The sequence below is a fragment of the Marmota flaviventris genome, chromosome 15 (assembly GCF_047511675.1).
Source record: "Marmota flaviventris isolate mMarFla1 chromosome 15, mMarFla1.hap1, whole genome shotgun sequence".
Taxonomy (NCBI): Eukaryota; Metazoa; Chordata; class Mammalia; order Rodentia; family Sciuridae; genus Marmota; species Marmota flaviventris.
In genome coordinates, this window is record NC_092512.1 from 36,189,672 (window position 1) to 36,333,850 (window position 144,179).

General features: G+C 41.3%; 2 protein-coding genes across 2 annotated transcripts; both read left to right on the forward strand.

The window, feature by feature from the left end:
* The first annotated feature begins 8,824 nt into the window (after window positions 1–8,824).
* Window positions 8,825–71,659, forward strand: Snx31 (sorting nexin 31). The gene is made up of 14 exons (XM_027948056.2): window positions 8,825–8,890; window positions 8,990–9,064; window positions 19,624–19,738; window positions 23,387–23,451; window positions 31,750–31,860; window positions 34,570–34,660; window positions 35,569–35,656; window positions 39,008–39,077; window positions 43,535–43,627; window positions 46,855–47,058; window positions 53,190–53,303; window positions 56,652–56,729; window positions 67,811–67,867; window positions 70,618–71,659. Exons 1-14 carry the CDS (start codon window positions 8,825–8,827, stop codon window positions 70,708–70,710), a joined length of 1,320 nt encoding a protein of 439 aa, XP_027803857.2. The 3' UTR covers window positions 70,711–71,659.
* Window positions 71,660–83,479: 11,820 nt separating this feature from the next.
* On the forward strand, window positions 83,480–118,392 carry Ankrd46 (ankyrin repeat domain 46). Its single transcript, XM_027952423.2, has 4 exons — window positions 83,480–83,539; window positions 109,751–110,085; window positions 111,221–111,379; window positions 116,435–118,392. The coding sequence occupies exons 2-4, from the start codon at window positions 109,775–109,777 to the stop codon at window positions 116,649–116,651; spliced, it is 687 nt and encodes a 228-aa protein (XP_027808224.1). The 5' UTR covers window positions 83,480–83,539; window positions 109,751–109,774; the 3' UTR covers window positions 116,652–118,392.
* The last annotated feature ends 25,787 nt before the right edge of the window (window positions 118,393–144,179 follow it).

Below are 144,179 nucleotides of genomic sequence, written 5' to 3' on the forward strand. Positions count from 1 at the left end.
GCTTTTTACTTTCTTCCCTTGGCTTCCCTGTATTTTTTGAACTTGATCCAATGAATTGACATTGCTTTTGCTATAAGACACATGTGTTTACAATTCAAGATGTTTCTGACAACCGTGGAATTGCTTCTTTTGTTCAGAAAGCAAGACACATTCTCGTTCCTTATAACCCCCTGAAGATGGCCATCAGTTGTAAACAAACAGAAAAATAATTAAAATGCTTTAGGTCTAAGACCTGGCCTGTGTGGGCATCTACCTCTGAGAGCCACACCAGGAGGGCTTAGGAAGGTCCTGCTGTACCACCTTGACACCCAAATGAAAGGGACAGTGATGTCCCCCTAAACATCCTTATTTTCCTTCTTTCTTTTTTTTTGCAGGGGGAGGAGGGGGGTACCAGGAATTGAACTCAGGGGCACTCGACCACTGAGCCACATCCCCAGCCTTATTTTGTATTTTATTTAGAGACAGGGTCTCACTGAGTTGCTTAGCCCCTCGGTGAAGCTTTTGCTGAGGCTGGCTTTGAACTCTAGATTCTCCTGCCTCAACTTCCGCAGCCTCTGGGATGACAGGTGTGCACCACCCAACTGGCTTCCTTATTTCTTGATATTACTCTGTAATCCATGAGTCTAAATTCCTAAAATTGATACATTTTCTGCCTTTAAGTTTGCTTCAAAACCACAGTACTAAAACAAACAAACAACAACAATAATAAAATCAGAAAAAAAAAAACACTGTACTGACTGAAACCCGATTCCTTCAAATCTATCAGAGTACAGAGTAGTGATCAAATAGTGTGATCAAGAGCGATCAAATAGCTGTCACTGATTCATGCTCAACCATAAAGAATACCAGGGGCAATTTATAAAAATATAGATGCCTGAGTCTCACATTTAGGAATAGGTTTTGGGTATAGCAGTCCCCAGAAGCATTCCCCTGTGGACTCACACAAAGTCCACTCTGGTCCACGTCACTGCAGAGCCAAAGCAAGTCAAGTTTCAAATCTTGGCTGCAGAGCTTACCAGCTGGACAACTTTGGGCAAGATATTTAACCTCTCTGTGTTTTCAGTTTTCTTATCAGTTATATGTGCATAACTCTATCTATTTCGCAGTTTGTTGTGAGGATTAAATGAATTAATAATTTTGGGTGCTCTGAAGAGTGCCTGGCACCCTGTGAGCACTCACCATTTACCTGTGATTTTTTTTTTTCCCCTGACTAATGTCTCTGCTCAGCTTCTGAGCCTCCATTCCCTCTCAGTAGGCCCCTGGCAGCATGTCAAACAAATCTTTATTCTGCAGATGGATGGAAAGGACTTTGAATATAGTCCAGGTGATGGTTGACAGACTAGAGGTGTCCCATGACTGAAATTCTCCTGCAGGGAAGCATTTTTTCAAGACCAGACCCCCAGCTGGCACAAGCCAGAGCCCAAATCAATCTGCAGAAATCTCATAGCTGTGAAGAGATCTAACCACAGTGGGATTTATTCATGCTCCAGTTGATTTCACACCTAGGGAGTATTAAAATTCTGATACCCATAGATACCCCAGACCAATTAAATCAGGATCCCTAATGGTGGGACCCAGCCATTTGTATTTTTGTGAAGCTCCCTCAGTGAGTCTAACCTAGAGTCAGAGCTGAATAGCACCACTGAGGCCCAAACAAAATCCCATGGATTTGTGAATGTTTCCACAAACACTAATGAATCATAGATGCTGGCTAATGTTGATACTGAAAAATACAAGTGGATGCTAATAGAATACCTTGATGAGATAGGGGGTCAGAAAAGGATCCAGTATGCGGCCCCGAGGAGGTCAGAGCTTCGTGGTATTCTCTGACCTTTGTGAGAGGTATTTGGTTTGGGGGATCCCCATGTAGTCCTGTTTGTGTTCTAGCATTTTATAGAGTTTTAAGGGAACATCGCCTCCCTATTTGCTAACATGTGCCCAACACTCAATAGGACCCCTTCCAAGAGTTCAAAGAGAAGACATGGCCAGGTGGCCCATTTGAGCCTGAAGTGGCCTTGCTCCTGAAGCTTTGTGGAGAATTAGTGCAGGAAAGGTAAACATCCAAGCCCCCAGCAGGTGCTGAAGGAGACATAGGAAGCCCGGCCAGGCAGCAGAGGGAAGGAAACTATGGAGAGGGGGTGGAGAGCTGGGCAGCCCAGAAGAGTCCAGAAAGGTCATCAGCTGAATCCCTGGGAGGCTCCGGGGGCCCCTGTGCTTCTGTTTCTTCAAATGGAAAAGAGACCACAGTATCTATCTCAAGGTCACCATAGGGATGAAGTAGGTCAGTACAGAACATGTAAAGTGGGAAGTGCTTGGTCCTGAGGAAATCCTGAAAGAATTAGCTGTGCACACCACGGTTACCATCAATACGACAAACGAAGTAGCAACTGTTATTCAGACTCTTCTGCAACTTGGATGAAATTTTCCTTGGTAATATTCATGCCACCTTTGAAAGGCAGGAAACTCCACTGTAGCTTTTGGGTCATATTCTGGGTGGTCCTTAAAACTTTGTGTGTATATGACTGTGATCTATAGGATGGCAATAGTTTAAGAGCACATATTCACATTCTGTTTCTTTTCTTTCTTTCTTTTTTTTTTTTTTTTTTTTTTGATACTGGGGACTGAACCCGGGGGCACTTAACCACTGAGCCACATCCCCATCCCTTTTTATATTTTATTTAGAGACAGGGTCTCACTAAGTTGCTTAGGGTCCCACTAAGTTGCTGAGTCTGGCTTTAAACTCTACACCCTCTTGTCTCAACCTCCTGAGCTACTGGGATTACAGGCGTGTACCCCGGTGCCCAGCTTTATCCTGTTTCTTGAAGAAAGGTCATTTGTTCAGTATCCTTCTCATTTGTCATATTGATGGTAACTGTGATGTGCACAGCTAATTCTTTCCACCAAAAAGCGGTGCAGCCCTTAAGGACAGTTGCTGAAGGGGGTGCTTGCTGCCTGCCCCCTCTGGAGCTCACACAGCATCACAGCAGGTGTCTCCCGCCATCATCACAGGCCTGCAGGAGACCTAGAATGAATCAGGCTCAGGAAGGACACAAGAACCAGGACCAGGCACATAGGAAACCCATGTATCAATGGGCCTGGTGCCTTGAACTACCAGGGGGAAGGCTCTTCTCCATGGGCTCACCAGAGCATTGCCCCTCACACACCCCAAATCACTGCTCAGAGGCTGTTTAGTGAGCATTGGTCTAAGCAGAGGAAACTGGGTGGTCTTGCGTGATCTTACCCCTGGCTGTATGGAAGCCTGATGAACTTTCCCTGCCCCACAAGGCTGGCAGTTAGAATCCACGTGCTGATGAGACAGGTGCTCCTCCTCCCTTGGATAGAACGTGGGTGAGGGTGGGAGGCAACTTGGTTCTTTGTTGGCCCTTTCCTAGGCACTCCATCAACCCAGCTGCTCTTAGCATTCCCTGTCCAGAGACTCACAGCAGGGGCAATGCAGCAAGGTTACAAATCTCATTTCACTTCACCCCAGAGGCCATCTATTCACCTGGCCACACCTGGCAGGTTTTTCCCAAGGCCCATAACATCAGTCTGCTACCCTCCTCCCACTCTGTGCCCTCACCAAGTGTCCTCTCCTATGATACTATGATGGTTTGCATCTGGAATGTCCTCCAGAAGTTTCTGTATTGACAGTGTGGTCCCAATGCAGCCAGGGTCAGAGTGGGGATTTTAGACAATGATCGTATAACGAGGGCTTTGACGGAATGGACCACTGGGAGGTGGACAAAGTAGGTCACTGGGGCTGTGCCCTGGAAGGGTTTATCTTCTCTCAGCCCCTTCCTCCTCTTTCTCCTCCTCCTTCTCTCTGCTTGCTGGCTTCTGTGAGCTGAGCAGCTTTCCTCTACCAAGTCCTTCAGCCATAATGTTTCTGCCTTAGAGCCAGCTGGCCGTGGACTGCAACCTCAGAATCCATGAGCCCAATTAAACCTTCCCTAATTTAAATTGTTCTTTTCTGAGGGGTGAATGGGTACCAGGGATTGGACTCAGGGGCACTCTACACTGAGCCACATCCCAGCTCTATTGTGTATTTTATTTAGACACAGGGTCTCACTGAGTTGCTTAGCGCCTTGCTTTTGCTGAAGCTGGCTTTGAACTCGCCATCCTCCTGCCTCAGCCTCCTGAGCCGCTGGAATTACAGGCATGCACCACTACACCCAGCTCTAAGTTGTTCTTGTGAAGCATTTTGTCACGATGATGAAAAGCTGACTTCACCTGCATTCCCCCTTCACAGTCCTATCCCTCCACTCCAGACCTCCAACTGGATCTCCTCCAGCACAACAAACTCAGTGTGTCCAAACTCAGCTTGAACCCTGCTCCTCATACTCACACCTGTTACCTTTCCAGATGGTGGCTCTATTGTCCATTAAGCCTTTCCTGCCCAAACCCTGAGGAACCCTAAGACAGCCTGGGGTCTCCCTTACCTGCCCCTTTCTTTACTTCTAAATGCCTGAGCTTGTCCTGCACCATGCGGGCTTTTCCAGGCCATCAGTCCCCCACAGGGTGACCTAAAACAAAGTTCTGGGTTTCTCTTGCAGATGGCTCAGAGCCCTCAATACACTAAAGAACCCTGAAACTGTCCAAGTGGGAATGATCACAAATTTTCCCAGGCCTCCTATACCAGGGCACCCTGTTTGGGGGGAGCATCTTACTTGTGTTTTATGATGTCTTTTGGGGACAAGTATCTTTGCTAGGCTGGCTGCCTCTGGTTATGCTATGGCCTTCATTAATTCTCTGCACACTCAAAGAGTGATCGACCTAGACCCTATCCTGTCTGTTTCTCCCGGGTGCTGGTAGCTAGGAGGCTGTGGGCAGGAGCAGTTACCCCATCTTTGGTCTTCATCTTTCCATTCCCACACTTAATGCAGTGCCTGCACAAAGGCCTTGAGTGGAAGTGAGCTGCTAGGCATCACGTTCCCATGCCCCTCTGAAGGGTCACTTCTGCAATGACTCCATTCCCTGCAGTTTCACTTCCATAGAGGGATCCTTTCGTAATGCCCTCCCCCACATCTGGGACCCTTGATTTTCTAGCCTTTATCCCCTTAGTAAGAATAATCTGAGTGGGGTGGGGGAGATGGTGGAATGAGACAGACATTATTATCCTGTGTACAGGTATGATTGCAGGAATTGTGTGACTCTATATCGTGTACAACCGAGAAATGAAAAGTTGTGCTCCATTTGTGTAAAAAAATTAAATTAAATTAAATTTTTAAAAAAGTAGATTGAAAGTTATTTTTTTGTATGGAGATATGATTAGGAGCCTATCTGCCCAAATCTGGATTCTGATTCCCTCCTGTAAGACATGTGACTTTGGGCCAATGTCCCCTTCACTCCCTTAAGATTCAAATAGCTCAAAAGGTAAGGCTGCAGGACTTGGGTGAGTATCTCTCTTTGTCTTGACTTGCCCTGTATTGATTGTGTTATGTGCTCTAGGGTCCTTTGGGATTTGAAGAAATAAAAAGAAGTCTTGGATACACAGGAGAAGTACAAAATCACATTAATAATGGGCAGTTCTGAAATGTTCTTGGATCCTGGATGATCTTCTGACCTGGAGACCTATTATAGTTGACTGAATATTGTCCTGCAAGTAGTCACTCGGAACCTCAAAATGTGACTATTAATTAATTTCCTTCCACCATGTTTCATCTCCTATAAAACAGGAATAGCCCTCACTCTGAGTTCACGTTGTTGTTTCAAGGATGAAATGAGCCTGTGCGTGTTAACACATAGTATCCTTCCTGGTCCATAGTGGGGCTACATGGGGCAGCCAGTCTTGTCACTATTTTCAGGACAGTGCCCCTCAATCACAGGTCTCCTTTCCTATGGGTTACCCTCCATCTGTTCGTTTCTCTCATAGGCCCATACACAGGCATGTACCAGGGGCTCAGCCCACCCTGCCTGCCTCTCCAGGGTGCTGGTGGTTAGCTCTAGCATGAGGGTGATTGTGACCATAGGATTGGTGTAGTTTTATCTCTTGGCTGCTATAAAAAAGCTCCACAAACTGAGTGGCTTACAACCACAGAAATTTATTCTCTCACAGTTTTGGAAGCTACAAATCTGGAATCAAGTGCGGGGCTATACTCCCTCTGAGGGCTTTAGGGGAAAATTCTTTCTCGCCTATTTCTGGCTTTTGGTGGCCTAACATGTTCCTTGGCTTGTGGCAGCCAAACTCCAATCTCCACCTCTCTGCCTCTATCTTACATGGCCTTGTCCTCTGCATCTGTGTCTCCTTTACTATGTCTTATAAGGACACTCCCATTGGCTTTAAAGTTACGCTAATCCAATAGGACTTCATTTTGAGCCTGACTTTAAATATATCTGCAAAAACCCTACTTCTAAATTGTCATGTTCTGAGATTCCAAGTAGACATGGATACTTGGAGGACACTATTCAGGCAACTTTGGTCTCCAGGCAAGAAGATCATCCAGGAACCAAGGACGTTTCAGAACTGCCCATTCCTGGTGTGATTGTGTACCTGTCCTGTGTATCCTAGGTTTTTTATTTATTTTTATTTTTATTTTTTTTAAAGAGAGAGTGAGAGAGAATTTTAATATTTATTTTTTAGTTTTTGGCGGACACAATATCTTTGTTTGTATGTGGTGCTGAGGATCGAACCCGGGCAGCAGGCATGCCAGCGCGCTACCGCTTGAGCCACATCCCCAGCCCTATCCTAGGTTTTTTATATTCCTGCAAATCCCAAAGGACCCTAGAGCACCCAACACATCACAATACAGATGGCACTCAGTAGTATCCACTGACTGGATGAGTTCAAAAGAGCTGCCGGGTGGACCAGAGGTCAGCAATGTAGGAAGGCAAGGACTTACACAGAGGCCGAACCTGTTCCAGTTCAGCTTGTGGGTGGGGTGCACAATGAGAGAAAGGAAATGATCCTGATTGGACATTGCCAGTGGACAGAGCCAGAGCCCAGGCCATCCACAGATGGAAGAAATTTCCAGGGAAGGCTGGGGCCACTTCTGGGACTGACAAAGATACTCTATCTTGCTGCCCTGTGGACTGGACCAGATTCCAGGGCCTCCCTGATCGGCTTTTGCCCCAGGAGCCACTGAGAGATTCCTCCAGACCATTGATCAATGGCAGGAAATAAACTCTAAAGCTCTTCCACCCTGCACTGAAAATTCCCTTAAATGAGTAAAGGTATTAACACATTTTCATAGAAGAAGAAAGTACAGCTTAAATAGTCCACTAACTTATTCAAGACCACTCAACTAGAAGCCACCAAGTGAGGAGACAGGTTCCTGTTAAATTCTTTTAATTAACCACTGCATGGCAACACCACCCACATTTAATAGCTCTAAGTCTCAATTCCCTTTTTTGTAAAGCCAGACTCTGCAGAGGTTCCTAGCTACAGGTTCCTATGAAAATTAAATGGCATACATAGGTTAGGGCCTGGCACCTATTGTGTCCCAGATTCCCCTTTCAACAGCCAGCCCTTCCCAAGGCTGACAGGCATCTTCAAGAGCTTTCAAGGGTTATCCCCAAATCTTTCAGTAAACTTCTCAGAAGTATGTGGAGAGGGTGGGGGGAATGCCCTGTAACCCTGGAGAAGTTATTTCACTCTCTGGGTCCATTTTGTTATTGGTAGGATGTTGATCTAAAACCAGAAGAGTTATGGGCTGATTAAGGAGAGAAGGAAGGATGGAGTCAACCAAATGCTGATCTATCAGGTCCACAAGGCTCTTCCTCCAACCAGGGACCACAGCAAGGTAGGAGGAATTCCATTCCAACTGAGCCAAAATTAGAGAATTAAAAGGACTCCTTTTCACAGAAATTAAAAATGAGAGATTGTTGAAAGAACTTGAGACGAGCAGGTAGTTGAGGTGAACCCAGTTGAGAGGGTGAAGCAACTATTTGACACCAGGGCTTCTCTGGGATCAAGAGAGTCCTAAGTTGCTTCCATTTTTTGGAGGTTTCTAATACATTAATATTAAAGGGAAAAAAGATTTAAAAAACTAAATTACATATGTTGTGGCAGACTCAGTGTGTGTGTGTGTGTGTGTGTGTGTGTGTATATATATACTTTTTTTTTTAAAATTCATAGTGCTCTGCATCCAGTTGGTGGGTAATGGTGCAGAAACTTTTTCAAGGCCATCAGGGCATCCAGTGATGTCAGCAGTCTGAGGCTGAGGTGGGGTCTGAAGGTGTTGTCACACACCTTCCTGAATCACCGATTGAACGAGGAATGGACATTCGCAAGTCATAGAGACCCTTGGAGAAGGCCAGCTTCTCCTGGACTGTGGCCGCAGGGAGTAAGTAGCCTCACCTGGGGGCGTTGTGCTGGGGTGGGGTGGGGTGTAGTTGGGGAGACTGGACTGGCACCTGGACAGGATTTGCACGCAGCTGGAGCTGATGCAGCCGGGATTAATTTTGGTGGGTTGGTCCCAGGAATCCTATGAAAATCTGATCAAAACTCTGGACCTTCTCACCAGGAGATCCTACTGCCCCCCCCCACCCCCACCCCACACACACACACACACTTTCTTTACCCCTCAAGGAACCTCCAACAGTCCAGACCTCTGACGCTCTCCTGGGTCTCTAACCTGATTACTTCCCGTCCTCAGTCCCTCCTGGGAGCCTGCAGATCGGCGAGGGGAGAGGGAGTGGGGGACCCGGTCACCGCCTCGGCCCCGCCCACCTGGGGACGGCTTGGGCTTGGGTGAGCTGGCTCAGGGACCCGCCTCCGCGGCGAGGTCAGCCCAGCTACCGCCACCGCTGTCCGGTGCAGAACAGGTGATCGCGTCGCCACCGCGGGTCCGTCTCCCTGAGCTCCTTCGGGGTCGCTGCTCCAGTCATGAAGATGCACTTCTGTATCCCGGTGTCCCAGCAGCGGTCAGACTCGCTGGGAGGCCGCTACGTGGTGCGCCTGGGGCCGGGGTCGGGCTGAGTGGCTAGGGAGAGGGTGACCCTGCTCACCTGCTCCTTTAGCTAATTCGGGGCGGGATCTGTGTGTTTGTAGCTGTACTCCGTGTACCTGGACGGATTCCTCTTCTGCAAGGTGCGCTACAGCCAGCTACACCGTTGGAACGAACAGGTGAGCAGGTCAGAAGCAAGTAGCCACCCCCCCACCTGAGACAGGTGGGGGAAAGTGTTGCCCAAAGAGCTCTAGTTGTGTGACTAAGATTTTAGACTTTGGGGGGCTTCGGTTTCCTAATCCCTAAAACTGGTAAGGATTAAATGTGAATTGCTTGGCGTACAGCTTCATGATTACATGTTATGGCTCCTAATCACCTACAGATATGAGATGAGGAACAGGGCACATGTGACTTTCTCAACCCATTTTCAGCTCACCCAGCCCCATCTGTAGGGTGCTGGATCTATAGTGGGCTTCATTTCAGTGCCAACTGTTCCCCAGGGCAGGGTCCCCTTTCAAAATGAGCAAATTAAATCAAGACAAAAGTGTAGTCTTAGGAATCTAGAACATGAGCAATCTCCTTTCTCTCTAGAGATTTTAAGTTTGCCACCTTTAAAAAAATGTGTGTCTGTTTTTGTTTTCAAATCATAATTTCATAATCATAAATTTCAAATCCTAGTAACTGGGGAACCCAGAAAACAGATGACTTACCAACTTAGGAGGTAATTTCCTACTGCAGTTTCTTACCCTGGTGTGCCTACTATTTCCTCTGGGTGGTAGGTGGATTTATTAGTTTGCTCTAATGGATTTTATTGGTTTTGTGAGGAGGTATAAGTCTTCCAAATGGTTAGAGAAGTAAGTGAAATTTGGGAAATAAAGTTCAAATTCTCCTTCCATCTTTCTCCACAAGTAGTTGTTTCTTTTCTTTTTCTAGAGTTTAGATTTTAAAGAACACATACCTCATGTTAAAAAGAGGATAAAGAAGACAGAAGGCAATAGCTATTAACATTGGAAAGGGGACCTTTCATTACAGGTTCACTAGGAACCATTTCATGCTATTCGCTAGGAATCTAGAGAAAGTCTGGAATCGAGTGGGGTGGCCAGATTTAATACACAGAAATACAGGATCCCCAATTAAATTTTCATTTTAGGTAAATAATCATTTTTTAAAATATAAGATGTCCTATGTACTCTTTGGGACATACTTAACTGGGCATCCTGTATTATACTGGTCACCAGAGTCTGACATTGAAAGTCTCTGGGTTCCTAGTGAACAGTGATGCCGTATTTCATTTAACCATCTTCTGATAGTGGACAGCTAAGTTTTTCTACTATTGAAAAGGTGTAAAGAACCCATCAAATACAAATCAATAGACCAGCAAAAGGAAGTCTAGTAGACAAAAGAGAAGTGGGGGATGAGAAGGGAAAGGGACAGGGAAAAGGAACAGATTTCCATGCATGTCTAAGTTTATCAGGATGAACCAAATTACTATGTATATCCATAAAGATCTAATAACAAAAAGAAAAAGAAAAAGAAAGGGTTACTATGGCAAGTCTTCTCATTCATATGTTGTAGTGAATTGGAAAAGTCCATTTTCAAGGTATGATTAAATATCTCTGGACTTAACAAGAAAAACATTGCAATGTGATTACTAGCAATAATTTGAGTGTATTAGCAGTGCCGGCAACCCAGCAACCCTCAGGAATGATTGGTAAATGACTGGATAAAGAAGGCTGTGCATTCAGATTTCTGAAAGATGAGAAGTTGCTTTTGACCAATACACATTTGGGGAGCTGCAGGTGGGCAGATGAAGATCTCGAAGGAAGAGAAAGGAGAGATGTTTCAGACATTTGGTAGCAGAAGTCAGGGTATCCTCTCCTGCCTCCATGGCTCTTCCTGGAATGTGAGAGGGGAATGAGGAAGGGGCCAACATGAGTGCAAAGCAGGAGGCAGCGGGGAGAATATGGGACCCTCTGCTTCCAGGCTGCTCACCTCTCCTCTGACCTTCAGTTTTCTCACCAGAAATAATAAGCAAGCACTTACATATGGATGTCAACCTCTTAGGGTGCTTGTGACAGTTAGGGGCCAGGATTTGATGTTTAGAACATACTCTGACCCTTACCTTTTGTGGTTTCTTTTCTTCTTCCTCCTCCTCCTTCTCCTCCTCTTCTTTTTTTTCTCATTCTTCTTTTTCTTCCCCTTCTCCTTCTTTTTTTTCAATGCTGAGGATTGAATCCAGGGACACTTTACCACTTTGACCACTGAGCTACATCTCCAGCCCTTCTTAAATTTTATTTTGAGATAGGGTCTCATTAAGTTGTCAAGGTTGTCCTCAAACCTAGGATCCTCCTGCCTCAGCCTCCTGAGTCACTGGGATTATAGGTTATGCCACTGCACCCAGCCATATTACATGATTTCTTATTAAACTTGACAAAAATAAATTATCAGTAAGACAATTGAGTCCTAACCCAACTTGCTTTTACTATATTTTGGAATAACATAATGATATTACCCAATTGTACGTGTTTAGTGTGATGACTTTCAGTAAATGTACATAGTCAATACCACCATAATCAAGACAAAGAACAGTTTTATCACTCTGAAAGTCCCCTTGAACTAGACATGGTGGCCAGGCCTGTAATCCCAGCAACTTGGGAGGCTGAGGCAGGAGGATGGCAAGTTCCAGCAACTTAGCTAGAATTTGTCTCAAAATAAAAAAGGCTGGTGATGTAGTTCAGTGGTAGAGCAGGCCTGGGTTCAATCCCTAGTAGTGCAGTAACTGTGAGACACAGTGACTCCTGTAATCCTAGAGGAAGGAAGGAAGGAAGGAAGGAAGGAAGGAAGGAAGGAAGTCTCTTTGTCCTCTTTGCCCTTGATTCCCTCCATTCAATCCTGGCCCCCAGGCCATAGGACCTACTTTCTGTCATCAGAGTTGCTGCCCAGGATTTTGCTGGAGCTGCCCAGCAACCCCACCAGGGCATCGGCATCGTCACTCCTATTTAATAGATAAAGAATGGAGTGGGGTGGCCAGATTTAACACACAGAAATACAGATCCCCAATTAAATTTTAATTTTAGGTAAATAATCAATTTTTTAAATATAAGATGTCCTATGTACTCTTTGGGACATACTTAACTGGGCATCCTGTATTATACTGGTCACCGGAGTGGGACATTGAAAGGTTGGGTGAGCTTTTCCAGCCATTTCTCTGTTGGTTTTTATTTTCCTCGTCTGTGGAGGATATGAAACTTCCAAATTCTTAATCTGATTCAATACAAAGCACTTTAAAAAGGGAAATGGTAGAAAAGTCTCGTGTGTGTGTGTGTGTGTGTGTGTGTGTGTAGCCATGTATATGTGTTTGTGGTAAGAATAAGCTTATTACTAGCATATTTATTTAAGAAATACTTACAAAGTTCCTATTGTATGCTGTGTACTTAAATTAAGCAAATACTATGACTGTAGCATATGTAATTTTTGGTTATAAGAATTGGATTTATAGCTGGGCACAGTGGTGCATGCCTGTAATCCCAGCAGCTCGGGAGGCTGAGGCAGGAGGATCATGAGTTCAAAGCCAGCCTCAGCAATATCGAGGTATTAAGCAACTCAGTGAGACCCTGTCTCTAAATAAAATACAAAATAGGGCTGGGGATGTGGCTCAGTAGTTAAGTGCCCCCAAGTTCAATCCCCAGCACCCCCCCCCCCCAAATAATTCAATTTGTATTTTATATGTTAGATACTTCTGAGATTGAGGAGGTACACCTGCCTAGATGCAGTGACTTCTGGCACATCCCCCTAACACTCCAGGGTACGCATAAGACTGGACCTAGGAAAGAAAAGATGGTCAGCTGTGACTCGTGTTCTCTGACATCATCCTCTGAGTCCCGTCCCTCAGTGAGGCTCCCTGGAGGACTGGCAGCATGTCCCTATACTGCTGACCACTGCTCACATCTCTTTGCTGTTTGAACTGGCTGAGCCACCTTTTCTCTGGGTCTCTTGATAAATAAAACCAGTTTGATTCAGACCTCTGCCTTGCCGGCACTATCCTTCCTAAACAGCTATAAAATCTGTGATGGCAACATGTAATCAGCTCATTTTGGCCCAGTGTCGTGGAAGTGATGCTGGGCTCTACGAACAGGGTGCTTGCCTCTTGCAATCAGGCAGCATCAGACCTGGGTGGCAATGGGGACAAGTCAGGAAAGCTTGCAAAGGATACTTTAGCAGGAGGGGAGGGCTGTGCAAACCTCTCACACTGCTTCTTTGCCCCTCCCTGCCAGGTGCAGGTCCTACCTGGCTCCTTCCTCACGCTGAGCTAACATGATCTCCTCATTTCTCTACTGGAATATCTGGTTCCTAACAGGCTGGCCCAATCATTGCCCCTGCCTTGCTTATTTCCCCTGCTTGGAGTACTCTTAATTTCCAGTCCACCTGTCAGGAACCAGTCCTTTCTCAAGTCCCACCTTTCCCAGGAAGCCCCCCTTGATTGCATGAGATGCCTTTCTCTGACTCTTCTCCCACATCGAGTTTAGATGCCCCAACCAATATCGCTTTGAGCTGTGCCCTTTTCTGGTGAGTCTGGGACTTGGAGATGCGAGATGAATGAGTCAACATTAAAAACAGAGACTGTAGAAAACTCTGTGTTTATATCTCTAATTCCACTTGTTCCAGATTCTTACCCCTCTGGAGTTGATGTGGGTGCTGTCTGAACACAGGAGAAGGAGGTGACACTTTCAGCTGGTCAGAATGGTCCCACTTATGTTATAAAGCAGAACTGCACAATGGGGAAGTTCAGTGTAAGAGGTTCTGAGATTTGAAAAAAATCTGAACAGGGTCCTCCAGAAAAAAAAAAAAAAAAAAAAAACAGCTGAAACCAACAAAAAATGTCTCATAGTAAGAGCTGTGTTTTCCTTTTGATCTTTTTGAACATTTTTTTTTGACAGAGGGATTGAGCCAAACTCTTATACCAGCTAATTCTTAGTATGCAAGAGGTTTCCATAACTAGACTATGTGCTATCTGAAACCCATCGAGAAGGTTCTATGGTGATAGAGTTGAGCCGTGGCATTGACTTCCTGCAGGATTAACTACTGTTTACTGTATGTTTAACCTCTTACCATATTAGAGAAGGGAGGCAAAAGGTTTCTTGAGAAGTCAGATCAGGTTGAAAATCTTCTGGGACGCTTTTTGCTCTGTTCTGGGCATTAAAACCTAATCCTTGCTAACTTCCCCACAGCCTTTGGCCTCAGACAGGGGTTCCCCCTGATGCCCTCCTGCAGAGGCAAACCTTGGGTAGCCCTGTTGTCTCAAGGTTGCTCTGATAAGAACCAATTTGGCAGCATCTGTGACATTGATGAACACATGCCAAAAAAGACAATTGCCTTTTAAAGATCATTTAATCAGTTAATCAAGAAATAATTGCACGCAAAGAAGACAGCTCTCTGCTTTGCTGAGTGGAATTAGCAGAGATGGGGGTGCATAAATCCCTGGATTGTTTAAGCAGCCCTGCCTGGCATGGAGCTCCAGCTGGGGTGCCTTTTGACAGTCTCTGGCAGGGTGGAATATTTCCTTGAGTTTCAAAGAAACACAATGGTTGCAACAATGTTTTGTGCTAGAGTTACATAAAAGGTGGCAAACTTCAAGGGCTCCAGGGGTCAGGCAAGCAATTTAAAGGAGGTGAGAAGCAGAGCATGGAACTGCTTGTCTCTTATCAGTCAGTTGGGATTGCATAAGAGAGTGAATCCATGGATTCTAGACCTTCTGGTTTTTCAAGAGAAGCAAGTACATCAAGTATTTTTAAAATGCAAACCTCATTTTTGGGGAACAGTCTTAGTTTACAGAAAAGATAGTACAGAGACTTCCCATGTACTCCATGTTATTCAGACTTTCTTCGTTTTTGCCTACTGTCCTATTTCTAATCCAGGACCAGGACTCTATATTTAGTCATTTTGTCTCCTTAAGCTCCTTGGACTATGACAGTTTCTCAGACTTTCCTTCTTTTTAACAATATGACAGTTTTGAAAAGTACTGGTCACATATTTTATGGGATGCCCCTCTATTGGAATCTTATGTTTTTCACACAATGAGAATAAGATTATAGGTTTGGGAAGGGATGAAGATCTCAGAGGTAAAGCACCTTTCTTTTCTTTTCTAATACATGACAATGGAATGTATTTTGACGTATGGTACATAATGGAGTATAACTTCTCATTTTTGAGGTTGTACATGGTGTGCAGTTATACTGGTTGCATATTCATATAAGAACATAGGAAAGTAGTGTCTGATTTATTCTACAGTCTTTCTCATTCCCATTCCCCCTCCCTTCTCTTCATTCTCCTTTGTCCAATCCAGTAAACTCCCCCACCCCATTGTGAGTCAGCATTAGCATATTAGAGAGAACATTGGGTTTTTGGTTTTGAAGGATTGGTTTATTTCACTAAGCATGATAGTCTCTAGTTTCATCCATTTACTAGCAAATGCCATATTTCCTTCTTTTTATGGCTGAGTAGTATTCCATTGTGTATATGTACCACATTTTCTTTATCCATTCATCTGTTGAAGGGCACCTAGTTTAGCTATTGTGAATTGAGCTGGGTAAAGCACCTTTCTAAGCACATCCTGTCCTGGGTACCTATTGTCCACATATCTTATCACTGTTGTCATTACCCATCATTTCGTTGAGGTGGTGCTTACCTGGTTTCTCCACTGTAAAGCTCCCTTTCCTGGTGTACTCTTTGGAAGGAAGTCACTATGCACAGCCCACACTGAGAGCAGGCTTTATGCTCCCCTCCTTGAGCAATGAGTCTCAGAAATTCTTCTGCACAGATTTGTCTGTTTTCTCCTATTTGTTCATTCAACAATTTTTATCTGTATAGAATGATGGATATTCACTTTATACTTTGGGCTCAATATCAATACTACTTTATTTTTTGGATCAAATTATCCCAACTTTGGCCCATGGGAGCTCTTTGAATTTGCTCCTGAGTGTCTTTGATATGCTCCCAGTGTTGATTTTCTTTTGTTTTGAATACTTCCTTACTTCCTGGGGTTACAAGATACTCAGGATCATCTTGTTTGTGTCTATCTCAGTCCTGGAGTCAGCCATTTTCCATGGATCCTTGGTTGCTTTTGTTGAAGAACGGCATTAGAAACCAAGGTCTAGGTGCTAGCTGTGTTCAGTGCTACTGAAGGGTTGCTGCTTCTAGGTCCTCTCTCCTGCAGCAAGGAAGTGAATGTGTGTACAATAACCAATGTATATGGACTTACCTGTAAGTATTTCCATATGTATCCATCTGTATCTATGCTAAGCTAAAAGTGAGTGCATGCCAGTTCGTCTAACTCTGATATCTTATTCTTGGTCATTCTTGCCTCCTGGTCTTATCTGCAAATTCCCATAATAACAGTGAGAAAACTGACTCCCACTATCTGCTGTTATTTACTAACTTGTTGGCTGTGTATACACACAGAGCAGTATTAGAATTGTTAACTCATACTCCTGTGGGAAACAACTTTTATCAACTCAAATGCTTATGTCCAGCTAGTTGCCATGCCATTGGGTTCTACAGACTTCACTCAATTCCAAAGTTCTTTAGGTCAGTCCTTTACAGCCCTCATTCCTGTGGTTTTATACATTGATAATATAATTAGCTTGTTTTGGCACACCCTGTATACCATCCTGGGATTCTTCTACTTCCTAAATGATTATTAAAAATATTTGCTTTGTTAAGCTTGCGTTGTAAGGTTCAGTGGGTTTTAACAAATGTATACTGTCATGTCCACAGTTATATCATACAGAATAACTTTACTTCCCTAAAAAAAAAAAAAAAATCATGTGCTGCACACACAGTCCTCTCAGTATCATCTGAGCCCCTCAATCTGATCACATTATATATGCTAATAAATGACTTTAAAAAAGAAAAAAATCCCATGTGCTTCATCTATTCAGTACCCCTTCACCCCAAGCCCCTGGTTACTGTTGTTTTTTTAATGGTCTCTGTAGTCTTGCCTTTTCCTTTTCCAGAATGCCATATAATTGAAATCATATAGTATGTAGCTTCTTCAGACTGCCTAATTTCCACTTGGCAATATGCATTTAAGACTCATCCATGTCTTTTTGTGGTTCCATAATTCATTTCCTTTTATTGAAGAATAATATTCTATTATATAGATATTTCTCAATTTTTTAATCTATGCATTTGAGGACATCTTTATTGCTTTTAGTTTGGAGAGCTATTAATAAAGCTGCTATAAATGTTCACATGCAAGTTTTTATGTGGACATAGTTTTCAAATCAGTTGGATAAATACTTAGGAGTGTAATCACTGGATTACATGGAAGACTATGTTTAGCTTTGTAAAGCATTGTCAAACTGTTTTCCAAAGTGGCTGAAATATTTTGCATTCTCTCCAGGATATAAGTTTTTTAATTTTAAAATCTTATAAATAAATATTGGCATTAAGTTAAAATTCTCTAAAAATTGATCAACCAAACTAAACGCATCAGGGAGCTATATTTTGCCCTCAAACTAACAGTCTATCTTTCAAGATGTTAGACCAACACTGTCCAATAGAACTTTCTGTGCTGTTGAAAATGCTCTCTATCTGCTTTGTCCAATTCAATAACAACTTGCCATGTTTCAGGCAGCTAGGCAACACTTGAAATGTGGCTAGAATGACTGTGAAACTGAATTTGTATTCTTTGTTTTATTTCAATTAAGTTTACATTTACTCACAGATGGTGAATGGCCACCATATTGGATGACATAGTTCTAGGTTATAAAGATTTTGACTTTTCCTTGAGTGAGATGGGAAGCCACAGAGGATTTGAGCAGGGCAGTGCAATGATTTGACTTACAATTTTGAAGTATCACCTTAGATGCTGTGTTAGAATAGACTGAAGGGGGTCAAGTGAAGAAGCAGAGAGACCCTTTGGAAGGCTACTGCAGTAATCTAGAAAACAGATGACAAGGCTTGGACCAGCATAATGGTATTAGGGACGGCGAAAAGAAGGAAGTGGTCAGATTCTTGATGTATTTTGAAGTTAGAGTCTATGCAAGGAAAATGTTTGCCAGATACACACTACTAATTGTGGCAAAAGCAATCACAATTAAATTAAAATTTGAATTTTGCCTGTTTGCAGTTCTATTTCCCTTGGATCTGCCTTATGCTTTCTTTAAACCACAGACTACTGTAATAGTACGTAATGGTAATTGTTTTCAGCCCTCCTGATCAAGAAATGCCATAAAACCTGATGAAGTTCTGGTCCAGTCTCTTTTTTTGATATTGCCTTGCTGTTGAGCTGTCATTGCAAGTTTAGCATTGGAACTATTGTTTCTTAATTTTAAAATTATTTTTATGAATCTTCTATAAAAAAAATTACCACTGTGGTCTTGGGTCATTTATAGGTGAGTGGGAGGGAAGGGCCTGCTGGGTTCCTATTAGGATTATATGTCAGCTTTATAGGAATTCTGTAACCAGCATTATCCTATAGAAATATATGTACCATGTATGTAATTTAAAACTTTCTGGTAACTACATTAAAAAGAGTAAAAAAAACATGTGGAATTAATTTAGATTATGGATTTAATTTAATATAACCATAGTATTATCAGTTCAAATGTGTAGTCAATATGAAAAGTTATCAGTGAGCCACTGAGTATGGTGGTGCATGCCTATAATCCAGTGGCTCAGGAGGCTGAGGCAGGAGGATTGTGAGTTTGAGGTCAGCTTCAAGAACTTAGCAAAGTCCTAAGCAACTCAGTGAGACTCTGTCTCTAAGTAAAATATAAAAAAACGGCTGGAGATGTGGCTCAGTGGTTCAGCGCCCCTGGGTTCAATACCCAATACCAAAAAAAAAAAAAAAAGTTATCAATGAAATATTTAACATTCTTTTTTCTTCAAACTAAAGTTTTTGAAATCTGAAGTGTATTTTCCCCTTATAGTACTTGAGTTTAGACTAGACACATTTCAAGTGTTCATAGCTACCATTATTAGTAGCTTTTTGCATTAGTACAACTCTAAACATATCTGTCAAGTTCAGATATGATACATATGAGGTTAGGAGTAACTGTAATCACAAAAACACATAATTATTATAAAATGAATTAAGAAAATTTTGAGTTGTTGGCAGTCTTATAAACAAATAGAAAATCAAAATACACCCCAACTCTACCAAAATTAGACTGGAGTTGACATTGTGTGACGTATGTATATATTCACCTTTTAAAAAAATATTTATTTTTTAGTTGTAGTTGGACACAATACCTTTGTTTTATTTATTTATTTTTATGTGGTGTTGAGGATTGAACCCAGGGCCTCACACGCGCTAGGTGAACGCTTTACTGCTGAGCCACAACCCCAGCCCACAGTATTCATCTTTAAGAAAATAGAATCAATCTATTTTCCTCCTTTTGGCCACCAAGAAGGGTGAATTTTAAATAAAGTACTGGGCTTTGCTCTAAGGAGAGGCTTTAGTATCCTCCCACCCCTACATTCCCTGGCACTGGGAATTCAACCTAGGGGTACTTATATTTGAGCTGTAGTTTCACCCTATATATTCTTTTTGAGACAGAATCTCACTAAGTTGCTGAGACTGGCCTCAAACTTGAGATCTTCCTGCCTCAACTCTCCTCACTCCAAGTAGCTGGAGTTACAGTTGTGCACCACCACACCCCACTGAAGCTTCAGTATCTCATCAGCCTTGAATTGGATTCTCACTTGTCTTAACTGTGTTTTCTGAATCTTTCAGCTGAGGCGGGTCTTTGGAAATTCCCTACCACCTTTTCCACCAAAGTACTATCTGGCAATGACCCCATCTATGGCTGAGGAGAGGAGGGACCAGCTGGAACGATATTTGCAAAATGGTATATATTTGGGATTCTATTACAGATTTGAGAAATAAGTTGCATAATACAAAATTCATCCATTTAAAGTTTGTAATTCTGTGGGGTTTAACATATTAATATAATTGGGAAACCATCACTAGAATTACTTTCAAAATGTTGCTGTATACCCCCAAAAGAAACCTTGTGCCTATTAGTAGTCACCCCTATTTTAGCCTTCTTCCACGAGCCCTGGCAATCAATATTCTAATTTGGATTTCTAGAGATTTGCTTATTCTGGTCATTATATATATATATTATATATATATATATATATATGGAATCATATGATATGTGTTCTTTGTATTGAGTTTTAAAAATACTTTATGTTCAAATTCACCCTTGGGTGCCATATGTTGACTTTGTAGAAATCAAACAAATGTGACCTGGATTAGGATGGAACAAGGGGTGAGCTGAACTGTGCACAGGAAAGATATAGGGAGGTATCAGAGGTGTTTATTAACAACAGTGCCAGAGATTGCACTTTCACTTTGGAAGAGGCGTTGTGAAGGTACAAGGATGCTCAGAGATCTGAGCCGGCCGCTGTGAGGTTGACAGTACCACGGTGTTGCCTGGTACCTGGGTCCTGCAAATATTGTCCCTGTAAGACTGTGATTGACAAGATGAAGCTCTTATACAAAAGAGGGAGTTCAGTGTATAGAGAAAAATTAGCATTAAAATATTTAAAGATTTTAAAATTAGGAATCAGTCTATACACATAATATTTTAAAAAATAGAGACTATGCAAAGGAATATGCAATGAAAGGTAAATCTCCCTCCCACCCCAGGCCTCCAGAGGCAAACAATATTACCAGTGATTCCTGTATTCCTTGGAAGCAATCCGTGTGTACACTAGAATGTGTGTCCATCTCTTCTTGTTCAACATAAGTTGAAGTTTACTATACACACTTTTCTGTCCCTGATTCTTTATAACATTTTGCTCTGAAACTCTAACTTACAGAAAAAGTGCAAAAAATAATACAAAAAATTTCCGTATATTCACCTAGATTTCCCAATTAACATTTTACATTTGCTTTATTATTCTCTTTCCCATCTGTGTATGTGTATGTGTGTGTTATAGATGTATGTATGTTTTTTTAAAAGGTTTGAGTGTTACACACCTAAGTCATTTTATCCTTTATACTTCTGTGTGTCTTTCCTAAGATCAAGGACACTGTCTTATATAACTGTAGTATAGTTATCCAAATCAGAAATCAACACAAATACAGTCATGTTATCTAGAAACCTTATTTAAACTTCAACAACTACCACACTGATGTCCTTCACAGTTAAAGAAAAAAAGTTTTTTCTTCTGTATGTTGAATTTTTCCTCTTAAAATATATATCTTAGAGATCAGTCTACATGAACAATTATAAATTTACCTCATTATTTTCATGATTACATTTTTTAGTGGGTGGGTACTGGGGTGAACCGGAAGTCCCTTACCACTGAGTCACACCTGCAGTCTTTTTATTTGAGACAAAGTCACACTAAATTGCTTAGGGCCTTGCTAAGCTGCTAAGGCTGACGTGGAATTTGTGATCCTCCTGCCTCAGGCTTCTGAGCAACTGGCATTACACATGTGCACACCATGCCCAGCTCATGACTATATATTTTTTCTTAAACATAGTCAAAATTCTGGAAACCATCTATATCCCAGGATTTTTTTTTTTGTGTGTGTGTGTGTGTGTAATGAAACCTATACTTCCTTTTAGAACTGTTGGATAAGACTTTTCAAGCTCAAATTGTATTTCTTTTGAGTCTTCATTTTCTCTTGGTTTGTTTTCTCAAGTCTTAGCAAAATACACCTTTAATAATACTGGCCTTTTCACAAGTGAACACAGTGCTTCAGGGGCCACTGTTCCAGGCCTGGTCTCCCCCGACATCATCAGGATGTCTTGTGCATCCTCTGATAAGGTCAAGTAAGGGAACAGCACAGCCAAGTGTCATAACTGAGAGCTTGGACTCTGAATCAACTTCAGAGTCAAATCCCGGTTTTGCTTCTCACTGACTGTATGACCTTGAGCAAGATACTTATCTCCTCTGAATCTCAGTGTCTTTAGCTATGAAACGGTGATAATGGTTGCCTTATGGTTCCTCATGTAGTTTATTTATTTATATATATTTTATTTTTTTAGTTACAGATGGATACAATATCTTTATTTTGTTTATTCATTTTTATGTGGTGCTGAGGATTGAACCCAGTGCCTCACATGTGTGAGGCAAGCGCTCTGCCACTGAGCTACAACCCCAGCCCCTTCATGTAGTTTAGAGAATTTTTTTTTTTAATATTTATTTTTTAGTTTTAGGCGGACACAACATCCTTGTTTGTATGTGGTGCCGAGGATCGAACCCGGGCCTCATGCATGCCAGGCGAGCGCTCTACCGCTTGAGCCACATCCCCAGCCCGCCTTCATGTAGTTTAAATGAGCTAAAATGTGTAGTACTTAGCCCAGCATCTGGAACTTAACACTCATACGGTAAATACTAATTGGATGAATACTTTTTTCAATAGCTTTCTCCATTCTTAAGATCCATACTAAGGAACATAAAGTTAGTTTGCACTCTTTTTATTCCAGAAAATGAGACAAGCGTCCCCTGCCCAGTCCCCAAACTACCTCTCAAAGCAGAGGGAATGAGTCTTATAAAAAATTTCTCATGTGACCAAGTCTCTCTTTTAAACATGACATCATTTGGGAAGGTGCATCCATAATGAAGTCAGTGCTAGTTTTGAATGTTGGTAGACTCTCCTTGATGAGATCAGAAAAGCAGCAACAAAATGAACAGAAGAAAAAAAAAATTGAAGAGCAGTTTAGTAAGTACATAAGTTTAGCTCAAGAGCAGGGCCCAGGAGAGGATCTGGGGAGGGAGACAAGCCAGGAGGAAGCAGGGTGGCAGTGCCAGGCCTCTGCAGCTCTCAAAAGGGCGTCTACTCTGTCCCTCTTGTCACAACACCTGGCAATTGCTGTACAGAGCTTTAAAACAAAGGGATGGAAGGAGGTGGTTGGGGGCAGTGGTTTTTGTAAGAATAGAAAGAAGCACTTCAAATCTGTCTTGTTGCTTCTTGGGTAACCTCTTGAGAGCTCCCATCATTCAAAGAGATACTTTCTCTTGATACTTACTGGTTGATTTAAAATTTTCAAATTACCATGCTTCTTGCTAAAAGGGGTACCTAGATCCAACTTTTAGAATCTTTTGTTTCTTGATTTAAACAAAAATTTCTTTCTTGTGTTGCTGGGAATTGAACCCAAGGCCTCATACGTGGAAACAAGTGCTCTACCACTGAGCTGCAGCCCCAGCCCTGCTTCTTCATGTTGACTTTATCATCATCCCAGTAGGTCAACAAGGTGGATTTTGAGCAGCACAGGCATGCATGAATGAAGTGAGGTTCCTGGGAACATTGTCAGCCTGGCTTGGCATGGTGGGTTCATGTTGTTGTCAAGGCTGCCTGGAGGAGGCAAGCTTTGAGGATTTTTCTGCATTTGAGAGGTCACAACCTCCATCACCTTCAGGGAGGTTACTGTGTGCTGGCGAGGTCCAGAGGGTCCCCTGGAGGAGAGATCAATTAGGTATAGTCAAGGCTTAGCCCAGCCTGTGCTAACCCAGCTCACTGTGTTCGTGTTTTTCAGTAACTGCAGACCCAAACATGTTGAGAAGTGATGTCTTCATTGAATTTTTAAAACGGATACAGCTGGTAAGCCTGCTCTTCCTTATTGAGGTCATTATATATCTGTAGAACATGTGTCTATTAAGCATGTATTTTTGCAAAAGAACATGTGTGTGCTTTGACCGTCAACTCCACATAGCCTGGACTTGGGTAAAATACATTCATTTTGAGTAGATTGGAGGATAGTTGCTATTTTGGAGGTTATTATAGTTTGGGTCAGGAATGCCCCCCTAAAAGCTCATGTTTTAGTGCAGCAATGTTCAGAGCTGAAATGATTGGATTGCGAGGGATGTAGCCTCATCAATGGATTAATCCATCTGATGGATTAATAATTTGAATGGACTACTGACTGGTTACCATAGGCAGATAGGACGTGGCTGGAGGAAAAAAGTCAATGGGGGCGTGCCCTTGGGGACTATATGTTGTCTTTGGCTTCTCCATCTCTCTCTCTCTCTCTCTCTCTCTCTCTCTCTCTCTCTCTCTCCCTCCCTCCCTCCCTCCCTCCCCCCACCCCACCCCTCTCCTTTCAGCCATGATGTTTCTGCTTTGGAGCCAGCCAGTTGGCCAACCATGGACTGAATCTCTGAAACCTGAGCAAAAAATCAATCTTTCCTCCTTTAAGTTTTTTTTGTGTGTGTGTCAGATATTTTTATTACAGTGATGAAAAGCCAACTAACACAAAGGTTTAGATTCTATATGGAAAATGAAACTTTGGCTTTTTTTTTTTTTTTTTTTTATAAGCAGATACCTTTTTTCTGTAGCCTAAATATCATCCATGTCAAAACTGGCCTGAGGCCAGGCATGGTGCCACATCACAGCAGCTCCGGAAGCTAAGGCAGGAAGATTGTGAGTTCAAAGCCAACCTCAGCAATTTAGCAAGGCCTGATGCAACTCAGCAAGACCCCGTCTCTAAATAAAATATTAAAAAGTGCTAGGTATGTGGCTCAGTGGTTAAGCACCCCTGGGTTCAATCCCCAGTAGCCTCCCTACCGCCCTCCCTAAAAAAAATTGGCCTGAAGAAGACAGTCTTAGTGTACAGCTTTATCACTAATGGACCCCATACTGAGATTTCCAAGAGGGTTATGGTGAAGATATCAGGACAGGAGGTTTTAACAGCTATTACTTCTATATTCTCTGCTCTTAACTTTATTGTAAATGGAGAAAATCCAGGCTGAACAGAGTAACATACAGCAATTCCCTTTTGGTGGATGGTTTGAAGAACCACTGGCAGCTTGTCCCCACAGGCCGGAATTTTGTGAAGTCCCTTCGTTTAAAACATATTCATTCTAATTGTACATATGGAAATGTTTTTGTGCCTGAAAGCATGAGCTTGACTGAATGGTAGAACTCTGAAGTGATTAAAGTCATATAATGATTTATCATTGAATTGGATCCCTAGCAAAGGGAAAGATGATACCTTGATCAGATTTGCTAAGACCAGAGGAGATTTTATTTAGACAGGGGTCCAAGGGTGTTGCTCCATTGACTGGCCCTCTTAATCTGAAATATGGCCCTAAAACTTTCCATGGTGTAGTGGTTCTTATTTTCACGTACACTTGATGGTTTAAATATATACATACTTTTTTCTTTGAAAAGTTTGTGTCGAGGAGGTGATGATAACAATAAAATTTCAACAAAAGTGTATACAGTGAAAAATAACCTTTTCTTCCCCTAGCCTCACTCTCCAGGATAATTGTTATTCACAGTTCAATGTGTTCTTTCTACACATTTTTCTGCATATAAAAATAATAAACACATGCCATGCATACTTTTGGGAATGTGTGTGGAGCTGGGGATTGAACCCTGACCTCATGTATGCTAGGCAAGTGCCCTACCACTGAGTATACCCACCCTGTCTGGAAAACTCATTGGGCCTTGCTTTTTAAAACTTGAAATCTTGAGGGTCATTCTATCTCAGTACATTTAAAGATAAGTTTGACTTGTTCTTTTGGGGGTACATTATGGATTTTGCTTTTAATGCTTTTAAAAAATTATTCACGGAGGGGCTGGGGTTGTGGCTCAGTGGTAGAGTGCTCGCCTCACCCAGGGTTCGATCCTCAGCACCACATAAAAATAAATAAGTGAAATAAAGGTATTGTGTCCAACTACAACTAAAAAATAAATATTTAAAAAAATTAAAAAATCATTCATGGAGTATCAATGTTATGGAGCTTTGTTTTGCATATACTTTTTCTGATAACTTGGAAGGTTTGTGCCAGATTTTAGTTCTCTTAGTATGTTGCCTTTATTTTATTTTTTAGTTGAAGGTGGACACACAATATCTTTATTTCATTTTTATGTGGTGCTGAGGATCAAATCCAGTGCCTCACGCATGCTAAGCGAGCACTCTACTAGTGAGCCACAACCCCAGCACCAGTATGTTGCCTTTATAATTTTATACAAAAGCCTAGTAGCCCAGGTGCAGTTTGCAATATCTCTTTTTGCTTCTTCTGAAGTGTTTTTCAATTTTGTAATGACCTTCTTTTTCTCTTCCACTTTCCCTATGAATTTGCCAACTCAATTTTTAATTCTTTTCTTCCTCACCTCTTAGTTGAGGCCTTCCTCTGTTCTTTAAGACCTTCATTCAGAGATGCCATATTTTTATTAATGCATGTTCACCTGCTTAGTAGTATAATTTTTTCAGGTGCATATTTTTTAAAAATATTTTTTAGTTGTACATGGATCTTTTATTTATTTATTTATATGCAGTGCTGAGGATCGAACCCAGGGCCTCACACATGCCAGGCAAGTGCTCTACCACTAAGCTACAACTCCAACCCCCCAGGTATATATTTTATGCCGATAGTGGATTGTGTTTCTTCTTAGAATTTTCCAGGATTTTTGCATGGGTTCCTTAGCAATTCTTTTCAGGTTATTGTTCAACTTTGGAAGGGCTGTGCTTTGTGCCCTAGCTGTTTGCCCATGCATGCTAAGCTGTAGGGAGGGATTTGATTTGGGTCTCTTGAGACTGTCTGTTGTATTTCTGGATCTTGCCTCTTGTTTCTGAACATTTTCTCACTAATTCTCTGCCATAAGACCCAAGTGTTTCGTCTAGCAATGAAGCATAAACCACAGCTCCCTGGATCATGGCTTAGCATTTTAAATCCTTCTGTTAGCTCAGATCAGCAGCCCCAGAACTAGTGTAGTGGTTAAAGAGTTCAGGGTCAGGAATGAGATGATCCAGGTTCAATTTTGGCCACTTGACTTTCAAGTCATATGTCTGAGAAAATTTTAGCCTCTTTGCATTTTAGTATCTCCATCTGTAAAGGGGAGAGGAGTTCTTCTCTTATTGTTGCTTTGAGGATTAAATTAACTAATACTCCTTTGAGCCCTTAAATACCATCTGGAACAACTTTAATGCTTAAGGGGTAGTCACTACTGTAGCTTATGCCTTTTTCTCTTCTCAACCATGCTGAGAGATTGCAAAGATGGAGTTTCTGCACATTTCTTCACTCTCCCCTGCATCTAGGCAGTGTCAAATGGGGCCCAGAGTTATGCTCCCAGCCCTGCTGAGCCCTCCCTGATGAACTGCTTTCAGATAGCTTCTGTATTACTTCTTGAGTCCTCTTTTCCCTGCCCCACCCCCATCTCCGATATCAGTGCTTGGCAGCCCCTCCAATATCCAGTGGTGCAGGCCTGGAACTATTTTAACTTTTTAATCCAAGATAGTCTTCCTTCTGATTGTTTTCTCTTTGCCTCTAAAAGGAGAGCAGGGCAGACGTGGTTCTACTTTCGAAAATATCTAAAAAGGAGGTTTGCATTACGGTTTTGAAAGGGAAGTTAAGTTCATTGTATCGTACCTGCCTGGTTTATCCCATCATCTGTTGCTCTACATTTAACAAATATGTGTTAATGATTGCTGTGAGCTGACACTCTACTAGAGGCAGGTGAGACATCAGTAAATGATGCCCAGTCTGGCTCACAGAGTTTGTTTTCTTGGGGAGACAGAAATGTCACTTGGCACGTCATTAACTGCAGTGGGCACTATGCCATAGTACCAGGCCCTGCACTGGGGCACACCATACACGTGGTACACACGGAGTGCTATGGTGCACGGCTGTGTTGCTGGAGACGGTTAGCAATGTGTCAAGATTTTCGTCCCATCAAATCTGGTATGGTATTTACGGACTCTGCTACCCCCAGCAGTGCACGCCTACTTACCCCTGTGTGCAGTGCAAATGCTGTCACCTGTCAAGTGTGACCTGGTGAAAAGACAGCCAGGAGGCATTACCATAGGATGAGTGTGTCTGGAAGACATGGTGAGACCATGGCTGGGGTGATGTTCTAAAGGAAGTGACATTTAGCTGCTCTTTGAAGGTTTCCAGAGTGGGCAGGAAGATCACATATACTCTGGCTTTTAAATTTTTTCCCGTGAAGGAAGGAAACAATGAACATAGTATCTGGAGGTGTGGGGAGAATCAGGACAATACGGGTGAAAGGGAAGCAGTGGTCACATCATGTGGCAGGTGAGCCTACTCCCACTTCCCTGCTGCCCGCAGACCCTGCCCCTGAGTGCCCTCCAGAACCGGAAGGATCCATGGCAGTACATAGAGTTAGGCAACACAGGAGAGAAATAGCCAGTGGAGCTTATGGCAGGATTACTCCTACGAGGCTGGGAGGCTGGGGGGCTGGGGGGCTGGGAGGCTCAGAATGAGCAGTGATTTGTGGATCTGCCATGAAGTAGGGATGAGTTTCCCCACCTGGATATTTTCCCTTCATCTGCTAAGTGCATATCTAGTAGTTTCCTGGTGGTTATTGCCAAATAATCACACAATCCAGGCCTGGCCCTTCAAGGCTCAGAAAATACAAGAGCATCTTCCTGCCTCTGGATATTAAAAGTGTGTATGGACATGACATTCTGGGAATCCTTCCCAGGAAAGCTACTATCAGGGATGGTCAAAGCCTAGATGCAAAAATTAAAGGCATTTTACCCCTAAAGGGGCCTTTCACTGATTTGGCCCAGTGCTTCATGCTGTTTCTCATGACTGGTGGAAGGAGATAGTATTATTTGAGGTTGAGGACCTGCCTTTAGAGAGTCCTCAACCTCATTCATGGAGCCTGGGTCCAGAGCCTCGGCTCCTTTCATGCTAGGAGATATTTCTAGAGTGGAGGTACCTACCCAACCCTGCCCCCACATGATCCCTTTGTCTTATGTGTCTAGACCCCCCTCCCCAACTCACTAAACTCTGGATTTTTGTGATCACTTTAGAGATAAGGGACTTTTGAAAAGGCAAAATTAAAAAAAGTCTATGTTTTCATGTACCTGCTTATCTCAGACTGTCTTGTATTCAATTTTTCAACATTTTCCACAGAGTGTTATGGAGATGGGGACTTCAGCTTTCTTTTATCTCCTCTTCTATACCTACCCGCTCCCTAACTTTGTTATGTCTCAATTTTAATAAATTAAATCCTTAGTGTTTTCAAAATACTTTTCCTTCGGAACCAAGCAATATTTTTTTTTCTCTTGAACAACCTGCATTTTTCTTCAAGTTAAACAGAACCATTAAAAGACTTAGAGATTAGATAGATAGATAGATAGATAGATAGATAGATAGATAGATATAGATAGAGAGATAGATAGATAGATATAGATATAGATATATAGATATTTGTGCTTAAATGTATGACTGACTCTTTTGATGCTTGTGAAGTGCTAAAATCAGAATTTTCTCCAGGGTCAAACGGGTCAGATTCTCTCTTGGAAATGATCCACCAAGAGCTTTTGTCTTTCTGTTGTTTAGAATGAGACTTTGCCTGGTAGGGAAGGAACCAGGAGAGGAGGGGAGTGGGCAGGAGGGCCTGAGTAGTCAGTAGCCCCAAGTCCTTGAGGAAGGATGATTAACACCACCTGGAGTCAGGCAGAGGAAGGCCTCTCTAAAACTGAATGTGAGACACAGGCAAAGAATAGGCGAAGCTACAGATATAGTCCAAGCTTGGACTGTGACCATGAGCAGAAATAGATTAAGTTCCCATCTTGGTGTTTTCTCTGTGACTTATGGGAAGTGAGGTTAAGGGGGATAGGAAGGAGGTAGGTGTGGCTGGAGTCTTGGGGAAAGTGGAGAAGATTAGACTAGAATGTGAATCAGATGCCACTGGGTAAGGCCATCCCTGGGACGTGCTAGGGAGCAGGGGGAAGGAAAGGGAAGGGCAGTTGTCCACCAATTTGCTCATCTGACCAAGGCAAAGATCTGGGTGCCCTTTAACCTATCACATCCCTCAATGTAGCAGTTATCCACTGAGAAGAGGTTCTGCCAATCAACACCAGTGTGGCCATGTCAAAAGAGAACATTGGAGAGACTTAACCTTAGTGTTCTTTTCTCAAATACCTGTAGGGTAAGCACATTCTGTTGGGCTAGAGAAGGAGGTTATGCACAGAAACAATTCATTTCCAGATGTTCCAGTTTAGGTGCCACGATTCTACTTCTTTTTATCTCTCATTTGGATTATTTTGAGAATATAGTACCAAGATTCAAGTGTCTGTTGATATTAGCACATGTCCACATGATCCTGCTCTGAAGGAGTTTACTATCTAATCAAGTTTTTGTTACCATCTAGGGATGCTGGATTAGCATCTAGATGTCTCTGCTCAGCAAAGAATTGAAGAGCAGGACATAGAGATAGTGAGCAAGCAGCAGGGTTTTTGGAAAAATGATAGTAACAGATTTCTCCAAAGAAAGGGGGCCTTGGAGCTGGGAGTCCAGTGGGGGAGTTTTGGCCTGTACTTTCTATGGTCTCTGAATTTCCTTCTTTCCTTATCTCCTCCCCTGACCATGCTCTCTTCACTGTTATTGATTGGTGCCCTCCACCCCTGGGTCCATATGTCTATTTTAGGTTTTCTATTGGTTCTCCTGCTTAGGAGCACGAGAACAGAAGTGTCTGTCTGACTGGGTCCCCAGCTTGTGTCCACAAGCACTTCTGTCAGTTGACCTCATTGGAAGACCCTCTCCATGCTCCTCTGTTCTGAGCCTGCCCCTGACCTCCTCACTTGCCATCTTGCCCTGGTCCTTTTATATCTCCCTCACTTTAAGCAAATGAAGTATTGAAAAGTCAAGAACATTCAACCAACAAATATTTAGTAGATAAGGTAGAGCTCAATGGCTTCCATTTTCATCAGGTCTTTTTTGACTGTAAGGGATACAAATCATGGAAATTTGGTTGGCTCCCTCTTCTTTCTTCCTACTCCAAGGGCTGCTTTCCTCTGTGTAGACTGAATTCTCTGAGACCCTGGTCTGCAGCATGATAAGGTTAGAGCCTAGGTGAAAGAGCGAGCTCCAACCTTCCTTCTAATGGACAGAGAACTCCTCTGGGAGATGTTCTGGAGAGAAGGAGTAAAGCAGGTGAGGAGCAGTTGCCAATACAACCTGTCTCCTCCTGACCAGTGGTGAAGAGTTGGGTGTCCCATGAGCAACGTGACGACGTTGGGAGATTTTAAGCAAGAGAGAGACATTTTGGGGTTTGCCTTTTTAAAGATTTCTCGGACTGCTGTGTGGGAAGAAGAATAGAAAAAGCAGACCTGCTAAGGAGGCTTGTGCAGGAGTCGAGGCCAGGGGAGGTGAGAGATGGGTCTAAAGTGCTGGAGCTGAAGACACGTGGATGGACTTCAGAAACAGTTTAAGATAATGAATTAGCAATCTTAGTATCTCATTGCATAGGAGTGTTGAAAACACTCCCTAAAGCTTTCTCGACTCCCTTTATTTCTTACCTATAGATACTAAATGAAATCAAAACTATGTAACTAACTTCCTACTGCATTGAAACAACAAAGCCACCATGAGTGTTTGTGATAAGGCATGTTCCAGATCATTTCTGCATTGCCTCCGTGAATCCTTGCCTCAGCTCTCTAAGATGAGCACTAGATTATCCTTATTTTAGGGCTGAAGGAATGCAGTATGGAGCGGGGGAGTTACCTGCCCAGGTTTGCACACAGTCACATGGCATGAGTGACGGAACCTCTATGAACCCCCTAAATGGTGGAGTTTGGAGAGCTTCAGATTGCCACACACTAATGTCAGGAAAAAACGTGAGATATGGACTTTTAGCAATGCTTAATATTAAAAATGGTGAGAGTTAACTCTTAGATCACTGAGGATATGGATGATTTTATAAAAATAAAATATCTTCCAGAATGGATGCTCTGTTGTTTGAAGATTTTTCAAGCTTTGTGTTATTGCTCTGTCTTGGCCCCTTTCCACACCCCTATCACCCTCACTTTGTCCCCCAAAAGAACCCCCACCAAAAATCTCTGCAGTGCACACTCTCTCGTAGGAACTGACCACCTAAAGAGCAGCAGGTAAAGCTGCCCCTCTGTTTTTCTGTCACTTACAGAACACGTTTGATGTTGCTACGGAGAAAGCTGCTCTGGATGTATTTCTGCCCAATGGAAGGAGCATTAAAGTGGAAATTCTAACATCAGATATGGCTGAAAGAATCCTAGAGGTAAGTTTTGTTTAAACTCCAGCTGAATCTAGTAACAATTCTACTTTAAAAGCAGGGAACTGGCACATGATTAACTTCCGGAAGTTTTCTGCCTGGTCTTTTATGCTATTGTTGACTTACCTACAGAAGTTGCTGGGATTTCCTGGAAGACTGACCAAGGAAACTCAGTATCAGCCAATCCTTCAGGGCCTCCTTGGTTTTATCCCTCTGTGGGCGTCAATTTTCCTGAGAGCTCTGAGGGAATTCCTAAGGCTGCTGTCACCTCTTTGGAACTTAGCTAGGATATGACCTGAAAATATGCTAAATGATTTTTTGTGGGCTGCACCAGGGTTGGGAACAGGCAGAGGGGTGGTGACCAGCTGATTCTGGAACAGGCCATACTTAGGATGGTGGTGACAGGTCCTGTTGGAGGGTGACAGGGGATTTCATGAAGGTCCCTCCTCCCCAACATGAGGCAGGATACCTGTCCACATCCAAAATAGGACAACCAGCCTCACAGTTTTGGAGGTTCCAGTCCATGATTGGTCAGCCAAATTGCAAGGGGCCTATGGTGAGGCATAATATACTGGCAGAAGTGTGTGGCAGAGCAAGACGCCCCTCACCTCATTGCCAGAAGGAGAGAGGCGGGTGGGGGGAAAGACAGACATCAGGGTCTCACAATCCCCTTTAAAGGCATGTCTCCATGGCCTTCTGGTCCCATTTCTTTCTTTCTTTTTTTAAAGAGAGAGAGAAAGAGAATTTTTAATATTTATTTTTTAGTTTTCGGCAGACACAACATCTTTGTTTGTATGTGGTGCTGAGGATCGAACCCGGGCCACACGCATGCCAGGCGAGCGCGCTACCGCTTGAGCCACATCCCCAGCCCCCTGGTCCCATTTCTTAAAGGTCTACCACCTAAGATTTTAGCACAGGGGCCTTGGGGCAGGCCTGGGGTGGGTGTAGCATTCCAGATCCAAATGCTAGCAATTCTAAAAGGCTTCTGTGCTCCTCTTGTGGCTTTTGCTAAGTGGATCACAAAAGAGGGAAATCTGTGGACATGGGCCAGATTTACTGTAGGAAAAAGAAGTCTGCGATACTATTTCTTACCACACACACGTTCACCCATGCATATGGGAGAGCCCTGCATCAGTCATCAGTCTGGGATGTTTTGTAAGAGGATGGGGAGAAAAGTGAGAGAAAAAGAAGGGCAGTCGTGAGTGGTGGCTCAAGCCTGTAATCCCAGCTGCTCAGGAGGCAGAGGCAGGAGGATCACTAGTTCAAAGCCAGCCTCAGCAACTTAGAGAGGCTATAAGCAACTTAGAGAGACACTGTGTAACCAAGGTATTTTTTAAAAAATGCTGGAGATATTGCTCAGTGGTTAAGCACCCTGAGTTCAACCTGAGATGCACAAAGGGTGGAGGAAAGCGCTTGCGCATTGAGTAGCATGTGTGAGAGCGCTCCCACGCTATTTATTACAGCCATGCCAAGAACACACACCCATACCAGGCACCTAGTCAGACTGTCTCAAGAGGTAATTTACAAACCTCTGACAGTAAAAGTACCCCTTTGAGGCTGGCATGTATCCTACTGCCACCTGGAGAACTGGAGCGGAGCTTAGAGCCTCCGAGTATGCGGGGCTGTGGAGGCTGATCCTCCAGGGCTGCAGAGGGGACCTAGGAAGTGAAAACCAAGGTGCCTAGGTACCACTGTACAGTTGGATGAGAGGAAAAAATTAGGTACTCTATTGGATAGCAAGGTGACTATAAATAATAATAATGTACTGTGTATTGAAGTAGCTGGAAGAAAGGATTTCAAATGCTTTTGCCTTGAAAAAAATATATAAAGGTTTGAGAAAAAAGAGGTACTTACCCCGATTTGAACCTTACACAATGTATATATATATCATACCATTGTATGATTCCCCATAAATGGGAATTAGAAAAAAGGCTGGGAGTTCAAGGAAAGGGAGCCCAGTCTTAAAGGGGACCCCACTGGTTGGGGGAGGGAAATAGCCTGTGGTATCTTGGAAGTTCCAGCTGGGGAAAGGTGGACGACAGACAACGTGGTGAGGTCACAGTTTGGGTGACCTGATGGTAAAGATGAAGTCGCTGGTGTTAAAATGAAAGCTGACTGATGTCACTCAAAGAGGACTATGAAATAAAGGCAGCCAGCATCAGAGATTGGAGTTTTCCACTGAGCAAGTGTCATACATAGTAAATGACACGTCACTGTCACAGGAAGCATCAGAGAAGCAGGCCCAGTGTGCCAGAAGTGGACGTTACACATGCACGTTTGTATGCCAGCTAAGTGGTGGCAAATGACCCTTTTCCAGGTGTCTGGTAGTCCAGTGACAGGGAGGTATAATGGCATGCAGCCCATGGGGCAGATATTTCGGAAGACAGATGTTTATAGAGAATGGTTGCTGCCCTCCAGGGGACAATAGGCACCAAAATGAGGCAGGACATGTGGTGTCCACACCCAATATGTGACAACCAGCCTTGACGGAAGCCAGTCACTGGGCACTGAGGTGTGACTGGCTTGTATTTTCTTCACTTTAACTTTTCTAAAATGAGCGTGTATCATTTTTAGATTCCAGAAAGATTTCTATGTCTACTGTCTCACAAAAGCACTTGTAACCTACGTGTATAGGTCACTCCAGTCCTTCACATCACATTTAGGATGTGTGGTTGGCTCCCTGATATTCTTCCTTTTGCTTGTCTCTGGTTAAAGGTGGTGTCGCACAAGCTTGGACTGCGTCAGGAACTTGTGGGCTACTTTGGCCTCTTTCTCATTCAGTTTTGCAAGGAGGGCAAGCTTTCTGGTAAGAAGGAATATGGGCAGCCTGGGGATGGAGAGGGTAGGTGTGAACAGAGGTTCAGCCCAGGAGATGCAAGAGTCATAGCAAAGGAGTTGTGGTGTTGGGACCACTGTTCTCAGCTCTGGATCAAAAATGGGAATAAGAGATTGTGTTCTTATTCAGACTGAGCTGGGATGAGTAGCCCCAGAGAAATAGAAATTGTTAAGAGCAAGACCTTGGGTCATTCTGGTACCTGTTCTTTTCTGTGCCTGCCAATTCTAATCTGATGTCCTCTTCCATTCACCCCTGGGCCTGTCCTGGCTTCTGGCCATGGGCCATGCCTCACCCTCCTTGTGAGTGCTAGACCCCAGATTTCAGGACATCTCATACAGTATGACATTTCCTTCTTAGGGAATATTTGTTATCAAATGTGAATGATATAATAACTTTTAGATTCCTTAAAAAAAGTTCTAATGAGAGATAACAGTCTGATTTCTGTGGCTTTCCTTTCCATTCTGGTTCATTCTACATATTACAAGGTTTTTAAAGATATGAAATGGTATTAGTTATCTTAGTTTATATGTTTTCTCAAGAAGCAGTGGGAGGTGGTTTGATGGAAGCCAAGGGATGTGGGAGGCTGGGCCTGAGGAACTAAGGCCAGCCATGGCCCTGGGTATCTCTGAATCTATTTCTCCATCTGTATCACAGTGTAAATATCCTACCCAAGGATCTGGGATTTGATGCAGATCAAATAGTATTTATTTTTTGATGAACTTCAGAAAGGTAAAAAATTATATCCTCATACAAGAGAATATTCTTAGTGTGATTTTTTTCCCCAAAAAAGTAATGTCTTCCTTTCTCATTTGAAAGCTTCTGTGTGTCACCTCTGTGTGCTATTTTGACCAGCCTGCCTTTCTTTCTCCTGTCTCTAGTTGTGAAGAAGTTGGCAGACTTTGAACTCCCTTACGTTTGTCTTTGCAATGCTGAGGTGGAAAACTGTAAGGTTGGACTCAGAAAGTGGTAAGTTGTTATGGTGACAGAAACCCTTGTGGATCAGAACATGTCAGTGTCTCACCATGTCCTGCCCACAGCCCCACCACAGGAGAGAGACCAGGAACTTGGGGAAAGTTAAAAGGAAAGTCATGAGGAAGATAAGGGGTGACATGAACCGCAATATATGTGCTAAAGAAGATGTGGAGGAAGACTTTCACTAGTCTCAAGGGAATCCTTGGGGATATTATAATGAGGACTGTGGCTTCCGTTTTGCTGAAAGGCAAGCAAGAAAGGAAGGCTTGAGAGACAGCAGTAGGGGCAGAGTAGATGGGAGCAAGATGTCATGGGTTTGCTCTGGGATAGATTCCTGACTGTATTAATCGAAGGATTTGTTGATAATTACCCAGCAAGTCTGATTCATCTGTTATTGCACTGTAGTATTCCCTGGAGGCAAAAGGTGAACTCAACCAATTTGCAGTGAATTTGAACTCTTAAGAATTCAGCTTGCATTCATAAAGTCTATGCCAGGGTTGTATGTACCAGGGCTACTCATGTTTCTAGATCAATAGAATGCAAGTGTTCCTCTGCAGAAAATCCTATCGTTCCCCAGAAACAGGGGTCCTCTGGAGAACATCAGACAGACAGTGACAATGAGAAACAGGACATTTACACACCTGCAATCCTATCATCTGTAGCCTCTAGAGTTTATTACCATTGCTACTTAAGTTTGCTTTCTCCCAGCCCCGTTATTCTGCAACCTGAGTGCAGAAGCCTTAAAGAAAGGCATTTCAAAATCTGGGGATAGTAGTTAACTTGACCTTGTGTTGCCTTACTAGAGCTCCAGTTTATGGTTTTGAATTTTAGGATATCCCCAGCAAGGATAGAAGTTAATTGCTCAGAAGTATTCTGAGAAATCATCAAAAAACCCTGAGAAGTAGGTAAGGACTTGGGTCCATCTAAGAGTTAGAGAATAACTGTTTGTAAGCTGCTTACTACAAAGTGGCTGAGCATGGTGGTTCCTGAATCAGAGTTCCTGTACCTAAGTCCCAGCTCTCAGCTTCATAACCTTAGCCAAGTTATTTAAGCCCCTAATCCTCAATTTCTTTATCTGTAATATGGGAATAATAGTGTTTTCTTCCTAGGATTTTTTTCTTTTTTTTTTTTTTTTTTGGTACTGGGTATGAACTCAGAGGCACTCAACCTCTGAGCCACATCCCCATCTCTTTTTTTAAAATTTTAATTTGTTGTATATGACAACAGGTTGTATTACAATTCATATTACACATATAGGGTACAGTTTTTCATATCTCTGATTGTACAAAAGGTAGAGTCACATCCTTCGTGTCTTCATACATGTACTTAGGGTAATGATGACCATCGCATTCCACTGTTTTTCCTACCCCTGTGCCCCCTCCCTTCTCCTCCCTCCCCTTTTTCCCTTTGCCCTATCTAGAGTTCATTTAATCCTCCCATCCCCCATCCCTATTTTATAGTTTATTTAGAGACAGGGTCTCACTGAGTTGCTTAGCACCTAGCTAAGTTGATGAGGCTGGCTTTGAACTCACACACCTGGCCCTCTTAGGATTCTTGTAGAGTGATTATATATGCTCCAAAAGTTTTGGTCATTTTTTTTTATCATAATATTGATGATATTGATGATCATAGCAACCATAAAAGTCTTTGGGGCTTAGCTTTTTCACTTGAGATCACAGGAGAGAGGAGGATTCTGTCCCTAACCTTGAGGCTTGAATTAGAAATCAGGCTTTGCCTATGTCTTCATTTAAAAAATAAATTCTAGATGGTAAATGCAAGATAAAATACCTGTCAATCACAAGCCAGCAGCAGGGCTAAGCAGATCATCTGTGACTGTGGAAAGAAGGGAGTTTGCTTCTGTTCCTGGCACTGAGAATCAGGTCTCCAGATCCTCAGCAGAGAGATCTCCTGGGGGGAGAGCCTGGCAGAGCCTCCCACAATGCCTCCCCCTCTTTCCAGTGGAGGTTTTATCAGGTGGAGGTAGGGAGGCCAGTTCTAAGAGCTGTGTTATTCCAGTAGGTGAGGCCTCTTCTTCCAGTGATGATATAGTTTCTTCCAGACCAGATGGTGCCTGCTCTGTATCCCCCACTGCCTCCAGAGTCCCATCTTAGGATGGGTTTGGGACCTCCATCCTTCTGGTGTGACAGACACTATTCTGTGCTCCACAGGATCCTCTGGGATATGGTAAATAGCTAAATGCAATGTCATTTGTATTTAGCTATTTACCATATGAATGCTTCAGTTCCTTCTCCCCACCCCCCAAATGAAGTTGACCCTCAATCTCCATTTTCATCCCTTTCTGAGTCTGTCAGCCCTGCCAGTCTAGTCACACTGTGCTTCCCAGAACAGTGACTGCTTGCCTCTGCCTTCCGGTTGACTGTAGATCAGTAGATCAGCTAGGGCACGCCCTTCCTGTTTCCGCCCATTCTTAGCATGCTGCTGTGCATACACAGTCCTGAATTTCAGTCTGTTTTGGTGATTCTGGTTCTGATAGACAGAAATGGAGCCCCTGCTATTTGCCACTCATTCTGCCAAGACCCAGGAGGGCACTTCTCAACAGAGGTTGGGGTCTTGACATCTCTTGTCAAGAAAACTTGATCAGAGCAGCGGTCAGGATAAGCTCCATGCTGACAAAGCACAGAAGATGGGTTGCTAACACAGCCTTGGGGAGGCTTGCAGAAAAAGGGAGATAAGTCAGGGCAGGAGGGCCCTGAGGCATGCTCTGTCAGGGTAGGAGGAGAGCAGAGAAGCTCACTTGGAATGTAGAGTTGGGTATGGGAATGATAAGAGATGGAATGGAAGTGAGGGCAGGGGTGGCCCCATAAAGGACCTCAGAAGTAAACAGAATAAATGACCCAACTCCTACAACTCTGTCAGACAACAGCCACTTGTGTTGGACTATGAGCGTGAGAGTGAGGCAGAAAGCCTGGGAAGGAGCTTCCCTAAGCAGCTCAAGTGAGTAGTGAAGGTGGCCAGGTAGGCAATGGTGGTAGATGTGGGGCAGGTGATCATGCCAGGTGTTGAGGGATGGGAAAGGGAATCCAGGACTGGGTGGCCAAGAGTGAGGCTGAGTGGGATCAGGAATGCAGACCATGTCCCCAAAGTTTTACTATTTTATTTTTTGCATTTTTACTCTCAGAGCTCATCGGGTAAGACTCATAGCATTATATATAAAAAAAAAAATGGAAACAGAAGCGCTGGAGGGAGACAGTGAAGGCTAGGCAAGTGCAGGGGGCAGAGGGGGTGGCTTTGTGATAGAAGGGGCCACTGCTTTCAAATGCACTTCCTCCCACGTGTGCCATTAGCCTGTTTTATAAATTCATGTAATGTTCCTAAATGACGTAGGTACATGGATCCAGCCCTTGACTCTGTGCTGATGGACTGCAGAGCAGCCATAGATCTGCTGTACATGCAGGTAAGAATCCTGTGTATTTAGGCCACTTGGTTTAGAATCATTAAAAAATATATAATAGTTAAGGATTGTATCTCCATACTTAGAATAGACAGATTCAACGACAGTAGAGGTGACTAGGGACTGGGGGAAAAGAGAAGGGAAAGTTACTATTTAACAGGTACAGAATTTTTTGTTGGAGGATAGTGAAAATAATTTCAGTATAGATAGTGGTGACGGTTATACGATATTGTGAATGTATACAGTATCACTGAACACTTATGAATGGTGATAAATGTTATGCTGCATAAATTTATCATAATTTTAAAATTTAAAAACTAGAGCAGTTTAGAAGAGGGAAATAATATTTCAATCTTTATTTTAATAGTCACTCTGTGAATTTGTGGGTGATCCTGTCACTAGGCTAATTAGATGAGACTAGAAAGGAAGACCCTGCAAATGTAAGGCCACACATGGTCCCTAAATCTCACTCTACATAACCTGCTGTTCCCTGATCCAGGAGAGGGCACACCTGCTCTAGGGCTGGCTTTATGGGCACATAGCCCGTGCAGTCACACTGCGCCCAGTGCTCAGAAGGCCCTCCTGGGCTTGTCTGATGCTCTGCTGTTGCCATTTTAAAATTCTTAATTACTTTTGAACAAGGGCCTCTGCATTTTCTTTTGTGCTCGGTAAGCCCTGAAAATTATATAGTTGGTCCTGCTTACCTTCACCCCCTAACCCCACAAAAAGTAAATTTAGAGTTCAGTCTCCTTTCCCTTCCCCTGTCTTGTGTGGCAAAGATTCTGCCAGGCAGTGAAATGGTAGCAGATGCTGCCTTTGATGTGCCCTGGGGACCCCCTCCTCAATTCTCTACTGCTTTACTGGCTGTTCCCAGGTGTTCCCAGACACCAGGCCAGCATTCTTGCCTAGCATGTGTGAGGCTCTGGGTTTGATCCCCAGCACCCAAAAAAGAAAAGACAAAAGAAACAGTAAAAGAAGTTAGAAGAAGGTGTGCCCCTTCACTGAAAGAGGCTAGCCTCTTGTCAGTGCAGTGACTTGATGAGGGGGGTATGGGCTGATCCCTAGTCCCCCAGCACTGTGAGGTCACATGCAGGCACACATGTTCCGGGTCTTCCTGTACCGATTTCAACCAGCCAGAGTGGAGTAGCCGAGGCCTTCCTTGGACACACATGTGCTCTCCATTTCTCACCATTGTACCTTCTGCAGAGCGTGTATGATTGAAGCTCTTGAAAACCACGACTTTTGTGATTTTGCTTGATTGTTAAAATTAGGTTCTGCATGAGTCCCCATTAGCCAGTGTTCAGGCCCCATGTGACTGAGTAGAGACGTTTGTCTGGACTTGACTCCCCTATGGTCTGACCATCTGGGAGGGAGGTCCTGTATATGATGCATTTGAGTGATGACTTGTGAACCCATCATCAGGGCCATCTCTTTTCAAAGATAGCCAAACAAAACCAGTTGTCCTGCTTACATTAAAGGACACTTAAATCTCAGTGCTTGAGAATCCTGGGTAATCCCGATGCCGAATAAGTCTTCAGCCAATACTTCCTGCCGTGGTTGCTGTTTATCTACATTAATTAGTTATGCCTCCTCTCGGACATTGTACCCTGTGTTCACTGTCCTTAGGGGCTCTAACATCATATCGAATTCATGAAAATGATCGTTCTGGCTCCAATCTGGTACAGTATGCAGGTTCACTTTTGAGGACATTTAGTGACAAAGAGAAAGCCTTGGGGAGGGAGCTGCCTATCCTGTAAGAATTCAGCATCTTGGGTAACAGTACAAGGCTTTGGTGTTGTGGTCAGACCAGGGTTTAACCTAACTCCTGCCACTTATTGACTGGGTCATCTTGAACATCATACCCTCTCTGGACCTCATTTTATCCATCTATAAAATGGTGATAATCATTCCTGTCCCTTAGAATAGTTAGGAAAAAGTCAATGAGAAAACCTAGCTAAAGTAGACTCTCAATAAACGTTATTTTTCTTCTCTTTAAATCTTATATATCTTTCCCAATATAAACAGAAGTGCAAAAAAATGTATTCAGCTTTTCATTTTCCTTTTGGAGATAAGGCATACCCAGCCAGGACAAAACACACAGACTTATGTCCAGGCTAAGGTATAAAGGAAGTCCTGGTAAGTGGTGAACAACTGTTGAATGTTTGCTGTATACGGGACATTGGGCAGATGCACTGAGGTGAAAGACACCAGTTCTTCCCTTGAAGGGTTGACAGACTGAGGAACAATGGCAAATGCTTTTCAATCAGGAGACACAGAAGTAGCTCTTGGGTGATGAGGTGCACCTCACACCAGAGCTTCCGGGGCCAGGCTGGCACAAGGGGAAGGGAGCTGGGAGGTGTTCCAGAAGGTCCCTGCAGCACACAGGCGGGTTGCAGTCAATGGACTTTATGGCTTCCATTTTTAAACAAAATTTATTTTTTACTTATAGGTGGATACAATATCTTTATTTTTTATGTTATGTGGTGCTGAGGATCGAACCCAATGCCTCACATATGCTAGGCGAGCGCTGTGCCACTGAGCCACAACCCCAGCCTGGTGGCTTCCACTTTTCACCTGGCTTCAGAACAATCCTGATGAGCTTCTTCAGGGGGCGGATGTCCTCTAGGCACCTTCTGCCTTTGATCCCGGAGTTGTTCTGCTGGGACCCACCTTGGATTAGGAGACAACTGAGAAACCCACTAGGGCTCTGGAGTTTGAAAACATTTGTGGATGGTGGTGACACAAAACTGAGCAGACGGAGCCCAGTGATACATTCAATTTTAATTTTTTTAACATGCAAACAATTTTTTTTCTTCTTTTAAAAGTTTTACAAATCTAGAAAACCATACAACAAAATTTAATGTTACCCAAGACCTTAAATGAGCTATGTACTCCCAACTCTTAACTTTTTTTGATGTGTTTATTTCATACATATTTAGTTTACATGCACTTCCACTTCCTTGATTTGTAATGCTCATATGAGATTGTTTTGATAAATATTTATTTTGTTGTTTTACAAAAAATTAGGGTCTATTATTATACTCTTATTTTGTAACCTGATATTCTTCTTTTCATGTATCAATACCTTACTGATTGTCCCCACTTTAAAAATGTTCTATATAATTTTGAATGAGGGAATAACCTATTATTTGCTTAAATGTATGGTCAATTACTTATTTTGGAGCATTTCATAATAGTACCTACCTCGCACAGTGGCCCTAAGGATTACTTTTGTTTTAGAGCAATTAGAACCTTTCCTCATACATAGTGAGCACTATACAAATGTCCCTCAGTATCCACAGGAAATTGATTCCAGGACCCACTACAGATACCAAATTTAAGAATGCTTAAGTCTCTTCAATAAAACATTGTAGTATGTCCAAATAATCTATTCACATCCTCTCAAATACTTAAATTTCTAGATTGCATTATTATAATACCTAATGCAGTTAAAATGCTATGTAAATCATAGTTAGATTGTGTTGTTTAAGGAATAATAATGAAGGAAAAATACTAAAAAAAAATGAAGAAAAATAATGAAGTCTAAACATTCAGCATAGGTGCAGTTTTCCCCAAAATGTATTCTATCCATTTTGGTGTAATCAATGGATGTGGAACCCAGGGGTACAGAGGAGACACTGTGTGGGTTTGCCAATTTTAATAAATTAAAAATTTTTTAAATTATTACAACCAGTAGCAGCAATAATTTTATAAATATTTTCCCCACATCTGTGCTTATGATTTTTACAGGTAGTTTTCTATTTGTATCACCAAATTAGCTCTATAAAGTTACCAATTAAGCCCATTAGTCCTATATGGAATGTCCAGTTTCCCCAAACCCTAGTCAATTCTGATTGTGTGCTTTAGTCTTTGCCAAATTAAGAGGCAAAAATTTCTTTGATTGCTAGAAAGGCTGAATATATATTTGTTATCTGGAATTCCTTTTGATCAATTGCCAATATATATCTTTTGTTCGTCTTCATGTTGGGGATATTTACATTTTTCCTGTTGCTTTGCATCAATGTTAACTCCATGCCATATACAATGCAGTCATTTCCCCTGGTTTACCATTTGCTTCTCTGTTTTGTTCTTGGTGGGTTTATGGCAGCTATTCATGTTTTCGTGTAATTATATATGATTACTCCTTCATTATGACATTTTGTCTGTATACCTTTAAAAAAAATGGTTCTTACCTTAAGATCAGATAAACATACTCACCTTTATTTTTCTGGTTCTTGTGGGGGGTTATTTTTTTTTTAACCAAGTGTTGCCTATTGTCCCCAAACTGTTGTACAATCTTTTTCTACCCACTAATTTAAAAAGCAACCTTCCTGTCATGTTAAGTATCTACATAGATCTGCTTGGGACTATTTTTATAGCCCTTCAAACATGAGTATGTTTTTGTCAGATTAATTCATTTCTGCTAAAGTCGGTAAATTGTCAATTTCTGTTGTTTGAAGGCAGTACAGGACATTGAAGAAGAATGTGCCAAACCCACACAGTCCCAGAGGCAGGAATTAGAGGCTTTCCAGAAAGAAAACAATCAAATAAAGGTGAGTCAAAAACTGTACCAAGAGACATCCTTAGAAGGGAGTTCATATTAGAATTGAGCTGTTTCTATAATTTATAAACCCATTAAACACTAAAAGTAAGACTCTCTTAAAAAAAAGAGAATACTTTTATTGATTTTTCTGATTATAGAATTAATAAAAGCTTATTGCTTAAAGATTCTAAAAAATACAGACAGTATGTTATGAGTTCTTTGCCAAGTTAATTAATGTAGATCCTCCACATAGTTTTTAACGACTCCAGAGTATTCCTTGTTTTGTGGTTGGGTTATCATTTAGCTAGCCTATTTCTATTATTAGAGTCAGGTTGTTTCTAGCTTTTGCCGCTATAAATCACTTTGGCAGTGAGCATCATGAGGTCCAGGACTGTATGTAATTTATACCTACTCTCTGTGTTCCCAGCACCTGGAACAGGTCTTGGTGAAGCTCTGAGAATACTGCCGCCAACATCTCCACCTTTAGCTGTGTGTTCTGTTATTCCATGGGAACATCTATTTTTAAGCTTATATGACAGCAGTACCCACTCACATACCTCCAGACCTGAGCACAATCTGTGAGCCCAAGGCAGGCTTTAGCAGAAGGCATGGCCTCTACCTCACTGTGCTGTTTTTCCTCATTCTTTAGACTTTGCCTGTGTTTGCAACTGCAGCACTGGTTTGAACAAAATGTAGAGGACTCATTTGTATTTAGGTTCACAAAGAAAGTAATTCCACAAAGGCTCAGATGCTTGGAGATATTTATGGATGGATTGCAAAAAAAGAAAAAAGTAAACAAAAGGAAAGGCACTTACTGCCAGTTTAGCATTTCCCCCTTGGTATTCCACTTCCACTTTGCTAAGACAAAAAACCCTGGGAGTTCAGTTTCTTGTGTATCTGTACATTTTGACAGTACAGCTTCTATTTTGATGGGTAGTACTGCTCCTTTGTTCATAGTTACAAGTTGTGTACACCAAAGCAGTGCATATCAACTCTAACTTCTTATTTTAGCAAAAATACTGTTTTTACTATGTATCTGTGCTCTAGTGGAATGTATATTTGTATTTTTTTCTGCAAAACAAATTTTATCTTCTATGATAAACCTAAAAATGCCATATGATTTGTGATTGTCTTTTACAAACTTTGAATACACAAATTAGATTTTAAAAATTGAGTCATTAATGAAATGAACTTGTTTTCTCTCACAGCCTCTAAGTGTGCTAATCCATAACCAGCATTATTTAAGTGTTTGTAGAGTTCTACTGCTAATGGAACAAACATATTAACAGTTTTTGCTTTGCTTTATATACATGTACAGAAAAACTTGGAATTGGAAATGAGTGAAATTAACTTAAAGAGTCATTTGATCAGAATCAGGGATAAGCTAACTATGGCTCATGGGCCACTTTTGTATATGAACTTTTATTGGCACCAGTCTTGCTTATTCATTTATATATTATTATCTAAGGCTGCAGTGGCAGAGGTGATAAGATGCTTCACAGACCATATGTCCCTAAAGCCAGAAGTATTTACTATATGGCTCTTTACAGAAGACTTTGCCAGCCCCCTGCTATAAATGGAAATAGACAAACATATCTTCTGCGGCTATATATATGAAATTGTCTTTTTTCAGGTATATTCTTCTTAAAAGAACTACGTTTTCAAGTAGATAATCCTTCCAGGTTTCTGTCTTCAGGTTTTCATATAGTTGGTGATATCACAGCATTCCTTTATGAATGACAAATGCCAATAAGTATGTTGAGTAAGTTACTTATTTATCATCAATGTCCTTCCAAAATGGAACCTTAGTTTTAATTAAACACTTTCATCTCTTCAAATTCATTGCAGCCAAGAGTTTATTGCAATTTTAAAAAGTGTTTCCAGATAAGACTTATGCCATATTTCAAGTAAGAAAGTATCTTAGCAAATGCCTGAAACCTTTAGATGGGTTTTACTACTAAGTGATATTTAATGTGATCCAGATGCCTCTCTAAACCACATTAAACTCTCTCTTTTTTTCTGTGACAAAAAGACTCAGTACCATGTCCTCCCACTCTGTAGTTTCTGATATTTTCCACTGACTCAACCAGAGGCTAGGCAGCTGAATGCATCTCTTAAGGTGAAGTATGGGCTGAAGCTGGTCCCCATGACTGGAAGAGACAGTAGCTTCGAATGCTCGTGCTATCATTGTGAGATCGAGAGTCTGTTGACCCTCTTTGCTTACATCTTGCCATGTTTTACTTTATGCCACACGTGGTCCTTGAAAGGGAGATGTAAGTTCCCTTGCTTCAGAAAAGGATGGGGAAAGAGCAAGATTGTCATGGGTTGGTAGTCTTTCTAATTTTCCATGTGCTAAACTGAGAATTCTGTTCTCTGTACACACATCTCACACTCCATTAGACCAGGACCAGGGTGACAGCTGTAAAAACAAGGTGGAGGTCACCAAACCCATGTCAGCTCATTTTAACACATTCATTAATAATAATACGTGGTTAAAAAACTAAAAATCTTGGATAGATGTTAATGGGACAGGATTCCAGGACTGCAGGTGTGAACCTCTGTTCTGAGGTCAGTTCAGAAGCAGATGGAAAAGCTAAACTTTACAATTAACACAAAAGTGACCTCTTGGCATTTGGAAGCTATCTACAACTTGCTTAGGAAAGAGACCTACTTGTGCTCTCACTTGCCATTTCCAAAGTCTCTTTCTCCACGGTCGTATAAAGTAGCCTGAAAAACGACGACTTTTCCTCCTATTTAGATCTCAGGTTAATTTTTATTTTATTTTATTTCTTTTTGTACTGGGGAGTGAATCCAAGGGTGCTCAACCACTAAGCCACATCCCCAATCCTTTTTGTGTTTAATTTAAGAGTCAGGGTCTCACTGAGTTACTTAAGGCCTTGCTAAATTGCCAAGGCTGGCTTTGAACTTGAGATTCTCCTGCCTCAGCCTCCCAAGCTGCTGGAATTATAGGTGTGTGCCACCACGCCCTGCTCAGGTTAGTTTTTAAAAGATACATTGGGGACACAGTGGTGAATGAGGCAGGAATGAACCCTGCCCTGCAGGACACACCTTGAATTTCCCCAGGGCTTATTGTTAGCACAGAGGGCAAGATGTGGTCCAGAAGAAAAGGTGTTTTTGCTGTGAGCAAATCCAGCCTGCTGTTAGAATGGCAGGAGGTTTTCACCTGCTTCAAGTGGTCTTTTGCTTTCTCCTCCCCCTCACCACATGCCTCCGCAGTTTTTGGAGCTGTCCCAGGAGGTGCGACACTACGGATGCATGCAACTGGACCCATGCACCTGTGACTACCCGGAACCAGGCTGCAGGGCTCTTCTTTCTGTGGGTAATCATGAGATCAGCTGCTGCATAACACTGCCTGACAACCAGACCCAGGATGTCACCTTCCAGATGAGCAGGGTGAAGTGCTGGCAGGTCACTTTCCTTGTGAGTATCTTGGCACCTGGCTTTGCTCATGATTTTACGATCCTGTTGCTCTTGGATGACAGAGTTGGTGCTAGGGAGATGGACTGGCCATTGGATTCTGGTACCTCGTGCAGAGGCATCTAAACCACTTTAAACATCACTTAGAAGTAAAGCCTGTCTAAAGTGGGAATAGGTTCCCCATCTGGTGCAGTTGAGGCAGTAGAGGCACCGATCTTCAACAGCCTTCCCTAGTGCTGGAAAGGTGGCAAGAGTGACAGAAGTGATGAGCACTTTCTATGTGCTCAGTGCGGGCAAGAAACTGGATGCTGACCAGCAGAGCCCTTGGGAAGGAGCCATGGCAGCCTGCTTACATTGCTATCTCCTTGTCAGCAAACCATTCTGATCAGATGTATGGAGTGCCTACTTGGTACCAGGTCCTGTGCTGGCCTCGGCCACATCTGTTACTCAATTAAATTCTAACCAGTACTCAGTGAGCTAACTGGGATTATCATCTTTATGCAGAAGACAAATTGGCAGAAGAGGAGCTTCTAGAGCAATTATAATACCCAGCTGTTAAACCCACGGGACCTGTGGGGACTTTTTAGCTTCCTCATCCTTGACCTCTCTTTGGCTCTTGACACGTCAACCATTTCTTCCTTTTCACAATCTCCTTTTCTTCTGCTCTTGTTGTGGGTCACTTCCTCTGAGCCTTGCTGAAAGGCTCATTTTTTTCTGGGGTTCCATTTCTAGTATTTTTTTCTCTGCAGAAATCAACTACCAGATCCCTGGTGTTTCCCGTGGCCCCCTTCCACCTTCTCCAGATGTCTCAATGACATCATAAACTCAGCCTTTCCCCCAGGAGCAGACTTGTCCTTTGCTCTCAAGCCTGTGCTGCTCTTGGGCCTCCTGTGTTCTATGTGATGACAAACGGGGCCTCCACCACCACCCACTCGCTGGCTGCCAACCAGGGATGTCGCCGATGGAGACCTACCCAGCCTGCTCCCTTGCCATCCCTCAAAGATGTCCCTTCTCTCCACCCTCACAGCTTGGTCTCCATATTTCCCACATGGATGGATGGCATAGCATCCTAACCCTTCTCCTTTCCTCACTTTTTCTCCTTTGGAGTCAAAGAAAATACATTATATGATTTCAGTTCTTTTAAAGTTTTGGGAAACTTGTTTTGCAGCCCCCAATTGGATCTATCTTGGTAAATGTTCCTTATGCACTTAGAGTGTCTTTGGCTGTTGGGTGGAATGTTCTATACCTGTCAGTTCCTTTAGGGATTGGCTTTTATTTTTTATTTTTTTCACAGCATAATTCTTTGGAAATCCATCCAAGTTGTATTTATCAATGGTACAATATATTCTTTGTATTACTGAACAATAGTCCATGCTATGGATGTACTAAAGTGCAGTTAACTATCCCTTTGAAGGACTTAGGGTTGTCTTTAGTTTTTAGTTCTTATGAATATAGCTGTTGTAATATTCATGAATCAGCTTTTATCTGAGCTCAAGTCTTCATTTCTCTGGAATAAATGCCCAGGAGTGCAATGGCTGGGTTGATTGTTAATTACATGTTTAGGTTTTAGAAACTGCCAGGCTGTTTTCGAGGGTGGCTGTATCATCTTACATTCCCATCAGCAATAGGAGTGATCCAGTTTCTTTGCATCTTCACCAATATTTGGTGGTATCACTATTTTTTTATTTTAGTCATTCTGGTAGGTATGTAATTATTATGGTTTAGATGTGGTGTCCCCTGAAACCTCATGAGTGAGACAATGCAAGGAGGTTCAGAGGAGAAACGATTGGGTTGTGAAAGTCTTAACCCAATCAGTGAATTAATCCCCTAATCAGGATTAACTGAGTGGAAACTGAAGTAGTAGGGGGTGGCTGGAGGAAGTGGTTCATTGGGGGCATGACTTTGGGGTATATATTTTGTATCTGGAGAGTGGAATGTCTTTCTGTGCTCTCTGATCATCATGTGAGCTGCTTCCCTCTGCCATACTCTTCCTCTATGATGGAGCTGGCTATATATGGACTGAGACCTCTGAAATCAAGAGCCCTTAAATAAACTTCCTCCTCTACAATGGTTCTGGTTGGGTCTTTTAGTTACAGTGAGAAAGCTGACTAAAACAGTAATGGTATCTAATTGTGGTTTTAATTTGCATTTTGCTCATAGCTAATGATATTGAGCGTCTTGCAGGCTTATCTGCCATCTGTTTATCTTCTTCAGTAAAATGCTTCTTAACATTTCTTTTGTCCATTTTCTAATTGGGTTGTTTAATTCTCTTTTCTTTCTTTCTTTTTTTCTTTTGTGATATTGGAGATGGAACCCAGGGCCTCACCCATGCTAGACAAGTGCTCTACCACTGGGCTCCATGCCAGTCAAAGATTATCTGCTTTTTTAACTGTCGAGGCTTGAGAATGCCTTATGGATTCTAGATGCTAGTCCTTTGCTGGCCATCTGATTTGCAAATGTTTTTCTCTCTCTCTTTCTGTAGTTTTGAAAAACTACATAGCAGGGTCTTTGGTAGAGCAAAAGTTTTTCATATTGGTGAAATGCAATGCATCCATTTTTTTTCTTTTATGGATTATGCTTTTGGTTTCAAGCCTAAGACCTCTTTGACAAACCCTAGATCATGAAGCTTTTTTTCTGTTGTTTCTTTTCTTAAAGTTTTATAGTTATAGGTTTTACATAGAAGTCTCTATATAAGTAATTTTGAGTGGGTTTTGGTATAGGGTATGAGACAGATGTCTCCCTTTCTTGCCTCTGGAAGTCGCATTGCTCCCCGTCTGCTTGTTGACAAGCCCGTCTGTCCTAAATGCAATGGCTTTTGCATCCTTGTCAAAAATTACTAAGGCCCATTTGTGTGGGCCTCCTTCTGAGTTTTCTGTTCTGTTCTGCTGGTCTATGTGTCTGTTCCTCCACCAGAACAACACAATCGTTTTCTTTCCTTTTAACAGTCTTACTAAGATGTAATTTATGTACCATACAATTCATCCACATGAAATATACAATTTGATGGTATTCAGCTTATTCAGAGTTGTGCAGCTATCACCATGGTCATTTCAGAACACTTTTATTGTGTCAAAAAGAAGCCACATACCCTTTAGCTGTCACCACCCTGTGACTAGTTTTTTACTAAGCATAATGTTTCCAAGGTTCATATTTATTATAACATGTATGAGTACCCTATTCTTTTTTTATGAACAAATAATATTTCACTGTATGAATGGCTATACCATGTTTTATTCATCTAGTCATCATCCATTTCTGTCTTTTGGCTGTAATGAATTAAGCCACTATGCACATTTGTGTGCAAGCTTTGGTGGGCATGTGTTTTCATTTCTCTTGAATATAAACCTAGGAGTGGAATTATTGGATCAAATGGTAATTCTGCATTTGACTTTGAGGAACTGCCAGCCTGTGGGCCACATTGGTTGTACCATTTTAGTTTCCACTAGCAGTGGTTGAGGGTTCTAATTCCCTCACATTCTTGTCAATACTAATCATTATCTGATGTTTAAAATTATAGCCAGCATAATGGGTCCAAAGTGATATTTCACTGTGGTTTTCTTTATTTCAGTCTTTCTTCTCTTTGTGCTTCATCTTGGGTACTCACTATTGCTATGTCTCCAAGTCACTGATCTTTTCTCCTCTAGTGTCATAATGTGCTATTTATCCTGTCCAGTATGTTTTTACTTCTAATATTATGCTTTTCATCTCCAGAAGTTCCATTTGGATCTTTAAAAAAAAAATCTTCCATTTTCCTCCTCAACATGCTTATGTTTTTCTATAAATTCTTCAGTGTGTGGAGCATATTTTAAATATAGTCATGCATTGCATAATGATGTTTTGAACAATGACAGATTGCATATACAGTGGTGTCCTATAAGATGATAATGGAGCTGAAAAATTCCCTTTGCTTAGTGATGTTGTAGCTACCATAATGCCATAGCATGATGCATTACTCATGTGTCTCTGGTGGTATCGGTGTAACCAACTGTACTGCCGGTTATATAGAAAATGTAACATGCAAAATTATGTACAACACTTAATACTTGATAGTAATAATAAAAGACTATGTTTCTGGCTTATTTAATTCTTATACTTTTTATCATTAGAGTGTAGTCCTTCTGCTTACCAAAAAAAGTTTACTGTATAACACCATGCCACGTTGCACCTACATTCCTTGATTGCATCAAGAGGCCATATTGAATGATCGATGTGGGTAGAGCATGTGCTTAGCATGCCCAAGGCCTGGGGTTAAATCCCTCTCTCCCCGACATAACTGTCACATCAAGTGATTGACCTGTCCCATCTAGGCTGGTGTGAGTACATTCTATGATCTTTACACAATGACAGAAATGCCTAACAAGAACATTTTTCAGAACATAGTCCCATTGTTAAGGGACACCTGGATGTAACTTTTAATATTTTTGCCTACTAACTCCATCATCTCTGTCACTTCTGAGTTTGTTTTTAGTGATTTGTTTCTCACCTGTTTTGCATGCCAAGTATTTTTGTGGTATGCTAAACGTGAATTTCACATTGTTGAATGCGGGGTTTTCTTGTATTCCTTTAAAAATATTAGACTTTGCTTTGTAATGCAGAACATTGGGACTGTTTTGACTCTTTGGAGGCTTGCTGTTACACTTAATGGAAGTCCAGGATCATCTTTAGTCTAGGGCTAATTTAAGACCTTTACTCATTAGCTACCTCCCTAGAACTCTGCCCAACATCTTGCCTAGTATGGCCTCTGTACTTGGATTGATGGGAGTACAAACTCCTCCCAGCCTTCTTTGCCAGCTCCTGGAATTGTTCAGTCTGCTGCTTTTTGGTGGGGTTGCTCACATCACTACTCAGGCAAAGAGTTGAGAGGAGCTCTCTGGAGTTCAGGGTATTCTGCCCTGTGAATTCTTACCTCAACTGCTTCAAAATTTTCTCTTTCTTCTCAACTCAGCGAGCCCTTTGGGGTCCCTTTCCTTGCTACATCTTGGAAACTCCTCTAGTGAGTAAGCTGGGGAAATCCTGGAGCTCCCCTCGTTTGTTTTCCTTATCTCTGGAATTATGTATTGTTCATTGTCTGCAAAGAGCTGTTGCTCAATTTATGTTTTTACACTGGTGCTGTCAGACCAATATGTCTACAATATCAATCCAGTGGAATTATCCAGCTTTTAAAATCCTTTGATGTGTGTTGCCTCAGGATAAAGTCTAAAATCCTTAACTTAGCGTCTGAAGCATGTAAGAATTATGGTTCGTTAGTGGCAAGCAACAGAAACCAACACATCAGACTCCAGCCAAGGAGGGGACGCATGGCTTAGAAGGATGTGGAGCAACCTACAGATTCAAAACACTGAAGCTGAGGCTCAAGAGAGTCAAGAACCAAAGTAGCTTTCTAGGAAACAGGAGTTTAACCAGGATCTGCTGCTTGGATCTCTTGACTTTGAATCAAATAGGGTCACAGAGAACATTCGTCCAATTGGTCTAAACTTGGGTCATATGTCACTCTCTGAAAATCCCACCAGATAGCCTCCTGTGGAAGGGGGATGCTTTTCCCAAAGAAATATGAGACACTATTACTAGAAGAAAGAGTCAGAGTCAAATTTTGCTCTGTAGTCAAAATTTGTAGATGTTCCCTGCCAGGATTTTAGGATCTGGCCCTACCCCAACTCTCCCAGACCACTGTGAGTTTGGAGCCTGTGCTACAGCCACACACCATCTCTCACAGCATCTCCAACATGCCAGGTTCCCTCAGGCCTCATGGGATTTGCATTTGTATTTCTTCTAACAGGATTCACCCCTCATCTTCCTCTCCTTAAAAAAAAAAGTCCCCCCCCCCAAAAAAAAAAAAAAAACCACCCAACAAACTAGGACAGCTCCTACTTTTGCTCAGATGCCCCTCCCTCCGGGGGCCTTTCTTTGCCCTCCTAGCCTGAGCCAGATGCCATTCTGTTTCCTTCCCTAGAGCTGTGTTTACTTCCCTGATCACATTTACCATATCATGCTGTGGTGATTTACCTTCCTGGCTTCTCAATTACTAGTAGTTTCTTGGATGTAGGGGCAATCTTATTTTGATATTTTGCCTAGCACAAAAATAGGCACTTAGATTTCTATTGAAAATCAAATACTATCTTTTCCTCTGTCTGTAGGGAACTCTGCTGGATACGGATGGACCCCAGCGAATTCTCAATCAGAACTTAGAGCTCAGATTTCAGTACAGCGAGGAGAGTCGCTGGCAGTGGTTTGTTATTTACACCAAACAGGTGAGTTCTCAGGGCAGAGCATGATAACCCTTTGTGCTGGAATGCTGTCCTGCTGGTTGAGGTGGACAAAGCATATTACCTTAACCCAACAAGAGCAGGGGACTCGAGTGTGCTATGCATGTTCTTTTTGGACTGTAATATCTTTTCTTTCCTTTGGGTTCTGCTTTGCTTAATTTTGTCAATCACTGTGGCCTTCGTATCAATTAGAAATGAATTTAGTTATTGGGCTAGCTTTCCTTTACTGTGACAAAATACCTGAGACAAATACACTTAAAGGAGGAAAGGTTTATTCTGGCTCATGGTTTCAGAGGCTGTAGTCCATAGTCTCTTGACCCTATTGCTTTGGGCCTGGAGTGAAGCAGAACATCACGGTGGGGAGCACATGGTGGAGCGAAGCTATTTACCTGATGGTGGTCAGGGAGCAAAAAGAGGAAAACGTAGTGACCCAGATCCTAGTATATTTTTTAAGGATGTGCCTCCAATGATCTAACTTTCTCTAACTAGGACCCACCCCCTAAGGTTTCCACCACCACCTATTAGTGCCATGAGCTGGGGACCAGGCCTTTAACACATGCGTTTTAGGGGGACATTTAAGATCCAAATCTTAACAGTTGCCCAAGTAATGGAGACTCAACTGGTTGAGCCATAGGGTGAGCAAACTAGTTTTTAAAGGTCTACATGGGAATGTTTTAGGATCTGTGGTTCACACAGTCTCTATTACAACTACTGAGCTCTATCAACAGCAACCACAGATGATACATAAGCAAATGGGCCTGGTTGGGTTCTAACAAGAATTTATTTACAAAAACAGGTGATGAGCTAGATTTTTTTTTTTCTGATCCCTGGCTTAGACAATATAGATTTTATTACCTCACTTAATAGGAATATTGAAAATAGATGTTTTGGAATCTTTTTCATTTCCTTGGCCTTATCTAAGCAGATAAAAGGCTTTTTTTTTTTTTTTTTTTGTACTGGGCCTGGAACCCAGGGACGAGGTCTCACTGAGTTGCTTAGGGCCTCGCTAAGTTGTTGAGGCTGGCTTTGAACTTGCAATCCTCCTGCCTCAGCCTCCCAAGCTGCTGGGATTATAGGTGGGCACCACCACATCCTGCAAAAAAGCTAATTTTTAAAACACCAAATCCAATTGAAAAATTTTTACTGAGCTACTAAACTAACTTACGTTATTTCAAATTAGATTCAAAAATACAGGATCTCTAAAATGGAATCAAAATAACATTTGCATTGACATTATGTTTAACTTGAGTCCCACTAAGTTCCGTAGAACATTCTGATTTCCGGTAAACAAAGCCCTCTTCCAGCCCTCCACTTCCAGTACAGTTGTCAGACATCGAGGCACTCTGAAAAATCGAGTACTGAACCTCAGTCCTAGGTGGAAGACATGGGTCCTTTAGGTTCATCTTAAATATGAAACATCCTAGGGAAATAGTAGGATGGTTTGCTGAGATAAGATTTGCAGTCACTTGCAAACACAGAGAGATTTTTGGCAGTGAAACCAACCCCCTACCCACCCCTTTAGAATGCTAAGTGCAGTTAAATTTTATGATGGCCTTTTAATCTAAACAGTAGCAAATGAGTTTGCGCCACTACAGAGTGGTGCAATAAACCTTCTTTTAAAGGATTCCTAGTAAGATCTTATTTCCTGGGAGTGTGAGTTTTATTGATGTACTTCTACCACAGCCAGAAATGTGACTTGTGTGCCTTGTAAATACAAACAAAGCCTTGGGCCCAAATCTTTTTTTATTTCTTTAAACAAAAGCTTAGTTTCATTTATTTATTTATTTGCAGTTGGATTTATTTGGGGATCAAACCTAGGGCTTTGCACACGCTGGGCAAGCTCTATACCACTGAACAGCATCCTCAGCCCTTTTCATTTTTTATTACAAGACAGGATCTCACTAAGTTACCAAAGCTGGCCTTGAACTTGCGATCCTTCTGCCTCACCTTCGAATAGCTGGGATTACAGGTGTACACCACTGCCTAGCAAAAGCTCAGTTCTTCGTGTTGAATAAACCTTACTTGGTTTATAGTAGAGTCCTAGCCAACATATTTGTGCACATGGGGTGGAAAGTGGAATCAGTCTGTATCTTGAAGCATCCTAAAATTTCCCCCTGGCTGCACCAGTTCAGGAGTTAATTGTTGACTATTTCATACTCTGGCTTTGTGTGCATCATGAATATGTGCAGATAAACAGGGCTAGTTCTTAGCCAAGCTAGCAAGTCAGACTTTGTGTCTGCATGTCACATTTCTCCTCTTTTCCACCGTTTCCACTTAAGTAAATTTCAATCTTGTGCTCTGTAGCCCTGCGAGACAGTGCAGTGTTACCTGCATGCCACCCATCTCTGCCTAATTCTGCCATCTGTGTTCTGTCCTCCAAGGCCTTTCCACTTTGGCTGCCACCCTGGCCTGGGTTTCTCTCTGTCCCCTCCCTCCTCTCCATCATCCTCTCCAACACAATGATTATCCCTGAGTACAACCCAGTGCTGAGGTCCTAGAGCCCCAAGCTATGAGTTTCAGTAGTCTCAAACCTTAGTAGGGACAAAAGAGAAACAGCAAACCAAGAAATAAGAGCAAGACAAGAAAGGTGAAGATCCTGGAACTAGGAAGTCCCCACCTTTGGGTAGCAAGAAGTACAAATGGCTTGACTTCTCTTCTTTAAAAGTCAGGCCATTTTTCCAATGAGAAGCCATCTTTGGAAACTGAGCACTGTGTAACTCTCACTCAGTAGTGAGTGTCTCAGCAGTAAGAATGATTAAACCACAAATGATCAGGGGACAGCTACCTGCCTTGCAAATGAGTGATAAAAAATTTTAAAATGAGAGTGAAAAAAACAACTCACTTTAAAAATTTCAGTAAAAGTAATAAGATTACTGTATATTCTTTCAATCAGGTTACTCTTTAGGCCTCATAACAAGTCTCTCAATAATGATGGATGCAATTAAATATCATCAGTTTATTTGATTATGATAATAAACAGTTTACATAATGTAATGCTCATAGAACATAATCTGCTTGCAAAACAATAGAAAATATGTAAGAAAGGAATTTTTAAAAGATTAGTAATGAGATTGGGCCCATTTTTAGCTGTCCATATTTACCATAAATATATCTATATAGTTGGGGGAATTTATAGAGTTTTGTTTGTTTGTTTGTTTTGTTTGTTAATTACAATTTTATGCAAATTTCTGCAAGTTAAAAAAGAAATCTAAATTCTTGAAAACATGCTATTGGATTTTAAGTAGAGTTCAAAATCTGCTCCGTAGCACTAGGGAGGGAAGGAAGAAAATGAAAATCTCTTTAATAGAGTGTTTTTATTTCTGGATTTTATAGGCTTTTCTGCTGAGTAGCTGCTTGAAAAAGATGATCTCAGAGAGGATGGTAAAACTGGCTGCTGAGAGTCCAGAAATGGTAAGTGCTGTCCTCTGTGTCCTTGTTCCCACTGTGAGCCAACACTGGGAGACCAGACCACACCCCTGAGTCCCCAGGCTCCGGTCTGGTCCCCATGGTGGAGTCCACGCTGCTAAAGTGAGCTCCTCTAGCCTCTGGTGCTCCACGGTCAGGATGGCCAGGTGTCAGACTCTCAGTCTTTAGAAGTCAAGCCATTTTTCCAATGAGAAGCCATCTTTGGAAACTGAGCACTGTGTAACTCTCTACTCTGTGTTGTTTTATTTCTTCCTTCCCCTAAATGGAAGCTTTTGGATTTGTCATAAAAGCTACATCATGAAGTCCGGATCTTGAGGGGATCTTTGACACAGTGCAGAGGATCTTAAGCAGGCTCTAGAGTTTTCTCTAGAAAGAATCCAGAGTCTCTCGATACTTCCATTGTGCCAAATGGAAATTCCCGTTAGCCTTAGGTGGAAGCCAGAGTGTGAAAGAAACTTTCAAGCCCCTGTGTTGTTTTTGTTGGGAAAAGTATAAACGGCAGCCATACCCCAGAGAAAAAACCCCAACATGGCGCCTAAGCACCTCTTCTTCCTACCTTCTTTTCTGCAGTGGCGCGAAAAGTTCCCACCCGTGTGAACTCTCCCGCCGGCGCCAATTTCAAATCTCGCTGGCGGGGAACCTTAGCCCCAATGAGAACTAATTCCTGGGCTCCGGAGCTGATATCTGAAAGAACTTGCCAATAAATGGGTTGCCTGCCATTTATCTAAGCCCTACCATCTCCCCCTTAGTTCTATATAAGCACACAGCTTTTTGCAATAAAATTGGAATTCTCCCGGCGAAGTGTCTTTGCGTGGAGAATTCTTTCAGTTTTTGTTTTCCCTTTTTCTCAAAGTAAAAATAACTTTAGCTGGGTATGGTGGCACACACCTGTAATTCCAGCTACTCAAGAGGCTGAGGCAGGAGGCTCATAAGTTCAAGGCCAGCCTGGGTAACTTAATGAGACTGTCTCAGAATTAAAAAAAAAAAAAAATTTAAAGGCTGGCAATGTAGTTTAGTGGTAGAGTATTTACCTGCTATGTATTATACATTGGATTCAATCCCAAATAATGAAAAATAAAAAATAAGTTACTTTTGAGTCTACATTTATTCATTAAAGGCCTACTAACTCTCTGAAAAGGTTGGTAAGCAAGCTGTAAAGCAAAAAATTGCTGAGATTTAAAATTTTTCAAATTATATTGAAAAATATACGTGTTCCCAATAAGACAGTACAGTTTGATTTTCTTAAATGATTACAAATACTAATGCCTCGTTGACATTTATAAATTTAATTCTTTTCAGAATATTACACTGATCTTTTAAAAATACAATAGAAAACCTTCAGAAAGGCTTTTAGTAAAATTTAGTCCATTATTAGATGGGGGATGACATCTTAAGTTTAACATCAATCTTTACAGCTTTTTTCCTGAGAAAATGATTGTGTTTCGAATTCGTTTCTCTTCTAGAGCCAAAAATATCTTTCTAGGGGAAATAAATTCGCTGCCTCTTGGTGATTGAACAATTCAAAATGTACCAGAGAGTAGTTAAATAAAGGAGGCTCTTTTTAAACAGAGTAATAAAATCCAACCTCTTAGGCAGAATGGACCCTCGTAGGCTTTGATTATTACATATATGAAACAGAAGAAAGAGAAAAGTAATTAACTGAAGTAGCCTCGTTAAAAGGGAGAAGTGCCCTCAAATGTGGATGAATAAAACGTAAGCTACTTGATGCAGGAAATACTCCTAGGATGAATAGCTGAAGAGTTAGCTCAATAAAACGGAGAAGGAAATAACCTATTTAAAGTTCTCAAGGAAAACAACCGCGTTGGCAATCCTTACATTTGCACATGAATTGGAATCTGTCATTTATCCCTGTGGCTAACAGCAAAATCGCACCCCAGTCAATACTCTTGTATTGCTTTAACCGAATATTCAAGAAGCTTTATTTTCACTAACTCTTCACTTCTTATTTTGGTTCTTGGAAGGAAAAGTTAGGACCCCCTTGTAAAGCAGAAAAGGGCGCACAAGGCCAGGAACCACGGAACAAGAATAAGGCACCAAAAGGGGTTTTGGTGCACTGGTTTGGGAAAGGGTGAGGATCCGGGAAGTCCCGAAAGCTCCAGGTGACAATAATACCTACATAGGTCATTGGAGGTAGGAAGGCCTAGGCCAACTAAATTGTTACTACCATTAGCGATTGGCCGATTGGAGTTTAGGGGCTGAGTTTAAGGGCCAGGTCTCTTCAGCCAGGTGAAAAGTCTCCACCCATGGCCACCATGGTGGGATGGGAAGGGAAAGCTGCCCACCGACATCCCAACCTCTTTGATGTTATAGGGTGCCCGGTCTCATCTGGCTACTTTTATTCTGGTAGGAGGTCTAGAGAAGGTCAGGAGTTGGGGGCTCATTGGGAAGACGGCTGTAGGGGTGGAGGAGCATCTGATTGACTGCCACCCGTGAGACTTTGCTGATGCGGTTTTGGATAAATCTGAGGCGACAAGGAGCAATCATTAGCAGGACACAGATCATGAGGATGGGGCCAACAATCAGACCCAACCAAGCAGCGAGGGCGGAGTTCTACCAGCCCAGGAAGAGTGAGGTGCTCGGCTGCCACCTTCATCTCAGCCGAGGTAGCACATCGATGTTTTCTTCTGCTAGGCCGGTCTCCTCCATGTAATAGCAACATTCTTCCCTGAGGAACAGACAGGTACCACCTTTGTCGGTGGTGAGCCGGTCTAGGGCCCGCCTGTTTTGGAGAGTGACCCGTGTAAGCGATGTTCTTTGTCTTTGGAGAGATGCCAGGGAGTTGGCAGAGGCTTCACTGCTAGCTGTAATTTTTCTTCAAGCTCTTTAGTTGTGGTTAAGCTATAGCCTAATGCCCCAGCCCATTGCCTGAGGGGACCAGGGAGAAGGTGATGGAAATGCCTATGATCACTGGAAGAAAGGCTGACCCTTGAGATCCAGTGGGTGGAAGCAGGCTAAGGAGGCTGATTCATAGTGGAACAGGGAGAGCAAGCATAGGAGGAATAGAGGAACTCTAGATAGGGCAGAGAGATGGGAGGGGAAGGGAGGGGGCATGGGGTTAGAAATGATGGTGGAATGTGATGATCATTATTATCCAAAGTACATGTATGAAATGTATGAAGACATGAATTGGTGTGAATATACTATGTATACAACCAGAGATATGAAAAATTATGCTCTATATGTGTAATAAGAATTGTAATGTATTCTGCTGTTATATATAAATAAAAAAATTTTACGCAATAAAAAAAAGAAAATCAACCATAAATAAATAGAAGCCAAGAAAAGAAAAAAAAAGAGTGTTAGTTAAGGAAATAGGGTGACAGGGGTATAGAAAGGAGTGGCAGTAGAGGAGTTCATCAATGCCTCATTACACCAAAAGAAAAATCCCAGGAGTTCATGGACTTGAGAGGACACCATAATTAGTTACGTTGAACCTGGGAGTGGTTTTTGAGGCATAGCAGATGGAAAGGTTTTGCTGCTACTACAGGGGATTGTCAAAAAGGGGGATCCCCATCAGAGGCAGAGAGGCATCATCCCCTTGGGAGATGTTAAGGGGAAAGGTGAGGGACTGCCATTAAGGGCGGGCAGAACATCACACAGAAAACAATCAGAAATATTATTGACCCTGGAGTAGTTTAGGAGTTGTAACCCGTGACGTACAAGGGCCAGCCATGAAAATGGGTCTCCCTTCTCTGCCTCATGTGCCCCTAGCTGGTAAGTGGGGGCAGTTTCTTTCTGGAGGATTTCTTGGTGGAGCTGAGGAATCACCAGGGTGTAGGTGCAGAAAATCTTAAGAGTTCCGGCTGTCCCAGGGTTAGATGTACAGCTTACCCTCTTCTTCTGTGGCTCAGCAATTGTCCCAGGGATCTCTGATGTTCAGGTAGGTGCTACCTCCAGAATCGGTATATAGGAATTGGATTTGGGTGGTCTCTCTAAGCTTGTGCATATTGCAGGAGGTGTGAGGGCATCCTCCCTAAATATCTGGTTGAACTTGCAGTACTACTTGGTTTGGTCATAAAGCAGAGGAGGGGCACTAGGTCAGAAAGACTGAGGATGGTTAATAGAATGGAGACAGTTGTTTGGCAACCAGAAGATTGGCAATCGCCGGTTCCTAATATCCGGGTCTTACCATCCCAGGTCCCCTGTACCTGGAAACGCCAGCAGTAGGGATTAGGCAGTGTCGTTCAGGTCTGGGACACCTGTAGGAACAGACTCAAGAGGGAAAAAAGTGGGAGGCCCACAGGTGATCTTGAGCTTAGTGGGTCCCATAAATTGGAATGACCAGGATTTTGGATCTATGGCAAGCTTGAGGTGAAAAACATGATACCAAGAGGGGTGGCCTAATAGTTTGGCTGATGTAGGCGTGGTGAGAATCACCACGTCCAACCCGTCCAGCGTAGTTAGAGTGATCAAGGATGGCGTTCCTTTAAGAGGGCAGTCTCCTGATTGAAGTGGACCCTCAGAAGGCACCAGTTCTGCTGGGGCAGGAAGGTGGCGATCCACATGTTCCCAGAGGAGGTTTCGGAGCAAGGTGAGATAGATATGAGGCCAGGAGTGGGGGTTGGATGGGAAGGTTGTGATTAATTAGGAAGGGATGGCCATAGAGCAGTTCAAAGGGACTTAGCCCTTCGAACTAATTAAGTTCGAACTAATTAAATTTGAATTAAGTCACACATGTCAGGTAGGTAAAAGGGGTCTCTCGGGGCAGCTTGGATTTGGATAAGTGCAAAGGGAAGCAGATCTGGCCAGGAGATTCGAAGCTCAATTGAGAGTTTCATGAGGTGGTCCTTGAGGATCCTGTGGGCCCTCTCAACCTTACCCAAGAACTGCGGCCCATAAGGAATGTGAAGTTTCCAGGAGGTGTTGAGGCTTTCTGAGACCTGTTGAGTTATTTGAGAAGTGAAGGCAGGGCCATTGTCTGACTGGATGGACGTCAGAAGGCCGAATCTGGGGATGATCTGCTCAGTGAGGACTGAGGCCACAGTGTCCGGCGTCTCTTGAGAGATCGGGAAAGCCTCAACTCGTCCTGAAAAGGTATCAACCAGGGTGAGTAGGTATGGGAACTTTTTGTGTCTGGGCATGTGAGTAAAATCTAACTGCCAATCTTTGCCTGGTTGATGTCCTCGCATCTGATAAGTGGGGAGCTTGGGTCATAAGCCCCCTTGCGGCGTGACAGAGGAACATATGGAGCATGTGGAATGGACCTGTTGAATTAAGTCACACATGTCAGGTAGGTAAAAGAGAGGTTGGACGAATTGAAAGAGAGTTTGAGGACTGATGTGAAGTGACTTGTGGTTGTTGAAGAGGAGATCATGGGCTTGGAGTGGAGGAAGGACAATCTTGTCCCTAGGGATTCTTTGTGTCAGGAGTGCCACCTTTTTGTGTAAGCGGGCCTGCCAGCTGAGTTCAGCTGTTTCCTCGCAGGCACTGTAAACTTTAAAGGCCATTTTCACCAGATCTTGGATGGGGGTTTGGGGACCATCCTCAGTGTGCTTTAGCTTTTTTCTAATATCGGGGGCTGACTAGGTGATAGGATGAGTGGCCAGAATGGTCGCCCCAGAGGGCCTCTGTTAAGCAGGTAAGGAACATTGCAGGATTCTCATCAGGTCCCTGAGTGACTTCTCTCAGTTTATCAAAATTAAAAACTTATCAGAAACTGCCTGCATGCCTGCCAGCAGACATTCTATCATCTGGGCACAGTGGCGTTGGCCCTGTCCATTTTGATAGTCCTAATCAGGGTTGGTGTCGGGGACTGTGACCGCACCTGTAGGCATGGTGTCATTGGTCAAATGAACCTGGTCTGCATGGTCCCATGCAGCTACCTGGACTTGAGTGTGTTCATGGGGCGAGGGCAGGGAGGTTTAAGGGTGGAGGTAAGGATGACAAGGACATTATGCTAAGGAAGGTCATAGGCTTGGGAAAGGTATTTTAATTTTTTAATATAGGTAGTGGGGTCAGCAGAAAAGGAGCCTAAGCGTTTTTCAATTTGGGAGAGGTCTTATAAAGAAAAAGGGACATGAACTTGAACGATGCCCTCAGATCCTGCCACCTCGTGGAGAGGACAGAGAAGTTCGGTGTCTTAGGTCATTTGGTGAGACCTGGTATGGGCACTTACTGGGGAAGAGACAGGGGATCTAATTCAGGTGGAGCCCATTCTGGATAAGGAGCAGGATCAGGATGGGAGGGTCTGGGGGTGGTGAGGAGAATGTCTTGGGAGGTTCAGTAAGCAGAGAGGAGTCAGGGTCAGGAGGAGGGGGGACTTGGAAGGAGGAGTTTCTTTAGCAAGAAGGACTTGGAAAGTGGAACATGTGGAGCAGAAAGAGGGGCGGGAGCATAAATCCCTAAAGGCCTGAAGATAAGGAACCTCTAACCACTTTTCCATCCCTTGGCAGAAATTGTCCAAATCAGTGAGGATTTTAAAATCAAAAGTCCCCTCAAGAGGCCGTTTAGAGCCATTATCTAAAGTGTATTGTGGCCAGGCCACAGTGGAATAGAAAAGGAGCTGTTTACGGCGTAAATCCTGACTAGTCCCAATTTGGAAAAATTCATGTATAGACACCCTAAGGGAGTTTTGAGGTCCAGAGTGGACTCTGTGTTTCCCATGGTCTTTCGTCACCCAGGGGTGAGCAGGAAGGAAAAAAGCATCCCAATTACCTACTCTACTCACTGGAGAATGAGTGGGCTGGCCAGGGATTGCGAGTCTTTACAATCCACTGGGGACCTAGATGGGTTGGAGGGGAGTCTCTGACACGGACAAGATTTACAGAGTCTCTGCAAACAGGAGGGAGTCGAAAGATCAAAGGGAAAGGGACTTACCCCACCCTGCTAGATCGGATGAAGGCGGGTGGTCTAGAGATCCTCATGTTCCTTTGGCTGTTCCTTTGGTGGAGAGGAGCAGCCTCAACCCCTAAGGGAACTAGAATAAGGCACCAAAAGGAGTTTTATTGGAAGACAGGGGAGCAGAGGCTGGGGGTCGCTCCTGGGCAAGGTTTACCAGTCTGTGAAAGGGTGAGGGCCCGGGAAGTCACCTGCTGGAAGCAAGAGCAATACCTACATAGGTCACTAGAGGCAGGAGGGCCTAGGCCAACTAAATTGTTTCTACCATTAGCAGTTTGCCCAAACCAAGTGGAGTTTAAGGGCTGAGTTTAAGGTCTCTTCAGCCAGGTGAAAAGTCCCGACCCATGGTCACCAAGGGATGGGGAGGGGGAAGGGGAAGGGAAAGGGAACCGAAAGCTGCCACCCCGACACCCCTTTTCTCTTGAAAATTGAGTTTTCAAGAGCGTGTTGTAGGGCTTTCAATCTGGAGTTTCCTGGTGGACGGGGACTGGGGAAGGTAAAGCAGAGACAGAGGAACTCACTTTGAACTCACTGAGTGCTGAACTTCCACGAAGGACAGTGGACTAGAGTCATTTTATGACTTTAAGTATGTATGTTTTAGTCAGTTTTGTCCCTGCTACCAACAAAAGACCACACAGGACCAATTTTACAGGAGGAAAAATTTATTTTGAGGTGCACCATATCAGAGGTCTTGGACCATAGACGGTCAACTTCATTGCTGGGCTCAAGGTGAAGTAGAACATCATGGCGGAAGAGAGTGGTGGAGGAAAGCAGCTCAGGATGTGTCATGGGGGGTGGGGGAGAAAGAGAGAACATGCTCCCCTCATCACAGACAAAATAAAAGCCCCCAAAGACAGGGCCTCTGAGACCCACTTCCTGCAGCCACACCATACCTGCTTATAGTTACCACCCAGTTAATCTCTATTGGGGGATTAATGCACTGATTAGGTTAAGACTCACATAACCCCATCATTTCCCCTCTAAGCTTCCTTGCGTTGTCTCATACACGTGCTTTGGGGAACCCCTCATAACTAAACCATAACACTATGTAAGTGCAAGACTGTGACATTCTAGGCAAACACAGTCTGAATTGATACATGCACATGTCATCTATAGAAGGTCTGTGTGCACTAGGACAGACATCCCCACTTGGCAAGGTGGGTCCTGAGTCCAGATTTTGATAATCTTGAAGAATCTGGGGGAAGAGGGAAAAATTGAGAAAATTGTGACTAAATAAACCCCATAAATAAAGCAGAGGGTCCCTAGAAGCTGATTAAATTAAAAAGTACTGGTTTTTCCTATTAACATGGAATGAGAAAAAGAAATTTAGTGCTATTAGGCATGTTAGCATTAGGCAATGCCTTCAAAGGTAAGACTTGACCTGTTCATGAAGAGATTTTAAAAATGCAAATCAAATAAATTCAATAAAGAATAATGTAAACACACAACCACAACAAACATCACCTTAAATTCTTAAAGGCAATTTTAACCATGAGAAGGAAAAAAAAGTGATGTGCCTACAGAAAAGCCTAAATTAATTTTATTAATATCTACTGCTTTTAACTTGAGCAGAATTTTAAAGGATTGTTTTATTTGAAAGTAAAGTTGGGTTTAGGTTTAGCTGCATATAACAGAAAACAAAACAAGACAAAGCAAGTGCCTTAGGCAAATTAGAAGTGTGTTTCTCTCTCACCTAAAATAAGCCTAGAGGTTGGCAGTCTAGGGCTGAGATGGTGGTTCTACAGTGCCACCAAAGACCTCACGCACAATGTGGCTGCTAGAGCGCCAGTCTTTCCACCCACATTCTAGGCAGCAAGTGTAAGGAGGAAAGAAGAATGACTTTCTTTTTTTCCTTAAGGAGGAGTCTCGAGAGTCTCACACAGAATTTCTACCTGTAGCTTGTTGGCCAAGAGTTAGTCACATCATGGCACCTGCCCCCAAGGGAGTCAGGCAAATGTAGTCTTTTTAGCAGGATGTGTTGTCTTTCCAAGCAAAACTGGGTAGAGGGCAGAATGGATAATGGAGTAGACCACCGACAACCTCTGCCACCTAAAGGATTCTAAAAGACTCTGAGAAAGGAAAGTAGATGTATTTTATACAATAGATGTGTTACTAAAGATTCCTGAAAGCATATTGTTATTATTTTGTGCGTGGAACTATAATCTGAATACATGGAAGTCCTATCAGGAATAGGCTGGTAAATAACTTTCTGAATTGAAAATACATAAAAATTGTATTTTGATTAATCTATACCTAGTTTTTTTGTGTTTTCTTCCTTCAGTGTTCTTGATAGTGGGTCTCACCTCTAAATTGATTTTCTCAAAAGTGGCCAAGAACAAGGTGGATTTTTAATTCCTGTTGCCTCATCCACCATACCTCTCATCCACCCCCAAGTGCCATCACCATATGTATTTCTCTCTCTCACTCTTTCCAACAATCTCACCTCTGTTTTGGGGCAAAGCAAGATTATTCAAAAGGCAACTGGTGCTTTTTAGAAATGGGGTCTTGCTATGTTGCCTAGGCTGGCTTCAGACTCCCAGGCTCAAGTGATCTTCCCACCTCAGCCTCCCAAGTGGGTGTCCATAGGTGTGTGCCACTGTGTCTAGCAACAGGTGGTGCTTCTGGTGTGTCTCAAGGAAGGAGAATAGGGGAGAAAAAAAATTATGAGAATTTCCCCCCCAGGTTCTGTATTCACAGCACAAGACTATAAACTCTAACACATTACAAAATAATAAAAAAAAATAACAATAGCAAACACATATGACATCAGAATATTAATTTCTCATTTACCAAACTTAACAACTGGTTAAAATTATTGAGGTATGGGCTTCAAATACACGAAGATTTCTATTCTATTCTGCTAACCTAAAGGAAATCCTGTGTATATCCCCTGAAAGCAACTTATATTACAGCAAAATTAACCATAGTGAAAAGTTCATGCTTTTAATGATGTTTACCTCAGTTATTCTGGAATGTCCCATTCCATAGTTCTTGTGAGTGATAAGCAGCAGTAAAGAATTTCCTCCTTCACCCCTTCATCCTATCATCTATGAATGGCCGCGTTTACCACATGCTGGCTGGAAACCAAGACCCAGCTTCAAGGAGTGTGTGTGTTGGAACAGAAAAGCAGTTAGTGCAGAGACATCCACCATTGTAGAGCAGCGTGCCCTGTGCCTGGCGGGAGCTTTGCACGGGATGCAGACTGGTTTAATGATCCTTTATTTTTCCATGAAGAAAAGTCTAAGAACGCTGTCCTCCAGCCCTGGTTAGGTCACATTCTCTAGATGTGCCAGACACTGTCTGTCCCTAAGATTCACTCTCCCCCCGCTGCACTGTGCCCTGAGACTGATCAGTGAGGACTGTGACCTTGCCTTCCACGGAACCACCCAGTGGGAATCCCAGTAGGAGGCTGGAGAGTGGGGGAAAAGTGGGGTTGGACGACTTATTTCTCCAGTCCTGCCCTTGGTGAGTCCCTCTGGTTTCATATCTCTCTACTGAAGTCTGCAGCTAGGCTACTGTGGTTCCAGTAGTAGCTCTTCCCCCACCCCCACTGCCCCTGCAAGCTAGGAGGTGGTAAGAATCCCCGCCCCCCCACCCTCCCTGCAGCCCCCAGGGGGTCCAGCATCCCTTGGCTGACTCGCTTTAAACCCGCCCACACCTCCATTAAATGCTAAATAGTTCCTTTTAAAATTCTCATGGTTACCCCAGGGGTGTACCATCTGTTTCCTCCTGGATCCTGACTGGTATATTCAGTTTACCTCATGAACATGAGATCTAGTGAAGTGTCTTTGAACTTCAGTATGATTCTTCATTTGATTAATGGTGCCTTTTGATTAAGCGAAGCCCCACTTGGCTTTGATTCAGCATATGGATTGGAGCTCCGTGGATTATCTCAGGATTTAGAAGCGCGTTTCATTTCGTGTGAGGTCCTTTTAAACGCTGTGTCAAATCGCAAAATCCATAGGCAGCCAACCGCCAGTGTTAAACACAGAGCCTCCCTGCACTTTTGGGGACTGGTGTGTCTGTGACATTTAGACCCTGGCAGATGAAGGGGGGTTCATAGATGACAAGCATGTGTGCCTAGGGACTGGCAGCCTTGGGGACCATTAAGAGGATTATGGTGGAAGGGAAATGTGCTAGTTAAATAGATGATTTGTGTGCTTGCTTTCTCTGGGCTGTGCTGACTGACATTTTACTAATCTATTTAGCAGATTGAAGTCCTGGAACAAGGCAAAAGTCAAAAATACCATGTTCAACAAAGCCAGGTCTGTGAGTAAAAGGATGTAATTGAAACATTATAATTTTGATAAATCTGCTCTTTTTCCCTCTTTACCCAAAGTAATTCTATTTCCAAGAATAAGCCAGAATTGCTCAGAAGCTCTGTGTAGATCGGAAGGCTGTCACAAAAGTACAGTTATTTTTGTTGTAACATCCAGCGGGGCTAAGGAAATTTTCACATGAAAAGTTTCCAAGAGGAACACAAAATTCCTTAGTGATTTTCTTCTGCATCCCATGCATTTTTTGGAAAGTTCTCTTTTGAGTTTATGTATTTTAGTGCATTCAGTATGTTTTTGTTTCATAGATTTTTTTTTTAGCAATATACCCTGTTCAAAACAACTCTGAAGTTTATAAGATACTTCTTTGAGTATTTAGTTTTGTGTAGGTAACAATAATAGAATCATCATAAACAACATCATTAAGGATTTTTTTATTGCCAGACACTATTCCGAGCTCTTCTATGTGAATTAACACATTTGTCCTTTCCAAAGATCTCTGTAAACCCACCGAGGAAACTAAGGTTCAGAGAGTTAAATGACATACCCAAGGTTGAACAGCAATCAATGGGGAAGGAAGCCAGCAGTCTGATCCCAGAATTGTGCCCTTAACTACTTGCTAATTATTGCTTTCTATGTCCAAATTGTAGTGTAAGTCAATGAAATAAAGGTGACCTGTAAGTAGTGTTTGAATGGGATGAATCATCCATCTAGCATCTGTCTCAGGGTCTGTTATATATATAATGGTCCCTCATATATAAGAATATATTTGTAAATATGTGAGTACATAAGGTCCTTTTCTTGAGTGAGCTCAGAAAACAAAATGGCATAACCAAAGCTTTCTCTTTCACGATAGGGTTTCTGGTTAGATCCGAGACAGGAACTCTACCAGCTATAAGCTATGTATCTTCAGAGAAATCAGAAACCTAAATGTGCATCAGGGACTCCTGAAGTGCATCTTAAAAGGCAGACTCCTGGTCCTCACCCCTAAATATTGATGCAATAGATCTGCGGTGGGGACCTTGGAAATAAGCATTGATAACAAGCACCCCAGTGCACCCACAAGCACCAACACTGCACCAAGCTTCAGCTCCATTTCCTGCAAACTGTAGAGGGGAATAACCTCATAATTTTGATTCCACTGTTGCAGCAGCATAGTGGCAGCGTAGAACAGGGGTTCTAAACCTGGGCTCCACATTGGAATCACCTGGGGAGCTCTAGAAACTAAGGATGGCTGGACCCCACCTTGGCGATTCTGATTTCATTGGTCTGAAGAACCTGGGCAATGGAATTTTTAAAAGTTCTCCAAGTGGTTCTGATATACAACCAGGATTGGAACCATTATGCTAGAATTGTGGTTCACGAAGCATAGTCCCTGGGCCAGCAGTGTGGGCATCATTTGAACTCAAATTCTTGGGCTCCAAACTTACTGGATCAGAAACTCCAGGGGAGGGGCCCAGCAATCTGTTTACCAAGCCTCCAGATGAGTCTGATGGTGGCGGAGCTACAGACCACGGGACACACAGCATAGCCATGACTGACAGTGATGCTAATTCAGTGGTCCTTCCAGATGAGCAGCAATTTTACAACAGGCCAATGTGCTCAAGTTCTGAGCAGGGCCAGCTTGTCAGCAAGGGGCCTGATGTCCAAATATATTGAATCCCAATTTATTGAGCAAGGCTTCATTTGGAGCCAGGCACAGTTAGAATCTCCGTGTATAGTTGTCCCTCAGTATCTAAGGGGGATGCTGAAATCTTTGGATGCTCAGGCCTTTTATATAAATAAAATGGTGTAGTATTTACATGTAACCTATATACATCTTCCTATGTATTTTAAACCATCTCTAGATTACTTGTAATATCTGATACAGTATAAGTGCTTTGTAAAACTTTATTATTGAAATACTTATAATATTGAATTCTTTAGGGAATAATAAGAAAAAGTCTACATGGTCCGTACAGATGCAAATTTAAAAAATAATTTCCATCACTGGTTGGTTAAACCTGTGGATGTGGAGCCCATGGATTCCAAGGGCCAACTATAAAACTCATTTAATCCTCCTAACAACTCAGGTCCTGTTATTATCCTTGGTTTCAGGACTGACACACAGAAAAGTTAAGTAGCTGGCCCAAGATCACATAGCCAGAGCCAGAGTCTGAATCCAGTGGTCTTTATTTTTATAACCAATTAAATCTATCTCTTCAGCCACTCTGTCAAAGGGCTTCTTTATCAAGACATTTCTCATAGAAAATAGTTTTAACCCATCTGCCTGGTGAGGTATCCCCGAAGGCTCTGTCTCTGAGATTTCTTAAGTACTGAAAGGAAACTACATGCTCACTGAAGGTTAGTGGTACCATGACCTCTTAAAATGCTTGAAAATAATCACAATGATATTTTAAAATTTGTTTTTATGGTCTGAAGATTTGAGATTAATGTTAAAAATGGAAAGTCACATGACTTTAAAATTGGAGAGAGGGACAAGACAGGCAGAGCTAAACTTTTCCTGAAGTGACAGGGCTCAAAAAAGCCACTTAGGATATGGCTTCCTCTGAAGCCCTGCAGGGGGCGCTGTCCTTGGCCCTACCAGATGGGCACCAACCCCAAATAAAGCTTCGGCAGGATAAAACTTTTTTAAAAAACTACTGCTTAAACAGGTAAATCCTTTAATTTTTTGTTATTATTATTGTGAAAATTATTTCCTCTTATTTATGAATCTGATCTCTCTGCTTACTTTACAACAGAAGGACTATTCTAGTTTCCTACCAAGAAAAAGAAAGATTAAGAGAGCAGAAGGTGACTGTGTTTTTGGGACCATAAAAGAAGAAGATCTTTGAAGAGAAGTCTCACCTTTTAAAACTTTTTTTTTTTTTTAATGCTCTCAAGACAGCGAAGGAACTTGGGAGTTGAACACGGGCTTCCTACCATCAGGAAATTTCTTGACTTCTTTCCACTTTTTCCAACATTCAGATAGACCATTCATCAAGACTACTGCAGCACTCCGTATAGATCTCGAGATAAAGAGATACAGGAACTAAAGCTACAGTTTGTTTTTAATGGTTCATAAACAACAAATGGCAGATTTGAGACAACTAATATGAAATTCATTCTATTTTTTTTTTCTAAAATGGACCTGTACCTGCTTTCATGAAATCTGCTGATGTTCTGACATTATATGCCTGAAAGCCTTGTTCTAAATTTTGTTCAGGGTCGTGTTCTAAATATGTGACTAATCAGCAGAGGAAAACATGGCTCTAAGAAATGGAATCACTGGAAAACAAATCCAGACTTCTCTGATCTAACCACAGAGCTAGTACAGGGGTCGGGTAAAATGCTGATTTCTCTCTTACGTATGGGCCTAACAGTACAGATGACCTCAAAATAATAGGCTGCCTGCTCCTATGTTTCTTCACTGCTATAATTGCATTCTGTCTTTAGAATATTGAATTCAGTTCAATAAGCATCAACCTGTTCTGAATATTTTTATTTTAGAAAGATATAAGGCCCTGCACTTGACATCAAATACTTTCTATGTCTCTTAGCTTTAAAAATATGTGTGTTTTATCATAAGATGTTTTCTTATACAGTTTCCTTATTCAGTTGTCTCTTGATAATTAATGTAATTATGTATAGAATTAGGACCCCAGTAAAGAAGAGGAACAGAGGAATCTATACAATGTAATTAGGAAAAAAGTGAGATATTCTAATGTTATTTTCTAACTCGGTAGTATAATGACATAATAAATATGAAATATATTCTGTTGAATATAGAATTTACTGATGAAAATTCTGTGGATGGTCTTTTTGAAATATAGTCTACTAAAACATCAGAGTGTTTATAAATCAATGCCAATAGCCATACCGGAAGCTGATTTACTAGTTTGCTTACTTAAGAATAGCCAAAGTCTTTCTCTTTTTAGTAGAAAACACTTACGCAGTGTAAGGGACTGTCAAATGTAAGGAGAATTTGTAAGAAGATGCAAAGAGGGTCTGGGAGTGTCAGAAAGTGTGGTAAAGCGCTTGCCTAGCACGTATGAGGCCCTGGGTTCAATCTCCACCCAGCACCACACAAACAAACAATCAAAAAGGAAGATACAGGTAATAGATTAAAGTAATTGGAGTTGCTGTCTTTGTAGGTGAAAAAGTATCATTTCATTGTGTCCATTACTTGTGTTTCAACTCCACGTGTGAGAAGAATAATCCCAGTTCCTTGTAGTCAGTGTCAAAAGTATAGTGTGGCCTGTGTGTCAAAGGAAGTTGCAGGGCTATCAGTAAAGCACCAAGGGGAAGAGAGATTGCGATGAAAGAGTAGAGATGCAGGGGGCGCAGGAAGGGGCACATTAGAGAAAGGCAAATGTAGATACAGGTGGGAGAATAAGAACGGTGTTTAGGAAGCAATGAGAGAATCTGCTCTGTGCTGGCAAATTTGCAGGCTAATGGAGTAGTCAGCAGGTAAAGCTCAGAGTAAGAGGGATCAGTATACATGCACGTACTGAGACAGTGTCCTGACAATATAAATGGAACAGTTTTGAGGATTTGAGGATGGCAAAACCAGAATATTTGTTTGATTTTTTTTTTCTCTCAAAACAGTTAGGTTATCATCAAATATCTGAATACAAGAAGAAAAATACAAGTGATGAGTTTCATTCCATGCTACATACCAGGAAAATTACAGGAATAGGGATAGCAGAAATAAGATTCACAAACTAATTTGTAAAATGACATACACATCCCTTGGTAGCTTTGTGAGAGAAGAAGGGGCAATTAGCCTGTCTGGGTATTCCTTGGGCCTATTTTTAATCTAGAAGGAGTTGGGAAGTTTGAATTGCTTCTGGATTGAAATACTTGATCATTGGGCAAAAAGTCAACTCCAACTGCCAGAGTGGTCTTCCTGCTGCAGGCCCTGGGAGAGTTGATGAGTGGGACCCCTGTCAGTCCTGGAGATGACGACCTCCCTTCACAGAGGGCCCCTCCCACCAGCACAGCCACCCCAGTACTGAAAGAGACATCAGTCTGCACACAGCCTTTATAAGGTAGGCCACTGTCAACAGCCTTGTGTAACTCTTAAGGGTGGGTGGCTAATCCAAGGATGGATTCATAATCTGATGGCATTGTTTAGAGGTGATAAAAACTGAAGGAGATGTGTCCTTGTGGATCAAAAATGCAGTTAAGCCTATGATGATTGTGTCTGTGCTAAATAGGTACAGATTTTTTTCTTGTTATTATTCCCTAAACAATATAATGACAATAAGTACATAGCATTTACATTTTATTAGGAATTGTAAGTAATCTAAAGAGATTTAAAGTATATGGAGTATATTGTAGATTATATACACATACTGTGCCAATTTTTTTTTAAACAGGGATTGAACTCAGAGGCACTTAACCACTAAGCCACATCCCCAGCTCCCCCCGCCCTTTTTTTGTATTTTATTTAGAGACAGACTCTCACTGAGTTGCTTAGGGTCTTGCTAAATTGCTGAGGCTGGCTTTGAACTCGTGATCCTCCTGCCTCAGCCTCCTGAGCAACTGGGATTACAGGTGTGCACCACTGCTCCTAGCACATACTGTGCCATTTTATATAAGGGACCTGAGAATTCATGGATTTTAGTAGCCACAGGGAATCCTGGAATGAATCCCCTACAGATACCGAGCTGCAACTCTACCTGCAAAAATGGTTGCCTGACAGCCACATTTTCTCCTGATACACCTCATTCACCAACGTTACTTCTAGAAACTAAAACTAAAACATGCATGTGTTTACAAGTATTAATATTCTGAAATAATTAGCATAAGCAATTTGTCCACAGGCAAACAACACTTGAGTTTGCAAATTTCAAAAAAATTATAATGAGATAAAAGGGGAGAGCTGATTAAATCGTGGGCAGTCCTTTTGTCAGAGCCAGTTGGCTCCAGTGGGGGGAAGTAGGCACAGCCCTTGTCTGCAGAGCTGGCTTCTTCCCCAGGGCCAGGGGAGTGGATCAGCCTGTGGTGTGCTTAGAGCTTGCACACCTCCCTTTGTGGAAAACGGTATTAGTCAGCTTTTCATCACTGTGCCTAAGTACTTGAGAAAAACAGAAGAGGCAAGGTTTATTTCTGCTCACGGTTTCAAAGGGGAAACAGAACATCATGCAGAGGGCACGGCAAAGGAAAGCTGCTCACCCCACAACACCTAGAACACAGAAAGGGGCCAGGGAGGGGACACAGTACCCAAGGGCAATCCCCCCAAGTTCCCCCTCTCTCTAAGGACACACCTCCTTCAGTTTCTATCACCTCTAAACAATGCCATCAGATTATGAATCCATCCATGGATTAGCCCACTGATGAGATTGCAGCTTTCACCGTCCAACTGCTCCCCAAAAGCCTCCCCTCTGGACATTGCTGCATTGAGGATCAAGTCTTCAACACAGGAGCCTGGGGACACTCTAGATTCAAACTATAATAACAACCACAAAAATTTTATTTTAACATTTCGATTAGTAAATTCAAAAAGAGCTCAGCAGTCTTAATTTGTGGAAACCAAATAGGTTTCAAGCATCAGTGGAAAAACAGTGGCCAAAATGATCCTAAAATACAAAAAAAAAAAAAAAAAAAAAAAATCACAGAAGAGAACTCAGCGACAAAGGTAACTCTACTTCCCTGAGTTCTGTTTAGTTATTCCTCCTCCCAGGTGTGGTGTGGGCACAGTGGCCCATCAGGCAAGTGGCGTCAGGGGCCTGTGAGGACCCAAGATTGCAGGAGATGGAGTGGAAAATATCTTTCTATTTCATGAAGTAATCTCATTCCTGTTGTCAGTGATCTAAGAAAAATGCCAAGAAAAAAGGTAGGTCTGTTTTGCTGCCACACAAAAATAAGAGGTGCTGAGTTAACTCAGAAAAAGTACAGCTAACCAGTCATTCCTTATAAGATGGCTTTTAAACTTTATAGTTGTCCCTTTTCCCACTTTATTGATGTATAATTGTACTTTGCTTATAAGTTGCTTTTTAGTTGCTAACAGTTGTATTCTCTTTTTAAATTTTTTTTAGTTTTTGATGGACACAGTACCTTTCTTTTATTTATCTATGTGGTGCTGAGGGTTGAACTCAGTGCCCCACACATGGGAGGCAAGCGCTCTTCCACTGAGCCACAACCCCAGACCAACAGGTATATTCTTAAGAAGTAAGTCATTTGTATAATAATTTTCCAGATTGTGGGGAGCCACACCTTCCAGTCCTGAAGCAAGAGGCTCTGACCAATCACTTCATTTCCTGGTGACTTGGGCGTTGTCTCTGTCCGGGAATGAGTAGGAGTGTCTTCAGGTGTAGGTGTGTCACCATGGGGTTGAGCTACACTCACCTTTTCTTTCATAATCCTCCCTCTCTCTCCTGTTTGGGATAGAATGTTCCATGGAAACGCCCTGTGTGTGTCCCCTTCTCTTGCTCTGCCTTTGGGTGTGGCCTTCCTAGATGTCAGTCAACCTGCTGACAGCAGATATCAGGAAGCTAGACTCAACCTCCTGAAACCTGACCCCTTGCCTCATTTGAATGGCTTCTTCTCAATAAAAGTATTCAGCACATGCTTGCTTTCTGTGGACCCTTAAGGTCGGAGGAGCTGTCACAGGACCCAAAGAAAAAGGTATCTCTGTCTCTTGTGTGATTATTTCGTGAAGCTCAGTTCACCTGGAGTGACCCTGAGTGTTTAGTCGTGAGAAACTCGATACCAGATAAGAAAAATCAGAGCTATAGAAAATTGCATGATGTTGTTGGTGGGTTTGGGTCTTTGGTGCTTTTCTGTAGGGTCAAGTCTTTAGTGGCTAGATGGGCTTTTCTTGTGTGATATCTTGAAAGAGGTTACTCATTCAGTTGGTTTAAAGGTGCTGACTCTAGTGATTTTTGCACTACTCCTGCATCAACCAAATATAGTATATTTCCCAGAAATGTGGAAACACAGACATGTCTGAACCTCCTGATAAGTTTTCCATGTGAGCACATATTTGATGGATTCTAGATTGCGGCAGTTGTGTGGATGGAGGCACTTGGAGTGGCAAGTGGAGACTGGTACATGGGAGATGGCTTTGCCGTGGACATGCATGCTCTTATTCTTGCTGGAAACTGGTCCCAGCAGAATTTCTGGGGAGCTCCCCTTAGTAATAGGGTCTTGTGTGCAGAGAAAGAGATAATGGAAAACTCTTGGTCCCAATCAAGGGAAGTCCAGAACTTGATTTTCCACAAAAGAAAAATGATGAGTAAAAAAAAGTGAAATGGTAAGTATTAAGCTTCTTACATATGTTGTGAAAGTCAATCACCTGGAGATAAGTTCTTTTCAAAATACAACTTTGAGGGCTGGGGCTGGGGCTCAGTGATAAAGCACTTGCCTAGCACGTGTGAAGCACTGGGTTTGATCCTCAGCACCACATAAATAAATAAAATAAAGGTATTGTGTCCACCTACAACTAAAATAATATAAATTTTTTTAAAAATCAGTTGATTCCTAAATACTGCCTCACAATAGCTGATGGAGCATCCCACTTTCCAGAGGCCAATAAGTACCCTACTATGCCCGAAGGGAATGTGGTTCTATTTCCCATAATTTATATATCAATGCATTAAGGAAGAAAATAGTAAGATGTAGATCAAGGTTTATTTTTATGTATGGACTGAGTACATATCACAGTGGTTAAACCCAAGATTTTTACAGGTAACTGGATTTATATCAACTATGTTCTGTAAGTATTTGTTACTCTTGTGTCATAGACACTCGTTATTCTCTCTCTTTTTTTCTCCTTTATCTCTTTTCTCTTTTTGTTAATAAAAATTACAACAGAGATGACAGGCAATCTGGAGATTCACAAAACAGATAGACTGAGCAGTGAGTGAATTTTTTGTAGAAAAATTCTAAAACATTACTTCCTTTTTTGCAAAATCCCTTCCTGAGACTTTTTAAAAAATCTGGCTTGATGATTAGCAGAACAAGAACAACAGAAAAGGTAACTGTTCAGTTGGTTTGTGCTGTTACAATAAAATAACTGGGACTGGAGTTTAGGGATGTAGCTTAGGGGCAGAGCATTGCCTAGCATATGCAAGGCCCCGGGTTCAATCCTTGGCACCCAAAGAAACAAAGCCCTGAAAGTGGATAATTTATAAATAACAGACATTTATTTCTCACAGTTCTGGAAGTTAAGAAGTCCAAGGCCAAGGTGCTGGCAGGTTCCATGAGGAATTGCTATCTGCTTCCAAGATGGCGCCCTGTTTCTGCTTCCTCCAGGGAACATGAATGCTGCATCCTCATGTGGCAGGAGAGATGGAAGGATTAAAATCTCCCTCCCTCAAGTCCGTTTATAAGGTGATAATTCCATCTAGGGCATTCTTCCTTCATGACTCAATCACTCCTTAAATATCACACCTCTTAATACTCTCACATTGGCAATTACTTTTCAACATATGAGATTTGGTGGACACATCAAATCATGACATCAATTAATTCCATTTATTTTTAATGTAACTTGTGAGCTAGAATAAGATAGACACGTAAAATATGTTTTAACATTTTTTAAAAAATTAAAAATAATTTGTAGTACATTGTTAAGAGTCTTTTCTCATTCTGTTTGCCTCAAAACAAATGCATAAGCTAAGAGCAGTTTTTATTATTTACCTACCTTTTTTTCTCCGTACAGATGACAGAAGTTCCCTATCTTGCTGGTCAAGAGCAGAAGTTTAAAACTATATTTGTTACTCTTGTGTCATAGACACTTGGTCCAGAAATGGTTGCAAAATAGTTGTCAGAGTATGGCTAGATTCTCAAAAGTCAGAGTAGAACATCCTCAGGCTTTACCCTGACATTGGTACCAGAATTTTGTAAGGTAGAAATGAAAGTGTTGGATCAGGATTCTGAGAGAAGCAAAACAGAATAGGCAAGGTTTAACCTGAGAAAGAAGTGTGCTTTGCTTCTGTCTGAGTAATCGCCAGGAGTTTGTTTTGAGATTAAGAGGAGAGTTCAGATCCCTCTAAGCCTAAATTTTCAGTTCAGTTTGAGTCCCTGGGGTGAGCTAAGCTCCATGTGAGGGTTGAAGTAAGCACTTAACAACACACAGGATGACTGGAATCTTCTAAGCTGCTCATTATCTGGTCTAAGCAGACATCCCCAGGCTTTTGAGGACCAGCGTGAACCCTCAGCTTTTCCAGTGCCCAGATATAACAAGCCCTAACTAGTTCTGTCTCTAAGGAGGGGGCTTATTAAAGGGTTAGAAAGGAAATGGGGCCAGAAAAAAAAATGGAGAAAAGGCAAGAGTAAACTGAACTAGGAGCTTTTTTGGTCTGATTTTCTATTGCCCTTGCTTGCCTGCCTCTGAGAAAATTTATAAGGCTACTGACTTTGACAGTTTCTGGGGCATGTTTTGTAGAATAAAATAAATGACTGAGCATCTGACATCATCATTTTCTTATACACTCAGGAGAGCTTTTATTGACATTTTTGATGATATAGCCTTTGGGAGATGATTTCTTAGGAGTTTCAGAATCCCAGTTCTCACATATGTTGCAATCCAGATAAAATTCTACTTTTAAATGCCTAATAGTTCATATCTCATTGTTCAGTGATTTTGAGACCTGCTGGCCACAGCCATTGCTCCTTACCAAAGAGCCTCTGGAATTTAGGGGCCCAGAGATTACAGAGTCAAGGCAGTCTAGTGCTTGAGAAGTGAAGAAGGTCTGCAGACTGATTAGACTTTTAACCCACAAGGAACTCAGAAGTGATGTATGAAATTTTTCTACAGTTTCTGCTTGCAATACTTAAAAGTTTCTAAGTTCCACAATTTAGTGAAGTGGGAGGAGCCATATTATCCTCCTAAACTGAATTCTGTGCTTCCTTCTGCCTCTAGTTGTCCATGTGACTTTAGGCAAGTCCCCTGACTTAGCCCTCAGTTTCCTCCATTGCACACTTAGTTGTAAGGATCTGTACCAAGTCCTGGATTGTTTGTTCTGCTCTGTTTGGTCCATTTGGCTACTTGGGGAACTAAGAATCTTCTTTCCTGAATGGTTCCAGTTTAGGATTGATCCAAAGAGGACTTTGCATGAAAATTGGGAGACATTTTCATACAGGGCCATTACTCTCTGAAGATCTTTTCACAATCAGATAAAGTGACATGCAGATGCAGAGAGACTGACCCCCTCTACTTCACTTCTAGCTCTTCTTGACTGCAGGCCTTGCTGACCACCACTACACACTAGATTGAGGACTCCCAGAAGCAGCAGGGATTTGCACAGCATTTGCTTAAACTTCTGCGAATAGGAATCCGATACTTAACTTTGGGAAGGGAAGGTTAACTGGGGCGAGGGACTGCATATGTTCCTTTTGAATGCATCATTTCATGTACGTGTGAAACTGCATGGTTCTGGCATATGTGGGTATGTGAAGAAAAACACCAAATGAGGTTGCAGCAAGAAGCTGGGCTTTTTCCTGCTTCCCAGAGTTCTAGCTGTTAAGCTCAGTAACTCCAAAAATTTCAAGATCTAAGATGTTTACCTTGCAATTAACAAAGGGAGAGAGCTCCCCTCTGAAAGTTTTGCTTAAACACTTTCTAGTTATGCTGGTTGTATAACTAGTATTATTCTTCCAGGCTTCAAAATTTTCCTCAAACTGTTTTGCAGAGACAATGTTGAAGACTGGCACCCAGGCACGCCTCTTCCTGAGCCAACCCCCACCCCAGCCCCCGGACCCCATGATTTAAATGTTTAAAACTACTATGGAGCTGAAATCAATCTAACTCCGGCATAGACAAATAAGTACCACTTACCTCATAGCCGGGGGCTTTCCTGAGAACTGTGCCTGAGAACTGTGCTAAAACACCTGATGGAGCCAACTTGGAGGCACGAAGGAGACCTGCAGAAGCTGCACTTTTCTGGAACATGTCTCCCCCTCCTGGTTATTCCTCAGTATTACAAACAAAATGCACTTTGGGAACATGGGAGCAAAACTCGGAAAACCAGCAAGAAGTGCCCCTTCCTTTGCAGGTACAATGTGTTTTTTAAACCCCTCCCCTTTCTGACCACATCTCTTTTCTGAAAAGACAACTTGTTATGCTGGGAAGGTTCCTAGATCGCTTTGAGCATCTCCTGATAAGTGTTCAATTATGTTTCTGAGAGTCTTCTGCATTTTTTAAGACTGCACGGAAGCCCGCATCCAGTAAAGCCAAAAGCTTTCTTTTTCCCTGATAAGAAGGAAAACTTCCCAAATGAAAATCCTACCCTGGGCAAATGTTTTATTTTCTTCATTCATTTACTCTTTCCCTTTGTAACTCCTATCCTAGCTGCAATTACAGGTGTGCCTCCCCCGTAGAAATATCGCAAGCAGAATTTGGACCAGACTTAGGATAGTGAAAACAAAAAGGCAGATTTACCTGAAGAAAACGAAATGTAAGCTTCCAGGCCCTTATGATAGGCTGGATAACAAGTCCCTCAAAGATGTCTATTTCCTAATCTCCAGAACCTATAAAAATGTTACCTTGCATGGTAAAAAAGGCTTTGTAGAGGTGATTAAGATCTTAAAATGGGGAGATTGTTCTGGATTATCCAAGTGTATCCAATGTATCCCTTAGAAGGCAGGAGACTCAAAATTAGAGAAGACACAAGGATGGAAGCAAAATCCAGAGAGAATATAAGCTGCTGGCTTTGAAGATGGAGGAAGGATCCAGGAACCAGGGAATGGAGGTGCCTCTAGAAGCAAGAGAAGGTAAGGAATCAGGTTCTCCTGAGAGCCTCCAGAAGGAGCACAATGCTGAACTTGGATTTTAGTCCAGAGAAATGGATCATGGGCTTCTGACCTTCTGACCTGTAAGATAAAACAATGTTTTAAGCCATTAAATGATGATAATCTGTTACAGTAACAATAGGAAACTAATACACAGTCCTCCTGTATATGAGGCCCTCCTAGAACCCTGGGAGGGACTCTTGAAGTATATTCACATAGTCCTTTAAAAAGACTGTCATGGGGAGCTGCTCAGAAAACACTCTAAGTCCTAACTCAAACAAAAGAGAGCTTTATTTACCTGGCCAGGGACTGTTACCCACCCATAGAGACTTATGCTCTGTGGGAGAACAGCAATTTCCAGGCCTGTGTCTTGGGAATTTAAGGACCAAAACCCACAATTTAAGGGCTTTTCTAAGCATCATGCAAGCAAGCAAGTTACAGAAGCTAAAAAAAGCAGTTAGCTTACAACTTAGTTAACTGCGTCTCGGGTTCAAATAAGTGTTAGACAACCGTATCCTGAGTTTCAGCTGAGTGGGGGCAATAATCTATTTCAAAGTCATGTAGACCCATGACTGTATTCAAACCCAGGATGTAGCTCACCACAACCACCACTATATCCTGAGTTGGGTACATTCTGTGAGGTACAAAGTACAGAAAAATAAAATTTTAAAAAGAAGGCAACTTTAATTTTTGTTTCTCAGAAATGGGTCATGCAATCCCTCTACACAGGAGCAGTAACAGAAAAACTAAGATAAAGTCTAGAACAGTTAAGATGGAATCCCTACAGCCACACTTTTTGTTCATACAGCCACAGTGACTCCATTCCCACTATCCCAGTACCAGTAACTGATTTGATGCTTGTAATTATCTCATTTACTCATCATTTTACTACTGATATCTATGAGCCTTATGTCTCCATGACCAAGCTAATAAAATTGTTCACAACTATATTGCTTTAACCTTGTCTATATCTATATTAGCCCATCAGCTTATATTTATCTATAACTATACTGGCATACTGACTTACCACCTTTCACTGTTCCATATCTTTTTCTGTGGCTTAAATCCTATGTCTTACAGTTACATGATTTTATTACTATTACTTAGGCTTACTCCTGATGGACTTATCTATGAACTTATGTCTTACTGTTGCTTATCTATGTTATCTTACCTTATTCCTATAATCTATAACCTATGTCTATGACTTACTTATTGATTATATTAATCAGTTCACACCACAGCAGGACTCATAGAAGTATGCTTCACTTTTGTAGAGTTTGCAAAATTAATGTATTTTAGCTACAACTAAGACTGTTGTTATCTTTCCACTCAGATATCCCCAGATATTCTTCTCCCGTAGATGAGCAGCACTAGGTGGTTACAGGTATTTTGGGGGCTCCCACTAAACAGAAAAGTGCTTAGGAATACTTGCTTTATATTTAGCAGGATATATTCTTGTGGTTCATGGTCACTTCCATGTGGCATTAAGTTATTACTGGAGTGAAGAGTAACTTCCACGAACACTCCTAGTACCCATTATGTCATAGTCCCCAGGTGCAGTGACATGAAGAAGCCACAGTATATGTGTTGCTGGCAGTATATGTGTTGCTGGCAGTTCATTTCTTTAATCTCATCAGAGGAGAAAAAGCTATCTTCAGAGTCCCAAAATTTTTTTTAAAAAATCGAATCAAAGCAGTAATTCATGAAGAGGAAGAGATAAATTTAAATGTAAGTAATGAATAACCTCTTAGATTATTTGACATACCAATTAATGAAGATGAAGTAATTGTATGAATATATTGTAGAAAGGCTTAAATTACTTGCTGATTTGACACAATTTATGAATTTGTGAAGATATAAACTCAATACATGACCACCAGGAGGACATCAATGGCAAATTGATTAATGTGTCATTAATTCAAAGAGTAATATTTATGACTAGGCACCACACAAGAAAATGTGAGGTCTTATAATGGCCCTGAGATCTTATAATTCTTTTTAAAATTTTTATTAGAGCATTATAATTATGCATAGCATTTGGGTTCATTCTGACAAAATACTACATGCAAGGAATTTGATTTCAATCCCATCCCCCCCTTTTCCTTTCCTTCATCCCTTCCATTATTTTCTCTCCTCTCCTCGATTGGAGATCTTATAATTCTTATATGAAAAAATTCATTGTGATCTCCTCAAATTTGATAGAAATCCTGAACATTTACATGATTGTGCCAAGAACTAGTAGACTGACTAGATGGTCCTTGAATGGATGGACCTGAGACATCTTAGAGGGTGGCTTGATTGAATGAGTGGTGCTGGAATTCAGATGAGGCACGGTTACTGTGGAGGGGAAGTCTTTGGATGTAGGACCCAAGTTAGTCAACTAAAAAGAAGAAAGTTTTGAATGAAAGAATGTTTGGGTCATGAACTTCCCACCACACTTTTAGTTTTGGCTGTACACATGTTGCAATAAGTCAAGGACTACTACAAAGTGAGGTGTGAACATTCAATCTATTTTTGAAAAATAAATATGGGTCCTATTTTAGAATAAGAACTATTAGCCATTAGTTGGCTATTGCTATTTGGGTTCTGTGCAAGATTTGCCCAGTAGCCAGCAACTATTTTTTGATGCTTATAACACTTAATAAAACCGCCCTTGCCTTTGAAACCTCCATTTAATGAAGAGGGTAGAACGTACGCTTAGAAAAGGAGGTAAAAAGTGCAAAATGCTCCCGGGCTCGACTGGATAAACCTCTGTTAGATGATCTTCCCTTATTTCGGAGCAGGCCGAGCCGCTGCGCAGACCTCCCACCTGCAGGGGGCGCGCCGGAAGCCGTGCAGCTAGGCCGCTCTGGCTCGGCGAGCACTCTGTCTCAGTGGCCGAACTCCTCCTCTGCTGCCAGCTGGGAGGTGCTGCTGCCGCTGTCGCCGCTGCTTGTCTCACAGGTAACTGGGCCAGGGGCCCGAGGCTGTACCTGGGCGGGAATCCCTGATATCCTCATGCCAGCCCTGAATCAGGCCCGCAGAGCCGGGCCTGAGACCTGGTCGTGGGCCCTGAAAAGCGAAGGCACCGGGCTCCCCGAACCTTGCCCGGTGGCCGCGGGGAGCCAGGCCGAGGGGGCCGTCGCGGGTCCGAGGGGGCTTCCCCGCGGGCTGTGCTGTCGGTTAAGGCCGGGGAAAGGTCCACGAGGGTTCATGCTTGCTTTTGAAGACCATGGTTGTGCTTGTCCGGGGAGGGTGTCCTGTGCACCCGCGGCCGCGATGGGGAGACCTGGGGCGGTGGGGACGCGCTCTTCAGCGGGAAGCCTGCCCGGGTCCTAGGACACCTGGTGCTTTCATCATCACGGAAAGTAATGAGGAGTCCGTAAATGGAAGCTGTGGAGATGTGAGTGCACTGTCCAGAATGGCATGTGGCCCTGGAGTGCCCGTGATAAGACAGGATTTGCACACTTTCCACTTAGGCCTCAGGTGATCACAGACCTCCACTCCTAATTAACATGCAGTGCTAAGAAGCAGATCATTTTCTCTCCATATTGTCCAGCTGCCTTGAGAAAAAGGCATTTATTCTTTAGAACGTTCCACTGTGTTCAGAATTGGCTGCCAAACATAAGGTAAACGTGTGCCATTGAATTGTAACACTTTTTATTCTTCAGGGAACAGTGGTTTCCTAGGAGCTTCTTGGTTTAAAGAGCTGTTTTATCAGTGGCGTGGGGCTGATTTTCTTTATATTACAATAGTAGCTATCTTCAGTGCTTATTTTGTGTCATTGTTGTGCCAAGTGTTTTAAATACTACTAATTTTATTGAATTTTTGCACAGTGTTATAAGGTACCATTTCCAACTTGCAGATAAGGAAGCTGAAGCACAGTCAAAATTAACTTATGGGAGGTCAGACAACTGGCAAAGGATGAGCAGAATTTGAGCTTCATCTCCCTTATTCTATTGTCTGTTTCTGTTATCTGTCCAAACATGGTAATTCCCTGTAATTTTTGCTTACTAATTTGATTTGTAGCCCAAACTGATTTCTCTCAGACTTAATATTTGTGGCTATAAGCAAGAGTCCTGTACCAACTACTTTTTAGTTTAAAAGGAGTTTAGTGAGAAAAATGTTTGCTCACTAAGGATTATAGTGATAATGAAGTTAATATTGGACTGTGGTCCTCACTACTTCAGTACAATCTGATTTGAAATAGAGACAGACCTGTTTGGTTGTTAACATGCTTCATTACTTGTGTTTCCATATCAGTTTTGATGATTTCACTTAGCTTTTGCAATATTATGTTAGCAGTATCAGAAATAAATTAAAGATTTTTTGATATAACAGTAAGTTAATATTTAACAGGCTCTTTGAAGCATATTGGAGAGAGGCTGTGAAATTTAAAAAAATAGAATTTCACTATGTTACTTAGAGCAAATTGAATTAGTTAATATGGAAGATAAAGGATTTTCACAGTTCCTATCATTGTTAGACCTGAAATTATATTTCCCATTGTGGAAAGAGGTTGGATATTATAGCATCCCAAGTCTGTTAGCCTTCTCAGGATTTGAGTTTGTGTATTCAATATTCATTCAACATTCAACAGCAAATGTATACAGATTATCTTTCATGGCTAGATGCCATTCTAAAGTTTAAGAGTGACAAAACAAATTTCTTTTGCACATAGAGCTAATATTCTACCAGAATAAGGCAGGGATGGTAAACAAATTAAGAATTAAAATATATCCAGTTAGGTGGTTACAGTTGCTAAGAAGAAAAAGTAGTTAAGGGGGATAGGAAGTGCCATGGAAGGAGCAGATGTGTTTTAAAATAAGGATTAGTGCCCTAGAAAATGCTCCTGACCAGAAGTGAAGAAGTGTGGGATAACCATGATCCATCAGAGGAAGAGCATATCAAGTGAGTACAAAAGCCCAGAATCTGCCAGTTTTATTGGAGGACCAGCAAGGAGCCCATTGGGTTTGAACAGATGGATAATGGGGATGGGCATGGGGGGTAGAGAGGAGGGTGAGGTCAGAAACCTAATGGATCTTGGTAAATACTTTGACTTTTGCTTCTAATGAGGAGGGAGGTGGTAAGAGGGATCTGAACAGAGGAATGGGGGGGCGGTCTGACAATGTTTTTAAAGTATCACTGTGGCAGCTATGTTCAGAATCAACTGTGAGAGCTAGCATGGAAACAGAGACCAGTCAGGAGGAGGTGCTGTAATACAAGTAATGGTAGTGCCCTAGACCAGGTGGTAGTAATAGAGGTACCATAGTTACTTCTTATTTGTGAGGAATATGTTTCAATACCTCTAGAGGATGCTTGAAACCTTGGATGGGACCAAATACCACATAAAGTTTGCTGTGTTTTCCTATACATACATACCTGTGATAAAAATTTACTTTATAAATTAGGCATTAGTAAGAGATTAAAAACAATAATAAAATAAGAATTATAACATTACACTATAATAAAAGTTTTGTGAATGTGGTCTCTCTCAAAATTTCTGATATACTATACTCACCCTTCTTGTGACACAATGCCTGTGTGATGAGATGAAGCAAGGTGAATGACATAGGCATAGTGATGAAGATTACTATATAGGGGTTACTTGAATATAAGCCTATACAACACTGATACTACAATAGTTGATCTGATAACTGAGAAAGCTACTAAGTGACTAAAGGGCTGGTAGCATATACAGAGATGATACACTGAACAAAAAGATGCTTTATGTTCCATTGGGAACAGAGTTGGAGAGCTTGAGATTTCATTACTATATAGAATGGTGCACAATTTAAAACTTAGGAATTATTTATGGAATTTTTCATCTGATTTTTCAGACCACAGTTGACCCTGGGTAACTGAAGCCATGGAAAGCAACCATGGATAAAGGGGGACTATATAGTAAGAAGCAGTCATATTCCAGGAGTAGCTGACAGGATTGCTCATGGATTGACTGGAATGAGAGAATGAAAGACTGAAGCATGACATGGCCTTTGTCCTGAGCTATTGAAAGGATGCAGTGGCTATATACTGAGATAGAAAGACCAAAGGTGGAGAGGTATCTGCAGGTGGATGAAGCAGGAATCAGTTTAATTTAGTTAGGTTTAAGATGCCTATTCAAATGGGTGATGAGAGACTAGAATTCAAAGGCAAGGTTTAAATGGGAGTAGAAATTTGCACATCAGTAGAAAGACTGCATTTGAGACTGTGAAATTGAGATATAATCTAAGGAAATGAGGATTGAGCTGGGGAACTTTCTGTGTTCACAAATGGGCAGGATTAAGAAGTTCAGAGGAGCCAGATGTGATGGTGCACTTCTGTAATACCAGCGGCTCAGGCAGTCGAGGCAGAAGTATTCAGAGTTCAGAGCCAGCCTCAGTAATTTAGCAAGGCCCTGAGCATCTCAATGAGATCCTGTCTCCAAATAAAATATAAAAAGGGCTGGGGATGTGGCTGAGTATGGTTAAGTGACCCTGGGTTTAAATCCTCAGTACCAAAAACAAAGAAAAAGAAGTCAAGTTCAGAGGAGACCAGGAAGAAGCTTTTGAAGGTAGGTGGAAAAGAAGGTGAGTGTGGAGTGCTGAAGGCCAAAGTAAGAGAGTTTATCAAGGAGGAAGTGATCAACAGTATTGCCTTCTGCTGATTTGTCAAGTCTGATGAAGTGAAGACTAGAAGATAACTATTGCCATTGGCAATATGAAGGTCATTGGCGACCTTGCAGAGTACTTTCAAGAGTAAGAGGGAGAAAACCTGATTGGTGTTGTTTCAAGAGCAAATAGGAGAAAAGGAATTGGGGATTGCAAGTTTGGACAAGTCTTTGGGAGAAGTTAGCTGTGAATCTTATATAAATTATTTGAAAGCATTATATTCACTCATTATTATTCATTTTTACTTCTAACTTCAGCTACTTAGTAGCTAGATTTGGAGTATTTTATCAATGATTGATGGAAATAAAATAGCTATTCTACTGCTAATAATCGTAATAATGTATAGTTTTCAAAACCAAGACAAAATGAACCTTCAATTCCTTGCTAAGGCAAGAGGACTCAGTGCCTCACAACATGGTCTCCTTTGAAGTACTACTTGAGTGTGATATAACATGGTATCTTGCCTTGTTCAGAGCTAGTGATACACAAGAGCTACAGTGTCTTTTGTGACCTAGTCCTGGAAGCCCCTTTCACCATATTCTGTTTGTTAGATGTGAGTTAATAAATCTGGCCCATATAGACAGGGAGCAGAATAAAGTTCTACCTACTGAACAGAGGTATATCAAAGAATTGTGGACATATTTTAAAAATTGTATTTTAAAAGCCAGTTATAAAAATAAAAGCAGTAGTTTATTTAAAAATAATTTTTGCAAATACTAATACATATCAAATGTTTTATTACAAAATAATTCTAAGTTCAGAGTTTCCAAGTAAAGTGTGAAATTGACAGTATTGAAATTGATTCACATAACCCTGATGAAATTAAGAGATGACAAATTGAGAATTTTTCTTTGACACAAAAGCTAAAACTCATCAGTAAGATTTCAGTTTCTGTAAAATAAAGAATCAATGTTGCTAGGTGTGGTGGCTCATGCCTGTAATCCCAGTGACTTGGGAGGAGACTGAGGGAGGAGGATCACAGGTTCAAAGCCAGCCTCAGCAATTTAGGAAGGCTTTAAGCAATCTAGTGAGACCCTGTCTCAAAATAAAAATGGCTGGGGATGTGGCTCATTGGTTAAGCACCCTTCAGTTCAAACTCTGCTACAAAAAAAAAAAAAGAAAGAAAGAAAGAAAAGAAAAGAAAAAGAAAAAGGAATTAGTCAAAGAGATCTCAAAGAAGAGAGAGAATATTTTAAGTTTTGAAGGAATCAGACAATGTGAAATGACAGTACCATTATATTGCTTCCAGTTAAAACAGTGAGATCTTTCAGCAGCTAGAAAAAATTGTATAAAAATATGCTCCCAAAAGGTTTTTTTAAATACCCAATTTGCTAAGAGAGAAAAATGGAAAAATATAAAATTCTCAATTAAAACCACAAAAGGCAGAAAAAAAGAGTGAAAGATAAAAATAGGAACAAAGAATAAAGGCAATGAGTAGAAAATAGTAATGAGTATATATGTTGTCTAATATATTAACCAAGCTATATCAATAGTCATTTTATATATCAGTGGCATAAATGTACCAATTAAAAAATTGGATCAAAAAAGCAAGATACCTTTCTACTGTATACATGAGTCAAAATCACGTTGTACATTGTCCCTCATAAATATACATAAACATTATGTGTCAATCAAAAAACAAACAAAATCCAGCTATATGTTGTCTATAATAAAGAAGTTTTAAATCTGATGACATGTAGATTAAAAGTAAGTGGATAGAGAAAGGGATCATACTAAAACTAATTTTTTAAAAAGCAAGAGTGGCTATGATAATTTCAGTCAGAGCAAGGAAAGCTATCAGAGATTAAGAAAGTCATTGAATAATGATAAAGGGGAACAATTCTTCAAGAAAATGTAACATCCTTAAGGTGTATGTGCCCAGAAATAGCATCGAAGTACATGAGGCAAAAACTGGTATGACTGGAAGGCTAAATTGATGAATCTGTTATTCTAGTCAGAGACCTTAACACACTTCTATCAGAAATGGACAGGTCCAGCAGACAGAAAGCCATTAAGGACATATTTGAACTCAGCAACACCATTAATCAACTGGGTATAATTGACATCTTAGACTGCTGCATCCAAAATAGCAGAATGCACATTCTTCTCAAGGATGTGAAACATTCACCAAGATAGGCCACATTCACTTTAACAAATGTGAAAAACCAGAAGTAATATAGTATCTACTTTCAGAGCACAAAGCAATTAAATTAAATACCAATAACAAAGATAGCTGGAAAATACTCAAAATACTTGGAGATTAATAACACATGGCTTGAAGAAATTTCTAGAGAAATGAATATTACTAATTAAATGAAAATGAAAACATCAAAATCTGTGGGATACAGCAAAAGCAGTGCTTAGAGGGAAATTTATAGCATTGAACACATGTATGAGAAAAGAAGATGTAAAATCATCTAAATTCCTACCTTAGGAAGCTAGAAGAAGAGCAATAAAATCCAAATTAAGAGGAAAATAAATAAGAATTAGAACAAAATCAGTGAAATTAAAAATAGGAAGTTACTTATCAGTCAAACCAAATGCTGTTTGTGTTTTTTTTAAAAAAAGATCAATAAACCAAGAAAGAACACAAATTACTGATACTAGGAATGAAAGGGCATCACTACAGATCCCATAGACATTAAAAGGATAATAAAAGAAGTGAACTCTATACCCCAAAAGTTGATAGCTTAGATAAAATGAACCAGTTGCTTAAAAGATATAACAATCAAAATTCAAACAAGGAGAAATAGACTATTTGAATAAACCTGTATCTTTCAAAGAAATTGAATAAGAACTAAACTTCTTCTAAAACAGTGCCAGGATGATGAATTCTACCAGATATTTAAAGAAAAAGTTGTACCAGCTCTCTCTTACAAATTATGGAGGCTAAGGGAATACTTAATTCATTTTGTTAGTGTAGTATTATCCTAAACCAAAACCAAAGACATTGCAAGAAAAAAAAATTACAGACGGGAAGCACTCACAAAAATCTTTAACAAAATATTAGCAAGTTAAATTCAACAATATAAAAGTTATATACCACCACCAAATGGGGTTTATCCCAGGTCTCCTAGGGTAGTTTCAACATTTGAAAGTCAATGTAATTCATTACATCAATAAAGAAGAAGAAATCACATGATCAAGTAGATGCCAAAAAAAGCATTTAACAAAATCCAATATTTGTTTATGATAAAAACCGAATCTGTCAGTAAACTTGGAATAAAGGGAAACTTCATCAATTTGATAAAGCATATAGACAAAACAGCTAACACCATACTTAACAGTGAGAAACTTGAAGCATTTCCATTAAGATCAAGAACAAGGCAAAGATGTTCTCTCTTACCACTGCCTTTCAACACCGTATTGGAAATCATAGATGAAGCAGTACGAAAAGATAAGGACATAAAAGCTATACAGATTGGAAAGGAAATAAAACCATCTTTGTTTGCAGAGGAGTTAAAAACATAGGTCCACACAAAAACCTGCCCACAGTGTTTACAGTAGCTTTTTTTTTTTCAAAATTGCCAACAGTTGGAAGCAACCAAGATGCCATTCAGTAGTTGAATGAGTAAACTGTGGCACATTCAGACAGTGTAATATTCAGCACTATGGAGGAATGAACTGTCAAGCTATGAAAGAAATAGAATAAACTTAAATGCATGCATATTCTTTTTTCTCTTTTTTGGTAGGTGGCAGGGGGTGGTGTCTTGCTGTGTTCCTCAGGCAGGCTTCAGATTGAATCAACCTACTTCAGCCTCCAGAGTAGCTAGGGTTATAGTCATGTACTGGCTCTTAAATGCATGTTCCTAAGTGAAAGAAACCAATCTGAAAGGCTTCATACTGAACAGTTTCAGTGATCTGTCTTAGAAGCTGGCTGAATAGAGTTAGGGTCGGTTGCACAGGGAGATTTCTTCCTGCTTGGGGCGGCCAGAATGGGGCTAAAGGAGAGATTGAGAAACAAATGAAAAATTCATAGTGTAAGGGAGTAGAAAAGATGGAAGATCCTGATGGAGTTGTGGGTCAAGGTCTGGGTGGTGGAACTAACTTCCAAATGTGCAAAATCCAAGTAAGGGCAACTGAGGTGAAGTAGAGATAAAGGTATTTGAGGTTAAGAAGTTTGAGGAACTCTTGGGTTTATTTTTTTATGTGGATAAATTACATACCTAAAATCATTAAATAAGCTAATTAAAAACTAAAATTTGGGCTAAAGAAGACAGAAGTTGTATGGAAGGACATGGTATTAGATGATAGATAATATTTTAGATACATTTGTGTTAGTATTGCTACAGGAAATATGCTAAAACATGAGTGGTAAATTTTTAACTTGAGGGCTGGGGTTGTAGCTCAGTGGTAGAGCACTTGACTAGCACATGTGAGGTTTGATCCACAGCACTGCATAAAAATAAAGGTATTGTGTATTTTAACTTGAACTTAAATTTGTATTTAATTTGTTCCTATTTCTGTGTCTGCTTTTTTTGTTTATTTCCTTGTCACAAACCCAGCGGTGCTTAACCACTAAGCCACATCCCTGGCCCATTTTTATTTTGAGACAGGGTCTTGCTAAGTTGCTGAGATTGGTCTCAAACTTGCAATCCTCCTGCTTCAGCCTTCTGAGTCATTGGGATTTCAGGCATGCTCCATCATACCTAGCTGTGTCTGTTCGTATACTTTCTGCAATGTAAGAAACTAAACATTTCATACTATAGATCATTTCCCCAAATCCAAAACTTGTGAATTTTGGAAGTAGAATTTGTTCTATTTTTTAAAAAATAAGAAACTTATTTTTCTGTTTATTGTTTGAAGACTATGAAGTCATGATCTTTTGATAGCATTTTAAAGAACAACTTGCCTATCATAATTCTTTTCTTAATGCATTTCTCTTTAGTACCAGAACAAAAACTCAGAGTAGCAATCATTTAAAGTTTCTTAAAAATAATTCTCAAGTTTTATGGTTTATCATGCTCCTTACCTCAGGCCATATAGAACTTTTATTTTTAATGTATTATCCAGTCTCCTTGGTATTTGTCAAAGAGCAAATGACAAAATATTAAGTAGTTTTGAGAAATTGAGGAGAGCTAGAAGGAAAATGAGTCTTGTATTTGCTAAAACTAGCAAGCTATTTTAATTGACAGTGTACAAAATCCCCCCAACAACTATTTATTTAATAGACATGCCTGGAATACAGCAAGTCTAGAAGAGCCATGTAGCTATTAAAACTTGAGATCCTTAGTCACTAACTACTCCTTCCTTCTCCACATTGGCACAATGGCCTGATGGGTCTCTGAGCTGTCTAAAAATAGTTCCATGAGAAACTAGTATAGGGTTTTATTATTGTTTGTTCCCATTTCTGAAAGATTTCTCAGAACTCTCTGAGTACTAGATGTAAACAAAGCCAACTCATAGATCTGCCATTTTAGTGGAGACACCAAGTCTCAATCAGGAAGAAAACTGTTGTCATTCATTGCTCTTCCACTCAAAATCATTATTCTGCTGAAGCTATTGGGACTGCTGAGTGAGTCAGTTCTGCATTAGAATATTGGTGTTTCCCACTTCTTGCTTAGATTCCTAAGTGACAGCTTAAGGAAAACTTTAGCCAAAAAATACAACTTCTGCCTATCATCCTCATAATCTGGGCTAGGAAACCTAGGTGAGGGTAATCTATTTTTCTTTCTTGAACCTAGGGCCATCTATAAGCATAGACTTTCTATTCTTTTTTTTACTGGGCATCAAAAGATGCCTGCCCAGTAGGTTACTACTCCTAGCCAAAAGCAAAAAAAGAACCAAAGGCTCCCTTTAAGGTGTCAGGCACTCCTCAGCTCTCTTACTTATCAGCCATTTATTTCTTCCTGCAAGGGTCTCATCTTTAAAGCTTATTATATCCAGTGGGCAGAAAGAGGAAATTTCTCCCTATGTAGTGAATTTTTCTGTCAAATTTTGATCATTTTATGTATTTTTTTAATGTTACAAAGGCTACAAATCAGGAGATAGATAGGGTAAGGTTGTGCTAATGAAACAGCTCATTAGCACAAACTCAAGTGTAGTTGAAAGGGCTTCTTACAAACAGCAGGAGACACTTTTCTGAAGAAATTCTAATGCTTTTAGCTCTGTGACTATAATGAGGAACAAAGACCAAGTATGTTTTCTTATACCACAAATGTCCATTAACTCTAGCATCATTTGTTGAAAAGCCTAGCTTATCTCCATCACATAGCTTTTGCTCCTCTACATACCACTTTGGTCATTTGGCTAAATTGGTTTCTTAGTCTACTCTCTAGTTGTTGTTTTTATTGTATGTCCTACTTATTTACAAGGGCCACTAGAAGTTGGGGTATAATGTAGGTTCAATAAGGGCATATAAGGAGTTCCTGAATTTTAAGGTTCTACCTGTGCCATAAATGTAGTAGACTAGAGTGATGTGTGTAGCTTTATATATGAGTCCACACCTCAGAAATCCTCTGTGGGGTGGTCTAATCCAGGGAGGAAGGCCCTTGTCTATCCTCTTGTCACTAGAATGCATACTTTGCATGAAGGATGCTAGCACCCACCTAGCACAAATTTAGAGTGTAGAAGGGTCAAATTACAATAGAATTGTGAAAAATAAACTATCATATTGAAGGCAATATACTTTATATTCCTACAGTGAATCATGTATAGGATTAGAACCTTGGGGGTGATGGGTAATGAGTACTGTAGCCTGTGAAGTTGCAGCTCTCTGATTCTGAGTATCCTTATTAGTAAAATAAAGAGATTAGGTTGGATGACCCTGGATGACCCTTCCAGCTCTACAATATCTCAAGGAAATAGTTAAGTTTCTTCCAAGAACACAATCTTGTGCCTCCAACTGGTTTAAATTTTGTGAGATATTTAGAAAATAAGGAAAATTTTGTAAAAATTGTAGTTCCTATATTTTGAAACACTGAATAAATGAATTAAAATGTCATTAATTAGTACTTTATATACATTAGTCTGCTAAGGTGACTTTAATGAGGTTTGGATTTTAGAATAGCTGGAATCACTTATCCTATAAATTTTCTTAGTAAATGTTTTCTAAAAGAAAAATTTAACTTTATCCGAATTCTGAATTTTCACAAGTTTATAATCAGTGATGCTTATGATAAGTAACTGAAATGAAATGAAGAAAACTTTCAAAGTGCTCCTTTTTTTTTTTTTTTTTTGAGTGTAAAAGAGGATTTATTCAAGTGAGAAGAAAAAGAGACAAAAGTTATGTAGGATACAAGGGACTAGATAGGGGTTAGGTGTTGCCCAAAAGTGCTCCTTTTGTTTTTCAACTTACCAGATGCTAAAGCTGAACTCAAAAAGTAGGTAGGCCACAAGGTGGCACCATTAAGCCATTTGAATAACGTACTGCTGTTTCTAGAAAAAAAAAAATGTCATTTTAAAAAAATTAATTAACTTTATTACAGAAGTAATACATGTATAAAAAAAACTTCCAATTGATCTTCCAATGCTTATTTAATTTTTCATTATATAGTTACAGATTATAAACTAGAAACTTCACCAGGACACCTATAATCCCAGCAATTTGGGAGTCTGAGGCAGGAGGACAGGAAGTTTGAGGCCAGCCTCAAAAGCTTAGCAAGATCCTGTCTCAAAAAAATAAATAAATAAATAAGGAGTTGGGGATGTAGCTCGTACTAGAGCACCCTGGGTTCATTCCCCAGTACTCAAAATAAATAAACTGAAACTTCCTAGGGAGGAGATCCCTTGCTAAGAATTTTAAATGTGGCAAAATTATATAATAAAGATTCTGCAAAATACTGAAAAGTATTAGAATAAAACAAAATATCAGCCAGGCATGGTGACACATGTCTGTAATTCCAGCCAACTCAGGAGGCTGAGGCAGGAGGATCACAAGTTCAGACCTAACCTCAGCAACTCAGTGAGACTCTATCTCTAATAACACATAAAAAAGGGTTGGGGAAGTGATTTAGTGGTTAAAACACCCTTGGGTTCAATCCCTGGTTTAGAAAAAAAAAAAAAAGCAGTATTAATTTTGCGAGCAATTTATTTATTTTAAGCTAATATGATTTCTAAAAGTTGAATTATAACTAAACTTTAATAATTCAAACAAAATAGTAACAAATATTTATACAGAAATATATCAGAAATCCTTGGTTGGTGTTTTTTTTATTTTTCTGGGAGAAAGAAGAATTTAGGTAAGGCTTTTCTTTTTATGTCAACCATTAAATACTTGAGAAAAATGAGTTATTTCCTGCATATGGAAGAGATTTCCAAATATGTTATTGTTTTTTTACACACTTTAAAAAGCTTACTTTATATGAGATGATTACAAAAGGTTACTTCAGAATATGTGTGCTAGGCTGTTTCCTATAAAGGAAGAACATCTCTGGATAGTATTTTACTATGGTTTAGAAAGAAGTTCACTTTGAATGAAATGGTTATAGGGAGTTAATTTGGAATGTATATGCTAGACTAATATTTACCTTTATTTAATCTTTGGTAGAAAAGTTTGCTAAGCTAATTCATTATGTAAAGAAGAATCTTACAAAACAAACTTAATAACTTGGTGTTTTCACTCATGCAATGAGGATAATTTTAGTACTTAACCTTATAAGGTTTCTGAAAGGGTTAAATTAATTATCATAGGAAAAACACTTAGTATCTGCAGTATAATAGTTTAATAGGTGTCAAAAATGTTATAAACAACTAATAACAGACAAAAAACATTCTTTTTCTTTTTATTAAGCTTAATTTCCTAACAACATCTATTAAGTAATACCTGATTAACCTAGTTTTAATTAGTATATGAACTTTTAAGTTTATGTTTACATAATGAACTGCCTATTACATAATGAACCCCCTATTATAAAAAGTATTCACACATTTCAAATTAATTTTCTCCTTTACTGTGTTAATGAAATTTTAATTATGGAGTAATTGATATCTTGTTGAAAAAAAATCACAATAGTGGGAATTTTAGACACAGCCAAAGTAGACTAAAATGTTACATATACCACAAAGTGTGAACTCTTGACAAATTTAGGTATAAAGTAAAAAGTATATCTGTTAGTGGTGGATTTAGCTCTATCTCAAAATTGCTCTTGTTGAATGTTTATTATTTTTTTACTTTGAAAATATAATTTAGAAGATTCTACTTAAAAAATGTCTTTCCTCTAATGTTTTTAGAGTACTGGGATATCCTAAAAGGATATAGTCTCAATTCCTCTTTTTAATTTACTTGTTACTACACTTTCAGAAAGAGGATGTCCCTTTTCTTTTTCAAGAACCCAAAGTAAATATTTTCATGGTTTATCTTTATTTAGGACAGAAAACTCAAGGAATTGGAATCCTGGCCATACAATTAATAGGACTTTATTTTCCAGTCTTTTTAAATCCATCTTTAGTTTAAGATGAACTATAACTTTTTGTTTCTTACCTAACATCTGTGAGAATGTGCAGAGCTTAGTGTTTGTTTGTTTGTTTTGCTTTTTAGAAGGTGTTGTTTGCTGTTGTTTATTTTGTAGTGCTGAGGATTGAACCCAGGGCCTCAGGCACACAAGCATTCTATCTGTATCACTGAGCTATATCCATACCCTGGAGCTTAGGTTTCAAGAACAGTCATTCTAAAGTACTAGTGGTTAGGATTTAATGACTTCATCTGAAATGATTCTTGTTTCAAGGTTCTTTGTGGTTATTCTATACTTTGACACAACAGAATCCTTTTAAAAGGATGAAAATAACCCATTCAGGTATAGAAAATACAGATTTTGATGCTCCATTTAATATATATGATTCATTTTCTCAGTTTTTTTTTTTTTTTTTTTTTTTAATTTTTTATTGTTGGCTGTTCAAAACATTACATAGTTCTTGATATATCATATTTCACAATTTGATTCAAGTGGGTTATGAGCTCCCATTTTTACCCCATATACAGATTGCAGAATCACGTCAGTTACACATCCATTGATTTACATATTGCCATACTAGTGTCTGTTGTATTCTGCTGTCTTTCCTATCCTCTACTATCCCCCCTCCCCTCCCCTCCCCTCCCCTCCCCTCCCCTCTTCTCTCTCTGCCCCCTTTACTGACATTCGTTTGTCCCCCTTGTATTATTTTTCCCCTTCCCCTCACTTCCTCTTGTATGTACTTTTGTATACCTCTGAGGGTCTCCTTCCATTTCCATGCATTTTCCCTTCTCTCTCCCTTTCCCTCCCACCTCTCATCCCTGTTTAATGTTAATCTTCTTCTCATGCTCTTCGACCCTACTCTGTTCTTAGCTACTCTCCTTATATCAAAGAAGACATTTGACATTTGTTTTTTAGGGATTGGCTAGCTTCACTTAGCATAATCTGCTCTAATGCCATCCATTTCCCTGTAAATTCTATGATTTTGTCATTTTTTAATGCAGAGTAATACTCCATTGTGTATAAATGCCACATTTTTTTTATCCATTCATCCATTGAAGGGCATCTAGGTTGGTTCCACAGTCTAGCTATTGTGAATTGTGCTGCTATGAACATCGATGTAGCAGTGTCCCTGTAGCATGCTCTTTTTAGGTCTTTAGGGAATAGACCGAGAAGGGGAATAGCTGGGTCAAATGGTGGCTCCATTCCCAGCTTTCCAAGAAATCTCCATACTGCTTTCCAAATTGGCTGCACCAATTTGCAGTCCCACCAGCAATGTACAAGTGTACCCTTTTCCCCACATCCTCGCCAGCACTTGTTGTTGTTTGACTTCATAATGGCTGCCAATCTAACTGGAGTGAGATGGTATCTTAGGGTGGTTTTGATTTGCATTTCTCTGACTGCTAGAGATGGTGAGCATTTTTTCATGTACTTGTTGATTGACTGTATGTCCTCCTCTGAGAAGTGTCTGTTCAGGTCCTTGGCCCATTTGTTGATTGGGTTGTTTGTTCTCTTATTGTCTAATTTTTTGAGCTCTTTGTATACTCTGGATATTAGGGCTCTATCTGAAGTGTGAGGAGTAAAGATTTGTTCCCAGGATGTAGGCTCTCTATTTACCTCTCTTATTGTATCTTTTGCTGAGAAAAAACTTTTTAGTTTGAGTAAGTCCCATTTGTTGATTCTAGTTATTAACTTTTGTGCTATGGGTGTCCTATTGAGGAATTTGGAGCCCGACCCCACCGACTGTAGATCGTAGCCAACTTTTTCTTCTATCAGACGGCGTGTCTCTGATTTGATATCAAGCTCCTTGATCCATTTTGAATTAACTTTTGTGCATGGCGAGAGAAAGGGATTCAGTTTCATTTTGTTGCATATGGATTTCCAGTTTTCCCAGCACCATTTGTTGAAGATGCTATCCTTCCTCCAATGCATGCTTTTAGACCCTTTATCAAATATAAGATAGTTGTAGTTTTGTGGATTGGTTTCTGTGTCCTCTATTCTGTACCATTGGTCCACCCGCCTGTTTTGGTACCAGTACCATGCTGTTTTTGTTACTATTGCTCTGTAATATAGTTTGAAGTCTGGTATCGCTATACCGCCTGATTCACACTTCCTGCTTAGCATTGTTTTTGCTATTCTGGGTCTTTTATTTTTCCATATGAATTTCATGATTGCTTTCTCTATTTCTACAAGAAATGCCGTTGGGATTTTGATTGGCATTGCATTAAACCTATAGAGAACTTTTGGTAATATCGCCATTTTGATGATGTTAGTTCTGCCTATCCATGAACAGGGTATATTTTTCCATCTTCTAAGATCTTCTTCTATTTCTCTCTTTAGGGTTCTGTAGTTTTCATTGTATAAGTCTTTCACCTCTTTTGTTAGGTTGATTCCCAAGTATTTTATTTTTTTTGAAGATATTGTGAATGGAGTGGTTGTCCTCATTTCCATTTCAGAGGATTTGTCGCTGATATACAGGAATGCCTTTGATTTATGCGTGTTGATTTTATATCCTGCCACTTTGCTGAATTCATTTATTAGCTCTAATAGTTTCTTTGTAGACCCTTTTGGGTCTGCTAGGTATAGAATCATGTCATCTGCAAATAGTGATACTTTAAGTTCTTCTTTTCCTATTTTGATGCCTTTAATTTCTTTCGTCTGTCTAATTGCTCTGGCCAGTGTTTCGAGAACTATGTTGAACAGAAGTGGTGAGAGAGGGCATCCCTGTCTTGTTCCAGATTTTAGAGGGAATGCCTTCAATTTTTCTCCATTCAGAATGATGCTAGCCTGAGGCTTAGCATAGATTGCTTTTACAATATTGAGGTATGTTCCTGTTATCCCTAGTTTTTCTAGAGTTTTGAACATAAAGGGATGCTGTACTTTGTCGAATGCTTTTTCCGCATCTATCGAGATGATCATATGGTTCTTATTTTTAAGTCTATTGATGTGGTGAATAACATTTATTGATTTCCTTATATTGAACCAGCCTTGCATCCCAGGGATGAATCCTACTTGATCATGGTGCACAATTTTTTTGATGTGCCTTTGTATCCGAGTGGCCAGAATTTTATTGAGGATTTTTGCATCTAGGTTCATTAGAGATATTGGTCTGTAGTTTTCTTTCTTTGAAGTGTCTTTGTCTGGTTTAGGTATCAGGGTGATGTTGGCCTCGTAGAATGAATTTGGAAGTTCTCCCTCTTTTTCTATTTCCCGAAGTAGCTTGAAAAGTATTGGTATTAGTTCCTCTTTAAAGGTTTTGTAAAACTCTGCTGTATACCCATCCGGTCCTGGGCTTTTCTTAGTTGGTAGTCTTTTGATGGTTTCTTCTATTTCCTCAATTGATATTGGTCTGTTTAGGTTGTCTATATCCTCCTGACTCAATCTGGGCAGATCATATGACTTAAGAAATTTATCTATGCCTTCACTATCTTCTAATTTATTGGAGTATAAAGATTCAAAATAATTTTTGATTATCTTCTGTATTTCTGAAGTGTCTGTTGTGATATTGCCTCTTTCATCCCGTATGTTAGTGATTTGAGTTCTCTCTCTTCTTCTCTTCGCTAGCATGGCTAAGGGTCTGTCGATTTTGTTTATTTTTTCAAAGAACCAACTTTTAGTTTTGTCAATTTTTTCAATTGTTTCTTTTGTTTCGATTTCATTGATTTCAGCTCTGATTTTAATTATTTCTTGCCTTCTACTTCTTTTGCTGTTGTTTTGCTCTTCTTTTTCTAGGATTTTGAGATGAAGTATGAGATCATTTATTTGTTGGTTTTTTCTTTTTTTAAGGAATGAACTCCAAGCAATGAATTTTCCTCTTAGAACTGCTTTCAATGTGTCCCATAGATTCCGATATGTTGTGTCTGTGTTTTCATTAATCTCTAAGAATTTTTTAATTTCCTCCTTGATGTCTTCTATAACCCATTGATCATTCAGTAACCTATTGTTCATTCTCCAAGTGATATATTCTTTTTCCTTCCTTCTTTTATCGTTGATTTTCAGTTCCATTCCATTATGATCAGATAGGATGCATGGTATTATCTCTACTCCTTTGTATTGTCTAAGAGTTTCCCTGTGACATAATATATGATCTATTTTTGAGAAGGATCCATGTGCTGCTGAGAAAAAAGTGTAACTGTTTGATGTTGGGTGGTATATTCTATATATGTCAATTAAATCTAGGTTATTAATTGTGTTATTGAGTTCTATAGTTTCCTTATTCAACTTTTGTTTGGAAGATCTGTCCAGTGGTGAGAGAGGTGTGTTGAAGTCTCCCATGATTATTGTATGGTGGTCTATTAGACTCTTGAACTTGAGAAGAGTTTGTTTGATGAACATAGCTGCACCATTGTTTGGGGCATATATATTTATGATTGTTATGTCTTGTTGGTGTATGGTTCCCTTGAGCAGTATGTAGTGTCCCTCTTTATCCCTTTTGATTAACTTTGGCTTAAAATCTATTTTATTTGATATGAGTATGGATACTCCTGCTTGTTTCCGAAGTCCATATGAGTGATATGATTTTTCCCAACCTTTCACCTTCAGCCTATGTATGTCTTTTCCTATCAAATGCGTCTCCTGTAGGCAGCATATTGTTGGGTCTTGTTTTGTGATCCATTCTACTAGCCTGTGTCTCTTAATTGGTGAGTTTAAGCCATTAACATTTAGGGTTATTATTGAGATATGGGTTGTTCTTCCAGCCATATTTGTTTATTTATGTTACTAAACATGGTTTGTTTTCCACTTTGATTATTTTCCCCCCTTTAGTGTCCTACCTCCCACTGTTGGTTTTCATTGTTATTTTCCATTTCCTCTTCCTGTAATGTTTTGCCAAGGATGTTTTGAAGAGATGGTTTTCTAGCTGCAAATTCTTTTAACTTTTGTTTATCGTGGAAGGTTTTAATTTCATCTTCCATCCTGAAGCTTAATTTCGCTGGAAACACAATTCTTGGTTGGAACCCATTTTCTTTCAGTGTTTGAAATATGTTATTCCAGGATCTTCTAGCTTTCAGAGTCTGTGTTGAAAGATCAGCTGTTATCCTGATTGGCTTACCCCTAAATGTGATCTGCTTCCTTTCTCTTGTAGCTTTTAAAATTCTCTCCTTGTTCTGTATGTTGGGCATCTTCATTATAATGTGTCTAGGTGTGGGTCTCTTATGATTTTGCACATTCGGCGTCCTGTAGGCTTCTAGGATTTGGCGTTCTGTCTCATTCTTCAAATCTGGGAAGTTTTCTCGAATTATTTCATTGAATAGATTGCTCATTCCTTTGGTTTGAAACTCTGTTCCTTCCTGTATCCCAATGACTCTTAAATTTGGTCTCTTGATGTTATCCCATATTTCTTGGATGTTCTGCTCATGGTTTCTTAACAGTCTTGCTGAGCTGTCTATGTTCTTTTCAAGTTGATATACTTTATCTTCATTGTCTGATGTTCTGTCTTCTAAGTGTTCTACTCTGCTGGTAGTATTCTCAATTGAGTTTTTAAGTTGGCTTATTGCTTCCTGCATTTCTAGGATTTCTGTTTGTTTGTTTTTTATAACCTCTATTTCCCTGTATAGTTGATCTTTTGCTTCTTGGATTTGTTTATGTAATTCATTGTTGAAGTGATCTTTCATTGTCTGATTTTGCTGTCTGATGTCTTCCTTGAGACTCCAGATCATCTGAAGCATGTATATCCTGAATTCTTTATCTGACATTCCATCAGCTGCAGCTATTACCTCTTCTAAAGTTGAGTTGACCTGCAATGCTTGTGGTCCTTTCTTTCCTTGTCTCTTCATACTGTTCGCGTTCCTTTCTTCTTGGTGAAACTGTTGTGCTATTGAATTTTCCCCCTATATATTTATATTGGTCTTGTATAGTTGCAAAGTCTCCCTCGCAGGCACGGGCGGCGGCTCTGCCGCTCCGCCAATTGGGGCAATGTGCCTACCATGCCGGCAGGCCGCTGGGCCTGCTCTGCCAGTCGGTAGCAGGTCCGCCGTCCTTGCAGGCGCGGGCGGCGGCTCTGTCCCTCTGCGGGCCGCTAGGCTTGTTCTGTCGGTGGTCGCAGTTCTGCCTACTTTGCAGGCGCAGGCAGCGGCACTGCCCCTCTGCAGGCCTCTGGGGCTGTACTGCCAGTGGGTCGCAGGTCCGCCTACTTTGCAGGCGTGTGGGGGGGGGCGGCTCTACCCTTCCTCAGGCCACTGGGCCTGTTCTGTCTCTCGGTTGCAGGTCTGACCTGTTCTGATGGTGGTCTCAGTTCCGACTACCTTGATGGCGCGGGGGGGAGGGGGCGGCTCTGCCTCCCAGCAGGCCGCTGCTCCTCTTCTGCCGGTGGGTCGCAGGCCCGCCTACCTTGCAGGAGTGATTGGAAGCTCTGTCCCGCCGCGGGCCACTGGGCCTTTTCTGTCGGTGGTCACCCTTCCCCTACCTGGCAGGCGAGGGGGGTGGGGGGCGGCTCTGCCCCTCAGCAGGCCGCTGGGCCTGCTCTGTGTTTGGTCCCAGTTCCCTCTACTATGCCGGCGCAGGGGGAGGGGGCGGCTCAGCCTCTCAGCAGGCGGCTGCTCCTCTTCTGCCAGTGGGTCGCAGGCCCGCCTACCTTGCAGGAGTGATTGGAAGCTCTGTCCCGCCCTGGGCCACTGGGCCTTTTCTGTCGGTGGTCACCCTTCCCCTACCTGGCAGGCGAGGGGGGTGGGGGGCGGCTCTGCCCCTCAGCAGGCCACTGGGCCTGCTCTGTCTTTGGTCCCAGTTCCCTCTACTATGCCTGCGCAGGGGGAGGGGGCGGCTCAACCTCTCAGCAGGCGACTGCTCCTCTTCTGCCGGTGGGTCGCAGGCCCGCCTACCTTGCAGGAGTGATTGGAAGCTCTGTCCCGCCCTGGGCCACTGGGCCTTTTCTGTCGGTGGTCACCCTTCCCCTACCTGGCAGGCGAGGGGGGTGGGGGGCGGCTCTGCCCCTCAGCAGGCCGCTGGGCCTGCTCTGTCTTCGGTCCCAGTTCCCTCTACTATGCCGGCGCAGGGGGAGGGGGCGGCTCAGCCTCTCAGCAGGCGACTGCTCCTCTTCTGCCGGTGGGTCGCAGGCCCGCCTACCTTGCAGGAGTGATTGGAAGCTCTGTCCCGCCCTGGGCCACTGGGCCTTTTCTGTAGGTGGTCACCCTTCCCCTACCTGGCAGGCGAGGGGGGTGGGGGGCGGCTCTGCCCCTCAGCAGGCCGCTGGGCCTGCTCTGTCTTTGTTCCCAGTTCCCTCTACTATGCTGGCGCAGGGGGAGGGGGCGGCTCAGCCTCTCAGCAGGCGGCTGCTCCTCTTCTGCCAGTGGGTCGCAGGCCCGCCTACCTTGCAGGAGTGATTGGAAGCTCTGTCCCGCCCTGGGCCACTGGGCCTTTTCTGTCGGTGGTCACCCTTCCCCTACCTGGCAGGCGAGGGGGGTGGGGGGCGGCTCTGCCCCTCAGCAGGCCGCTGGGCCTGCTCTGTCTTTGGTCCCAGTTCCCTCTACTATGCCGGCGCAGGGGGAGGGGGCGGCTCAGCCTCTCAGCAGGCGACTGCTCCTCTTCTGCCGGTGGGTCGCAGGCCCGCCTACCTTGCAGGAGTGATTGGAAGCTCTGTCCCGCCCTGGGCCACTGGGCCTTTTCTGTTGGTGGTCCCGCTTCCCCTACCTGGCAGGCGAGGGGGGTGGGGTGCGGCTCTGCCCCTCAGCAGGCTGCTGGGCCTGCTCTGTCTTTGGTCCCAGTTCCCTCTACTATGCCGGCGCAGGGGGAGGGGGCGGCTCAGCCTCTCAGCAGGCGACTGCTCCTCTTCTGCCGGTGGGTCGCAGGCCCGCCTACCTTGCAGGAGTGATTGGAAGCTCTGTCCCGCCCTGGGCCACTGGGCCTTTTCTGTCGGTGGTCACCCTTCCCCTACCTGGCAGGCGAGGGGGGTGGGGGGCGGCTCTGCCCCTCAGCAGGCCGCTGGGCCTGCTCTGTCTTCGGTCCCAGTTCCCTCTACTATGCCGGCGCAGGGGGAGGGGGCCGCTCAGCCTCTCAGCAGGCGATTGCTCCTCTTCTGCCGGTGGGTCGCAGGCCCGCCTACCTTGCAGGAGTGATTGGAAGCTCTGTCCCGCCCTGGGCCACTGGGCCTTTTCTGTCGGTGGTCACCCTTCCCCTACCTGGCAGGCGAGGGGGGTGGGGGGCGGCTCTGCCCCTCAGCAGGCCACTGGGCCTGCTCTGTCTTTGGTCCCAGTTCCCTCTACTATGCTGGCGCAGGGGGAGGGGGCGGCTCAGCCTCTCAGCAGGCGGCTGCTCCTCTTCTGCCAGTGGGTCGCAGGCCCGCCTACCTTGCAGGAGTGATTGGAAGCTCTGTCCCGACGCGGGCCACTGGGCCTTTTCTGTCGGTGGTCACCCTTCCCCTACCTGGCAGGCGAGGGGGGTGGGGGGCGGCTCTGCCCCTCAGCAGGCCGCTGGGCCTGCTCTGTCTTTGGTCCCATTTTCTCAGTTTTAGTCCTTTTCTTTGACATTAGAAAACGTAGGCAATAAGATCTAATAAGGTCTCTCCAGCTGTGCCATTTTTTCCTTGCATTTTAATGAAGTGTCTGATGCTTTGATCTCTGATTAAAATTGCTATATAGGAGCTGGGAGCAGTAGCACACACACCTGTAATCCCAATGACTTGGAAGGCTGAAGCAGGAGGAAGACAAGTTCAAAACTAGCCTCAGCAAATTAGCACAACCCTAAACAGCTTAGTTAGACCCTTTAAGAAGAAGAAGAAGAAAAAAAAAATGCTATATGATGATAATGCAGTTTGTTCATTGGGACCAAGGAATGTAGCACTTAATCTTATCTTTCTCAGTGACTTTTCAAAATGAAAAATAAATCAATACATTATGTATAGTAGATATAGAAGACCACTTTAAAGTACAGTATATATTTAAATAGAATATCTTCTCTCCATTAGATCCTAACCATCAAGAATTTGATCTTAGGACTGGGGTTGTAGCTCAGTGGTTAAGCACTTGCCTAGCATGAGTGAGGCCCTGGGTTCAATTTTTAATACCACATAAAAACAAATAAAATAAAGGCTAAATTATTTTTTAAAAATAGAATATAATCTTAAAGTTTTAATAATTGGCCTAAGATTGTGGGTCTAAAGTTTGAGTAATAAAAGAAAAAGAATATTAAATAGAACTTTCTATCAAGTCATTGACTCATAGGCTCCCACCTAAACCTCTCATTGGTTTATTTAGATTCAGACAAGAGCTGTTTGGCATTAGGAGCACTTGTTTAGATCTAGGTGGCCACCTCATCCGAAAGGATGATTGATTTAATGAAGGCTGTCGGGCAGTTGCACAGAGCATGAGTTTAAAGTGTCACGTTGCACCAGTTGTCCAACACCTGACCCCCAGTTATGTTTTAACAATCCCAGGGTGTCTACCTCTGAACCAGTCCGCAAACACCTTCCCTTATAGGCCTTGTCCTTTAGGATGCTGGAGCCTGGTGAACAACCAGCATACTTCTGGGGCATAGCCACTTCTACTATGGACTCTTCATGCACCAGGCCTGGTGATTTTCCCCTGCCAGGAACCAGTTCACTCTTGTGGGGAGGTGGGGTGGAGGAGTTATCTAGATATCTCCTCAATCCTAGAAGCTGCCCTGATACTAAAGGATTGAGGTTCTAGGCAAGCTTTCTTCAGTATAGCAGAGTATTGTGCTCAGCCTGGTAAGGAGAATAACTTGCATATTGAGTGCTAGAGTCATACAGCTGGTAAGTAGCTAAGCTAGGATTCAAACCCAGGAATTTCAGCTCCACTCGTATTCTAGGTGAAGTGGTCAAGCCCCTGACAGTCTCCAACCAGCAGGAAAACTTCCTCTCTGTTGTACACTCCTAAGGGTAATCTCTTTCAGGAGAGTCAGACCATGTCTTATGTCTCTCCCCCCTTCCCCACTGTGAAAGCAAGTGCCACCACACCCACATAAAAGTATTTTTTTCTTAACTGTATCCTCTTGGCTGTTTTCACTGTTCCTCCACACTCTCAAAAATAGTATTTTATTTCTAAAAAATGCTTTTGTAAGCCAAGTATTGTAGTACATGCCTGTAATCACAGCAACTTGGGAGGCTGAGGCAGGAGGAGTTCCAACCTAGCCTCAGCAACTTATTGAGGTCCTAAGCAGTTCAGTGAGACTCTGTCTCTGATAAAAATAAAAAAGGGCTGGTGATGTGGCTCAGTGGTAAGCACCCCTGGGTTCAATCTCTCGTACAAAAAAAAAAAAGCTTTTTTAAGGATTGGAAATGTGGCTCAATTAGGTAGAGCACTTGCCTACCAGGTGTAAGGCTATGTATGGGTTCAATTCCCAGCACCTCAAAAAGAGTTTAAAGAAGTAAAACAGTGCTTTTGTGGTGTGATTTGGGAGCCAGCCTCCATTTATAATGTAAAAAGGTATGCATTCTGAATTCCAAAAAATGATTGCTAGTACATTTGTGAGCCAGGTGCAGTGGTGCAGGCCTGTAATCCAAGTGGCTTGGGAGGCTGAGCCAGGAGGATCATGAATTCAAAGCTAGCTTCAGCAGCCGGCAAGGTGCTAAGCAACTCAGTGAGACCCTGTCTCTAAATAAAATACAAAAAAAAAAAAATAGGGCTGGGGATGTGGATCAGTGGTTGAGTGCCCCTGGGTTCAATCCCTGGTATAAACAAACAAACAAACAAACAAAATGACTGCGAGTATATTTTTGGAACATAGTTTGTTCTCTGTTGATGGCACATATTTTGATTTTTCTTCTTTCATGCTTTCTTGTTTGTGGGCAACATTGCAGCTCCACATTAAGCCCTTCCTTTCTTGCTTTTCACTGCTTTATTCCTGGTCAGTTACTTCACTAGCCTGAAGAGCTGCTGCCACACGCAGGTTTTCTGGAGAATGCCCACAGGCCCCACTGGTCTGTCGGTATGGAATAGACAGCACATTCTTTCTCATGCCACACCTTAGCTATAACTTAAAAATTTTTTTTTTTATTGTATGTAGATCCTTGCTGGCACATTACTGAATAATTTTGTTGAACCTGCTTAAGAATTCAGAGAAACTGTTGAGTGGCCACTGGAGGAAAGATCTTATCATATACCTGGCATAAGTACTTTCTGCTGGGGACTCCCTCACAATATGTGAAACCCTTAGTGACCTGTGGCCTTGTGTTAGAGGAGATTCAGTTCTGTGATCAAGATGAACAACACTGTTCATCTGTATTGGGCTTAGTAAACATGGGGGTAAGGTTTGCAAGTTTCTCAGGGACAAAGAAGGTGACAAAATTCACTACACTTATTCTTAGCTAAAATTGAATAGACAAGAAAGGCTTATCTTCTTACTGAGCCCACACTAAAAAGGAATCCCATTCTGACAGTCATGAGAATTCTTACTGTATTTGAGTCAAAACACCAAGGAGATCTTTTTTCAGTATCTATTCTTACAGAATTTAGACAGAATATATTACTTATCAAAAAGCACTTGATATATGGTGTTTTATTTTTTCAAAAGTTTGTGAAAACCTATTTTTATTATCCAAACCAGTAAATACTATAGGGGAAAATGGGGATATTACCCTCCAAAACAGGTTCCTATTTTATTGAGTAAATTCTTTTCATGGAGTTAATTTTTTTAAAAAAATCATTATTTAGTATTATAATCTGAAGTTTATTTCATCTTGACCTCTATAATTCTTGATCATAAACACATTCTCCCCTTATTTGGAATCATCCTGACCAGGTGCACTCTCATCACATCCACTCAGTCATATCGACTGAGTCATCTGTTCTCCAGGATGTCCCCTCCTCCCTGCTGCTATCTTAGGTCAGACTCTCATCATTTCTTGCCCAGATTGCTACATTAACCTATTCATTGATCTCCCTACCTTTAGTCTTTTCCTCTCTAATCAGCTCCCCCATGCTGCTGTCCAAGTCATTTTCTGAATGGCAGAAGGTGATACTATTTCCTTGACTTAAAATTTTACAGTGACTCTCACTGAAATTTAAGAATAATAAGCCTTACCATGAAATGTTTGGGAAATTTAGGTAGAGTTCATTAAAAAGCCTTGAGTTGATGCCTGGATCAGAGCAGGGCCTCAGTCTATGTTACTGCCTCTCCTTCCCCCAGAGAACCCACGGCAGCAGCAGAGTTCAGTGTAAAGTTAGCCCAGACCTGGACGGATGGTGGTTCTGCTGCAGAAACACTAAAACGAGGGTGGGCCAACAGTCCCACCAGAATCCACAGCCAGTCCTACTTTGTTGAATGCCCTGGAGCTTAGACACAAGATGAGATTGGTCTAGCATCCAGTTAGTTCCCTTAGTGTTCCAGAAAGAAAGACTTCTCCTGAGAAATGCAAGCTGAGCCCATTTGTGCCCAAGCTTTTGTAACTTTAGAGTAAGAAAGAAATCTCTGTAAATGCATTCTTCTCAGCTTTTATATTATCTTGTTTTGGTTTGTTTTTAGTTTCCTAGTAAAATTTTCTTTGACAAGCTTGAACTTTTTCTTAAGTGAACCAAGGGGAAGAGAGAGAGAGATGTTACAGTGGGCACAGTTGGGATTGCTGCTGTTGTCTCACCTCTACATTTCCAGGAAGGACTACTTTTTCTCATTTCTCTTGTCTTCAGACAGTGGGAGTTTAGCAAAATCATGTATTGAGATGATCACACAACACAGCACAATGGGGTTGATAATGTCAAAATGTATGTGAATCTGTGTTGATTTCATGATATTTCCAATTTTTAAATTCAGTTTATTATTTTCTTTAACTTTTCTCTTCTATGAAAACTTGAAATTTGTGCTATAAATACAACATTCTAACAAGTCCTTATTGAGTGCCAATTAAGTTAATTTTTTTTTATTCAGGTAATTTTGTTTACCATATAAAATATCACAAATACAAGGAAAAGCAAATATATGAAAGAGAATTATTTACATGGTAAAAAGCAAAACAGAGCTTCATAGTAATTTATTTGTAATTTTGATCTAACAAATGTGAAAAAAATGGTATATTTTAATGAAAAATAAAATATAATTGATAACTTTCTTATTGTTTTTTCTGTTCAGTAAAGAAATTTTATTATAGGCAAGCGGCCAAGAGGGTAAGAAATAGTACTTTCATGGTTGACTTCATTGTCTTGATTCAGTTTGGCTTCATCAAATCTCATTCACCTCATATTTTATTACAGGCATATTCTGTTCACATTAGAACAATGTCCTACGTTTTTGTAAATGATTCTTCTCAAACTAATGTGCCCTTGCTACAAGCCTGTATTGATGGAGACTTTAACTATTCTAAACGGCTTCTGGAAAGTGGCTTTGACCCAAATATCCGTGACAGCAGAGGCAGGACAGGCCTTCACCTTGCAGCAGCCCGAGGGAATGTAGACATCTGCCAGCTGTTGCATAAATTTGGTGCTGACCTTCTAGCCACAGATTACCAAGGAAACACAGCTCTTCACCTCTGTGGCCATGTGGATACCATCCAATTCTTAGTTTCCAATGGACTCAAAATTGATATATGGTAAGTTCTTTGTAGATTTTGAAGTCTAGTAATTTTTTATCATTAGTCTTTAAACCAGTGGTCTAATCTCAAGAGTCTTGATTTTGTTTCTTCATTGATCAGTTGTAATGACAGGTTCAGGAAAGCATTGAAGACAGTGAGATCTTGTTAGGCAAGTGAGAGAACAAGAGACTAACTTCTAGATTTATGCTGAAGCAGTATAATTTTTTTCTGTGAAAATTGTGGCTAGTTTCTACTAATTAATTGCATAATTAAGATGGGGAAAGAAGGAAAGAAGGTAACCTATTGTGAGCTAGACTGTGTTGCTTACGTTGCAGTTCATTTCATCCTCAGAACCAATAGCTTTTAAAGTAATTTGTTCTCTTCATTTTATACATGAAGGAGTTGAGAGGAGATCACACAGCTATGAGGGACAGAGCTGGAATGTGAACTTAGTTCCTGACTCCAAAGTTCATTTGCCTTCTGTCACATAATGTACCAACTTCATAATCTCTCTGGGGCTCAGGGTCTTTGGACTGAGGAAGTTTGGTGAAGTAATGGGTTTTTATTTGATTTAGTAATAGCCTGTTTCTTGAATGAGAAAGATGTCAGGCCACCTTTAAAACTGAGTTTGAGGTTTAAGTGACAGTTACTTGTCCTGGTTTATTGATGCTGCAATGCTCCTGAACCTGAACAAGACAGTAAATGATTCTGTTACTGCAGGACAGAATGTGGTGGGAATTAACTGTAGGATTCAGTGTGTTAGGGTTCTGTCTTGGTACAACTATTAAATAGCTGAGTGAACAAAAGTAGCTTTTTAAAAAATTCTTTTAAGATTTTAAAAATATATTTTCTCCCCATAAAATGTGTCTAATAACAGTGAGTCTAGAACTAGACTGTCCCATAAATCTCTGAGATGTTCTCTTTTTATTTACTGTCATTTACCCATTCTTTTGCTTGTGGATTCTCCTTTTCCTTTTCCCTGGAAGGAAGAAAGTAGGTTGATTCAAGCATCAGCTTCTGGCTTGAACATTGGCTGTGCTACAAAGTTAATTTTGAGTTAATTGATCCCATTTCTTCACTGAGATCTAAACAAGTAAGAACTAACAGGATAATATAACTGCTTATATATCTTTATTTTTATGAATTTTCTTAGCAATCATCAAGGTGCTACTCCTTTAGTTCTGGCAAAGCGCAGGGGAGTGAATAAAGATGTCATCAGATTGCTGGAATCTTTGGAAGAACAGGAGGTAAAAGGATTTAACAGAGGAACCCACTCAAAACTGGAGACCATGCAGACAGCTGAGAGTGAAAGGTACTTGATATATAATTTTTTAAGGGGCAAGTCACTAAGTACCTGGATCTTTTGTAGGACCTCGGTGAATTTGGTTTCTTTGCTCTCAAGTGCAGGGTTTGACTTATCTTTGAACTCTATATAGGTCTTTAAGAATTCAGATTACAATTGAGAAGCTTTTAACAGAAAGTACTTATGTGCTCCATGCACATAATGTTCAGCCAGCCACCTGCTATATTGGCAGTACAAGGGAGAAGAGGTAGTTAAAATCTGAATCTGACAGAAGGAAACAGGAATTTGAGAATTTTAACTACAGATCACAAAAAGAATCAAATTTCAAAAAAGGAAGAGAAAGATAAGACTGAGAACTTGGACAATATTAGAAAGATCAAAAAGATAGTTTCAAGGGTAGGGAAGTAGAATTGAGAAATAAGAAGAGGGAAAATAAGATAAGACTGAACACACGCACAATTCAGTCATTGAAAGTGGCTTTCACAGGAGTTAGAACTAATAAAAGTTGGGTTTCTCTAAGTAATTGAAGCTAAGATGTGGTGACTGATGAGGTCCTAAGTATCTCATCACTTTTCATCTGGAGGCAGCAGAGAACATGGTTCAGGAAGTTTTGAAAAGGTGGCAAATTATCTTTTGTGCGGCCTCACTGGCTCAACAAGGGAAGTCAGTAGGCCTGGCCTAGTTTTTAGTAGCATGCAGTTTGGTGGATCACCCTTGAGTTTTGGCCTCTACATTATACAGTGGGGTGAGAAGGGTGATGAGCTTACTACTGTTTGTTCCCAAATTTTTCTGTAGAATACAAATACAGCTGTTCACTTAATATCTGGTTGACCAGGACTTCACTTTAGTGTGACACCAGTCACTTAGACCATTGGGATCAGGTATCTGTAGGTTCTAAATGAAATGTTTTTCATCATCAACCTTCCTTCATCTGATTTCTTTGCACCCATGATTGCCTTCCTCCTCCTTTCTGTGCTGGCTGGTATACTACGGGGGACCATTAAATGCCACTTTCAAGCTTAGGTCTACTTTGTTTAGATACTTTTACTCATTTTTTATTATCCTAAAGCAATTTAAGATAATAAAGTTCTCATGCTCTTCATGTTACCATCAAAAACTGACAAATTTTAGATAAACAAAGTTAAAGATGCATTTGCAAGCCCTTTTCTCTCACCTGTACGCTCTGGGTCAACAGTGTCGTAAGCACTTTAGCAATGTTAGCTATTCTTTGTTAAAGGTCATGTTCCTTTAAGATAAGTTGAAATTTATCTTCACCTTTCTAAAATAAATTACATTATTTTAAGCTTCTTTACTATGAAAAATGTCCAAGAATGTGTTTTTACTTGGTGTATTTTTGAGACCTTTATTTTGTTAATAGCCAGTTTCCAGGATCCTTTTTTATCAGAAATACACTTTTAGCTTTTTTTTTTTTCCTTTTTAATTACTTGACTAAGAAGTGATTAGTTGCTAAGTGGCTCAATACCCCTGCTTTTTTTCACAAACCTGTCATTTAAATTCAGCATGAGAATTTGTATTATTTACACGTTTGCATAAAGCCAATTCTTCAAAAATTAAATCATTAATACTTTTATTATCTAGCTTTCTTGCCTTATTTAGACCCCGAAGTGTCATGGTACAAATGCAGTGATTGAGGCTTAAATTAAATTTAAAGGAGTGTCATTAGGAAAATGTACATCAAAACCACAGTGAAATATCACTTCACATCTACTAGGATGACTATAATCAAAAACACAGACAGGGGGCCGGGGCTGTAGCTCAGTGGTAGCATGCTTACCTGGCACGTGTGAGGCATTGGATTTGAACCTCAGCACCCCATAAAAATAAATAAATAAAATAAAGGTATTGTGTCCATCTACAACTAAAAAACAAAAAACAAACAAAAAAACAGACAGTAATAGGTGTTATGGAGGATAGGGAGAAATTGGACCTTCACTTTGCTGGACAGAACATAAACTAGTGCAACCACTTTAGAAAACAACCCAACAATTCCACTTCTAAGTGCATACCAGAGACAACTGAAATCATATGTTCATACAAAAACTTGTGTATAGATGTTCATAGCAGCATTATTCATAATATCCCAGACATGGAAAGCATCCACAAGTCTATCAACTGAGGAAAGAATAAACAAACTGTCACCTGTTCATTGAATGGAATATTATCCACCAAAAAAAGATGAAATCTGATACATGCTCCAACATGAGGCAGTATTGAAAACATACTGCATAGAAGCCAGGCACACAAGGCCACATATCATATGATTCTGCTTATACGATATTTCCAGAACAGGCAAATCCACAAAGACAGGAAGTAGGTTAGTGGTTACAAGGAGCTTCGGGGAGGAGCAATGTGGAGTAACTGATTGGTACAGAGTTTCTTAGAGAGGTGAAGAAAACGTATTGGGATTAGGTGGTGGAGATAGTTTACAACTTTGTGAATGTACTAAAAGCCCCTGAACTGTATAGTTTTAAAAGATGAGTTTTATAGCATGTGAAATCATGTCTCAAGAAAGGTAGGAGAAAGAAGTTTAAAGGGATTAGCTAGCATACAGCATTATGGCTCAGCTGGGTGCTAACATATTCTAGGGCAGAAGATGAAGGAAGGTTTTAAATGCTTTAATACAGTGTTTTCCTTGGGGTTCCCAGATACATAACCTAACTTCTGTATAAGGGCCTATAGATGAAGTTGTTGAATAACATTTTTCTACTCCTACATAGTATCCTAAGGTTAATTTAGTTTCTTTTTTATTATAGAGTTAAGTATAGATAACACATGTTTAAAACTAAAGATTAAACACACACACACACACGCACACAATTACACTAGAGTCAGGTAGCCTCCAAACAGTGGAAAGCATTTCATCGGATAATCTCTCTATCAAAAATTCTGATTGGAGGCTGGGGTTGTGACTCAGTAGTGGAGTGCTTGCCTAGCATATGTGAGGCACTGGGTTTGATTCTCAGCACCACATATAAATTTAAAAAAAAATAATAAAGGACCATTGACAACTAAAAAATATTTTTAAAAAAAATATGATTGGGCTGGTCATGGAGGTGCATACCTATAATACCAGTCACTTGGGAGGCTGAGGCAAGAGGATCACAAGTTCAAAGCTAGCCTCAGGAACTTAGTGAGGCCCTAAGCAACTTAGCAAAACCCTGCCTCAATATAAAAAAATATATTGAGGATGTGGCTGAGTGGTTAAGTGTCCCTGGGTTCAATACCTAGTACCAAAAGGAAAATCTGATTTTGGCTGAGCTTCTTGATCTCCTAGAGAGTGCTCACTGAATTCTCATTTGATATCTTACATCTTTGAGTATGAAAGCATGTCAGCTTAGACAGTCAAAAAACTTCATATAGGTCAAACTAAACCTGTCCTGAACTTTATCTGCTTATGGTTAACACTTGTTCAGGTCTTCTCAATGTTCTAATCTTTGAAACTTGTTTGTTCTAATGTTCCCATATTATTGTAGATCCATGTCTGGTTTCCATGTCTGGGATATTATGAATAATGCTGCTATGAACATCTATACACAGTATAAACATCTATATACAATTCTCATATTATTGTAGAACCCTACTGAAAATGTCTTCTCTTATTTAGAGATGAAGCTGCTTCCACCCCACCCTCCCAGTACTGGGGTTTGAACTCATAGGTGCTATCCCATTGAGCCACTTCCCCATCCCTTTTATTTATTTTTAAAATTTATTTATTTTTGGTACTGAACCCAGAGGCACTTTACCACTGAGATATATCCCAAGCCCTTTTTTATTTTTTATTTTGAGACAGGATCTCAATAAGTTGCCAGCCGAGGTTGGCCTTGAATTTGCAATCCTCCTTTTTCAGCCTCCTTGGTTGCTAAAATTACAGGAGTGTATCACTGTGCCTGGCTGAGAGCAAGCATTTTTAATATGAAAAGAGTTTGGATGTTGAACAGACTGGCCCATGAGGAAGGCACCTGGCTGTGACTAGAGAAGCCCTAATACCAATAAAGGTTAAAGGACCTTTCATTAACAGTGCCAAGAAGTAAAATAATGTTTTAGCATTAAAAAAACTGCTAGTTTTGTATATTTTCATAGTTCATGGTAAATAAGACTCTAAAGACATTGTTTTGTTGTTTTTATTATTCTGTGCCTAGATAGTTGGAGGAATGTGAAAAGAAGGGGTATAGGAAGGATAGTAATGAGCTTTTCTAACTAATAGAGAGTTCATGCCTAAGATTCTCATCTTTATGGCTTTAATCTAAATGATACCATGTTGTAGGGCCTGCATGTTGTGACAGAACTATGGGTGCTGATCTCATAAAGCTTTCAGTTCATAATAGTGCTTTCTTCAAATACCAAAGTAGACATTCTGTTTTCTCTCTGGTGGTCATATTTCTCAATGACAGTGTTTTAAATATCAGAATCGGTGTTTTGATAGTATTTGCACTACCTTATTCAATATTATTTTATAAGACAAGGCCAAAACCACTAGGAAGAAACTATTAAGAATTCCTAATGACTGGACCAGTCCACATGTACATCAGACTGAGAAATAAGCTTCCATTGTTACAAAATTACATTTGAAGAAGTAATTCCTTCATTGATCAGATTATTGAACTAAAATTAATTAAAATTCTCATTCAACATTTACATTCACACACTTATATGTAAATGCTTATTTTCATTCTCATAAAATTTCAAATTAGGAGTTTTCATTTTGAATCTTCTAAATATTAAGTGTGTTTATATCTTGATGAAAACAACTCATTTGACCTATGTCAAGACTTCCTCTTGGGACATATGATTAGGATTTTTAATTTGATTCTGCTAGATACTAACCAAGAAATAATCGCTGCAGTTTCTCAATTTATAGGTTGGGGTAGACTGTCCAGATACTGTGGATATGGGAATGATCAGGGAGGTAGGTGAGAGCATATACATAAGTCAGTTTTTTCCTTGTAACTTTCGTATTATAAGTTTGGCCTTTTGTAAATAACATGATTTACTGTTTTATGTTTTTGAAATGGGTGAAATGTGTCTTTCTTTGTCTTTCCACAGTGCCATGGAAAGCCATTCTCTCCTCAATCCCAACCTACAGCAAGGTGAAGGAGTCCTTTCCAGCTTTCGAACCACATGGCAGGAGTTCGTAGAGGATCTGGGCTTCTGGAGGGTCCTGCTCCTGATCTTTGTCATTGCTTTACTGTCTCTTGGCATTGCCTACTATGTGAGCGGAGTGCTGCCCTTTGTGGAAAACCAGCCTGAACTGGTGCATTAAAGGAGCTAAAGGAGATGAGGCAAATGCTTATTTCTTGGCTCCCAACATTGATTCTCAGTTTCTGAAAATTTTTCTTAGTTCAAGGCAGCGAGAGCTGAACATTTCTTTTTATGCACTTTTACTTATTGTAATTCTTTTAGAAGAATAATGTGTTCATTTGAACTTCATACTATAGTCAAGTATAGGGCATCCTAATGCTACCTCTCACTCAACCTGACTTCTTAAGAAAATCTACTCATAGCCTGTTTGATAAAAACATGGAAATGACTAGAGAATAGAAGCTAAGGGAAGAGGGTAGGAAGTCCTTTGGATAGAAATCCTGATCTTGGACCAATTGAAGTATCCAAAAAGAAAAAAGTGTTCTTTTTATGAATGGTTTAGGTGGTGGTTTTAGTTTTGTTTATTTTTGCGAGAGTCCCTTTTTCTTTTTATTTACTTTTTCTGGGGAGAGGGCAAAACCTTTCAACTTAGAGTACATTTGAAAAATCTTGTATAGCAAATTAATATTGTTAGAATCTGTTTGGTTTATTTCAATATTTTGAAGTCTAGTCACAAACCAAACAAAACTTTTGAAAGGAACTATATTTCCTTCAAAACTGATTGATTTAATCTTTGCTTTAGGGTGATTCTGGTTTGTTATAAACTACTTTGTTTGTTAGTATCTGAAAAAATCAACTTAAGGAGTTCACTTTGCTCACTTTCTAATTTCCTCTGGTGTATATATTAGAGGTATCCTGTTCATCAAAAATGCAGTCAGCAAACTCTTTTTCTACTGAATAGTTAGCAGGGGAAAATAATTCTCATATTTAATTGTCACTAGAATTCTGTAGTGCTATTTCCGTGAAAACGTCAGTTCTATAAGCTAGCTGTGTTGTCACAGTTGTATCATAATTATTTAATGTGGAGTCCTATTTAGAGGCCTGTCAGACTTTTTGTCGCAGTCCCATCTACGTCAGTAATTCTCCTACAGCAGGAACGGGTGGAATACTCCTCAGTTAACAGCCCTGAGCCATACTGTGCTGAGTGTCATCAACTCTTTCTGACTGCTAACATCATGTACATTGATATCTGGCCCCCAAACTATATTGCAGCTTTCAGCAGTGTGTTTGAAGGCCTCTTTTGTTAATGTTTCTGTATGTATAAATCACTTCTTAGGTTATTACAAAAGAATCTGAATGCTTAATAATTGTCCATTGAGTGAAGTCTGAAAATTGTAGTGAAAGAATTAATGGCTTTATTTTCTAGAACAACAGCATCTAAGCTACTGCTAGTTGAATTGTTGCTAGAACCAGAAATTACAGTTAGTGTAGAATTGGTACTTCTGTGATTCTTTTCGCTTCTTGGTATTTCCTCCTTTGTATTTATATATCTGTTATTGAGGTTTTTTTCTTTCATATGGCTTTATCCTCCCTTAAAGAGCTATTTTAAAATTCCTGCTTTACTGTTTGTTTTAAGATCAGCTTGCAGAGTCTTGCTTTTAGGTTAGATACAAACAAAGTTAAACATACTTGGTATAGCAAAAAAAGAAAAAAAAAAGAACCAAAGTATATTCAGAATGAAAGCTTTGGAATTAGTTTTACATTTGTTTGTAAACCTAAATAAAACTGGTCAATATATGTAAATATATTACACTTTTTAAAGATTAATGTTTCCTTTTCAGTGCCGATTTCTTTGTATTGTCTGCATTCAGCATTAAGTAAAACCACCAATAAAATATTTATAAATCCTTAGTCACAGTCCGCTTTCTTAGTGGATCATGGTTTTTCTTTTTATTTCAGGACTTTGTAATGGATTGCAGTTGGCTATTTGAAAAACAAAGCTTTTTTTAAAACTGATATAAGAGATAGCTAGACTTTCATGCATGCTTTATAAATGCTCCAAAACTAATTTGAGTGAATTGCTTGTGGATTTAAAGAGTGATAATAACTAGCATGGTTAAGCCTACCATTAGACAAAGTCACTCACCATGCCTCATCTCATTTCATTCTCTTACCCCATAGGGCCCGACATGTCCCCGTTTTATAAGATGAGAAAGCTGTCACAGGGAAGGTTAAGTAATTCATCCAGCCCAAGGTCACACAGTCAGGCCATGGTGGAGCTAGGATTCCAGATTGAGGCTCTATCCCCAATTAGAAGTTGGCTCTTTCCTCCCACTCCACTGTCTGTCACGAAACTGGCAACCGTACTGCGTTTATTTAGAGCCTCACCTGCTGCCATCCCCGCAGGGCATTACTAAATTTTCCACTACTGTTCCTATATTCTTTTCCTCCTGTGATACATCATTTTACACATGCTCCCAGTGTTGCAGCCTTTAACATTCAAGCTCAGACCCTGGCATATTTAGAAAACGTTGCCTGGTCAACCATGGGCTGCCCCCTTCTCTACCTGTCAGTTTCCACCACTGCCACACTCAGTGTGATCAAATTTATTTGCATTTTATGACCTGTTCCTCTGTAAACATGATTTTTTTTTTTTTTTAGATATGTCACTGTAATCATAGGCTTAGTGAAAGCAGAGCCTTCATCTATTTTTACATCCCTTCCTGTCCACATGCATCATATAAAGCTTTTTGACACAGGTACTGATAGCATTACTTTGCCTTTCACTATATTTTTTTTATTTCAGATTAAATAGGTCTTTCTTTTCACATGTCCCCCCCCCCAATAAGTTGCATGCATATCCTGTGCTAGTCTTTATAACTCAGTGTGCCTGCAGCATGACAGACAAACTACGCCAGCTGGTCCTGTTTAGCCAGCCCCTTACCTAAAGATTGTGCAGGTTCCCCCCAGCGGCGCCTGTACAGGTTCACCACCTGGTGCAGAAGTCCTGGAGCATTATTTACCTTCTAGTTGTTTTTGGTGGTGTTGGTGTTTGTTTAAACCTGACCTTAGCTTTGTACTTGTGAAATTGTTTACATATGTATCAAAGTGCTTTCAGTTACAAAAATCAAACTCCAAATTGGAAGCAGCTTAAACCATAGAAAGTACATTGCTTCATAATACAAGAAGTCCCATCAGTAGGGTTGACATAGTCCAAAAGCCTGTAGCTTAGCTCCCCTGTGCTTTGGGTGGTGTTCTTCTGATTACATTCTCCAGTTCTGAAGTGAGTGCAGAATTTTCAGGTATCACATCCATTTATAACTAAGTAAAGAAGAAGAAATTATCTTTTTTTTCTTTCCTTTTGGTACTGGGGATTGAACCCAAGAGTGCTCTACCACTGAGCTAAATTATGCCCAGCCCTTTTCATCTTTTATTTTGAGACAGGATCTTGCTATGTTGCCAAAGGTGGCCTTAAACTTGAGATCCTCTTGTCTTGAACTCTCAAGTAACTGGGATGGTAGGCATTTGCGGCAAAAAGAAACCATCTTTACTGTGATTTCCTCCTAGAATACCCTGCTTCATTGTCTGAAATTACATCATGTACCCTAATCTGGAATCAACCAGTGTGAGGCATTGGTTGACTTTAGGCTTTAGTTAGTCATTGGTGGCATAGGGGAGGTAGAATTCATTTGATTGACTTGGACCAGTGATTTTAGAAATGATTGGGGCCACTGTTGGTAATTAGTGGCGAGTTTGACACAATAAAGAATTGTTCTATAACATGCATGATTTTTTAGTATTCTTTGGAACATTCATATGCTAAGAAAACAAAAATAAGAATTATTACAGTTATCTGAGACCAAACCCCAACTCCCTTTACATTTTAAAACAAAAATAGTTTTTAATGTACCACGAATTTTCTTAGAGTACAACCACCAAATAATTAAAGGAAGATTCCACTTTATTTTGTTCAAGACTTGACCAAGAATTGTATCTGTTTCAAAAGTCTTAATATTGTCAGTAGTGCTACTGATGATAATTAAGTGACCAACATGATTCTATTACATGTATTGACTTGTTTGTTCTAATGTAGTTTGCCTGAGCATTTACATATTGAAAAACACATTTTATTATAAATTACTTTCATTGTATCTTGCCTCTATATTACCTGCTTTTTGTGGAATAATTTTTACTGATCTCAGTAGTTGTTATTCCCTCTTATCTGGGATTCATGCTACAGCTTATCTTATTTATCATCTTCATACCTTTTCCACATAGTTCATCTTGGAGACCATCCCAGGAAGTAGCTTTCCTCAAAGTTAATAGAACACTGGTTGGGGTTTGGAGAGATGAGGCCAGCATCTGGTTAGAATACCCTTTTAAATTGTTCAGGCAGAAGCCTTTTCTTTGTACTTCAAAGTGGATTCAAAACAGTTTTCTAGAAAAGATCTTGGCCATGGACACCCCTTGGCTTCCCTCAAAGCACATTTTTGGTGTATCATTCAGTTGATCATCCTCAGACTTCACATCACAACTGGGCTGGTCCATAGGGGTTGACACTTCCCTGGGAACAGAGATTTGGCCACACTCATGTTAGATATTAAGAACTACAATCTAGGGTTCCTCATTACTTACTATTCACCCAAGACTTAACATACTGCTTGGCAGATGTTTTAGATTATCATTGACCAACCTGAAGTGATAGAAGTTTTCCAGATATCTGTGCTGTTCAATGCAATAGCTACTTGCTACTCGATTAACTTGAATTAGAAAGTCAAATTTTATTCACACATATCACATTTCCAGTAGTCAGTATCCATCACTGGTAATTGTAAACAGATAAAGAACATTTCTATTTTTGCAGAAAGTTCTTTTGGGTCACATTTTTCTAAAATCTCCCTTGGATTCAAGTCAGGTCAGTATAGAGCTAGATATTTGGACCCCATCATGGCAGTGCCTTTACTGAGCTCTTCATTAATAATTGGTGGTATCACTATATGGGGCTTATTAACTCAAAGGTTTACAAATGCCACTGTCCTCACGTCACAGGGAAGCCAACGGACTGGAGGCAGGTTCAAATAACATATCCGAGGTCACCCAGCTAGTAAAGAGTAGAGGTGGAATTTGAACTCAGATGGTTGGACTGGGTCTCTTCACCATTATGCTATGATGCCTTTGCTTAGAATTTTTTTTTTTTTTTTTTTAGGTACTGGGGATTGAACCCAGGAGCATGCAACCACTGAGCCACTTCCCCAGCCCTTTTATATATTTTATGTAGAGACAGAGTCACACTGAGTTGCTTAGGGCCTTGCTAACTTGCTGAGGCTGGCTTTAAACTCTCCATCCTCCTGCCTAAGCCTCCCAAGCTGCTGGAATTACAGGAGTGTGCCACCACACCTGGCTGATGTCATCATCTTGAAGTGAAAATTGTCTCCTCACCTGTGGACCTAACCATTGATTCTGTTCTAAGGAAAGTGACTGAATGCTGTTGACACAGTTCTTTATGAAGATCCCTGAGGAATAACTTGTGCTTCTTACAACCAGAACCACAAGCCTTTCTGCTAAGCAGTATTTTGCTTTCACAGGATGTGCTCTAACAATTGTGTAGTTGACCAGATAGAGTGCCTTTCACACTGGACACTTGAAAAACTTAATGCCAATCTTGGTTTCCCTCAGAAGCTATTGTAATATAGGTCATCATGGTAATTTATCATTTCATTTGTACTATTCTGTGTACATGATGGGGTACAGACAGTTGGGAGCTATTCTTTTTAATAGAATTGATAGGACTACCACAAAACAGCCTATTTTTTCCTGGAATCTAACAGGAGAAAGTATATTGACCTTTTGCAATTGAAAACAATACTTTGTTGCCTCCTACTCAAAAATGCAATTATGGTTTTTAGCGTTCCTACAGATATCAGTTTACCTTATTTATGTGTCTTTCTTTGTTACAAAAAGGGATTTAAGTTCAGCTGAATAAGCAGATATTATTCTAAACCATAGAAATCAAATGTCCTAGGTTATTCTATTCTAGCATCCTGATGAATCATTTGAATGAAATCTGAAAAATGAACATTAAGAGGTACTGTAATCCTAAAATTTTAGCACTAGAGGGACATTAGAAGGTGTGCATGGGGTGGGGGGACCGAGAGGGACTGAATGACTATAATCCCAAAGTTAAGAAAGAACTATTATTCAAATGTTATTTGAATCCAGATGTAGTCCACTGTTCTTAACTTTTCCCTATGGTCCCTTTCACATCTCCATCGTTGCCTGCTCTAATATGTGGTTCTAAATTTTTTTTTTCCCCAGACCACTGGTCTCATAATAGATATCAAGATCTATACTACTAATACACAGAACTTATTAAGCTTTTCAGATGTCACAGAGCATAACTTCAGCTGCAGCCAAGTGCTAATGACAAAAGCTCAAACAGTCAAGGATGGCAGCATGTCATTTTATGACAACACTTGGGGCTTTTCCAATTTGGTGTTTAGAATATCCTGAAAGAATCTAGTCAGGCTTTCTAAATATTATTTTAAAATACAAGTGTTATGGTTTAGCTATGAGGAGTCCCCAAAAGCTCATGTGTGAGACAATGCAAGAAATTTCAGAGGTGAACTGATAGGTTGTGGGAGCCTTAAGCTATTCAGTACATTAATCCACTGGAATGGACTAACTGGGTGGTAACTGTGGGCAGGCAGGGTGTGCTGGAGGTGGTGGGCCACTGGGGGTGTCTTTGAGGTTTATATATTGTCCCTGCCGAGCAGAGGGGTCTCTCTCTGCTTCCTGGTGCCATGTTCTGAGTAGCTTTCCTCCACCATACACTTCCACCATGGTGTTCTGCCACACCACAGGCCCAGAGCAATGGAGCCAGTTGTCTATGGACTGAGACCTGTGAAACTGTGAGCTCCAAATAAACTATTTCCTCCTCTGAAATTGTTCTTGTCAGGATTTTGGTCACAGCAGCAAAAAAGCTGATTAAAACAAGAAATGTTAGATACAGACCTTTTTCTGAGACAAAATTTTGCTGTGTAGCCCAGGCCAACTTTGAACCTTGTGATCCTCCTGCCTCAGCCTCCCCAGTGGCTAATGAAGATTGACTTTCTTGTCATTGTGACTTTAATAGTCTTGGTAACTTTTTTTTGGTCAAGCCGATAACCTTATAAGCCAAGGTTATAGATTTCTGTAAACCAGACTCCACGTGTTTCTCAGCAGCAGAATCACCATGCTACTCTCCCTTTAAAGTATCTTTCATCGTGGAAATGATGTGAGGATGCTAAGCAGATGGCTTTTCATAGTACTTTTCTTATACAAGCAACTATTTCTTCAAGCTCATTGTGGGCTGTATACTTTTGAGTTAGGAGATCAGTGGCTACAGAAATATGTGTAAACTTAAGCTCTGGGATTATAAAATGTTGTACTTGATGATGCTTAAAAAAAAACTATTCACTTTCTGGTCCTCCAGCAAGCCAGAGATGTCCTACATGTGCTAGTTGAGCCCTCTATTATGTTTTCCATGTGTCCTTTCCCACATCTTTGCAAGCCTCCCTGAAAAGGCAGAGATATGAATAAAGATAGAAAAGCACACACTTAGGATAAAATTTAGAAATCCCTCAACAGAGAGTGTTCAATAGGTTCCTGTTCCTTTTTTTTACTCTACAGGTTTATTATTGTTTTATTGTTGTTAACCTGGATTTGGGGGATTTTTATGTCTGAATCAATTTAAGGATCAATTTAAAAATAAGACTTGATTGAGGGAAGTTCTGACTTGAAATGCACAAAGTCAGTCTCCTGAGATTCTTTTTAAAGATAAACTGTTTACTGGAATCATTACAAATTAATGTGTGCATGTGTTACTTTATGAGTAGATACATTTGAGCAAATTTCAGTTGTTTTCCTGTTTTTCACAGTATCCCTTTATGTGCATTTAAATTTTTATGATGTGCAACATTAGCTCTACAGAATGCTTAATGTTTGTGCATGTCCATAAGCTTAAATTCCTTCTTGGAGGTTGAAGAATAATTGCTTGTCTAATTCTCTTATACCTTCATACTATGAGTTGCAAATATTTAAAAATTTGGCATTGTAAAGTTAGTTATTCCCTCTTGTAACTGAGCTAGGAGAAAGTTATTCTCTGACACAATAAAAATTACTCCCTGTCTTTTGGGGATTGATTTCTAAATTTGAAGACTGTGTCAGAGTTGTCTGGACTGTTTCACTGAAATTTCAGCTTCTACAAAATAAAAATAAGTTTTGAACTAGTTTCTAGGTCACTGGCACAGAAAGCTGGCAAAAAAAAACAAACAAACAAACAAAAAAAAAAAAACCCTATCGCTTATTTTGGATAGCCCAGTTAGTGTGATCCATCAGCACACACTGTTCTTTTAGATTGTGATTCAACTTTAAGAAAAAATAAAATGTAGGGATTCCCAAATGTCACCTTATCCCCAAAAGTCCTTTTGCATTCTTTCTCTGTAATCTCAGACATGAGTGATTCTCCTCCATTTTAGTAGATCCCCTGATTTGGGAGGAGGGAAGGAAATTTCACTAGGTATCAGTTCTATATTTTGCCTTATTGAACAACTCATATTTATTTGTTATTTTAGGTAAGTTCCAATTTTGGACCAGACAGCAGGGGCTGTGGTTACAGTGGAAAACACACAAACTAGGTGCTGACAGCTTCCACCCAGCTTGACTTAATATGAACTGACCATGGTCAAATATTTTAAGTTTTCTGAACCTCTGTTTTTGTGTATAAGACAGAAATAATAAAAATTTCACAAATTTGTTATAATTAATAAAAAAAATAATTACCTTATTTTCAATGTTGTATATGTATCAGAAAGGTTGAAACTGTTATTATCCCCATAAAGAAAATGAGGCTAAAATATTAAAAAAGTCATGGAGTAGCGTCAATTTGCAAATCAGAGTCTGTCTAACTGACAGACTTAAATCCTATGCCATTCATCCCACTTGGGTTGAATAAGATATCCCATCTGAAGCTACCTGGCTCTTTGAGGAAGTCAATATATGTTATTTCTGCCTTCCTTGGCAGAAAGATTATGTGCTTTATTGAATGAACTCTAGTTTTTTATGCTCAATGAATCTATCACAAAAATTTTGATTTGCTGAGGAAGTTTTAATAATTGCTTTGTGCAAACCCTGCCTATTGTTTTTCACAGCCAAAAAAAATGGCCTTTTAAGAACACATAGACCTTCCAGGTATCATCCCATTTGTTCTCGCAGCCCCTCCTCCACAGAGGAGCCTCTTAACCATCAGTAGAAACCAGAGACCACCCCAGTGATGGGAAAAGGAAAAAAGCCCAGGCTCATACCCTCCAGCTGGCTGATCTAGGATTTATGGAGTAGAGAAGTGTCTACCTTGTTAACCAACCATGAAGTTTTAAATGCAAAATGTACCCTCTAAGACTCAAAAGTATGATTTCCATTGAGTTCCCATGAGCACAGATGCTGATCTTGGTAATCACATTTGCTGCAAAAAGGTCTTCCTCTAATAGAAACACACTTAGAGCTGATAAAATAAATGGAAATGTGGAAACTTGTATTTTCTTTGTATTTGAGCTCTCTTCTGTTTAGTAAGCATGACTCTTTTCTCATGACTTTCATATCTGTTGTTGGCACTGTAGAATCCAAGGGCTGTGGTTATATCATCTTGCCAAATTATAATAATGTTCTAGTAGTTGAGCTCAGACACCCACCAAACTTATGATTTTCAGAAAGTCTGTGTTGGTCACATGAACTTGGAATGCACTACAACTCCGATCAACCAACCTTCAACCAATCAGGTCACCATTCTGGGATTCCCATTCTGGAAGACTGCAGCCCCAACCCCAACACATAGGAACTCTATCTTGTCTTATTTATCCTTTGACAAACTACACCTTTCCAAAGCCTGCCCTGCCCTAGCCTTGAGATGCAGCTGGAAGACACTTGGAGAATAAACAGTTACCTTATGCACTGCCCCTTGCTCAAAGAATGCTACAAACAGAAGGGACCTAGAGCTTCCCATCCCCAGAAATTAAGATGCCCTTTTACATTCTAAATAACCTGACTCTTCTCAGATGCTTCTATTTAGTCAAAAAGCTCATACTTTAGGAAGAAGTAATTCTGCTTTAAGGTTTATATGGCTAAGCCCCTTTTCTCCTACTGATTTAATGAAGTCCTAATGATGCAGAAAGCAACCTAACTTCAGCACTTTGATTTACACATCCTCAAACATCATTCCCAGCTCTGGAATAAATAGAGACAATCAACTTATTTCAATGTCAGCCTTTTAAAACATAGGTGATTTTTTTCTTGGTCAATCAATTTGGACAAAATAAGTTGTAACAGAGAGTCCACATAATACTGCTCAGTTCCAAGAATAGATAAAAAGAATGCACCTGGAGCACCCCAAGGGAACCAACACAAACATAGCTTGGTCTCTCTTCCTTGCCATTTATGGGATATACGTGAAAATATAGTGCACAAGGCACACCTTTTCTCAGAACTCTCTATCTGTGTCTGGGAGTCAGAATGGTGCAGTAATTGAATACATGGGTCTTAGTCAGACAGACCTGGGTTTGGGCCCCAAACCTCCAGTTACGATGGCTTGGCCTTGGGCAGGTTGCCCCTGCCTTCTCCCTACCCTCGGGTTCATCATTTGTTAAGTGGGAATATTAACACTAATCAGAGGATCAAAAGAGATAATATATGCAAAATGTTCAGTGCAGGGTTTGGTGCACAGTGACCCTCAATAATTAGTATAATTATATGATTACTTCCCCTTTTGGACATCTGCTACCTAGCATTCTGACAGCCCCCACACTACATTCAGAGGCATTTATTTGCATTAAGACAGGAGACCTTCTGTTCTGTAATTGGTAGGGCCTGTGGGCACTGGCACATTGGGCTTCAGTTCTTTTTAAAGTTTCCATTAAATAATACCATAATTGTTAGGGGATGTTGAACACAGTCCCTGCCAATCTTTCTGAACCTTCCTTGCAGGAAGCCAAGGACATTTGAGGAGATACAGAAGCTTTCCCTGTTGGGTGTTGAGAGACAGCTGAGGAGGGTAAGAAGAGCATCAGCAGACCTGTGCCTTCTAGTTCCTTCCATTTATTTGTGATCTTACCTATATCGGCCCATCTCTACAGGATAACAGGTTTGTTTTTACCTTCCTCACATTTACAGGGAAAAAAAATTGAGGTTTGAAGCTTGGCAAGGCAAGACAAGCTGAATCCAGGCCATCTAATCTCCAGGTCACTGTTTTCTGCACCTGGCTGCTGTCACCTGAGCCTCAGAGGCTAAAAGAGAATGGACACAGACGTCAGTGTCCTGGCAGGGGGCAAGGGCTGTCAACATCACGATTTGTGTCACAGAGCGTCATCTCCGAAGCTCTGCAGTTAAGAGAGGAAGCAGAGGATCTGTCCTGCCCAGCCCTGCCCTGCAGGTGGCCCTGGCACCTGCCGCCCTGCTCACTTCCCAGGTCCTGCTCTGCGCAGGCAGCATGCCACCTCCATAAGACAAATCACATAATTTGATCTGAAACAAAAGGCTGCCTTGGTGTCTGAAATGACAACTCCCAGGCGGGTGAGGTCATGCTGTTCTTTGTCTCCAAGGACTGTGAGGATCCAATTTCGGTTGTGAAGAAAATAGTCTGGGGGGAAAAAACTTATTTCATTCGGAAAATTCCGCAAAGCCATAAATACAGCTTGCAGCAAATGAACGCTCACGTTCTTCACTCCAGGGCTGACCAGGGCTTTGGGTGGAGGAAGAGCACCCCGCCCCGCCCCTCCCCTCCCAGCCCCGCCCAGCCCTTCGCCCCGCCCAGCCCCGCCCAGCCCTTCGCCACGCCCAGCCCTTCGCCACGCCCAGCCCTTCGCCACGCCCAGCCCTTCGCCTCGCCTAGCCCTTCGCCACGCCTAGCCCTTCGCCACGCCTAGCCCTTCGCCACGCCTAGCCCTTCGCCACGCCCAGCCACGCCCATCCCTTCGCCCCACCCACCGCCAGGCAGTGCTGCCTGCTGCTCCCAGCCTTGGACGTGCGCAAGGTTCTGGCAAGATCCTTAAGTTCCCCTCCTCCCCAGGAGCCTCTCCAGAAGCCAGGGGCGTGTTTTCCCGGGTTCTCATGCTGACTTGTCTGCGGCCTAGTGTCCATCGCTGGCTCATCCGGCACAATTGTAACCGCTTTCCTGTCTGAAATGGTTGACCTGCATTTCTAGAGTTGCTATTAAGCAAATTAAAAGTAACATTTTGTTTTGTCGGTGGTTTGTGTTGTTGTTGTTGTTTGTTTGGTTGGTTTTTTTGGGGGGTTGTTTGTTTTCAGTACCAGGGAGTGAAACCCGGGGCGCTCTACCACTGAGCTGTCCTCCCAGCCCTTTATGTTTTTAATTTTTATTTATTTATTTTATTAACTTTTTATTTGTTTTAATTAGTTATACATGACAGTAGAGTGCATTTATGCACTTTGATATATAGCAATTAGAGAAATGCAAATCAAAATTACAGTAAGATTTCCTCTCACTCCTGTCAGAATGTTTTTTTTTTTTTTTTTTTTTTTTTTGAGACAGGGACTCCTTAAGTTGCTGAGGCTAGCCTCGAGCCTGTGACTGCCTGCCTCAGCCTCTCCGAGCTGCTGGAATGACAGGCGTGCGCCCCTACACGGGCTTCGTTTTCATTTCTTATTCCCTTTCTAGCCTGTGCTCTCTTGTGAATGCTTTTTGGGGTGTTTTGTTTGGCTTTTTGTACTCTTTTCTTTTTTTCCCTTCTAGTCAGCACAGTGAGAGGCAGAAACTGGAGGTAAGTTTTACTGTGTTTTTCATGAGAAACTCTGACTATCCTGCCCAGCCCAGATCTTCAGCCCTGAGTCAGGAAGGGACAGTCACTCCCAGGAAAGACCAGAACAGAGAGGTGAAATCCAGTGACAACTTTTCAAGAGACTTGGGGTTTAATAATGTAAGAACAATATGGTGAGGTACAGAATTGGGGGAAGTGGAAGAAAGTCTTTCTAACCCAAACTCTCATCATGTCTTCTAGGTGCCAGGTCTGGTTAAGGTACTGGGCTGGCTCCTTCTTCCCTGTTCCCCTCTGTTTCCTAATTTGTCAGAGCACCCCTCTCCTCTGGGCCTCACCCCCAGGAAATCACTGTGTTCCCCAGGCTTTCAGAGCTGGTCTTTCTTGAAACTCTCCCACACCTTGTGTCTATTCCAAAATTAGTTCCTAGAATCAACAGGCCCCTTGAGTTGGGTCCTGAGAAAACAAAATCCTTCCACTTGGCCTACACAGTGTGCTGATCTCCGAGCAGCTTATGCGCAGCATCAGTGCCTGGCCATTGTTGGAGAGAAAAAAAAACACTTTTCTTCTACCCTCTTAGGTGTAGTCACTGGGGATTTGCAAATTAAACAGACAAATGGCAAATTAGCAAGAGAAAAAGAAAGATTTTTTTATTCCATTTTGTATGTATGTGAGAATTCACACACACAAAAATATGTTCCAGATAGAATCTGGAGCTTCCATGCCATCTTAAGCAGAAGGGAAGGCATTTCTGAGAGAACCAAAGACTTAGGAAAAATAAATGGGCCCTTAGGAGAATAGCTGGGAAATAAGATAATTTTTAGTTTCGCTTTTGCTGTGCTGCGGATGGAACCCAGGGCCTCACACATGCTAGGCAAGTGTTGCAACCCCAGCCCTGTTTAGGTGATTTCTTATCTGGGTGCTGACATGTGTTGACTTTTCTGCAGTGATAAGCGTCAATCTTCTCTGGCTGTGAAACTCTCGGGGAAGGGATTGATGATAGCCAAATTCTTTGGGGGAAAGCTTTGCTTTTAGGAAGATAAGAGGAGTTCAGAAAAGCTCTCTTCCTGCAGCTGTTCATTGTCAAATGTCTTCAGCCCAAAATAATCCTGTGGAACCAGGGCACATTCGGGGACCCCTTCAAATGCAGGGCTCCCTCTGAAATACCCTGCGGTGCACTTGCATCCTTTCTATAAGTCTGAGCTATGGCCACTTGCTCATTTTTCACACCTGACCTTGCCCTTCGGCAGGCACAGTCAGGCACCCCCATCCCCAACCCCACCATTGCCCACTGAGCCTCCGTGGGACCTACCCAATTCCCAGAACTGTAAGGAGGCAGCATGGGCCATCCTTGTTTCTGGATCCCCAATCCTAATCCAGTTCACAGCACAGTGAGGAGGCTACATGTGTTCTATGTGAGGGCTTTTTGCCGCTGGGATCCTAATCCAGTTCACAGCACAGTGAGGAGGCTACATGTGTTCTATGTGAGGGCTTTTTGCCGCTGGGGTAAAGAATCATGAGATAATATAAGAATAAAAACAAAGCCAACTTTTTTTTTTTTAAGTCCCCATTAACCCAATTATTGAAATCCTGCAGGGGCTTTTGTCTTAATGGAATTCAACTATATCTCAATATTACTTGAAAGAAAGGAGCTATTGGTCTGTATTTAGGAAATGTGAATTTTCAAGGTCTTGGGATTTGATTTCTAGATGAGTATATAACAGAAGCCACTTATGTCAGTTGAATTTTCTAGTACTCACATTAAAATAATAATTAGAAACCAGAGATCTTAATTTTGTATTAGTTCTTTTTAGTTATACATAACATTGGGATTCATTTTGACATGATTACAAAATCATGGAATATTATTTTGGTAATCTATTTTTTTAACCCAATATATCCAAAATAGTATCATTTTAACAACCAAAATCAAAACTACTCATGAGATACTTTGCATTCTTCTTTGTTCTAAGTCTTCAAAATTCTCCCCTTTCAGCGCATCTCAGACTGGCCACATTTCAAATGCTTGGGAACTGCTGGTGGCTACTATGCTGAACAGCACAGCTATAGACACGATGTCATCTGTGTGTGAATTCCTGGGGTACACAGTGACCCAAGTGAATCTGACTCTGGCAAGTGACAGTGGCTCTAGGGGTGCAGCTGCAGCCTAGTAAGCCCAGAGGCCCAGTCTCTCTGAATCACAGGGCACAGTCAAAAACTGAGCAGTCAAGAACTTGCCCTCATTTTCTCAGTGCTGGGATAGGAGGGATCCCTTCAGATCCACCTTTTCTCAACTGTCTCTCAGGTCAGTCTGATCAGCCTGGCTGAGAGGCTGGAAGTGGGAAGTTTGCTCCCACTGGTGAAACTACATTGATTCATTCAACAAAAACTTCCTGGGCAGCCACAGTGCCAGGTACTGCTCTAGGACTTGTGATATAGCGGATTGCTTGAGCAAATGAACAATAAAAAGCAAACAAAATAGATAAGCTGATTAACTAGTATACTACAAAGTGGTGCATACTATGGAAACAAGGGGGAAAATAGAATAAAGTAGGGGAATAAGAAGTTCTGGGAATGGAGCAGTCTCCATTAACTTTGAAGGTCAGGCTGGCCTCACTAAGAAGGTGAGACTTAAATAAAGAGTTGAAGGAGGTAAAGAAGTTGGCCAGAAGAACCTTCCAGACAGGGAGAACAGCTAGAGCCCTCGAGAGGGCAGGAATGTGCCTGATATATTTTCTAAACAGTGGAAAGACTGATGGAGAAAGTATCAGAAGATGCAATCCCAGAGGTAATATGGGGGTAGGAGGTCAGGACCATTTAGAACTGAAAAGGTCACTGGAAGGGTGTTGACTTTTAACTTTGAGAACAATGAAGAATCACTTTGGAAATTTGACTGACGTGATCCGATTTAAATTTTAACAGTTTCCCTCATTGCTGTGTTGAGAACAGAGTATGGGAGACAAGATTAGAAACAAAGGGACCAGCCAGGAGGCTATTCCAACAACCCAGATGAAAGATGGTGGTGCTTGGACCAGGACAGTAGCAGAGAAGATAATAAAGTATAGACAGAGTATGGATAGATTCTAAAGGTAAATTCAGTGGGGTGGGAGGAAAAAAAGTAGTAAAAAATGACTCGGGTTGTTTTGTTTGCTTGTTTGAGCCCATACTAAGATGCCAGAATCATCTACAGAGATAGGAAAGGCTGCAGGTGGAGCAGGTTTATGGGATGTTATGATCTGGATCTTAAATGTCTCCCAAAGGCCATGTTTCAAAGGCTTTGTTCCTGGCCTGTGGTATCTTCAGAAGGTGGTGGAACCTTTAGAAGGTGAGGTCTAATGGGAAGAGGTTAGTTCATTGAGGACATGACCTTGAAGGGAATATTGGAATCCTATCCCCTTCCTTCCCCTACCCTCTCATTCCCTGCTCTCATGAGGTGAGGAGGTTTGCTCTACCATGAACTTCCATCATGACTCATGTTCTGTCTTGCCACAGATTCAAGGGCATCCATGGATTGAAACCTCTGAAACTGTGAGCCAACATAAATCTTTCCTTCTCTTAAGCTGATATTCTCAGGTATTTTGTCACGATGATGGAATGGTAACTAATACATGTTAGATCAGGGGTTTGGTTTCCAACATACTGAGTTTGCAATGTCTGTTCAATAGCCCCAAAGAAATGGCAAGTAGTCAATCGGAATTATGAGTCTAGGTTTGGGGGTGAGTTTTGGGCTGGAGATAGAAATTCTCTGTCATATTGGAAGTTCTGAGCATATGTATCTATGGAATTTAGAGCCCTGGGACTCAGTAAAATCACCTGAGGAGTGAATATAGAGGATCCTGTGATGCTCCAGCACTAAGGGGTTGGGAAGATAATGGGAATGAACCAGGGAGACTGAGGAAGAGTAATCAGAAGATTAAGAAAAACTAGGTTCTAGAAGGTTCTAGAAGGCAAAGAAAGTGCTTCAAAGAAGAATGAGTGAACTGTATGGAATGTTCACAATAGGCTGAATAAAATGTGTTTGATAAATAAGATTTCACCACTGGGTTTAGTGATATCTAGGCCATTGCCATCTTGAGACCAGTTTCCTTGGTGTGATGGGAACAATAGCCCAGGGGAAGTATACAAGTCTTTGTGTGGACATAAATTTCATTTCAGTTGGGTAGACATCTATGAGTGGAATTGTTGGGTCATAGAGTGATCTATGTTTAATTTTATAAGAAACAACCAACCTCTTTCCCTAAATGATTAATTTTTATATTTCACCAGCAAGATATGAGTTCCAGTTGCCCCATAGCCTTACCAGTACCAGATGTTGTCAATATTTAAATTCTAGAGGAAGCTTTGTTGTTGTTGTTTTTACATATTATTTTAAAATTTTGGAACAGCTTTAGATTCATAAACAATTTGAAAAGACATTGCCAAGGATTCCAGTATACCCTTCACCCAGTTTTCCCTAATGTTACCGTCTTGCATAGCCATGGTATATTGATCAAAACTAAGAAATTAACATTGGCACCATATAAATGCATAACTATAATTGGAATTTTCCAATTTCCTCACTAATGTCCTTTTCCTCTTCCAGGACACCACAGCATTTGGTTATCACATCTTCAGCTTCTTACTCTGAATTCTTTCCTTAGCCTTTCCTTGTTTTTCATGACCTTGATGATTGTCAGGTATTTGTAGAACGTCCTTCATTCAATTCAGGTTTATCTAATGGTTCCTTGCATTTGACTGGGATCATGGGCTTGGGGTGATGATACCTCGAGGGGAAGCGCACTCCCATCAGATGATATCTAGGGTCCATGAGAGCCACAGGACCTGTCACTGGTGCTGTTAATTTTTGTCCTTTGGTGAGAATGCTATCTACCTGTTTTAAGTTGCTATTTTTGCCTTTCTATACTTTACTTTTTGGCAGTGAGTCACTAAGTCCAGACTACCCTTGGGGACAGGATTTAAGCTCTACCTCCTAGAGGGTAGGGTACAGACATCATTTAGAATTCTTCTATAGGGGAAGTTTCTCCCTTCTTTTTTATTAATTTGTTAATTAATTTATAGAGAAAGCTTTAAATTAAGGAAAAATTAATAGCAGATTTATGTTATATACATATGTAAATGAATATGTATTTACATATGCATTATATATGTGTTATGTATTGATAGAAATGATCTGAGAGAAAACCATCATGAGAGTTTAGTTTCTTCAGCAAGTTTCAAATTTTTTTTCAAATACCTTTCCTCCTGTCTTTGTAAAAATTCCCTTTTCCACCAGGCACAGTGGCACATACCTGTAATCAAATAGCTTGGGAAGCTCCAGGGAGGAAGATTGCAAGTTCAAAGCCAGCCTTAGCAAAAGCAAGGTGCTATGCAACTCAGCGAGACCCTGTCTCTAAATAAAATACAAATAGGGCTGGGGATGTGGCCCAGTGGTGGAGTACCCTGAGTTCAATCCCCATACCCCCCCAAGCCCCCCCCCCCCAAAATTCCCAATTCCCATGGCTCAGTTTCCTTATGCCTTATGGGAAGTCAGAAGGCCTGTGGGGGTATGGGGCAGAGATTTTGTAGATGGCCCCATAGAACCAGGGGCAGAGGTTTAGTAGATGGCGCCACGGAGCCAGGCCTTAGGTCAGGTTGTCTGCAGAAGCCCTTGGTACTTGTTGGCAGGGGACACCCCTCTCCTAGCCCTCCCACTCACCTTCTCAACCCCTCAGCCACAGAAGCTGGGTACAGAATGGGGAATTCCAAGACTCAGGAAGAGCCCACATTTTCCTCTGGGTGGGAAAGGGCCGGATATCCATCAAGGGGAGCAGGGGCAACTAGGGCCCTCTGACAGGGTCTGGGGGGTGATGGTCCTTGGGGGAAAGTTCAAGGGAAGGAAGTAGCAGGTGAAGTTCCTTGGCTCCAACTCAGAATCCAGAACAGCAAACCCTGTGTTTCTCCCATCCTTTGTGGAGACACTGGAAACTCTGAGGATAATGGCCAAAGTGCTAACCCTGGCTTAGGATTCAAGGGAGAGAGAGGTAAGCCTGAGTACCCAGGGCAGGGGGATGACATGTTAATGAACTTAGATGCCAGTTTAGAAAGTCAGTGGTATGGGAGAGCTCGAGAGATAGACCTGGGACAGAGGTTAGATGGGATTTTGGCCACTGCTGTGGGCTTACCACCCATGCTCCCACCTCACCCTCTCCAAGCCCTACAGCATAGACACCCCTTATCTGGCCTCCAGCTGGGGAACTCCTGGCACCCACCACAAGGTGTGGAGGTGGTGGAGATAGTGGTTGTAACAAAGGAGACATATCCTGGGTGGCCAAAATGATCTCCAGCATGTATTTTGCAGAGGCTAGCACTGTGGTGTCTACACAAAAAGCATATATTAGTGAAACAATCCACAGCCTGCATCGACACCAGAAAAACTGTCACCACTGAAAGGAAGATGGTGAATCCCCTCTCATTCAGAGAAGACCTCCCTCTTCTCAATCAGCTGCCCACAAATTTCTCATCAAGATAGTAATTCATTGTGCAGGGAAAGGAACTCACCATGTGGAAATTCCCACTTCCTCCAGAGAACAGTGCACACAGTGTTGACCTTGGTGAGGAAGAATTCCCCCTCCCGAAGGCTCCCATGCGGCTTTTCTCTTGGAATCCTAAGACTTCAGGTCTCTTCCAAACTCTGTGACCAAATCTGAAAAATGATCTAGGAGTGAATCTGCCAAACACCAATAACCTGATTGATCACAGCAGTTTTTGTTTTGTTTCATTTTTTCTGCTCAGCACTTTAGTTTTCCTTTGGGGAAGCAGCTCTTCTGACCTCCCTGCTCATGTCCTTCTAGTGGGGGGGCGGGGGGCACATGGCCCAGGCCTGGCCATCACAGCAGTACCTCTCTCTAGAGGCCCAAGTCACCTTCAGCAGGCACAGCTAGATGGAGTGTAGGGCAGGGCCTGTTGAGCTTGGAGATGATCCTGAGGCAGTGAAGAGATGGTCTTGAAAGCTCCTGGGCCAGCCAGCCTTTTCAGTTGCAAGCAAATTCTTCCCCTTTCTTCTTTCTTTCCTTCCTTCCTCCCTTCCCCCATCCCTCCCTCTTTCCCATCCTTTTTTCTTCTGTTAAATAACATTTACAGAAGGCCTCTGATTTGACCTGAGCCCCTGCCCCATTCCCAATAGACCACACCAAAATGGAGTCACTTGGGCTAAAGTTCCACATCATCAAACTGAAACTACATTGTTTACCTAACCTTCTGAGAAATCAGGAAAGGGAGATAATAACCAAATCACCAGTCAGGCCAGTTTTGCTCTAAGAAAGTCCCCTTTGCTTTAACCCTTATAAGGAAGGTAACCTGAAGTAACCCCACACAAACCAATTTACTTTTTGTTCCGTTTTTGCTGCTTCTTGAGCCCTTTCCTGCCTAGAAGCAAAACCTCCTCTGTTCTTTTCATCAGAGTATGTTTTCCAAGTTTTTGGTGGAAATGCTGCCCTAATTCATGAATCACAAATAAAAACCAATTCGATCATTTGACTAAATCTGTAATTTTGACTTCTGTCACTTCCTTTTCTCCCCTCTCCCCTTCCCCCTCTTTCTCTCTCTCTTTCCAGTTTGAATTTAGTTTTTGTCTCTGGTACTAGAATTGTTCCAAAAAATACCCTAATGGCATTGCTACCTCGCATGCCCACCTGTCCCCCACATTGTTGAGAAAAGCTTATGCGCTTCACTTTGGGGTGCCACGAGGCTACCATCCAAACCCACAACCTGTTTTTTTTTTCCCCTAATTATAAAATAAGAACATATTTTTAAAATTAACTATGTACATTTTTCTGTTATACAAGTCATACAAATATTTATTTTAAATTAGAGAAAAAGGATAAATTACTTATATCCACTTATTGTGAACATGTTAATTTATTTTCTGACAAATGTTTCCCCACGTGCACTTACATAATCATAGCCCCCATTCCTACAAAATGCATACTGCTATTATCATCCTCACCATCCCGGTCATCATCATAGGGGATTGTCATTGGCACTTCTTTCTTTCTTTCTTCCTTTCTGTGGTTTTTCAGTCTCTGTTTTCAGTGGCTTCCCTTATGGCCAGTAGAGTTGTTATAAGATGGCAACTAAGTAAATCACCCAAAATGATGTAAACACACTTGTTAGGTGGGAGCTCTTGCCTCGCTGCAATTACCTACTCTGGTATGGTTTCCAGCAACCTGGCTTTTGTCACATTTAGTTTTCGTACAGACGCCTGGGCCCCACCACCAGAGACTCTGAGTCTGAGGTGGGTTCCAACGAGCAGCTCCCAGCACAGCAACCTGGCAGGGCCTCGAGGGACAGAGCACATTTGCTGTTCAGGGCGTCCTAAGCGTAGTTGAGTTTGAGAAGCCAGCTGGTGAGGTGTCACTTTCCATTTAATAGTCACTTAGTGCACCTGTGGTTTTCCAGAAACCTACATTTTTCTTGGGGGCCAAGTTTCCAAAGGCACTATGAGCTGTAGCTTCCAGCTGAGCCATTGGCATCCCCACTTCAGTCACCTGGGTGAGGAAGGGAGGGTCTCTTCTGACTAAGAGGAGGGTTTTCCCATGGTTTTCTCAGAACCTTCCTTTATGTGGTTGGAGGTGGAGGAGCAGGCTTTGGAAAAAGGTGGGGTCTTCAGTTCCATAACATGTTTATGGAATGTTGGGGACTCTGCGGGGGTACATAATGACGAATAAAACAAACCACATTTCCTGCCATCTAGGACCAGTGGGATGATGAACACAAAATAAATAGATAAATCTGCCCAGCCTGAAAAGTGCCAGGGCAGAGGGAGGCATAGGGCACCCTGGGAGCACAGAGAAGAGGCACGTACAGCCTGAGGGACTGGGGAGGCACCTGTGAAGCAGAGCCACTTGAGGAAAGGTGAGAGGTCATCTCTGCCAAAGGGTCAACAGACGCAAGGGCGAGGAGGTGCTATGAGCTGTGGATGGAGGGAAATGGAGCCTCTGAGATCGCTGGTCCTCGAGCCCCATGTGGGCCCCACATGGATCATTTGAGGATTTTAGTCTCCGAGGTTATATGAGGGGTGTCTGATTCCTCATTGTCTCATTTCAAACATCCCAGATTCCGTCAATAACTCCGGCCTGGTTCAGGCCATTGCATTAACACCTGGCCACCATCCACCCCATCAACAGCTCCACTGGAGAGGACCACAAATCTGTCTAAGGTCAATGACAATGTGCTGGCATGGGTTCCTAGTAACAGAGAACCCCAAAGCAGCAGCTTAAACGAAGCAGTACAAGGTTCATGCAGTGGCCCTGGGGCCAAGGGCAGGCACTTGCTAATGCACCATCCCAGACTGCCTTGCTTCTCAAAGTGAAACAGGGCATCACAGGGAACCTGTTAGAAACACAGTGGGTCTTGGATTCCAGACCCACAGAACCTGCTATGCGTGTTCACAGATCCCTAGTCACTTAGTCACACGCTGTAGTTGAACAGTTGCTCTCTTACTCACTGGGGTGAGGGAGATTGCACAGCTGGGTAAGCCATGGCCCTTTCCATGAAAGGGTGTTTGGAAGGATTTGTAGGGTTTGGGCTTTGCTTAGATCAGTTTGGGGAGGGTCCAAGATAGCAAGGGTTTGCTTGGGTGGGCTGCTGTCAGAAAATAGGACAATCCTACTAAGACTGTGTATCTTAGTAACTCTTATCTATACCAAGGGCAGATCAGATTGAGGCTCAGTTGATAAAATATCCCTTGACATTCATATTAGCCAGAAAGGGGAATGCTTAGTGTCTTGTGGGTTTTGTCTAGACAATGTTATAAAGTGGTCTGCTTTGGCTTACTTCATCAAAGCTGCAGTGACCTTGTCTGATATTGCTTCTGTAAGGTTGTTTATGTTCTACAGACAGAATTGCCAGGCCAGCTTCTAAGAAGACTAGAGCCTGGCTGAAAGTGTCAGGCCAGTTCTCAGATATCAGGGGCTGCTTTTTTCCCCCCTCAATGTCAAAAGTCGAGAGTCAATGTTTTAGTTTGTGGCTTCTTTATTTCAAGGTTGCCTTGTGGTCCAATATAGTTGTTAGAGCTCCAGCCATTACATTAGTGTTTCAGGGGTATAAAAGGGAGTGGGGAGGGTAGAGATCAATTTCCCATATTCCCTTAAAAAGCTTTGAGTACTCTCCCCATCAACAACCTGCATTTATACCTCACTGGTGTCCTTGTTTTTAATAAAATGGGGAAATAGTCCTTCAGCTAGTTGTATTTGCTGTCCCTACTCTCCCCAAAATCAAGTACTCTTGGTGAAGCAGAAGAGAAAGTTGAGTACAAGTTAGGTAGACAGCGAAGCCAAGCCTCCAGAATGAGGAAATTCCCAGTCTTGGAGGGTGGCAAGATTTTATCTTTTTTTCTTTATCAGCACTTAACATTCCTGCACCCAGAGCTGGCCGAGTGTTTGCAGTTAAAAAAAAAAAAAAAAAAAAAAAAGCCATCTTATCTCCAGGGTCTGCAAGTTCTTCTTGGAAGGTATTCTGGCTTCTTAGATATTCCATACCCTGCTCAGAGAGCAGGGGAGATGTCAGAACATGAGCTGCCCCACATGTCAGAGAGCTTTGGGGGCAAGAAAGGGAGAAGAGCAGGTCTGCTCTGTCGGGTTTTATGCCACCCACAGGGAGGTGAAGTGGGAAGAGGACCCCTTAAAACAGGCTCGTCAGAGCTGCCAGGAAGGAACATGGCTTCCCTTTTATTCTGTAGGCCAGCACAGTGAAGGCCACCAGCCTGTGTATAAAAACATTCAAATCACAGTGACTCATTCCCCTTCCTTCCAGTAACCACCAGCTCAAGTAGGCCCTTGCTCCCTTCAGAGTGTCCCTGTCATTTTCCAGGAGGCTCCAAAGGGACGTAGTCTCCCCTGTGCCTCTGTAGTCATGTGCCACCTGCCAGGCTCGTGGTCCCATTTCACACAAATTTACTAAATATTTCCAAGACACAAGGTTCTGTGCTTCTAACAAAATTTTCTCATTGACCAAATTCTGCTCCGTGTCCCCGGACTATTTTTCAGTGAGGCCTGAGGTTCCGGCTGTGGTGCTGTCTGCCTGTCTCTGAGGTAGAATCTTACTACGTCAGATTAACAAGAACCCCCTACCCTCAGTATCCCCCATATCCTCCAGGTGATGTCTGATCTCTGGCCTGCCTTCAACAAGAGCCCTGTCTGGTGGGTTTAGTCAGAGTTTCCCTTACCCCTAAGTGTTCTTTTTTTTTTTTTTTTTTTTTTTTTTTTTTTTAAATTTTTTATTGTGGGTTGTTCAAAACATTACAAATTTCTTGACATATCATATTCCACACTTTGATTCAAGTGGGTTATGAACTCCCACCTTTACCCCATACCCAGATTGCAGAATCACATCAGTTACACATCCATTGATTTACAAATTGCCATACTAGTGTCTGTTGTGCTCTGCTGCCTTTCCCGTCCTCCACCCTCCCCCCTCCCCACCTCTCCCCTCCCCTCCCCTCCTCTCTCTCTACCTCCTCCACTGTATAACCCTGAGGGTCTCATTCCATTACCATGCAATTTCCCTTCTCTCTCCCTTTCCCTCCCACCTCTCATCCCTGTTAAATGTTAATCTTCTTCTCCTGCTCTTCGTCCCTACACTGTTCTTAGTTACTCTCCTTATATCAAAGAAGACATTTGGCATTTATTTTTTAGGAATTGGCTAGCTTCACTTAGCATAATCTGCTCTAATGCCATCCATTTCCCTGTAAATTCTATGATTTTGTCATTTTTTAATGCAGAGTAATACTCCATTGTGTATAAATGCCACATTTTTTTTATCCATTCGTCTATTGAAGGGCATCTAGGTTGGTTCCACAGTCTTGCTATTGTGAACTGTGCTGCTATGAACATCGATGTAGCAGTGTCCCTGTAGCATGCCCTTTTTAGGTCTTTAGGGAATAGACCAAGAAGGGGAATAGCTGGGTCAAATGGTGGCTCCATTCCCAACTTTCCAAGAAATCTCCATACTGCTTTCCAAATTGGCTGCACCGATCTGCAGTCCCACCAGCAATGTACAAGTGTACCCTTTTCCCCACATCCTCGCCAGCACTTGTTGTTGTTTGACTTCTTAATGGCTGCCAATCTTACTGGAGTGAGATGGTATCTTAGGGTGGTTTTGATTTGCATTTCTCTGACAGCTAGAGATGTTGAACATTTTTTCATGTACTTGTTGATTGACTGTATGTCCTCCTCTGAGAAGTGTCTGTTCAGGTCCTTGGCCCATTTGTTGATTGGGTTGTTTGTTCTCTTATTGTCTAATTTTTTGAGTTCTTTGTATACTCTGGATATTAGGGCTCTATCTGAAGTGTGAGGAGTAAAGATTTGTTCCCAGGGTGTAGGCTCCCTATTTACCTCTCTTATTGTTTCTTTTGCTGAGAAAAAACTTTTTAGTTTGATTAAGTCCCATTTGTTGATTCTAGTTATTAACTTTTGTGCTATGGGTGTCCTATTGAGGAATTTGGAGCCTGACCCCACCGACTGTAGATCGTAGCCAACTTTTTCTTCTATCAGACGGCGCGTCTCTGATTTGATATCAAGCTCCTTGATCCATTTTGAATTCACTTTTGTGCATGGCGAGAGAAAGGGATTCAGTTTCATTTTGTTGCATATGGATTTCCAGTTTTCCCAGCACCATTTGTTGAAGATGCTATCCTTCCTCCATTGCATGTTTTTAGCCCCTTTATCAAATATAAGAAAGTTGTAGTTTTGTGGATTGGTTTCTGTGTCCTCTATTCTGTACCATTGGTCCACCCGCCTGTTTTGGTACCAGTACCATGCTGTTTTTGTTACTATTGCTCTGTAGTATAGTTTGAAGTCTGGTATCGCTATACCGCCTGATTCACACTTCCTGCTTAGCATTGTTTTTGCTATTCTGGGTCTTTTATTTTTCCATATGAATTTCATGATTGCTTTCTCTATTTCTACAAGAAATGCCGTTGGGATTTTGATTGGCATTGCATTAAACCTATAGAGAACTTTTGGTAATATCGCCATTTTGATGATGTTAGTTCTGCCTATCCATGAACAGGGTATATTTTTCCATCTTCTAAGATCTTCTTCTATTTCTCTCTTTAGGGTTCTGTAGTTTTCATTGTATAAGTCTTTCACCTCTTTTGTTAGGTTGATTCCCAAGTATTTTATTTTTTTTGAAGATATTTTGAATGGAGTGGTTGTCCTCATTTCCATTTCAGAGGATTTGTCGCTGATATACAGGAATGCCTTTGATTTATGCGTGTTGATTTTATATCCTGCCACTTTGCTGAATTCATTTATTAGCTCTAATAGTTTCTTTGTAGAGCCTTTTGGGTCTGCTAGGTATAGAATCATATCATCTGCAAATAGTGATAATTTAAGTTCTTCTTTTCCTATTTTTATGCCTTTAATTTCTTTCGTCTGTCTAATTGCTCTGGCCAATGTTTCGAGAACTATGTTGAACAGAAGTGGAGAGAGAGGGCATCCCTGTCTTGTTCCAGATTTTAGAGGGAATGCCTTCAGTTTTTCTCCATTCAGAATGATGCTAGCCTGAGGCTTAGCATAGATTGCTTTTACAATATTGAGGTATGTTCCTGTTATCCCTAGTTTTTCTAGAGCTTTGAACATAAAGGGATGCTGTACTTTGTCGAATGCTTTTTCCGCATCTATCGAGATGATCATATGGTTCTTATTTTTAAGTCTATTGATGTGGTGAATAACATTTATTGATTTCCGTATATTGAACCAGCCTTGCATCCCAGGGATGAATCCTACTTGATCATGGTGTACAATTTTTTTGATATGTTTTTGTATCCGATTCGCCAGAAGTTTATTGAGGATTTTTGCATCTAGGTTCATTAGAGATATTGGTCTGTAGTTTTCTTTCTTTGAAGTGTCTTTGTCTGGTTTAGGTATCAGGGTGATGTTGGCCTCATAGAATGAATTTGGAAGTTCTCCCTCCTTTTCTATTTCCTGAAGTAGCTTGAAAAGTATTGGTATTAGTTCTTCTTTAAAGGTTTTGTAAAATTCTGCTGTATACCCATCTGGACCTGGGCTTTTCTTAGTTGGTAGTCTTTTTATGGTTTCTTCTATTTCCTCAATTGATATTGGTCTGTTTAGGTTTTCTATATCCTCCTGACTCAATCTGGGCAGATCATATGACTTAAGAAATTTATCTATGCCTTCACTATCTTCTAATTTGTTGGAGTATAAGGATTCAAAATAGTTTTTGATTATCTTCTGTATTTCTGAAGTGTCTGTTGTGATATTGCCTTTTTCATCCCGTATGCTAGTAATTTGAGTTCTCTCTCTTCTTCTCTTCGCTAGCATGGCTAAGGGTCTGTCGATTTTGTTTATTTTTTCAAAGAACCAACTTTTAGTTTTGTCAATTTTTTCAATTGTTTCTTTTGTTTCAATTTCATTAATTTCAGCTCTGATTTTAATTATTTCTTGCCTTCTACTTCTTTTGCTGTTGTTTTGCTCTTCTTTTTCAAGGATTTTGAGATGAAGTATGAGATCATTTATTTGTTGGTTTTTTCTTTTTTTAAGGAATGAACTCCAAGCAATGAATTTTCCTCTTAGAACTGCTTTCAATGTGTCCCATAGATTCCGATATGTTGTGTCTGTGTTTTCATTAATCTCTAAGAATTTTTTAATTTCCTCCTTGATGTCTTCTATAACCCATTGATCATTCAGTAACCTATTGTTCATTCTCCAAGTGATGTATGCTTTTTCCTTCCTTCTTTTATCGTTGATTTTCAGTTTCATTCCATTATGATCAGATAAGATGCATGGTATTATCTCTACTCCTTTATATTGTCTAAGAGTTGCCCTGTGACATAATATATGATCTATTTTTGAGAAGGATCCATGTGCTGCTGAGAAAAAAGTGTAACTGCTTGATGTTGGGTGGTATAC

Coding starts and splice junctions, on each gene's coding strand:
- Snx31 (XM_027948056.2), top strand. CDS start 8,825: ATGAAGATGCACTTCTGTATCCCGGTGTCCCAGCAGCGGTCAGACTCG. Junction 9,065..19,623: donor TACACCGTTGGAACGAACAG/GTGAGCAGGTCA, acceptor TGAATCTTTCAG/CTGAGGCGGGTCTTTGGAAA. Junction 23,452..31,749: donor TTTTAAAACGGATACAGCTG/GTAAGCCTGCTC, acceptor TGTCACTTACAG/AACACGTTTGATGTTGCTAC.
- Ankrd46 (XM_027952423.2), top strand. CDS start 109,775: ATGTCCTACGTTTTTGTAAATGATTCTTCTCAAACTAATGTGCCCTTG. Junction 110,086..111,220: donor GGACTCAAAATTGATATATG/GTAAGTTCTTTG, acceptor GAATTTTCTTAG/CAATCATCAAGGTGCTACTC. Junction 111,380..116,434: donor CAGACAGCTGAGAGTGAAAG/GTACTTGATATA, acceptor GTCTTTCCACAG/TGCCATGGAAAGCCATTCTC.